Consider the following 144,179-nt stretch of genomic DNA (forward strand, 5'->3'; position numbering starts at 1 on the left):
CCATCATACTCTACCTGACGGTTCATGATGCTGTGTCAACTGTGAGGTTTAGTGCAAACCTTTTTTATACGTTTCGAAGTTCATCAAACCTGATCCAACCTGATCAAACCTGATCCTACCGTACGTCGTTTAATATTTTTTCCACTTGATACATCTTGTCGTTAAATATTTTTACTTTTTGAAGCTCCTCAGCGTAAAAGGAACCCTCGATAGGTTCTCCATCCAAATCTTTGAGTTTGTATACAGGAGGTGATCGGGGTATTCGCTCATACACTGTAAACACTTCATCCGTAAAACTCTGTTCGTATTTTTTGTCAAACACTCCACGGACCTTGGATATTCTGACAAGATCCCCTTGTTTAAACGTTGTCACTGAGTCCTTGCAATATCTGTTGGACTTGACATCATACAGATTCTGGAACACTTGAAAGGCATTTTCTGAGGTCATTTCAATAGGGCTCATTTTAATGCTGGAGTGGTAGCTGTGGTTGTAGCTTCTAGCTAGGTTTGGCAGGACATCGATGTACCGCCGGGTGTTGTTAGCTGGAAAATATCTCCACATTCTTGTTTTTAATGTGCGGTTAAATCTCTCGACCACTGAAGCTTTTGCTTCACTCGCTGTGGCAAAATGTTCAATACCGTGTTTCTCCATTAAAACCTTACATTTCTTGTTTAAAAATTCTTTACCGGCATCAGTCTGAAGTTGTTTGGGGATCTGACTTTCTTTAAAAACTGATTGAAATGCTTTTAACACCTCAGCGGCTGTTTTCCTCTTCGAAACTCGTACATACGCCCTCTTTGAAAAGATGTCAATGACTGTTAATAAATAATTGTAACCGTCATTTCCTTGGCCAGAGCTTGCATGTCACAGAGGTCAGCCTGGAACTGCCTCAATGGTCTGGTGACAAAAACTCTGTTTCTCGGGAACTTTATTCTTGCAGGTTTATGAAGAGTATAGGTATCTTCTCCTGATAAAAAATCTTTAACTTTTTCAACCGCAACCTTCTTTCCCGTTTCATCTTGCATAACCCTCCTCAGCCTATCTACACCCCCAAAACTTCCCGGATTTGAAGGGCTATAATATACTTTCTTCATCAGCCGTCTTCCTGCCATCTCTGCCTTATGCTCACTCAGACGATTACTTGTTAAATAATGAGAAAAAACACACAGGAGGGTAGATTTATCCCTTTTTTTTTATTTTTGTATTTAATAGTAAAAGAAATCAGATAAAATGCAGATTAATGCAGATGAATTCAAACACTACTAGCTTTTAAACAACACTTTTGGGAAAGGTTAATATGTTCCTACTTTAATTGTATTTAATAGTAAAAAGAAAAAAAGAAGAAAAATCATATAATGCAGATTAATTAAAGTACTGGAATACTAAAAAATACAACAAGTCATCAAACATGTGAGATCAGTCCATAGCACTCTGAAACAGAGTTAAGTTGTTTGAGGTGTTTCTCTTCGACCATGCGATCATAAACGCACGCTATTGCACTGTGGATGCCTTGTACCGATTTCAGTTCATATAAAACCGTCTCGGCAATCGTCTTCACTCTGAAGTCATCCGCTTGTATGCGTCGAAGTATCAGAAGATTCTGAATAGCAGGAACGAGTTTGGGGGTTACGAGTCGTCGTACGATGCGTTGAAAGTTGACTTGGTAATAATCCTCCCCCAATACCTCCAAGCAATGGTGCTGACGCTGGCTCGGGTGGTTCGTTATACACCCATAGCAGGTTTCTCTGAGATAGTTCAAAGAGGTTATGTTGAATAAATGAAGTATCGCTGTTTTCACCATATTGATGAGGGTGGTTGAGAACCAACCGTCAATTTCGTCCCCCTGGTTACTCTCATCCTCTGCTGAAGGCTTAGGGTCCTCCATCGGTTCCAGGGTTTGTGTAGGGGGTTTGGTAGAGGGTGAGTAGCTGGTGGCTACCTCCTCCTCCACGACCACCTTCATGTCTTCAGGCAGCACATTCGCGTCTACAGACTCAGCCATGAATAGCGGCGATGGTGAGCAGAGGTCTGGAGAAAGCGGTAGATATTTCATGTTGTATCCTGTAGGTGATGCAGGACTGAAGTGGTTCTCTGAGAATGAGGATGTTGAGGTGGATGGTGAGAAGAGGTCAGGGGAAGGCGGATGATATGGTCCAATGTTGAAGCTTTCATCGTGCTCAGGAGAGAAGTGGATCTCTGCTCAGTGGTTGTAGAGATCCCTGTATGGTGTTGGTTCACTCATTCTCAAGATTCGATTCTCAGTGTCTGTGAGCTTGCAGTTATCCCCACCCCATATATATATCATAGGAAGGGGGCGGGTCATCAGAAGAGGGTTTGTTCTAAACGTAAAACAGGAAACGTCAGCGTTGTTTTCACTGACATGACATCGATCCAACTGCGTGAGTTGTGGAAAAGGTCGGAAAGACGCTGTCCAATTTCACTCATCTTCTCTGCCCAAGCTTCAAACGGCAGAGCCAGCATTGTCTTGAATATGCTACAGTCCTGATTGAAAGCCTCCAACACAAACAGATCTGAGGGACTCGTCCGGTTGTTCCTGCGTCTGCTTGCCCGAAAAGACCAGCGGCCATTTGCTGTGGTTTTTGACTGCGCTAAAGAGAGGTTCTCTCTCAGCTATTTCAACATCGGATGGTATATGAAACATTCTCGCCCGTTTTGCAGGTCGAGGAGACAGTTCATTTTCTTCTTCTTCCTCCCTCTCCTGTATTGAGACTGTTTCAGGGCTATCATTAAGGTGCGGGATTGCAAGCCTTAACACAGCCCAGTCGCTGTGGGTGAGTGTACACAGAGCCAGTGATCCATTAAATACCTCGTCTTGATCCAATTGATACAGGCAAAGCTCTCCTATTTCATACATGAAAATATAACCCCAGCTACCAACCAGGCCATATGGCTCCAAAGACCATTCTTTCTGCAGAGTGTTGAACGGGGGTTTTTGTACCCTGCAGATGTAGTATGTTGATTTCTTAGGAGCATTCAATTCACGGGATGAATGCTGGTAGACGGTCACTGGGGTTTCGCACAGAACTGACATACCTCTCGGCCGACCCGAGGTCTGATTTTCAACCGTGGTTGTTGAAGTTGATGTTGGATCCTCATCATCGGTAGAGTATGTTATGACGGGAATTCCGATAGGTATCTCAGATGAGGAAGTAGATGATGTGGATGATGCAGTTTCTTGTTCATCATCATCTTGGCACGCGTTGCGTTTCTCCTCCGCTTGACGATAAACTCTCTTAACTCTAGCCATTGCTGAACGGGTGTTCTTTTCCAACGAATGCTGCATGTAAAGTGCAGGGTTTTATCCCTGTATTTAAAGTAAACACTAAAGCACGCCCCATTGTTTTCATTGGGTTATTCAAGGTTTAACAAGGCTTACAAACACACCCCCTCTATTTTTAATTGGTGCTGATGCCATACAGTTTCTGATAATACTATATTTGTCTTGTTCTATTTATAACCAACACACCCCTGTGTTTTAATTGGTTCATTTAAGGCCTTCCCCATAACACCCTTAAACACACCCCCTGTGTTTTCATTGGCCCATTTAAGCCCTTCCCCGTAACACCCTTAAACACACCCCCTGTGTTTTCATTGGCTCATTTAAGGTTTCGCCCCTAATGACGTCAACCAATCAGCATCCACGGTTACGCCCCTCGGACACACCCCCTGTTGACCCCATGACCTCCCGCCCACATGGCGCCATGACCCCCCTTAAGGTCAAAGGTCACCTGTCAAAACGTTTGATTGAAGGGTGTACTTTAGTCTCTTATGTGGATGCAAGACTGAAGCAAATTAAAGGCACTCAGAGACATTTTGGTGGAATGTCCGTTTTAGCTGTTGGAGATTTTTACCAGCTGCCTCCAGAGTGACAGTCAAAACCTCTCTGTGTGTATGATCCAGAACACATTGCTCTATGGCAGGAACATTTTCAGATGATCGCTCTTACTGAGATCATGCGTCAGAAAGATGATGTTGCCTTTGCAGAGATGTTGAACAGGATTTGTGTAAAAGAAAAGTCAGAGGAGCTTTCTGAGGGTGACAGAGATTCATTAGCACAGGCTGGGACAGTCCCAGAAGAGTGTCCAATCGAGGTATTACACATATTTGCAACCAACAAGAACGTGGAAACCCATAACACAGCTACGCTGGAGAAACTTCATTCAGACATTATCAGCATTGATGCAGATGACTTCCAGAAGGATCCTCGAACAGGTAAAATGGTGCAAAGTTCTGTTGCTATGGTAATTAATGAGCGCCCAACAGCGCAGCACCACACTTTGTGTCTCATCATGGCCCGGCTTTATAACACAGTGGCACATGCTCCCGAACTACTGCCCATAACTCAGAAAGTTATCGACGTCATTCTTGGACTGCTTTTATCAAAACGGACAGGGAAATTATAATATCAATCCTTTTTTGTTGAAAATATAATAATAAAGGCACAACACTAGGTGAAAAGACAGGGAAAAATTGAGAAAAACACATAAATGCCTGAACATGCTCTCGAACAACGTCTAATAACTCGGAAACTATAAGGGCTATCGATTTGATTCATGCACTGTATGAATCAGCAGGCCTTGCTGAAACATTGTGGATCTTCTCAAATTTCTACAAAAATCTTTCTGGGAGATGTGACCCTGTGAAAAGGTGGATCATTTTGACAATTTTTACCGAGTGAAGTTGAATTTTTCACTGTCAAACAAACCTACGTCACGAGGAAGTGATAAAAGGTATCCAAACAATGTTTGGACCGTAGGTATCAGCAGGGATTGGTGAACAATCCTGGAGATTTTCGTGTGTCTACATAAATCCGTGTAGGAGATATGACAGTGTAGAAAAGTGGATAATTTAGAGATTTTTCAATTTTAAGCGATTTTGGGAAGGACAGATTTGGTACTCCTAAACAAACCTTTTTTATGACAAAATGATAAAAGGTATCGAAAAAGTTCCTTCACTGTGAGTGTCAGCAACGTCTGAAGATGAATTGGTCCAAAGCTCATGTCTCTAACGTGAACGGTTTACGAGAGTCGGCGATTCGAAAACATGTGAGTTTAAGGATTTTTTGCTCAGATCTTTTCTGAAATTCTTATAGGTTTTCCATTCAGGGTGTGTTGACTTTGCGTTGCTCCCGGGCGTGTTGCCTGAAATCCGTTAGTCCCACATCAATGAGGGTGACATTTTCTGAATCGCGAAAGAGCATCCTACGTTTTGATACATAATTTGTGCCAGTAGAGTGGAAATTGAGCGAGTGAGGAGAGTTTGTTCGTTCTTTCTCAGGTTATTCAAAAACCTAGAGCGTACTGTAATGGAAATTCTTTTATTAAGTGTTCCAAAGTGTATGACCTTTGGTTTACCTCACTTCAGGGAACATCTGTGTTAGAGGAGGAAGCTGTAAAAGCCATTATCAGAAGTTTAATGGTTAAGGACATTTGTTACGGTGATGCCTCGGGGAGAGTAGATGGTTGTTCCTAGGTAACCTTCTCACCTCTGAACCCGAGAAGGGTCTAGGGTCGTAAAACACAGACTCTTTGAAGTTGAGATAACACTGTCATGTTCTGGTATAAATACTATGTGTAAATGTTGATCGGGGCTCTGTTTCACTGACTAACCTCAGTGTCAGGGTCTTCAAATGCTGAATGCCTTTGAATAAAACTTATAAAGACAAAGTCCGGATTTTCTCTTGTTATGAGTCAACTTCTACCCACTTTGATAAGAAAATTCCACAACAATTTTAGCGTCACGAACAGGATCTAACGTGCCAGAGGAGACCGCAGGATGGGACACGGACGCCTGGCCAGCCTGAGAGTTGTTCTCAGTCCACTTCCATTTTACGGAGGGGAGTTCTGGTGCCCGCCTGCGGCTTCTGGCCGATTGGATCCGAACTATTTGTCTTCAAATATATCTGGGTGAGAAGTTGCTCTGTATGATATAATGTATATTATTATTTTTATTAAACATTAACCATCATCTCCTAACTAATTAATTAGGTTCCAGAGTTGCGAGAGGGAGGACATCAGCTGAGGGCCCGGTTACCCTGCAAAAGGAATGGCAGGGAGGTTCTTATTGGTAACAATAAGATAAAGCAAAACACAGGGTTTTGCGGGTGGTTTTTAGCAATTTTCTACACCTCATAAAGGGAAAAGCCAGAGGGCAGACGTGCCGCTGAACGGGTAAAAAAAAATGGTTACGGAACCTTGAGACATCAGGGGTGTCTCCTTCTTCATACTCTGATTTATAAAATAATGAAAGGAAAAAGTGGGGATGATTGTGTGAAATGTGCTTTAATTTGGAAGATAAGTTTGGTTTTTCACAGTGTGGAAGTTTGAGTGTAAATAAGTTAAATAGTTTAAATAGTTTCAAGTAAAACAGTTGATGGAAAAATAAAGAAAAACATAAGGAAAAGATTAAAAAGCACAGAGTGCATCAATTAAGGGGTTAAAGAGTTAAAACTTTCCTACAAGAAGTTTCATTTGTCTTAAATATTGCGATCAGTCGGAAAAGAAGGTAAAAGTTAAAAGGGACATTAGAGAGTCGAAAAGAAAGTTGTTTTAGAAGGGAGTATTAGTGCATGTTATGAAAGGAAGTGACAGGCAGGTGGACAACTGACTGACTGACTGATAATATTTCTTTGTGCAAAATCTGAACCTATACTAGACTTTTTCTTCTGCCTCTCTCACACACAAATACACACATATATGGGATTTGAGTTCAACATTTGCGTTTTTGAGTCTGGATTTTAGGAACCTGCCCTTCCCATGGCTACTCCGCCAGAGACGCTTCTCCAGCACGGCCTGAAAGAGAGAGATCTGCCTTCCTGCTTGTTGAAAATCGTAGTGTGAGTTTCTATAAAAAAAAAACGAAACTCAGAAGAAGTCTGGACCCACTGAGATGGACAACGATCCATGCTGTTTGCAAGAGCCAGAAGAGCGATACACTGGATTTATATTGAAAGCATCTTATGCGGGCAGAAGAGAAACCGGAGCAAAGTTTCTTCTTTCTCCCTCCTGGAGAAGTTAAAGTGTACAAAGAATGATTCAATGTCTCACCAACAGACCTGGGAAGGGCCTGGTTGTTTTTTGGACTGATGGAGAACTGTGTGCCATGACAGTCTGACTCTGGAGCGATTTAGAAACTGATGGGGGTAACGTACAAACACACACACATTTGCATAAATCTTTCCCTATTTTCTGCAAAGAAGAACGCTTATTAACCGCTGCTCATGTGACGCTTGCTTGACGTTGACAGATATAGCGGTTTAAAATATTATTTTAGGGTTAGAAAAGTATCTTTAAAAGGGTGATAACTTAACTCATTTGATACTTTCCAGTTAATTCTTTTAGAAAAACAAGTTATCTTTCGTCGTGGAATATTCAGGGTCAATTATTCTAGTTATTAAAAGTTATTAAAAGCAGAGGAAGTTACAACATCTCCAAAACTCAGCAGTAACCATGTGTTTCTATGTCATTCTCAGGAAAGATCTCATGAAGGAGCATTTTTATAAAACCCAGCGCATGCGTAAAACCTGATGGGTTTCTCCTTCAGATATTATTTTCTGTTGTCAGAGTTTGTATCCCATACATCTAATGGGTAGAGACCTCATTAAAACAGGCTTAGTTTTACTGCAGATGGTCTTCATACAGTTTCTGACACAGTATTTACAGTTTGGTGCAGTTTTTGTCCGCAAGTGTTAACTGACGCTTATGGAAGGTACAAATTCATTGTTTTTCACAGCAGCTGCTGGGAAAAGGTTATATTAGGTTTTTCTTCCCTCTTCTGATTCATGCAGCGTGTTGATTTACACTGTACCTTATATCAGGTCCTGAAAAAAAAAACAATGAAAGGCTTGGTTCTGCAGGTTCCTTTTTCTCCCTTTGGAGAAGGAAAGAGAAACCTGATCAGTTCTGTGTTGCATAGGAATATTAAAACACTTGTTGTTTTCTAAGATATAACAACAGACAAAGAATAGATTCTGCCTTTAGGGGGTGATGTGCCAGGAAGCAAATCAATAGCACAATCATACGGTGTGTGGGGTGGCAGAGCTGTGGCCTTGATCTTATTAAATACTTCCTTTAAATCATGGTATTCTTGCGGTACCTTGGATAAATCCGGATAGGTCTTCTCAACCTCATTTTCCACACTAACCTCCATAGCAGCAGACAAAAGGCAGTCAGCTGAACATGACTCAGACCAACCCAGAACTTCTTTTTTCTTCCAGTCAATGTGAGGGTTGTGTTTCTGCAACCAGGAGGCCCCTGGGACTACAGGAAGTTCAGGTGAATTAATGATCATAAAAGTAACTTTTTCTTGATGATTACCTCCAACTGTTAAGGTAATCTCCTCCGTCCTGAGGTGTGAATTGTTCATGCTGTGACCATCCAAAGCTAGCACGTTTCTTGAGTCAGCTGACGGAATAAGTTTTATGCCGTTCTTATTTGCGAATGTTTCGTCCATGAATTCGGTGTCTGCTCTTGAATCAATAAACACGGCCCCCTGGAGAGACATGGAAGAGGTTTGAAAACGTGCAGGAAACAAGAAGGAGGAGGCAGTTAGTTGACTTCGGCTCAGTAGGGACCTCCCTTCCTCTGCTGAGCCTGTCCTTTTAATAGACACCTGAGTGCTAAATGTCCCTTTTCTCCACAGTAAAAACAGAGCTTTAATCTTCTCCGACGATCTTTCTCCTCAGGGGTAATCTTGGTTCTGCCCAATTGCATGGGCTCACAATTATCATTTTCCTCAGTGAGAGGTGACCAACTCCTTCTCTCATGCCGGTGTGCAGAAACCTGAGTTAATGACGAGTGACCCTTCTCATGTCGCTTCTCCCTCCTTCTCTCTGCCAGCCGAATATCAATGCAAGCAGCCAGATCCTCGAGTTGTTTCAGGGAAGAAGGATAGTCACGGGTCGCTAGCTCATCCTTGATGTCTGCGTTTAATCCTTTCATGGATGCATCCATCTGTGCTGCCTCATTCCAATGGCTCTCTGCGGCCAACAAATGAAAGTCAATTATATAGAACGAGACAGGCTGATCACCCTGTTTGAGGGACAGTAATCCTCTTGCGGCCTCACAACTTGGAATAACAGGGTCAAAAACTCGAATGAGTTCCTTGGAAAAAGTTTCATAGAGGTTACAAGATGCAGACCTGTTATGCCATTCAGCAGTTCCCCACTGTTTTGTCTTTCCTGCCAGCAGAGATATAACAAAAGCCACCTTGGAATGTTCAGTGGGAAAGGATGACGGCTGAAGCTCAAAATTAATTTCACACTGAGTTAGGAAACCTCGACATTGGTCTGGGTCTCCCCTGAACATCTCAGGCGGAGATAGCCGTGGCTCCCTTACTTCTGCTGTTGTCCGTGTTACTTGGGCGTGGTTTCTTTGTGACGGTGGCGGCTCGGAGACAAGATTGCCAGAACGTAATGTGGAAATTATTTCCTCCAAGCTGGAACCCAACCAGAAAAGCGTCTCATCAACGTGGGTGCGCCACTGTTGTGCTGACGATGGGTCCATTTCTGGCCAGATTTTTCTATTACGAATCAGAAAAAGGTGGACCCAAGATTCTGCCAGACACAGTACTGAAAATTTAAAAGGTTTATTCAGCCACAGGAAATCGTCACTCAGGTAAAACTCCACACAGCTTCTGGAAATCACTGGGGCAGAAAGAGGAATTAGTGACTTGTAGTTTCTCCAGATATTGCAGGGATCAGAAAAGTCACTAACCTGCTTTTGTCTTGAGTAGAACTTGAAACCCAGAGGGGAAACCTCAGTGGGTGGGTGGCAGTGATCTCCACAGTACAGGTAAGATGTGACTCCAGGCTGAATAATCCGAGGGCTAGGCTGGCTCAATAATCCGAGGACAGAAATAGGGTCAATGATCGGAACAAGAGACGTCAGGCAAGGGGCAGGCAGGAGCATAAACCAGATGCAGGAAACAGGGTCAACACCAAAATCCAAACAGTCCGACAGGGAGCAGGCAGAGAGGCAAAAATCCAAAAGACAAGGCAAGGTCAAGAACAATGATCAAACAGGAAGGAACGCTGGATATCTACTCACACGATGGCTTTCAAAAATCTGGAACCGTCTGCTTGTCAGAGTCAGTATATATCAGGGAAGACACAGGTGCTTGGCATGCCACAGATTGCACTGCACTGCAGCAGCCACCAGGTGCATCTCATCTGCCGATTGCAGCCAGGGAGACAGGGTAGAGCAGACGTGCCAGAATCATAACACTAAGAGCTAATACTTGATGTAACCCCACATCCACCATGAAATCATTTGACATTTCCACTGCACACCTCACCACTGCCTTATTATCCTTGTACATGTCTTGCACCACCTGACTCATACAAAACCAAAGTTCCTCCTATGACAGCCAATCATAGGTTTTCCAGATATACATAGGCAGAGAGCAGATCCTTCTGAAATTTTGATACTTCTCCATGAAAACTTTCAACACAAACATCACCATTGAGCTTCAACAACTTCTCACATTTTTAAGCTGGGGTTCATCAGCTTTCTCTTTTGTTACCACAGCTCTGCACCACACCCTTAATCCTAATAATTAGTACACTACACTTCTCTATTCATTCTGCATCCTCTCACACTCCAGGATTTGGTAAACAGTTTGGATAAAAGGTCCCCTGCTCTCTCTTCTTGATCTCTATCTCCATACCTCTATCTCATCTAGACCAACTGCGTTTATTAACCTTTTCCTCTATCCACCTTTCTCTATCTCTGTCATTTTCTTCAATCATTATTGAAAAAAAGATATATATTCTACAAAACTAAGATTAGAATAATAGCACAGTTGTTTAAAAGTGTTTAATTTTATGTTTATGTTTTTAAAAAGCAGCATCAACACATTGCTTAAATTCCTCTCTTGTAATGAAATGAAAGCAAAAATTGCCAAGCATTATTTGTCAGTCAGTCAGTCAGTCAGTCAGTCATTTTCTACCGCTTATTCCATAGTGGGTCGCGGGGAAGCTGGTGCCTATCTCCAGCAGTCTATCGGCGAGAGGCGGGGTACACCCTGGACAGGTCGCCAGTCCATCGCAGGGCAAGCATTATTTGTAGTATCTAAAATATAATAGCATTTCACCAAAACTAAATGTTGGACTCTATGGGTCAGGTAATCGGGCTGTTTAAAGCCTTGGCCTTGTTCCTCAGTCTGCAGTTGAAATTTTAAACTAAATGTGACTCTCACACATGGGGAGACAGGTCCAGGACAGGCCTTAAAATGATTTTGGTTTCATCATCCTAATAAACACTAGATGGCAGTCTTTTCTATGAAGACTTCTTGTTTCTGTGGGACATAATACTATGTTTGATCGGTCTCAGAAGTCTGAAACACTTGTGACTTTGTGATGCAAGTGCAGATTTAGCTGACCCCATGTGAAGCTCACAGATCAGCCTGGCTGTTATGGAGCTAAGAGATTTGGCACCTAGGCCTTTGGCAACACACTCAGGTGACAGAAGTTGGAAATTCAGGCCAGCTGACCCAATCTCTGACTGTAAGATATCAAAGATTCCTGTAATAATACTACACACTCTGTGTACTATTGAACAGTTGATTTAGAATTCTAAATCCCAATGTAAATGTGGAAAACAACCTTTGTTATGAAATGAATTAATATCAGCTATAACATAAAGACTAATTTCTGCAAAAGGGATTACAGGAAAGTATTGATAAAGTCAAGTCTGTTGTTGTGTGTGTGTGTGTGTGCGTGTGTGTGTGCCAGGGCCGACAAAGCCCTGCAGATCAGGAGAGAGATTAGTGCTGTCTCAGTGTGTGGACGACTTCATGCCTGCTTGCTGGAATGTTCTGGAATATTTTTCAACTTTTGTAAATTGTAAAGCAGAGAGAAGACTGAAGTTCTATCTGACATTGGAGACTTTATTTGAGGCATCAGAACATATTGAATTGGACAACATTTTCGGGAGTTGATATTATCAGTAGTGTTAGGGCTGGATCCACGCAGTGACACCAAGGTGGGATAACGGATCATGCTCCGCACAGCTTTTTGGCCACATCACAGGTGGTGTAATACTATCTAAATCAGATAGAGAAATAATTCATTTTACAATAAACTGGACCAGAGGCTCAGCCAGAGACCACTGAGAGCAACACTTTCTAACAAGTCAAATGGCAGAGGAATACGAACAGGCAGAATTTATCAAAGGTAAGTTTGGCAGCAATATTAATTTTGTATCAAACAATATTTATACCATGCAAAAGCCTCCAATTTATCACATTTAAGCAATACTAATACTACCTGTATATGTCTGTGGTTTTAATAAGCTGCACACTTATTAACCATTCTGATACAAATATGGTTTTCCATCAGAACATTTCTCCTGTGGCCCTGTAGAAAAACACTGCTACTTGCTCATTCTAAACTCACTGTATAATTATTAGATTTCCTTTGCAGTTTAGACATTGGGAAAATAATTAGGTGCAACAGAATAGAAGTCAGTCAACCCACTTTTTTGGTTGCTACTTTCTACTTTCAGTGATTCCTTTCAGGGGAGCTTCTAGAAGTTCACGAGTTTTATGATGCTGCTGTCATATTTACAAAAGGTGGGGTGGTAGACTGGGAGTGAGTGACAGACATTTAAAATTGGCTATAAAAGACAAAAAAAATTATTAAAATAATTAATAGACAAATACATTTAGCAACTTGTTAGCGCTCAGCCTGAAAACATTTATTATGCATAAAAGACCTAGTCCTCTCTTTAGCCAGAGGAGTTCAGCGTGGGGTCCATCTAATTGGGGCCTGCCATAGCAATGCATAGGAGGCACCTATTACTATTCACCTCTAAACTGGACTCTTTATTATTATTCTTCCGTCCAGATTAATGTGGCCCGAACCGTACCGCGCACCCCCACAATATATATATCAAAACGCCCGGCTCGGTCCCGGGAGTGCTATTACTTTTATTGGCGTTTCGAGTTACCATGGCGACGTAATTAACGAAAAACCACCCCCCAAAATCCCCATAGGAATGAATGGAGTCAGGGGCGGAAGGAATCCTCAAAATTCACTGTTTTTGAGGCTCTGCTGTATCGCCGTACTTTCACCTAGAAACACAGTTTGACTTTCAGTTTGTAGAAAAATCCGCCGGCTCTTCAGAAATGAAAACGGTTTGTTGATAACTGCTACGGTTTCTCTAAAATTAGACTCCAAGTGACACAAAGTTTGCGAGAAAATCACACACAGTGGAGATGGCAGTAACTAGAGTGTAGAAAGAGGGGATTTTTTCAGGAAAAATTATTTTTAACTGGTACTCACGGCCACAAATTCCGCTCTAAAGTCACCATTTTTGGTCAGTTTGTAGGGCCGGGCCTCTGCTTTCACACAATAACTTCAAAATTGTTCTAGGTCTCACAGTTTTTTGTCAAAACCCCCTCGATCGCCAAGAGTCAGTAGATTTCTGTAGGCCTTCTCCCATGTATTTTCAATGACAGTTTGACCAGTAATCCATGAGTGACACCATTTCTTTCCATCCTCCTATTTTATACTGTGAATGACATAAAGCTATCAAAATCTCCATGATTGGGAACGAGGGATGGCTTTCACCAACAGTTCAAAAAATGTTCAAATACCATGTACAGTTTCCCAGATATTAGACTTTGTTCAGGAGCATGTTCAAGCATTTTTGTCTTTTTCTCCATTTTCCGTCTCTTTTCACCCAGTGTTGTGTCTTTATTATTATATTTTCACAAATAATGGATGAATATTAATGTTCCCCTGTCCGTTCTGATACAAACGGTCCAAGAATGACATCAATAGCCCCTACGGTTTCCGAGTTATGGCCAGTAATTCGGGAGCATGCGCCTCCATGTTATAAAGCCAGTCCAGGGGCAGACACAGAGTGAGGTGCTGCGTGAGTGAGACACAGCAGGTGTCAAAGTTACACTGACGCTCTTTGCTGATTGGCTGATTCATTCCTCACTGTTCTATTTATAGTTCTGTGTATCTCCTACGTATATGTCTGGATGTGATTCTGTCTTTCTTTCTGCCTCTCTGTGTCTCACATTCGGACACACCCACCCACACACAGACACACACACATACATGGATTACTATCTATTTCAGGACTTTCATTGACTTCCATTGATTTTCATTCATTTCTATGGCTTAAACCTGACCCGACCCCTGACCCTTTGACCATCTTCATAGGAGGCAACTACATGGCAGCCATTTTGTGTGGGATACTTAAACAGCATGTACTGCTGTTTCAACACTCAGACAACAGTGATTAACCCTAAAGGGCAATTTCTTTCATCACCCTTCCATAGCATACACAATGATTTCAGAAGAGCACTAAAACGTTCAAAATAAAAGCCTCAACCTTCCATAATTATTATTGATTTTTTTAAGCTGATAACAGTATACACAATGATTTTGGAACAGCAAGCAGCTTCTATATAACTAGTGGAAGTAACCCATACCAGAAAGGACAACTATACTGGACTTTCAAAATAAGACAGGAAATGCTCTACAAAATCAAAGCCTTTACATTTTAAACAATAGATGATTGCAGCACTGGGCTTCACATTAATGTTGGAGCTCACCCAGTGTTGGAAATGGGACTATGCTGGTCCTTTGAAATAAGGGTTACTGAAGCTTTCAAAATAAAAGCCTCAAACTTCCATAGTTACTATGGATTTTCTGAGCTGACAAGTGCATAGAAAATGATTTTTAAATAGCAAGCAGGTTCTATTTAACTAATGGAACTAACCCAGACCTGAAAGTACAACCATGCTGGACTTTCAAAATAAGACAAAACATGTTCTACAAAATAAAAGCCTTTACACTTTAAACAATAGATCATTTCAGGACTGGGCTTCACACTAATGTTGGAGCTCACCCAGTGTTGGCCTTTTAAAATAAGGCTTACTGAAAATTTCAAAATAAAAGTCTTCCAGAGTTACTAGTAATATTTTAAGCTGATAATAGCATAGACAATTAAATAAAAAACAAATAGCGAGCTCCGGTCCGAGAAGCACGCACCAAGAGGCAGGCCCCGTCTAAATTTCTTCCGAAATTTTCTAGTTAAAGTATTTAACTGTAGGAATTAAGTTGTACTACAAAAAAGATAGACATCCATTTTTGATACTTCATGGCCAAGGTAAAAAAAAAAAGTTGAATTCTTGAACTTCTATAATGAAAAATGTTCTTCTTTCTCAGTTGGGTTCCAGTTTCCAGTTTTTAACATTTTCAATGTACCATTATTAAGTCTTTTATTGTTTTCAAAAATGTTTTTATGAAACCAGATTAATTATCTTTGAAATAATTTGTTTTCTGTATGCCATCATTCAACAGTTCTTTACTCTTCAGTTAGGTAAAGTATGTGTTTTAAGGTGAAAAGCTTTGGAATCATGTTTGTTATTGAGAGAAACTGAAATTAAGAGTTATGTAATCTGAGCACTAATCCTTTATTAAGCAGTGTAATGTTAAACAGATTTGCATTACCACGACCTGCCTTTGTTGTTTTCCTCTGTACATACACATACATGTATACTGCTCATTTTATATTATTTCCTGTAAAGTTTACATATTTACATTTAATGTCTGTATGCTCCGAGCGCATAAATCTTGACCAAATAAAGTTATTGATTCTTAAAAATTCCTTAGTCAAAATAACAAATGCTAACTTACAGCTGACACCAAAGAAGGGTGGAAATGTGTATGGTTTGTCTGATGGGGATGTCCTGCTTCATGGCCCAGACAAACAAAGACCTACAGGATGGGCTCCTGGGTTTGTCTGGGTCAAGTACATGGAACCAGAACTGTCTATCACACCACTAAACCTATGGAACCTGTCAGTAATTAAGTGTTGTTTGTGTGTGTGTGTGTGTGTGTGTGTGTGTGCGTGCGTGTGCGTGTGTGTGTGTGTACATCACAGATCAGCTATACTTTGCTACTCTTCGTGTCAAACCAAAGAACACTGCAAACACACACTTCAGCACAGATGAAGAGTTCATCTATGAGAGGTAAGTAAGCCTTAACACCTGGTTCCAGCCTCTGTCCCAGTCTCATCACTCACTTCATACACAACCTGCTTTTTCTTCTTACAAACATATTCAGATCAGCTGTTTGCTGTATACAGCCAATAAAGAAATGTCAAATTAAGTTAGTTTTAATATACGGTACAGACCAAAGGTTTGGACACTCCTTCTCATTCAAAGAGTTTTCTTTATTTTCATGACTATTAATACTGTAGCTTCACACTGAAGGCATCAAAACTATGAATTAACACATGTGGAATTATATACTGAACAAAAAAGTGTGAAACAACTGAAAATATGTCTTATATTCTAGGTTCTTCAAAGTAGCCACCTTTTGCTTTGATTACTGCTCTGCACACTCTTGGGATTCTGTTGATGAGCTTCACTTTGATCAGTGTTGGTTTAGGTTTGTTTACTTTTGTAGTCAGGGTTCCCTTATGGTTTCTATTTTGCTAAGTGCTTAGGTTGTTGTGTCCCCTCCAGTTTCTCAGTTTCCTTCAGTTCATGTTTATTCTTGATTCTTATGTTTTATCTTGGTTTATAGTTTATTTTAGGTCTGCTCACTGTCTTGTCATTTAGTTCTTTTCCTCATGCTTTAGTTTTATTAAGTTTACATGCTCCCTCCGCCTCCCTGCCACCTTGTCACACCTGTTCTTAGTTCCTTGATTACCTGCCTTTGTTCTCGCTCTGTATATAAGTTGGTTTTGTTTCATTGTCCTTTGTTGGTTCCTTCGCTCACACTCGCTACCCTCGTTCATGCCAGGTTCCTGCAGTGTTCAGCTTCGTACGTTTTTGGATTCCGGTTCTGTGTTGTACCTGCAGTGATTTTTGTTACGTTTTTGATCCTTCAAATAAAGTAAGGATTTATTTAAGATGCTGCTTCCAAGCTCTTGTCTGCACTTTTGTCCAACCCAAAACCCCAACATGACAACACCAGCTTTACTTCATGGTTCTTTCATTTCAATCTGTTTGCAAATTGTGCTGAGAGAATAGTTTAATGCCTTTTATTTTATAATGAGATACTGGCCGAGGGTTCAAAGCTCAGATTCTTTATTTGGCCTTTTCATCAGAAGTGCAACTACATTTCTTATGTATTTATATATTTTTACATCTTTATGCAGCTAATGCAAAAAAGAAGATTTTAAAGACAGTTAATATCTCATCAGGGAGATTCCCTTTGGCATAAAATTAGCAGATGTCAATGCCACTGACCAACTGGTTAAACTGCCCTTTTTGAATATAGTGACTTAATCAGTGTGTGATACTGATTCCACATTCAAATTCATAGATAAACCAGTAGACCAAAGTGCTTTTCACTAAGCTTTGTTTTTTTCATGTGGATAAACTACTTCATTTGTAACTTATCAATAATAGATCAATCCTTTTACAGTTAGATTGTAAAACATGCAGTCATTTTAAGAAGAGGAATCCAGACTAGTTAATGCGTTTGTTACATAACACACTCATTCATGATCATGTACATGTTTAGCCAATGCTTATGATCCCGCTGTAAGATGTAGGCCAAGATGAGATCAGCAAGCTGCGCGCTGCCCCGGTGATGTAAAGGGATTTAGAACAAACCCTCTCCATAATGCCATTCAGACCAGACACTTAATCATGTATGCAGACACCAATAGGCTTCATGTCCTTGACAATTCATTTAAATGCCATCATTGTCAGACATCAAAGTGGAAATGACATAGCAGACAAAGTAACCTTGCTCTAGAAAATCCAAATATGTCACACACAGTCCTGTATTGCTGTATTGTACACATCTACTTTGGGGGGCTTGTGCTGGTGGACCTAGGTTACTGGCCTGGTTGCAGTGCTGTTCCTGGGCAGGTCTGGGATGGTCTTGGGGGCTCTGGGTTCCTAGGGTGTGTCACCCCCCAGGGTCCTGGCTGGCTCTGGGGGGCTTGGGTTCTGGCGGGTATGTTGCCGGGGCTTTGGACCGGTGCATGCTCTGGCACCTGGGGGCCTTCGGTGCATCTGTGGGCTTATGGGCGTCCTAAACAGGCAGGTAGGTACCATCTTGTGCAGGTACTCTCTCCTTAAAAGAGTGCATTCTGCTGGTGGGGCAGAGGGTCAGTGGGAGGGGTGGGGCAAAGTCAAACTGGGGGCCTAATGTCTTATGTGTTCTGGGTGTTGCTCAAATGCTGCCTTTTGTGGGGTTCAGTGTGGGTTTTCTCGCAGGGCTACTTCTGGCTAGGGTATGGGTGTAGGGCATGTTCTTGCATCTGGATGCTGTGTGTCTTCTTTTTGCAGGTGTGCACTTTCGTGGGGGGGGGGGGGGGGTAAATTTTGGAAGGCTGATGGGGTGCATTTGCACAGTGTGGACTATGTGCATGACTTTTGCTTTGGGTGCTCTTTGCTGTGTTCTGTCCTCCTGTATGGTGTGCTGGGGTATTGGGGTGGTGGTCCTGTGCATCGGGGCTCTGGCCGCCATATGTGGGTGCTGCGGGGCGGGTGTTGCTAGGCTCAGCGGTTGCATCAGGCTTCTCGGCCTTATACTGGGGTGGGGTTTGCTTGTCTGACAAGCGGGGGACAGGGTGGGGGACGCCGGCCCCGGGTGCCTGCTGCTGGCCGGGGACCTCTTGCCTGGTGGTGGGTGGGGGGCAGGATGCAGAAGTGAGTCTTGGAGCGGGACTGTGTGTGGATCCATGGCTCCTCACACTCGCTATTGCTTATTTTTATGGAGAAACCTTGTATATACAAGCGCGCTCACACTCACACCCACAGGTGTTTAGATTCAGGTGTTAACAGATACACAACTGTTCTATATTTGAGCCACATTTACCACTAAATAGACTCCTGACACTATAGTGAATCTTTGTATTTAACGCTATTACAACAGTAGAGAAGACACCAGTAGAGAAGAATTTAGTCCATCAGGACTATCAGACTTGTCTAATGGGAAATCAAAAACTGATTCTGCTTCAATAGCAAAAAACATCTTATAATGGAGGCAAAACATATAGCACCCGAAAACAAAGTCCTTTTTTATGGCAGACAGTTTGATCCCCAAATCATGTATTTCAGAGGTCCAACATGTTTTCTGCGGAGTTCATAAGTTGTGCTGAAGGGGTGGGCATTTTCAGGAGTTTACTTTCACATATCCAAGCTAAGTTGTTTACCTGACTTATTCAATTGCATGATGCCTAACTCTTCAACCCACTATTTTTAGTACATAGGATTTAGAAAATAAACAAAAATATTCTTTATTTTCCCTCAGTTGGGAAATTTCGGTATAGCAGCAACGGGAAAGGCAAATGGAAGCAGGCAGACACAAACGCAACAAATAATGAAACAACCCCACAGATATAAAAGAGATGTCTCTAAAAAAGAGTTTGCTTTTTCTTCCTGTGGGGCCGATAATTTTCTCTCAGGAATCCAATTTAATCCCACAGTCTAAAGCAAATACATGTAGGGCACTGAATTACCCTGGGAAGAGTATGTACAACTGTCTGTCCTGTGTGCCTCTGTGTTGCCTTGTGCTAAACTGGTACCTTGTTCAGGGTCAGTAAATGACTAATGGAGACCCTAGCCCCCCATGACCACGAAATAAGTATTATCCAATTTTCCTTTGAAGTCAGAACTTGGATCTGGGAGTGCCATGATACCCAGTCTCACCATAGCAGGTCGGAAATATAGTGGGGTTTGCTTGTCCTCAGTGACCTGGCCAGTCAGTATTACTGGTACCACATCCTATTAATGCATCCCAACAATGTAATAGTTTGCTTACTATTTCAAGCTGTCCAGTCATGGATGATGTGTGTGGCTGGACAGATATAAACTGACTGAAATGCAAAACAAATCATTTAATATTGCATTGTTAAAGTAAGAGTCAGCCATGTTGGATTGTAAGGGAAGATAACTCCTTTTTCACATACTATTACATTATATATAACATAATATATTGTTACAAGTTTTATTTTCTAATTATTAAAAACAAGCAAATGGGATTACATAATGTTTCACGATATGTTCTAGTTTCTATGCAGACTTTGGACCCCTTAATCTTGCCATGCTCTACAAATACTGCTGCAAACTCAACAAGAAGCTCAAGGTAATGCTGAAGGTTTTACTCATTTGTAGTTCTGCCCCCTGATGTTGTTTATCTGTCACTGATTGTTGTTTCTTTGGTGTTTTTTCTGAATAGTCCTTCACAATGTCTAAAAAGAAACTGGTCCACTACACCAGCTATGACCAGAAGAAGAGAGCCAATGCTGCTTTTCTCATCACTGCCTACTCTGTAAATATTGTTTCATTCACCCTCTCATTCATCACTCCATTAGTATGCCTCTTTGTCTGGTTTCTCATTGTCAGTAATCGAGTTTGACCTTTGCTCTCTAGGTTATCTATTTGAAAAGGAGTCCAGATGAAGCCTACAGGACTCTAATTTCAGGAAATAATACAGCCTACCTGCCATTCAGGTACACACACAAACATGTACCAGTTACTGCCCCTTGGCAGCATTCTCTCCTCTGCTGAACAGACAGAAAATTCAGTTTCTAGGAATTTTAACCCATTAACTAGCTACTTTACAGCAATGGCTCAGCTAAACATAGAGTGTAACGACAGATCCAGCTCATGAGACTAGATAATAATAATGGTTACCAAGAATGAGATAAGATCATTAGAATTTTAGAAAAAGTGCAAATATTTGTTTTTCACAAATATAGGTGTCATAAGTCACAAACGGGGCTCCGTTGTTGCCACTGTTGCATTGGAGCAAGAAGGTCCTATATTTAATCACAGCATGAGGCCTCATTGAATAGAGTTTGCATTTCCTTTCAGTCCTACTTGGTTCTCTTCTGATTCTCTGGCTTGCTCACGTAATCTGAACATGTGACTAATTGATCACTCTATATTTTTCTTAGGTATGAGTGTTTGCGTGCATGTCTGTTAGTCCGGTGTGTCTCTTTTATGCTTGACTATTTTTAAAGGTAGTCCTATTTCATTAGCATTGAAAATTCAAATTCTTTGTGTTTTTTTATATAAAGGTTTAATAAAAGTCAAACTGTACTCTAAAGAAGCTCTGTTCAGTCTCTGTTATCTAGTTAAAGACCTGTATTCACAAAGAATTCTAATACTAAAAAGAATAATCTTACAATTTCTTGAATTCTACGATTTTTTTACAATTTTCCCTCGGTAAGATAAAAGTTATTCACAAAGCAACTTAGTCCTTAAGAGAGCTCTTAACGTGAGGAAATGTTAAGAGTAGTGAGGAGGATTGTTAGTCAACCTAAGAGTATCTTAAGCAGGCAAGATGGAGGAAAGACAGAGCAAAACGAGAAATATTATCCAATAATGAACATCAGTGAATTAATAAAACACTACTGGCTCGACCACGCAGGGATCCACTCCCTAAACAATTGAGAAAATGAGCACATGAACTTCTATAGCAATCATACAATTATTAGTATAGAAATAGGTTTAACCCTATTTTCCCCCTAGGGGGAAATTAAATAGTTTCAGCAGCAGGACAGATTAAAGGTGCACCTCTAATAAGATAATATCAGGAAGGATAAACATAATAAGCAAATCAACATAATGATCACTATGTAAATAAGTTACATTCAAACATGTTGAAGCTGTGACAGTTAATTTCAATTGTGATAAGTTTTATAATCATAATTCACACATTTCTGAATCTAGTCTAAATTCTATCCAATAATTTTTCTCCAATGAGTAGTAGGAGTACATTTGTTTTTTTGTTGTTATTTCTTTAAACAATTAATCACAGCTCTTAGAAGACAGTGTCACATACTGTGGGGAGAACAAGTATTTGATACACTGCTGATTTTGCAGGTTTTCCCACTTGCAAAGCATGTAGAAGTCTTTAATTTTTATCATAGATACTATCCAACTGTGAGTGACGGAATCTAAAACAAAAATCTAGAAAATTGCATTCTGTGATTTTTAAATAATTAATTTGCATTTTATTGCATGACTATTGTACTAGAATGGGCTACCGAAAAATAGCCAAGCAGCTTGATGAGAAGGCAACAACTGTTAACGCAATTATTAGAAAATGGAAGAAGTTCAAGATGATGGTCAATCTCCCTTGGTCTGGGGCTCCATGAAAGATCTTACCTTGTGGAGCATCAATGTTCATGAGGAAGCTGAGGGATCAGCCCAGAACTACACAGCAGGACCTAGTCAATGACCTGAAGAGAGCTGGGACCACAGTCTCAAAGAAGACCAATAGTAGCACATTACAACCCCATGGATTAAATGGTAAATGGATTGAATTTATATAGCAATTTTCCAGTCATACAGACAGCTCAAAGCACTTTACACTAGGGCCACATTCACCCAATTGCACTCGCTCACACATTCATATGATATGCAGATCAGTAGGCAACTTGAGATTAAGTGCCTTTCCCAGGGGCACATCAACCTATGGCAGGAGGAAGCTGGAATTGAACACACAACCTTCTGATTGCAAGACAACTACTCTTCCTACAGAGCCACAGTCGCCTCATTAAAATTTTGCAACGCACGTAAGGTCCTCCGCTCAAGCCAGCGCATTTCCAGGCCCGTCTGAAGTTTGCCAATGACCATCTGGATGATCCAGAGAAGGAATGCGAGAAGGTCATGTGGTCTGATGAGGCAAAAATAGAGCTTTTTGGTCTAAACTCCACTCGCCGTGTTTATAGGAAGAAGGATGAGTACAACCCCAAGAACACCATCCCCACCATGAGGCATGGAGGTGGAAACATCATTCTTTGGGGATGCTTTTCTGCAAAGGGGACAGGACGACTGCACCGTATTGAGGGGAGAATGTATCGGGAGATCTTAGCAAACAACTTCCTGCCCTCAGTAAGGGCATTGAAGATGGGTCATTGCTGGGTCTTCCAGCATGACATTGACCTGAAGCACACACCCAGGACAACTAAGGAGTGGCTCTGTAAGAAGTATCTCAAGGTTCTGGAGTGGCCTAGCCAGTCTCCAGACCTGAACCCAATCCAGAGTCTTTGGAGGGAGCTGAAAGTCCGTATTGCACAGCAACAGCCCTCTAGACCTGAAGGATCTGGAGAAGATCTGTAGGGAGGAGTGGTCCAAAATCCCTGCTGCAGTGTGTGCAAACCTCGTCAAGAACTATAGGAAACGTCTGATATATGTCATTGCTAACAAAGGTTTCTGTACCAAATATTATGTTTAGCTTTTCTGATGTATCAAATACTTATGTCATGCAATAAAATGCAAATCAATTACTTAAAAATCACATAATGTGATTTTCTAGATTTTTGTTTTGAGGTTGGACAATGAAAATGAAACACCTGGTTTAAACCACAAATATTTATTAGTATGATGTAGGGCCTCCTTTTGCGGCCAATACAGCGTCAATTTGTCTTGGGAATGACATATACAAGTCCTGCACAGTGGTCAGAGGGATTTTAAGCCATTCTTCTTGCAGAATAGTGGCCAGGTCACTACGTGATACTGGTGGAGGAAAATGTTTCCTGACTCGCTCCTCCAAAACACCCTAAAGTGGCTCACTAATATTTCATAATAATTCGCAATGTCCACAGCCCAAGATTTGCGCTCCTTGCACCATTGAAACCAACATTTGGCATTGGCATGAGTGACCAAAGGTTTGGCTATAGCAGCCCGGCCATGTATATTGACCCTGTGGAGCTCCCAACGGACAGTTCTGGTGGAAACAGGAGAGTTGAGGTGCACATTTAATTCTGCCGTGATTTGGGCAGCCGTGGTTTTATGTTTTTTGGATACAATCCGGGTTAGCACCCGAACATCTCTTTCAGACAGCTTCCTCTTGCGTCCACAGGTAATCCTGTTGGATGTGGTTCGTCCTTCTTGGTGGTATGCTGACATTACCCTGGATACCGTGGCTCTTGATACATCACAAAGACTTGCTGTCTTGGCCAGCAAGACATGCACCAACAATTTGGCCTCTTTTGGACTCTGGTATGTCACCCATAATGTTGTGTGCATTTCAATATTTTGAGCAAAACTGTGCACTTACCCTGCTAATTGAACCTTCACACTCTGCTCTTACTGGTGCAATGTGCAATCAATGAAGACTGGCTACCAGGCTGGTCCAATTTAGCCATGAAACCTCCCACACTAAAATTACAGGTGTTTCAGTTTCATTGTCCAACCCCTGTACTTTGCAAGTGGGAAAACCTGCAAAATCAGCAGTGCATCAAATACTTGTTCTCCCCAATGTAGCAATAGGGTCAACCACACCTCCTCACTAAGATAGAAATATCTGTTCTCTCCTCGCCCAGAGCCGCTCTCAGCAGCAAACTTAATCACTCTTAAGCTGAGACTGTTTGCCAAGAATGTTAAGGCTAAGATAGGAGCTCTCTGAGAGGACTCTGAGAATCTTTGGGAATACAGGCCCAGATTGTTTCCTTTTACCTATTTTAGATTCTAAATTAGAGATGACTGTATGTAGGTCAGACTCTTTAAAAACTGAAATAGCCCTTCAGTTTAAATTACAATTCAGCATCACTGTTCTACTCACCTGATCCAGTAACACATTAATATACAATTTGATTTGCAGGTTAGACTATCATAAAAAAATTCCTCATTGTGAGAGCGGCAACAGACAGCCGCTATATTTGACAAACGTGCCACTCAGGGGCATTTTTAGGGTCTCAAAAAATTGGGGGCTTTAGCCAAAACCCAAAATATTTAAACTTCCATGAGACAGTTTCTAAGTAATTTAAAGTAAAAATAACATACATATTGTACCAGTTCTCTGTCTCGGCTGGTTTTAGACTGAATGTAAATTGTGAATCAAACAAAAGAATAATTTTACTTGGTTTTTATTTTTGTTAGAAGCTGAATGAAGGATAAGGAGAAACATTGTTTAGGCCTTATGATAAACCATTTTGCTGAAGCAGATAATGACACATTTTGAGGTATTTAGAAAAAAACTTAATCTGAATTTTTACTGACGAAAGTTTTTCTTAAACTCAGAGATGTTTACTATGGGCCAGATAAATGTGCTTCTTTTGTCATCTACATAAATTACCTTTTTAAACTTTACATTCTCATCAAAGTGTTCCACTCCTGAGGCTCCATTGTCTTTATTCTTATATTTCAAAAAAGGAAAATGGTACAAAGCTGACTTTCTTAAATCCTAGTCCAATTTTAAAAACCTTAAAATACATTTATTTTACTTATTCCAAGAGCTTTTGAAATATTTTATTAAAGTTGTTCCTTCTTTCAAGAAATTTGGCCTGCCAAAAATAATAAATGAAACATTTACAGCACAGTCTGTAGTTCTGCACTGAGCTTGTGAGATATTAGTGCAGTTCCTACTATTAAACACTTTGAGAGGAAAGGGTGTTAAGTTGTGGTGTTTAAAATGTAGCATAGAGCCTCATCCTGGACCTTATCGGTACTAATATTACAGTTATTAATCTCATGTCTTGCTGGGTGAATAAGTGATTAGCTGTAACTTACAATTAGTTCATTCTGGGTCAGCATTCAGGTTTTATCTATCTTCATCCTGGGTTACACCACTCTGCTTCCACCTGTTCCTGAACACACACACGCACCAGGTTCCCAATCTCCGGTTGGCTACGCGGTTGCTCTGAAATGAGCCCTGTTCGAGGCGTTTAACCTTTCGGGGAATGACGGCCCTGGAGTGAACTGCTGTTTTGGACTTCTCCAGAATGGAGTCCTCTTTAACAGTGCACGTAGTTGCGCATTTGCGGTGCCGCGAGTGCGCAACTAATAATTTTTTGTCTTCTCCTTTTAACTCATTGTCAGGTTAGGTGGGGCGGGAGGTGATTACATGGAACACAACTGAAAAAATCTGAATGTTTTTAAATAAAAATGTGAAGTACAATACCATTTTGTGGCTGCAAAAGTAATTTACTCTATCCTCAAGCAGTAGCAAACTGCATTTTACACCCTTCATTCCAATATGCATGCACTATAATTGTGTGTGTCAAACAGGGATGCAGCAGTGGGAGAGTGTACCTTCAACCGCACTGTCTTGGACTGCTTACAGGGATTACGTAAGGTTTGTACTGTGCACAACCTTCTCCCTCCCTGGAGTGAAAGTTAGCCTCTCTCTTATTTTAGTAAACATTCTCATTCCATTTCTCTCTTGCAGGCATTACAGCATGGCTTCCTGGATTTTGAAACTTTCAGTACTGAAGAATATGAACATTATGAGGTAACAGTGGTTAGCTCTAGCAACCCTTAAGTTAGCTTTGGGCATATTGTATAAATATGATTTGAAGGAGAACCATATAGGAAAATAAATACATGTAGCACCCAAAAGTCCAAAGTTATTTTTATGGTAATGGGCTCCTGTGACACATCTACATCTCACTTTGTACAGATGCACTCACAGCCACCTGTTGCCAATGTTAAGCAAGCGCTGCTCTGGTGGCAACATATTTCTTTCTTCTTTATCAGAATAAAAATTGACTTTCATTCAAAAGTAAAGTTTTGAAACTGATAAAAATCTTTGCAGGGAAACACCATGCATCTGATGACTCTGGACAATAATATGAAAATAGTGTGAACTGTCACCACAAAAACTAAAAGAGGGAAGTCTCTAAAACACAACATTTGTGTCAGTTTCATAACCTTTGGCCATGACTCAGGGTTTTCATATCTCCTGTGTTAATAACAGAAGCACATAACTGAGTAACCACCACTGCAAACTTTTTGCTACTTTACTGTATCTAATTTCAGCGAGTTGAAAATGGAGACATGAATTGGATCCTCCCAGGAAAGATTCTGGCATTCAGCAGCCCTCATGCTCGAAACAAGGTAGAGAATGGTGAGTCAAATCTGAATCCCAACAACTTCACATTACTAGTGGAAATTTAAAAGGACAGAACAGGACTGTTGCAGACAGCAGACATTTTCTCTGGTTTAGATCATCAGAAGGATGTTAAATTAAACGAACCATTAGGTCTTCAAAAATCAAAACGTTTTTTGCCCAACCTTCATCTTTTATTATGTTATAGATATATTTCACTGTATTGTTTGGTTGTATTATATGTGACAGACCAACACAAAGTAGCTACTAAATTGTGAAGTAGATCCATTGTCCTTCATTTAGCTGTATCCGTTTCCCCATCAACTCTGACCACCCTCCCAGGCCCTGCAGAGAAAAGCATTCCCACTGCATGATGCTGCCAAGCTGATATGCAATGTTAGTGTGATGGAAATTCTTGCAGTAAGCATTCCACAGTGTATGACCTTTGGTTTACCTCACTCCAGTGAACATCTGTGTTAGAGGAGGAAGCTGTAAAAGCCATTATCAGAAGTTTAATGGTTAAGGGCATTTGTTAGGGTGATGCCTCTTGGAGAGTAGATGGTTGTTCCTAGGTAACCTAGTCACCTCTGAACCCGGGAAGGGTCTGGGGTCGTAAAACACAGACTCTTTGAAGTTGAGATAACACTGTCATGTTCTGGTATAAATACTGTGTGTAAATGTTGATCGGGGCTCTGTTTCACTGACTAACCTCAGTGTCAGGGTCTTCAAACGCTGAATGCCTTTGAATAAAACTTATAAGACAAAGTCCGGATTTTCTCTTGTTATGAGTCAACTTCTACCCACTTTGATAAGAAAATTCCACAACAATTTTAGCGTCACGAACAGGATCTAACGTGCCAGAGGAGACCGCAGGATGGGACACGGACGCCTGGCCAGCCTGAGAGTTGTTCTCAGTCCACCTCCATATTACGGTAGTGGAGTCCTCATGCCCGCCTGCGGCGTCTGGCTGATTAGATCCGAACAATTTGTCTTCAAATATATCTGGGTGAGAAGTTGCTCTGTATGATATAATGTATATTATTATTTTTATTACACATTAACCATCATCTCCTAACTAATTAATTAGGTTCCAGAGTTGCGAGAGGGAGGACATCAGCTGAGGGCCCGGTTACCCTGCAAAAGGAATTGCAGGGAGGTTCTTATTGGTAACAATAAGATAAAGCAAAACACAGGGTTTTGCGGGTGGTTTTTGGCAATTTTCTACACCTCATAAAGGAGAAAAGCCAGTGGGCAGACGTGCCGCTGAACAGGTAAAAAAAAAAAAAATGGTTCCGGAACCTTGAGGCATCAGGGGTGTCTCCTTCTTCAGACTCTGATTTATAAAATAATGAAAGGAAAAAAGTGGGGATGATTGTGTTAAATGTGCTTTAATTTGGAAGATAAGTTTGGTTTTTCACAGCGTGGAAGTTTGAGTGTAAATAAGTTAAATAGTTTAAAAGGTTTCAAGTAAAACAGTTGATGGAAAAATAAAAAAAAAACAAGAAAAGATTAAAAAGCACAGAGTGCATCAATTAAGGGGTTAAAGAGTTAAAACTTTCCTGAAGGAAGTTTCGTTTGTCTTAAATATTGCGATCAGTCGGTAAAGAAGGTAAAATTGAAAAAGGACATTAGAGATGCGAAAAGAAAGTTGTTTTAGAAAGGAGTATAGTTCATGTTGTGAAAGGAAGTGACAGGCAGGGGGACAACTGACTGACTGACTGATAATATGTATTTGTACAAAAATTTGAACCTATACTAAACTTTTCTTCTGCCTCTCTCACACACAAATACACACATATATGGGATTTAAGTTCAACATCTGCGTTTTTGAGTCTGGATTTTAGAAACCTGCCCTTCTCCATGGCTACTCCACCAGAGACGCTTCTCCAGCACGGCCTGAAAGAGAGAGATCTGCCTTCCTGCATGTTGAAAATCGCAGTGTGACTTTCTACAAGGGAAAAAAAACGAAACTCAGAAGAAAATCCGGATTCTCTGAGATGGACAAAGATCCATGCTGTTTGCAAGAGCCAGAAGAGCGATACACTGGATTTATATTGAAAGCATCTTATGCGGGCAGAAGAGAAACCGGAGCAAAGTTTCTTCTTTCTCCCTCCTGGAGAAGTTAAAGTGGACAAAGAATGATTGAATGTCTCACCAACAGACCAGGGAAGGGCCTGGTTGTTTTTTGGACTGATAGAGGACTGTGTGCCTGATAGTCTGACTCTGGAGCGATTAAGAAACTGATGGGGGTAACGTACAAACACACACACATTTGCATAAATCTTTTCCTATTTTCTGCAATGAAGAACGCTTATTAACCGCTGCTCATGTGACGCTTGCTTGACGTGGACAGATATAGCGGGTTAAAATATTATTTTAGGGTTAGAAAAGAATCTTTAAAAGGGTGATAACTTAACACATTTGATACTTTCTGGTTAATTCTTTCAGAGAAGCAAGTTCTCTTTCGTCGTGGAATATTCAGGGTCAATTATTCTAGTTATTAAAAGTTATTAAAAAGCAGAGGAAGTTACAACATCTCCAAAACTCAGCAGTAACCATGTGTTTCTATGTTATTCTCAGGACAGATCTCATGAAGGAGTATTTTTAAAACCCAGCGAATGCGTAAAACCTGATGGGTTTCTCCTTCAGGTATAATTTTCTGTTGTCAGAGTTTGTATCCCATAAATCTAATGGGTAGAGACCTCATTAAAACAGGCTTAGTTCTACTGCAGATGGTCTTCATACAGTTTCTGACACAGTACTTACAGTTTGGTGCAGTTTTTGTCCGCAAGTGTTAACTGACGCTTATGGAAAGTACAAATTCATTGTTTTTCACAGCAGCTGCTGGGAAGAGGTTATATTAGGTTTTTCTTCCCTCTTCTGATTCATGCAGCGTGTTGATGCAGCGTGTTGATTTACACTGTACCTTATATCAGGTCCTGACAAAAAACTATGAAAGATTTGGTTCTGCAGGTTCTTTTTTCTCCCTTTGGAGAAGGAAAGGACACCTGATCAGTTCTGTGTTGCATAGAAATATTAAAACACTTGTTGTTTTCTAAGATATCACCAGCTAAAAACTTTTAAAACTTTTGAGAGTAATTGGTTTTGTTAAACATATTTCCCTTGGTAAAACAAACCTTTAAAATGAGTATGAAAAAATTGGGTTATTTAGAAAGAATCTGATTGGACAGTGGTACCACACAAAAATTAAACTGCTTCCTAAAAGACTCTGCATGAAAAGGCCTTCAGAACCGTGGAGTTATTTTCCACCACAGTACCAAGTTTTTAAGCATGCTTTTTCTTTATTTTAAAACAGATCTGGTTTTTGTTTTGTTTTTGGCTTTTTAGCATAATGTTTATCTGAAGCTTCTTATGAACTGGGATAGGAGCAAATATGATCTGAGGTAAATTAGGAGCTGTGAACTAATAATTTTAAATCTGATTATTGTCCAAGCAGAAATAATATATTTAGCCAATCCTTCAATCTCTGCAGAAAGTTAACACCATTGTTCAATGCAGTAGTATTCAACTTGTGGTTCCTGGACTCCTGAAGCCTGTAAGCCATAGATTTTGGGTCCATGAAATTATAATACTTAATTAAAGGTAGGCTGATTACTTATTAAAATAGATCTAAGCCAATGATGAGTTCCAGTCATTTTGGTGACTTTGAAATGCAATAATACTCAAAATTTCTACTCTGGGGAACACAGATTGGGGTTGAAGAGTTTAGTTTTGGAACCAAGGTTAGGACTTGTATAACGGAATAAAGACAAGTAAAATCCTTTATTTTAGGAAAAGAAAAGAAATAAAGGCTCTCTTAACAGTAAGAGGATGGTCGGCTCAAACTCAAGTCTCCTTGTTTGATTTCTTAGGGTTTAAAGATTAAAGGAATACATAGGAGTACAAAGGTACACAAGGTGATTTCAGATTACTAAGAGATAAAATATTGGAACATTTATCACCATTGGATTATTAAAGAGGGGTTCTAGTGATAAGTTCTCCCCAACTCTCAAAATTTAAATAGCCAAATTAAAGAAAATGATGTTTGTTCTTTTTTGAAACATTATGTGGGGAAAAGTCCAGTTTGGAGACAAGCTTCTTATCTTAATTTATGATTAAGTCAAACACTGCAGTTTTGTTTAGTTTGGGTATAACATGAAAATGTCAACGCTGACTTTTCTAATTTCCCCTCGGGGATCAATAAAGTATCTTTGAATTTGAATTGAATTAAATTAAAAATACTTCTTTGCATTTAACTTGAAATTCTGCAATACAGCTGCGATCAAATTAAGCCAAACAAAAAGAGAACTATAACAATAACTCTCAGGATTGTAGTTATTATTACAGAGTTACAGTACAAAGAATTAGCAAAAGGTTTCAGCATCAGTAAATTTGGATTCATATAAGAGAAAACTGTTGCTGTGCTTCTAAATACTTTGAGATCTCTTTGGACTATGTGCACTCATTTTAAAAAAAAACAATCCTGAAGATTGTCATAACAACATTGATCAATTATAGCATTAAAAGATATGGTTGAGAAAACATATTCTGAAAAGAGATTGTTAAAAATTTCTTTGAATTCTTGAAGCTTCAAATTTGGCCATTTGTCTGTCTTTGATGTTTTGTCTTTGTTTTGTTGGAATGAATGTTTGTTTATATGTTGCATGAAACAATAATCCATGTTTAGAATAATGTTTCTAAATCCCAGATTGATTAAACTTTGACTTTTCAGGAGAGTTAAGAAGCAGCTTGTTTCTGAGGTAGGTGCATGTTAACAGTTTTGCAGTTTAAGTTACACTAATGTGGGATGGGATGAAGAAACTGTGGGTCCGCCCATAGGCTGTCAATCAAAGGTTAGTTCTGCCTGACTCCGCCCACCTACTAGATTGGTTCATGCCTTTGCTGTCATGGTAACGCTCAGCACCTCCCTTCCTGAGTTTTAACACTGTTTAAGAGACAATAGAGTCAAAATGCTTGTAGTGATTGTTGCCTTAAAAACATGTTTTTTTTGTATAATGATTAAGGATGTAGCATGACTTTTAGATTTATGTGTTTTATTATTAAAAGGTTAATGAAATAGTTTAAACTAGTTTGAAGAATTAGTTTTGCATGCAGAATCATTGGTGATTTATTAGATTGAAAGTTTCCCTGGTACCATTAAGCTAGCTGACAATTCAAGATATGCCAAAAGTAAGGAATATATTTTTGATAAAGAATCAGAGTCATGCCTTTATACTTGGTGGGAATTATTTATTAGATTCAATTTGTAGGGTTTCTTCATCCAAATTACATTGGATGTCCATTAATCTAATACTCATCTTTGTACAAGACAAATTAGGATGATATGTGACTAATTTCTAAGTGAAACATTGATGAACTGAATAACTACAGTTTGTGTTTAGTTGTTAATGGAACTGAATTGCAGTTAAAAACATCTGGATTTTCTTTATGTTGCTTTCGTTAAATTCATAGTGACACATAGTTATATCAGAATTCATTTCTTTGGTTCTAGGTTATGTGATCTTGGTTACTAAAACATTTTTGTACAAACTTTTTGCTGGATTGTCGCATGGGTTGGACCCTGCGCCAGAAGAGGGGAATGTCAGAATAAAGTAACATGGGGTTCCAAAAGTTTTAGCACTCATGGGAAAAAGGGTAGCTCATACCTCCAGTGAGGACTTAGTGACAATGCGAGAGAGACGTTGTACTTTGATTATATAAATGGTGCATAGCTCCCTAAGACCACATTCTGAAAACCTGTCTGAAATTATGCTGTTGATTCTTTTGTGAAATTTTATATCTCCACAGATTAGACCATTTTTGAAATTCTTTGTGGGTATTCTGAAACTATGAAATGTTGACCTGTACTCAGACCTTCCACAAACATCATGTCACATTTTTGATATTCAGAATATTTAGCTGATGGTCATTGCTAGTATATCAGGTGAAGTCAGAAGATCAATTATTTGGATTTTGTTGGATGTTTTGATGAAGTTCATGTAGTTAAGCACTTATGTTTGAGAAGGGGACTTTGAATTGAAAATTAGCCAAGTGTTGTGAAGGCCCTGTTCTCACTTATATGAGATTGAGACAAAGGACACAGGCAAATCTCAGTCCTTTTGAAGTGCTGTGTGGCAGGTCTCCTAATTTGGACATGGGGATATTGCCAAGATAATTTTCTTCCACATCTTTGTGTGGAGATAGGATGTTGTTTTACTGTCAAAACCTGTCCACTGTGTTTTCTCAAGTTTCACAGACAGTGAAGGCTGCATTACCAGAAACAGCCACTTCCACCCTCCAGTCCTTTATTCCTGGCGACTGGATTCTGGTCAGAGAATTTAGGAGAAAACACTGGAAGTCCAGGTGCTGGAATGGCCCATATCAGATCCTACTAGACAGCCAGAAAAGCTGCAGGAAAGCTGCAGGAAAGCTCCAGCTCCTCCAGTTTCATCTGGCTTCCAGGACGCAAGTCATCTTCCAACTGGATCATCCACGGCCTGAAAGGTGTGAGGACAGCGGACCACCACAAGATAAAGAACTGTAAGCTGATCACTGGCGAGTGATTGAACAGGTGGTTGAAGAACACTGTTCTTACAAGGGCACAATAATCCCTTGGGCAGTGCAACGTTATTTCAGAATCTACTTAAGGCCATCGCATTGCCTGAAAGTTAGAAGTCATAAGGTCATTTGCCTCACTGCACACACACCACAGTGAGAGACACATAGGAAACATACAGGGAAGACCTCTACACATTTGCACATAACCTTTCTCTGGATGAACTGGTGACGCCTGCAACAGAGAGACAGTCAAATATGCGCCACGATGCTTATTCTCCTTAATTTCTTAAGCAGGTTAGAGTTCCTGTTTCTAAATATATTTCTAGAGGAGCTTCCTACGACCGCCCACCTGTACCAGACTGGTAACAGGGCAGCTTGAAGCCACTCAGGAGAGTCGGCAGGAGTTTTTGTTTTTTAAGTTGTGTTTATAATTTGTTTTCTTTAAAAAAAGAAACTGTTTGCTTTCAGTACCAGAAGAAAGGACATTCCACTTCAAGGTCACGATGCAGTTAAATGGAAGATGGTCTGTTCTGATGCTAATGATTGGTATTTCAAGTATTTTTATAACTCTTGTGTTCATTTGGGAAAAGGTGCAGCAAAGACAATGTAAGGCTAATTTGAGGAATTGTGTTAATAATGCTCATCAGCTGATTTGAAGAGAGATCCATCACTTTTCTGACTACTATGATCATACTGATAATGTCTGGTGGCAACTGATGCATCAAACCGTGAGGAAGATAAGAAAGGACAGTTGCTATGTTTGTTGTTTGATTCCACATGCTATTAATGATCGACCATTTTTGGTACCAGTTCCTATTGATACTGCTTATACTCTAGCTACTTTCTTTCCAGATAACCGGTTGGTGGAGGTCATTTTTCCTTGGGTGAGGAATTATGCTGTACAGACAAGCAGAAATGTTAGTAAATTTTCTAGTGAGACTAATTTAACGTGTGCGTCTACAGGAACTCTTTATAGATTTCGGGGTAATAGAAATCCAATTAAAGATCCAGATATTTGTATTGCTCAGGAGGAAAGCACACCTTATTTCCTTGGAAAGACGGTGGGTTGTAAAACTATTATACCAGTTTCATGTGCCTTGATCCACAGTAATACATCTGGACCTTGTCCTGTCAGGACTGATCCGTATACTATTTCAGAATCTTTGGCTCCAGATCCTTTTGTGTTAACTCTTAATCTTACAGCCTTACCGAATGGAAGTCAATTGTATGGCATGGCAGGTAAATTAACCAGGGTTCTTGTTACTTTTCCTAGTAGAGATGGGTTCTCGTGTCCTAAGAACATGGTTTGGATGTGTGGAAATAGATCATATCTGTATCTGCCTGCTACTTGGTCTGGAGTATGTTATCTAGCTCACTTACTACATACGGTCACAACTTATACTTCAATCAGCCTAAGCTATTAGAACGATGAGTTTGCAAACTAGAATGGCTTTGGATTATCTGTTAGCTGAGAGGGGTGATGGTTTTGAAGAATTTTCCTTTAGTTGTGATTATCTTGTAATCAGAAGAAAGGAATGTGATGGAAATTCTTGCAGTAAGCATTCCACAGTGTATGACCTTTGGTTTACCTCACTCCAGTGAACATCTGTGTTAGAGGAGGAAGCTGTAAAAGCCATTATCAGAAGTTTAATGGTTAAGGGCATTTGTTAGGGTGATGCCTCTTGGAGAGTAGATGGTTGTTCCTAGGTAACCTAGTCACCTCTGAACCCGGGAAGGGTCTGGGGTCGTAAAACACAGACTCTTTGAAGTTGAGATAACACTGTCATGTTCTGGTATAAATACTGTGTGTAAATGTTGATCGGGGCTCTGTTTCACTGACTAACCTCAGTGTCAGGGTCTTCAAACGCTGAATGCCTTTGAATAAAACTTATAAGACAAAGTCCGGATTTTCTCTTGTTATGAGTCAACTTCTACCCACTTTGATAAGAAAATTCCACAACATTAGTTTCCTGCCACACATAGTATTTTGGATAAATGGTAAATGGACTGAACTTATATAGCACTTTTCCAGTCATACAGACCGCTCAAAGCACTTTACACTAGCACCACATTCACCCAATTGCACTCACTAACACTCACACATTCATACACCGATACACAGATCGGTAGGCAACTTGAGGTTAAGTGCCTTGCCCAGGGGCACATCGACATAGGGCAGGAGGAAGCTGGAATCAAACCCACAACCTTCTGATTGCAAGACAACTACTCTTCCTACTGAGCCACAGTTCACCTTCTTCACCATGCTGCCTGAAGCCTTCACAGAACATTTGGATTTAAACTGAGATGAAACTACACACAGAGACTCATACTAGTTACAGGGGTTGGACAATGAAACTGAAACACCTGTCATTTTAGTGTGGGAGGTTTCATGGCTAAATTGGACCAGCCTGGTAGCCAGTCTTCATTGATTGCACATTGCACCAGTAAGAGCAGAGTGTGAAGGTTCAATTAGCAGGGTAAGAGCACAGTTTTGCTAAAAATATTGAAATGCACACAACATTATGGGTGACATACCAGAGTTCAAAAGAGGACCAATTGTTGGTGCACATCTTGCTGGTGCATCTGTGATCAAGACAGCAAGTCTTTATCATGTATCAAGAGCCACGGTATCCAGGGTAATGTCAGCATACCACCAAGAAGGACGAACCACATCCAACAGGATTAACTGTGGACGCAAGAGGAAGCTGTCTGAAAGGGATGTTCAGGTACTAACCCAGATTGTATCCAAAAAACATAAAACCACGGCTACCCAAATCATGGCAGAATTAAATGTGCACCTCAACTCTCCTGTTTCGACCCAGAACTGTCTGTCGGGAGCTCCACAGGGTCAATATACACGGCTGGGCTGCTATAGCCAAACCTTTGGTCACTCATGGCAATGCCAAACGTAGGTTTCAATGGTGCAAGGAGCGCAAATCTTGGGCTGTGGACAATGTGAAACATGTATTGTTCTCTGATGAGTCCACCTTTACTGTTTTCCCCACATCCGAGAGAGTTACGGTGTGGAGAAGCCCCAAAGAAGCGTACCACCCAGACTGTTGCATGCCCAGAGTGAAGCATGGGGGTGGATCAGTGATGGTTTGGGCTACCATATCATGGCATTCCCTTGGCCCGATACTTGTGCTAGATGGTCGCGTCACTGCCAAGGACTACCAAACTATTCTTGAAGACCATGTGCATCCAATGGTTCAAACAATGTATCCTGAAGGCGGTGCTGTGTATCAGGACGACAATGCACCAATACACACAGCAAGACTGGTGAAAGATTGGTTTGATGAACATGAAAGTGAAGTTGAACATCTCCCATGGCCTGCACAGTCACCAGATTTAAATATTATTGAGCCACTTTGGGGTGTTTTGGAGGAGCGAGTCAGGAAACGTTTTCCTCCACCAGTATCACGTAGTGACCTGGCCACTATCCTGCAAGAAGAATGGCTTAAAATCCCTCTGACCACTGTGCAAGACTTGTATATGTCATTCCCAAGATGAATTGACGCTGTATTGGCTGTAAAAGGAGGCCCTACACCATACTAATAGATTATTGTGGTCTAAAACCAGGTGTTTCAGTTTCATTGTCCAACCCCTGTAGGTGATAATGGATTTTATTTATGATGGTGAAAAAGTTTTTCTTAAAAGCACTGTAACGTGCTTCATCTTGGGTTGTCCTGAATTTTCAGGTTATCCTCTCCATGCACCTGAGACGTATTTTGAATACTTCCGCCAAAACAATGTGACTGCTGTGGTTCGCTTGAACAAGAAGTTGTATGAGAGCAGACGGTTTGAGCATGCAGGATTCGAACACCATGATATCTTCTTCATGGATGGCTCGACACCCTCTGACCTGATCATTAGACGCTTCCTGCATGTGTGTGAAAGCACAGAAGGAGCTGTAGCCGTGCACTGTAAAGGTGCAGCTGATTTTGGTCTATTATATTACAGGTCCTTCTCAAAATATTAGCATATTGTGATAAAGTTCATTATTTTCCATAATGTCATGATGAAAATTTAACATTCATATATTTTAGATTCATTGCACACTAACTGAAATATTTCAGGTCTTTTATTGTCTTAATACAGATGATTTTGGCATACAGCTCATGAAAACCCAAAATTCCTATCTCACAAAATTAGCATATCATTAAAAGGGTCTCTAAACGAGCTATGAACCTAATCATCTGAATCAACGAGTTAACTCTAAACACCTGCAAAAGATTCCTGAGGCCTTTAAAACTCCCAGCCTGGTTCATCACTCAAAACCCCAATCATGGGTAAGACTGCCGACCTGACTGCTGTCCAGAAGGCCACTATTGACACCCTCAAGCAAGAGGGTAAGACACAGAAAGAAATTTCTGAACGAATAGGCTGTTCCCAGAGTGCTGTATCAAGGCACCTCAGTGGGAAGTCTGTGGGAAGGAAAAAGTGTGGCAGAAAACGCTGCACAACGAGAAGAGGTGACCGGACCCTGAGGAAGATTGTGGAGAAGGGCCGATTCCAGACCTTGGGGGACCTGCGGAAGCAGTGGACTGAGTCTGGAGTAGAAACATCCAGAGCCACCGTGCACAGGCGTGTGTAGGAAATGGGCTACAGGTGCCGCATTCCCCAGGTCAAGCCACTTTTGAACCAGAAACAGTGGCAGAAGCGCCTGACCCGGGCTACAGAGAAGCAGCACTGGACTGTTGCTCAGTGGTCCAAAGTACTTTTTTCGGATGAAAGCAAATTCTGCGTGTCATTCGGAAATCAAGGTGCCAGAGTCTGGAGGAAGACTGGGGAGAAGGAAATGCCAAAATGCCAGAAGTCCAGTGTCAAGTACCCACAGTCAGTGATGGTCTGGGGTGCCCTGTCAGCTGCTGGTGTTGGTCCACTGTGTTTTATCAAAGGCAGGGTCAATGCAGCTAGCTATCAGGAGATTTTGGAGCACTTCATGCTTCCATCTGCTGAAAGGCTTTATGGAGATGAAGATTTCATTTTTCAGCACGACCTGGCACCTGCTCACAGTGCCAAAACCACTGGTAAATGGTTTACTGACCATGGTATCACTGTGCTCAATTGGCCTGCCAACTCTCCTGACCTGAACCCCATAGAGAATCTGTGGGATATTGTGAAGAGAACGTTGAGAGACTCAAGACCCAACACTCTGGATGAGCTAAAGGCCGCTATCAAAGCATCCTGGGCCTCCATAAGACCTCAGCAGTGCCACAGGCTGATTGCCTCCATGCCATGCCGCATTGAAGCAGTCATTTCTGCAAAAGGATTCCCGACCAAGTATTGAGTGCATAACTGTACATGATTATTTGAAGGTTGACGTTTTTTGTATTAAAAACACTTTTCTTTTATTGGTCAGATGAAATATGCTAATTTTGTGAGATAGGAATTTTGGGTTTTCATGAGCTGTATGCCAAAATCATCCGTATTAAGACAATAAAAGACCTGAAATATTTCAGTTAGTGTGCGATGAATCTAAAATATATGACTGTTAAATTTTCATCATGACATTATGGAAAATAATGAACTTTATCACAATATGCTGATATTTTGAGAAGGACCTGTATTCTTGCACTCTAAAAGTCATGCATATCCTGAATGTATTATTTTCCAATCTTAGCTGGCTTGGGGCGTACAGGCACCCTGATCGCCTGCTATCTGATGAAGCACTTTCGGTTCACCGCAGCTGAGGCTATTGCTTGGATCAGAATCTGCCGACCTGGGTCAATAATCGGTCCCCAGCAGAACTTCTTAGAAGAGTAAGTTTAAGGCTTTGTTATCATTTTGGTGACGCCTGTTCCCGGGATGATTTCTCATAGTTTAGGTCAATATTAACCCAGCCAGTGGTTCTGCTGAGGTGGGATGGAATTCCAGATTGCTTTGATAGCAGCCTTCAGGTCGTCTGCATTGTTGGGTCTGGTTTCTTTCATCTTCCTTTTGACAATACTACATTGATTCTCTGCAACAACTTCTACCTTCTACAGATGACACACGTGGCCCTGTCTTTCAGTGATTAACCTTGTCTCTCTCCTAGATGTAGCTACTGACTGTGCTTCTACTGTGATTAACTGTATGTGCCCTCTTTCATACTCTAGGCTTGGAAACTGGATCAGAGTTCATCTGCTTAGCTGTCTTTCTCTCCTAGAGGAGTTATAACCCTTAATGTTTCGCTTTTTTTCCCTTAGAAAGTGACCCTGGATCAGTGCTTCTGTGCTCTTTTTCTGGCTCAGCTCTGTTTTCTCAAACCCCCAGTCGGTCGTGGCAGATGGCCGCTCACACTGAGCCTGGTTCTGCTGGGGGGTTTCTTCCTGTTAAAAGGGAGTTTTTCCTCTCCACTGTCGCTACATGCATGCTCAGTATGAAGGAATGCTGCAAAGTCAACGCCAGTGACTGTCCACGGTCTTTACATGCTCATCCAGGAGGAGTGAATGTTGCGAGTCACTGACTCCAGGCAATCTGCTGAGTTTCCTTAGATATAAAACTTTTTAACCAATTTGAACAATAAACTGAATCTAGCTGCACTGTTTGATAGTTAGGATTAACTGGAATGTATGTACCTGACTTGAAATCTGTATGATTCGATTGATTTGACTTTGTAAATTGCCTTGAGACAACATGCGATGTGAATTGGTGCTATATAAATAAAACTGAATTTAATTGAACTGAAAAATAAAAAGGCTTTAGCTGGAATAATGAATGAACCTTCAGCAACCTATCAGTAAACTAAGTGAAGCTCTAACACCTATAAGGCCTTCTCAGTCTTTTTCCTGAACCTGTGTGAGAAAGTCTCCTTGTCTTCTTTGATCATCTAGCTAACTGTCTCTCAAAAGATGAGGACCTAGAGGTAAACATGTTTAAAGTAGGTTCTGTTACCTTGAATTGTACTGTCCAGTATCATAAACAACCCCACCTTTATGGCAGAAGAGTTCAGTCTCTTGTTCGTCCAGGGGTCACACACTGGCAGCGTTCTTCATTAACCCACCACTGCCTCTCCAGGCTGGGAAATATTGGCAAAGTGCCTTGAGTTGGCCTTGGGGATCACATCACAAAATGCTAGCCACAGCTTTATCTCACTCTCAGCACAGGTGTTTGTGGCTGAAGACAATGTTTGGCCTTATGCGTCCATCAGCAAAAGGGGTGTTTTTTTAGGTAATGTCTCCCTATATTGGAATGCGAAACATCAGAAGTATTTTCTTTTAGGATGGCAGGGAATAAATAGCAAACAGAAAATCAGCCATTTCCTTAAAACAATAAATGTCTGAACAACGGATCAGTAAGTCCCACAGACAGCATGTTTTTGTTGAAGTGTGGAGCTCTGACAACACACTAACGTGTCTCTAAGCTTGTCAGTGAGAAAAAGCCTCTTTCCGGAAGTCTATATCACGTCAGCAAGAACACTAAATCAGAAGCCAACACATAGCGGACATGTGTTGTAGCAGGATAGATCTAAATAGTTCTAAATCTGTTATCAAATTAGAGACATTATCACACAGACTCCTGGAAAAATCCTCTGAAGTCTTTGTTTGGATATCAATAATAGCACATTGTCATAACAAACAAAAAAAATATGGGATGAGGATTTAAAAACAATCCTTTAGTTAACAATTTGTCAGCTAGCAGAAAAGGTATACTACATGGTCTTAGTCTATAGAGAAAGCAAACTAAGCAGCTGAGACTGTGCATAATCTGTAACTGGAATAATGTTACACCTTTACGGTCCCTCTACGGTACAAGTGAATGTGACGCATAGTTCATAAATAATAACAATACATTTTATTTATAATGCACTTTTCATTCAATTCAATTCAAAAATACTTTATTAATCCCAAAGGGAAATTAAATGTTGTTGTAGCTCATTATGAAGGTTTCTTCAAAGAGCCGTTGTAGATGCTGATGGTTGTGGGCAGGAAGGATCTCCTGTAGCGCTCCGTCTTACAGCAGATCTGAAGAAGCCTCTGACTGAAGACACTCTGTTGTTGTAGGACAATCTCATGAAGAGGATGCTCAGGGTTCTCCATAATGTTCTTCATTTTATGAAGAATCTGTCTTTCCACAATGATCTCCAGAGGTTCCAGAGGAGTCCCTAGAACAGAGCCAGCCTTCTTTATCAGCTTGTTGAGCTTTTTTAAGTCCCTGGCTCTGATGCTGCTTCCCCAGCAGATGATGGCAGAAGAGATCACACTTTCCACAACAGACTTATTGAAGATATGCAGCATCTTGCTGCAAACACCAAAGGACCTAAGCTTCCTCAAGAAGTACAGTGTGCTCTATTCCTTCTTGTAGATGGCTTCACAGTTGCATCTCCACTCTAGTCTGTTGTCCAGGTGAACACCGAGGTATTTATACTCCACCACCTCCACTTCTTCTCCCATGATAGAAATAGATTTTGACTTATTCCTGTTTCTCTTAAAATCTACAATCATCTCCTTTGTTTTAGTCGCGTTCAAAATTAGATGATTGTTTCCACACCATGCCACAAAGCGGTCCACCACCTTCCTGTACTCAGCTTCTTGTCCATCTCTGATCCACCCCACGACTGCAGAATCATCCGAGTATTTCTGCAGATGACAGGAGTCTGTCTTGTACTGGAAGTCTGAGGTGTACACAGTGAAAAGGAATGGTGAGAATACAGTCCCCTGTGGTGCTCCTGTGCTGCTGACTACCTGGTTAGACTCAAAACCCTTCAGTCTCACAAACTGTGGTCTGTTTGTCAGGTAGTCTTTGATCCAGGAGATTGTTGAGGCCTCCACCTGAGTCTTCTGGAGTTTCTGACAAAGCAAATCAGGTTGGATTGTATTAAATGCACTGGAGAAATAAAAGAAAATGATCCTCACACTGCTGCTTGTTTTGTCCAGATGACAGTGGGTTTGTTGAAGCAGGTGTATGATTGCATCTTCAACTCCAACTCCACAGCAATAAGCAAACTGAAGGGGGTCCTGATGGTTTACTGTTTGCTTACTCAGGTGGGCCAACAGGAGTCTCTCTAGGACCTTCATGATGTGGGATGTCAGGGCAACAGGTCTATAATCATTGAGGACTGATGGGTGAGTTTTCTTTGGTACCGGAACAAGACAGGAGGTCTTCCACAACACCAGAACCTTCTTCTGGGCCAGGCTAAGGTTGAAGAGGTGCTGAAGAATCCCACAGAGCTGCTCTGCACAGGCCTTCAGGACTCTAGGGCTGACATGATCTGGACCTGCAGCCTTATTCCGATTCAGTCTCTCCAGTTGCATCTTCACTTGACTTCTTGAGACACACAGGTGGAAGGGGGAAGCAAAGGAAGCATCAGCATCTTCTGATATGGTTGAAGGCAAACATGTAGAAGCAGAAGGGTCTAGGGCTGAAGTGGAAGATAAAAAATGTGAGGTGTTACTGGACAGCTGTGGGTCCTGTGGGTCAAAGGAGGGTGGAATGTCTGTTTGGCTGTGAGCAGGAGAGGAGGATGCGTAGCTTGTTTCTGAACTGAACCTATTGAAGAATGTGTTCAATTCATTGGCTCTGCCCAGACCTTCATCAGTCCGATCATCCCTCTGCCTGAAGCCCGTGATCATCTTCATCCCCTATCCACACATCTCCAATATTGTTTTGCTGGATCTTGCTCTCCAGTTTGTACACCTCCTTGCTGTCTCTTATCTTGACTTTAAGTTGCTTCTGTAAACTCCTCAATAATTCTCTGTCTCCCTCTCTGAAGGTTCTTTTTTTCTTGTTAAGCAGGTCCTTCAGGTCACTGGTGATCCAAGGTTTGCTACTCGGGAAGCATCTCACGGTTCTGGTGGGCATGATGTTATCCACACAGAAGTTTATATAGTCGGTTACACACTCAGTCATGGCATTGATGTCCTCTCCATGTGGGTGGCACAGTGCGTCACAGTCTGTAGCCTCAAAGCAACCTTGCGGAGCTTCTTCAGCTTCCTGTGACCATTTTCTCACAGTCCTCTTTATTACAGGTTGCCTCTGAACAAGGGACTTATATTTCGAGCAGAGAAAAACAAGATTGTGATCTGATTTGCCTAGAGGAGGTCTTGCTGTAGAGATGTATGAGTCCTTGCCATTTGCATAAAACAAATCCAATGTTTTGTTTTCTCTGGTAGAGCAGCTGACAAACTGTTGAAACGTTGGAAATGTAGCAGAGAGTGAAGCATGGTTAAAATCACCAGAAATTGCCACAAAAGCATTGGGGTTTGGTGTCTGTAGCTTAGCAACAACTGAGCTGATGGCATCACATGCAGTGTCGGCAACAGCGGAAGGTGGATCATAAACTGTTGCCAAAATAACACTGGTGAACTCTCTGGGTAAATAATATGGACAAAAACTTACTGCCAACAGTTCAATATCTGGACTGCAGAGATGACACTTCACAGTTACATGTCCTGGATTACACCATCTGTTGTTCACAAGTACTGCCAGTCCACCTCCTTTACATTTGCCGTTCCTCTGTCTGCTCGTATGGTTAAAAAGCCCGGCAGAGAGACGCTGGAGTTGGGGATATGATCCTGCAGCTATGTCTCAGTAAAACACATAATACTGCATGCCCGGTACTCTGGCTGGGTCCTTTGTAGGGCTTGGAGTTCATCCAACTTGTTTCCCAACAATCTCACATTGCCCATCATAATCGAGAGATGGTTTGAACTTCCTCCTTCTCTCTCTTCTCTTAGCTCCTGCTCTGCATCCACGGCATCTCCTTTTCAACTCATCAGGGATTTTGGGGTTGTAGTTGAAGTATTTTTTGAGCTTTTGAGATATTAATCAGCTGCTCCCGGTTGTAAGAAACAACCCCGTTGCTATGGCAATGCATCATAACAAATGTCCAAATATAGAAAGTATTAGGAAAAATCCTCCAAACTGCACAGCATCTGACACCGGAAAGGACAGTTGTCCAAAAAAAAAAATCAACTGTATCCACCACAAGAAGAATAGTTCCCAAAAAAGAATAAATCAGAATCAAAAGTAACAAAGCTACTCCAACCTACTGCCACCTTGAGCGGCGCAAGGAATCTCAGAGTGCTACAATTAAAACAAAAGTAGACACTAGAGTAAAGTTAAAAGCTTTCCTAAACAGGAATGTCTTCAGTCCAACTTTAAAAGAATCTGCACTTCTCTTAGCGCTGGAGGGAAGCTATTCCAGAGCTGGTGTGCAGCAGAGCAAAAGGCTCTGTCCCCATTGGTTCTGAGCCTGGTAGAGGGGACTCAGAGGAGCCGGCCGCTGGACGACCTGTTCGGCTTCATATTGAAGTGGCTTTGTATTAATTTTGATTATGTTAAAAACTAGAATACAATACTATCATTAAAAGATTAGTCTTGACCAAAATGGGAAGTTAAGTTATGTTTAGAATGATTAACATAGCAGTAACTTTATTATGTGTTGTTTAATATGAGTAAATTGGTGTGTGTGCAGGAAACAACACAGCTTGTGGGTACAGGGAGACGTGTATCGCTCCAAACAGAAACTCGCCCAGCAGAGGTTCAATCGGCAGCACCAGCATCGACAGCTGCCCCATCTGCCCAGCTCTGACCCGGTAACACAGGGCAAACAAGAAGCAATGTCACATCTAGTGTCAAGCATGAATGATCTGTCAATCAAAACCACTCTGTGCAAATCCTACAGTTTGGATGAAGTGAGGCGATAAATTTTTTGGCAATTCCACCTGTTTTAAAACAATGTATAAGTATTCTAAAGGTAACACAGTTTTTGCTTTTATGTGTGCAGAGTAACTGTAAAGAAACCAGTCTAACCCAGGGAGACAATCTAAGAGCCCTGAAAGGAAAACGGACACCAGGGTCAGCTTCTTCCTCCTCCAGGTACTGTCTGCTAACACAGCTGCTTGTTTTATGTGTTTATGGTTAGGAAAAAGAGAAATCTGCTTACTTATCAAGCTCAAACATTGAAAACAGGAAAACTGTAATTTAAAGAACATTGAAGTTGTTTTCCTTCTTCCAGTTAAAAAAATGCTATTTGTAGTTTGCTAAACCAAGCCAACAAGTTCCTTACAAGGAGCAAGAACTTTCATGACCCTAATTTTTTACTCTTACTCCTCAAGATAGCAGTGAGGGATAAATCACAGGGAGAAAAGGAAGGTTCCATGATTATCAATGCTCTCATGGGTAAACTAAGTACACATCAGAACTTAGTAGCTTGTTGAACCACCTACAGCAGCCACAACTAGAAGTAGTTATTTTTATCCACTACCGTGTTTGGCACCTGTTATGAGCTGTTTGTGCTGATATGCTTTTTTTGCTAGACATGGTTGTGCATAATGTACAAATCTTTGGTCTCCTTTGTGCTAAGGTTATTGTTCCAGACAGTGTTTCAGACAGAACTTAGCAAATCTAAGCAGTGCTGCCATATTCCTTCAGAGAGAAGTGGCTTTCTCATGGAAACCTCTCCAAATAAGCCATTTTTGTTTAGCTTTTTTAAGTTTTCCTGTCAAACTTTACACCTAAGTGAGGCCAGCCGAGTCTGAGGTGGGGTTCTTGGGGTTTTGGGCAAAATCTCTGAGCATTACACAGGTTGACAGTAAATTTGCTGGAGCATCCACTCTTGAGAAGATGAGCAGCAGTCTTAAATGTTTTCTACTTGTGAATAATCTGTCTTTTGTAGAATGACAGATTTTATATTGTTTAGAAATACCATTATAAGACCTCCCAGATTGACAGGCAATAACAATTGCTTCTCTAAGGTCATTGCTGATGTTTTTCCTGCTTGGCATAGTGATGACGCACAACCAAAATGCTGCAGACCAGCAAACAGCCATTACTCCTGCTTCTAGAGCTGGGCACACCTGTTGATCATCACATGTCAAGTAACCAGCATCAACTGGCTCCTATGCACTAAGAGTCAGGGACTCTCTGTGTTTTACCCATGATTATATTCTGTATGGTTTGTGGTTTCAGAATAACAAAAAAATTCCTTAGTATATGCTTTGTGAAGCCCAATACTGTAAAGACTTCAGCAAAGGAAAAGTGGAGGTTGATATGAATGATTTGACCCGTTGGTGTTTAGAATCTAGGACAACATTAGGAATACAACTAACAATGAAGAGGATGTTAGGGGAAACAAACCAAACTTTGGTACAGCAATAATTTAATAAAATATGACAGACTAGGCGTGGCGCTGTTGGTGTAGGGGTTAGCGTGTGACCAAATATAGAGGCTATAGTCCTCAAAGCGGCTGTCCCGAGTTCAAGTCCCAGACCTGGCGACCTTTGCCAAATGTCTCCCCCTCTCTTTGCCCCTCCTTTCCTGTCTAACTACAATCAAAAATAAACACTTCTAGTGCTGAAAAAATTCAAACAAAAAATAAATAAATGACAGACTAAAACTATATGACTCTGAAGGACCTACAGGTGCTAGATGTTATTTATTGAGATATAAAACCACATTATCTTACAGTAGACCATGAGTAGACTCCAGAGAAGGCAGGAACAGAATGTCATACCAGGGGGTAGAAATAGTTGCATGGCTGGTGGGTAGGTAACATGCCACAGCAGACAGTTCCATTTTATAGCCCAAAAAGTTGTCAAAAAAAGACCCCCGCCCACAAGGATATGAAATGACAGAAGGGTGTTTTTGAGCAGCACTATAAAGAGTTGACCTCAAAATAATGTATACCTGGCAGATTTATATTTGAAATAATTTTCATTCAACCAAATAATTTGATACAAGGTGAGACAGGCATCTCTTTAAAGACAATAAAATGATGTAAAAGGAGTATCAATTTTGAATACCCAATAATTAGTGGACAAATCTGCATTGCATGACATCAATCAGATCCATGTAACTAATGACAAGCTTTTTGCACTGGTATTTTCACCATTTATCTTCTGTGTTGAGTCTTTAAGGCTGGAAGACCTCCTTGCCATCACCCTAATCTTTAGCTCTTTGTTTGCATGCATGCAAACATAAATGCTTGCAACCCTCATGAACATCTGATTACTTTGTGCTTGTCTTTCAGGTTGAACACATCAAAGGCGTCCCACTGTTCCATCGTCCCTCCCCCTAAGTTACCTAAAATCACCCTTTCACTCCCTCCATCTTCTTCTAAGAAGCTTATACGAGGCTCCTCCACCGTCACACAGATCAAGAGGTGGGTGATAACTGTCATGTTGAGAGGAACAGGCACTATTTCTGTTTGTTTTGTCTTTCCATCTCTTACCCTTTGATTTTGTATGCCTCTCCCCTCAGCCCCTTCAGCCTCAGTCTATTTAACACCAGGCCTGCACTGATTTACTGAACTCAACCTGAAGAATAATGTTACAGTTCTGACAGTGAACACATCACAAAACTGGATCCGCAAGAATCTGGGAAGGCCTTAAACATCGTTAGCATAAGGTTTATATGTAATTAAAAGACATCATTGTTTTGTGAGAACGTTCCATTAACAGTTCAGATGATAAGAATTGTTTTCATAAAACGGAGCACTTTCCCTCCATTACCAATGAACAGCTAGTGGTTTTACACTGAACTTTAAAACCTCAATCTACTGTGACACTGACCATGACATCTGGACTGCTGCTATAAAGCCTCTCCATTCCTCCAAGTGCTCACAGAAACTTCAGTGGAGCTCAAAAACAACACAACTGAAACCTCCCAACTTCTCCTGCATCCAATGTAGTGGACCATTTCCACAAGTTGTCTTGTGTGTGCATTGGTGAATGTCACTCTAGTGTAAAAGCGCAAAAATAACAACAAAAAAAACTTTTCTAAATAAGTTTTATTTTTTTATTTTTTTATGTTGGTTGATGTCCTGGGACATTTTAGGCACCCAACAGTTGTGAGTTGGGTTTGTGGACTTTGTTTTAGCATTTGACAATCCAAAGTTTCAAACATGTTAATCTGATACATTCATGTCAAGACAAATGTACAGGTCCTTCTCAAAATATTAGCATATTGTGATAAAGTTCATTATTTTCCATAATGTCATGATGAAAATTTAACATTCATATATTTTAGATTCATTGCACACTAACTGAAATATTTCAGGTCTATTATTGTCTTAATACGGATGATTTTGGCATACAGCTCATGAAAACCCAAAATTCCTATCTCACAAAATTAGCATATCATTAAAAGGGTCTCTAAACGAGCTATGAACCTAATCATCTGAATCAACGAGTTAACTCTAAACACCTGCAAAAGATTCCTGAGGCCTTTAAAACTCCCAGCCTGGTTCATCACTCAAAACCCCAATCATGGGTAAGACTGCCGACCTGACTGCTGTCCAGAAGGCCACTATTGACACCCTCAAGCAAGAGGGTAAGACACAGAAAGAAATTTCTGAACAAATAGGCTGTTCCCAGAGTGCTGTATCAAGGCACCTCAGTGGGAAGTCTGTGGGAAGGAAAAAGTGTGGCAGAAAACGCTGCACAACGAGAAGAGGTGACCGGACCCTGAGGAAGATTGTGGAGAAGGGCCGATTCCAGACCTTGGGGGGCCTGCGGAAGCAGTGGACTGAGTCTGGAGTAGAAACATCCAGAGCCACCGTGCACAGGCGTGTGCAGGAAATGGGCTACAGGTGCCGCATTCCCCAGGTCAAGCCACTTTTGAACCAGAAACAGCGGCAGAAGCGCCTGACCTGGGCTACAGAGAAGCAGCACTGGACTGTTGCTCAGTGGTCCAAAGTACTTTTTTCGGATGAAAGCAAATTCTGCTTTAAAAACACTTTTCTTTTATTGGTCCGATGAAATATGCTAATTTTGTGAGATAGGAATTTTGGGTTTTCATGAGCTGTATGCCAAAATCATCCGTATTAAGACAATAAAAGACCTGAAATATTTCAGTTAGTGTGCAATGAATCTAAAATATATGAATGTTAAATTTTCATCATGACATTATGGAAAATAATGAACTTTATCACAATATGCTAATATTTTGAGAAGGACCTGTAGTTGCATAATGCAAAAACAGCTCAGGAATAATTTGTTAGAAAGTACTTATGAATGTAATGATTTGAGGTTTTTTACAAACTGGGTCCACTGGAAATAGATATTAATTTCTTTTGTTTACCTCATAATTATCACAGTCTGGAGAAAATACTTGACAGTGTCATATCCTCTACTGTACCATCCAATTTAAAGATCTTCTTGGTCACTTTAAAATCCTTAACTGACTAGAGTATAATGTTCAATTCATATGTAATCACCTTCAATGCAACGCCACGCTCAAAAACGAGAATAAAATAACGTTTGAAGAAAAAGAAACAGCCACGACTTTTGATAGCAAAATGCACTTTATTCTTTCAGCCTTATCAGAATCAGAATCAGCTTTACTGCCAAGTTCGTACATACAAACAAGGAATTTGACTCCGGTACGCTTTGCTCTTTTGTTCTGTTTTTGCATTACAGAATATACAAATTTACAATGTACAATATACACATATATAATAAAAAGGTGCATTTGCAACATCTGAATGCTGTTGTTTTGTACTTTATTGAATGTTCATCAGAGAAACAGCCTGGGGGAAGAAACTGTCTCTGTGGCGGCTGGTTTTAGTGAACAGTGCTCTGTAGCGGCGGCCTGAAGGTAAAGCTCTGAACAGTTTATGTACAGGGTGTGTGGGGTCTGCAGAGATTTTAGCAGTTCTTTTCCTGACCCTAGTCCTGTATAAGTCCTGGATGGAGGGAAGGTCAGCCCTGATTATTCTCTCTGCATTCCTGATTATTCGTTGCAGTCTGGACCTGTCCTGTTTTGTGGATGAGCCAAACCACACTGAGATGGATGAAGACAGGACAGACTGAATGATGGCAGTGTAAAAGATAACCAGCAGCTCCTGTGGAAGGTTGAACTTCTTGAGTTGCCTCAGGAAGTACAGTCTCTGTTGGGCCTTCTTTCGAACAGTTATATATATATATATTTAAAAAATAAACATTTTAGTTCAAAGAATACAACTTGAATGAAGTTTAGGTAAAAAAACATTTTCCACACACTATGTAACAGAGATGACACTCCCGATCAAAGGAAAAGCAAGTTTCATTCGATGAAACAAAAAACTGGCACTTTATATCGTAAGAAACATTTTTGGAAATATTATTCTGTCAAAAATAATCTTAGCATCCCAAAAGGTTTGTGAGCTTATCATGAATGAATTTTTGTTTGTTTTTTGCTGTTTTTCTACAGTCTGAAAATATACTTTATTTTCTTGCAATCAAATATCTAATCTTGCTACACAAATGACTTTTTTGCTTCAAAGCTGTAATTATGATGGTGAGTTTGGTCAGAGGTGAACTTTGACCTTTGTAGGTGGTGTTTACAGAATGGATTACTTAAATAGTTTGTTATTTCTCTTTCATTTTCCCAGATGTACAGTTTGATACTGTCATTGTGTTGCAGATCCTTAAATGAAGAATAAACGCTGACATAATGTGAGAACATGTCTGTTGTATTCAGTATAACACTGAAGGTACCTGTGAGACTATGCGGTAGGACAGTTTTTGCTCAGAAGAATTCTCCAGGTCTATTAGCTTTAAAACACGAAAATATTTTTAAAAGTTTTTGTAGTGATCATGCTTGCAAAATGAGCGATCTGAGGGGATTTCACAATTAAATTACAGTATAAGTGTCAGAACAGAAACTAAATATACAGTTGATGTGACCAGTGCTGAACATTGATAAATTATATTTGCAGGTGCACTCAGAGCATCAAATTCCAACTCAATACTTATATGCTAACACTGATGAAACTGTGTTATTCTCCAAAAAGGGTATTTATTTAGTGTTTTATCCTCTCAACTGATAACTGAACATGATTGAATTACATTTAATTCAATACAGTTAACTCAATTAAGCAATTCACAACAAATATCATCTAAATGCAAATCTAGTTAGGTATTGTTCATTCATTATTATTGTTTGTTATTATTAATTAATATATTCATATAGTTCAGTCAAAACTCATTCAGTGTAATTAGTGCTGTCAAAAAGTGTTTTATAACATTCAGTCCAATTCTAATACAAAACAGTCAGACTGAGCTGATCACAAAGTGCAAGTTTTTAAGATGTCTGTGTCAGCAGGTCTTTCTGAATCCTGCCTTCTATCGTTTCCCAGGGCAACAGTGGAGAGAAACAACTTCCTTTCATTAGGAAGAAACATCCAATATAACCAGGCTTAGGATTGCTGCCTCACTTCATATTAAACATTTTTATCAAAAATGTAATTTATATCAGTGTGCTAACCAAAACTGAGTTTCTATGAAGACTGTACAAAATGTTTTTCCTCATGCCAGTTTAAAATAATTTTAACAACTATAGATGCACCAATCAATCAGAGATTGGAATCATAAACAATATGATGTTAATTATTGTAATAAAATAATTAAAATTTATAAAACATTTGAATCTGAACAGCTACGAAGCTGTTGCAGCCTGAGTGTGTGTGGCTGTGACTTCCATCAGAAGAAACCAGAAACTGACTTTGTTAAAATTCAAGCAAGTCAGCAGCTTGTTAAGTTAAATTATTACTTTGTTTTACTTTCTGGCTGAAGAACTGTAGACAAATTTAGACTAGAGATGCATCACGTGGTGCTCCAGTTCCAACAAATCAATGTTTCTTAAAGTTCTTTAGAAGATGCAGAGCAGTGGAGGACCTTCAGAAGATCTCCCTGAAAGAACAGGTTCCAAATCACATTCAGAGTATGTGTTAAACTATGTGGTTGCTTAAAGTGTCGCACTTATGCTCACTTTTATGTTCCTCAAAAGAAGCATTTATCTGAAGTGTTTGTGTTTTACCTGGCCTCCAACAGGGAGGTTGTGCAGCTGGTACACCGTCACCTGGCCACAACTGTCTCCTACCACAACACAGTCTGTAAGTGACGCAAACAGAAGGGACGTGATCTTCAGTCCAGGAGCAGCAGGCTGCACAATCACTGGGTCCAAACTGTAAGATTGAAGTGCATTTTGTTAGGGATTCAGGTTAATTTCCTTCCCTTGTCTTCCCCAGTGTGTTGTTTTCCTTTTCCCTTGTTTGTGTTGTCATGTTTACAGGTTGTGTGAGGTGGAGCCATCAGTGTGCTCTCTATGCTGATGAGAAGCACCTGTTACCTATTAAACATCATCAAGCTCCAGCTTGATGCCTCCAGCAAGTTCTTCAGTTCTTTATCAGTGGTTCAGTGGCCATTAGATTTAAGTAAAATTAAGTCTAGTTTTGTGTCCAGTTTGCAAGATCAACAGATTTTTCAAAGCAAACTAATTCTTCCCCTCCATCTGACTTACAAGCTGGAATTCAGGTCCCAGATCTCAATCTGCCCATCGTTAACAGCACCGAATACTGTGGCCTGCTTTGGAGACCACCTGAGTTCACGCACTGCCCCATGGTTGGAGGTAAAGCTTAACAAAGGACTCAGGCAATCCTGCTTCCAGAGCTGGATGGTGGAGTCAGAAGAGCAACTCAGGAACACATCAGGATGATGAGGACACCATGTGATGCAGTTCACAGGACACTGACGGGGAACAAAATGGAGACAAAAAAGTTAAAAATAATAAGTTCTCCTTATTACTACTCCCCTCTGTTGGGGTCACACCCACCATTTTGGTCAAGTAAACAACTCTATTACGCAGCGGCGGGCGTCGAAGCTGACGTCATCAGCGCTTATAAAAAATTTCATATTTTCCCAGTTTTGGACGGATGAGAAGTGTACCATTTTTGAGATGATCACGAACGCATGACACTCTGGTTCCCCCATTTTTTCTTCAGACCCACGACCCATCCTCAGGCCGGTGAAGAGAAGAAATCGACGTAAAAGTAATTTTGCTTTTTTATATTAGATCAGATAGGTGTGTTTAGAGGTTTAGGCAGGGCGAGGCATAATTAAGGTGAATTAGGATCACCATTAGTTAATCCAAGGTACTAACTTGTTGCAGGCAATATTGATTGAAGTGTTTCATGCCGAACTGTTTTGATTTCGTCCTGCTGATTGCCAATCAGCCAGGAGTTAAATCTGAACTTTGGAAGTTTTTCATTTGAAACAGACTGCAGTCCGGACCTCGTGGCCTGGCCACTCCATTGTTCATTCATCATTTTATTACCCTTGAAGTTTTTCCACCGAACTCCCGCCTTAGAGTTTACAATCCTTTGTTTGAGATTTGGGTCTATCAGCTGTTAGTGGCTAAGGGGCCAGCTGCTAGATGGTTTGATCTCCATCTACCCTCAACACATATTCTTAATTTTGGTTATTAGTGTACCACTTTTTGTAGAATAGTGCATGCTTAGTTAGGTGGAAGATGCTGACCGGAATAGTCGTTTGTAAGAGGGACTATAGGTTTAATACATTTTCACATAGATAAAGAGACAGCGTTTGTTTTATTTTGTGTGACTGATTATCTGTCAAGATAAGGTTAGTGTTCCAACGGTTGATAACAGTGACATTTGGTGTGGTTTTGGTTAATAATTATCGATTATTAATGATAATTAACTAATTGTAATTATTAAATGCTGTGAGCCCAATAATCACACCACCAGAGTGCATCTCTGATCTTTATTCGTAAGAAATAATTTTTGGTTACAATTCATTTCTTCTAAGTTAGGATTTTTAATTATAATTTTTGATAAATATTTCTAATCAGTAATCATAAATCTAACACCTCCAACCTGAAGAGGCTAAGCAACTCTTTTCTGGTCGAGAACCATGGCCTTGGACTTGGAAGAGCTGATCCTTATCTATGCTGCTTCACACTTGGCTGCGACCCACCCCACTGCATGCTGCAGGTCTTGGGCTAGAGGGGGCCAGCAGGACCACGTCAATGCGAAAAGGAGAGACAAAATCCACAAAATCCCAAAGCAGACCCCCTCTGGCCCTTGGCTGTGCTTAGAAATCCTGCCCATGAAAGTTGTGGACAGGACCGGTGACAAAGGGCAGCCATGCTGGAGTCCAACATGCACCGTGAACAGGCCCGACTCAATGCCTTTAATGTAAACCGAACTCCTGCACCACTTGTACAGAGACTGAGTGGCCCCTAAAGAAGGGCCCCGGACTCTGTACACCCGGAGCGTCCCCTACAGGGCACCAAGAGGGACACGGCTGAATGCTTTCTCCAGGTCAACAAAACACGGTGCGGAGAACATGGTCTACTCGGACTCCATGTCTCCAACATCCCCCAGAATCTGGTCAAAGCTCTCCCGGAGGTGGGAGTTGAATACATCCCTGGCCGAGGGCTCCGCCAGATGTTCCGAGCAGACCCTCACTATGCGCTTGGGCCTGCCAAGTCTGTCCGCCTTTCTCCAGCAGATCCAACTCACCACCAGGTGGTGATCAGTGGACAGCTCATCCTCCGAGTGTCCAAAACATGCGGCCGAAGGTCTGATGATAAGACAACAAAGTCGATAATTGACCTCCTGCCTAGGGTGTCCTGGTGCCAAGTGCACTGATGGACACCCTTATGTTTGAACATGGTGTTCATTATGGACAACCCGTGACAAGCACAGAAGTCCAATAACAAAGCACCACATGATCGGGAGGCCATTCCTCCCAATCACGCCTCTCCAAGTGTCACTGTCATTTCCCACGTGGGCGTTGAAGACGCCCAGCAGAATAATGGAGTCCGAGGGAGGGGCACTATCCAGCACCCCCGACAGGGCCGGGTACTATGCACTACCACTTGGCCCGTAGGCCAAAACGACAGTCAGAGACCTGTCTCCAACCCGAAGGCGCAGGGATGCAACCCTCTTATCCACTGGGGTAAACTCCAACACGAGACGGATGAGCTGGGGGGCAACTAGCAAACCCACCCCAACCCGCCGCCTCTCCCCGTGGGCCACTCCAGAGTAGAAGAGAGTCCAGCCCCTCTCTCGAGGAGATGGGTTCCAGAGCCCACGCTGTGCGTGGAGGCGAGCCCGACTATTTCTAGTCGATATCTCTCGACCTCCCACAAAAGCTCAGGCTCCTTCCCCCCCAAGCAAGGTGACATTCCACATCCCTAGAGCCAGCCTAAGCATCCGAGGAGTGGGCCGCTGAGGTCTCCACCTTCGTCCGCTGCCCATTCCTCTTTGCACCGGTCCCTCATGGTTCCCCCTGCAGGTGGTGGGTCCAATGGGGGATGGCCTCGCGTCTCTCATTCGGGCTTGGCCCGGCCGGGTCCCGCAAAGAGCAGCCCGGCCACCAGGCGCTCTCCAGCGAGTCACAACCCCAGGCCTGGCTCCAGGGTGGGACCCCGGCTCTGCTGTACCGGGCGACGTCACGTGCCTCGATCTACTAGTCCTCATGAAGGATTCTTGAACCGCTCTTTGTCTGACCCGTCACCTAGAGCCTGTTTGCCATGGGAGACCCTACCAGGGGCATTTAAGCCCCAGACAACATAGCCTCTAGGATCATTCGAGCACTCAAACCCCTCCACCAGGTTAAGGTGGCGGTTCAAGGATTTATTTCAAGGATTTATTTTAATTCAAAATGTATTTGAATTAAAAGACTTACTGTGTCAAATGTTGATATTTGATTAAAAAAAACAATTAATCACTATTAATTAATTATAAAGCCTCTAATTAATTAGATACATTTCTTAATCACATCCCATAACTAATAGTAACACTATGTTTGTAAATTAAAAACATCCAAAGTAAGGAAGTAGCTGTGCGATCTAGTTTTGGCGTTTTGAAAGAAATAAAGTCTGAGGAAGAGGAGGTGGCTTTTACTGTGTTGAACTTACAAAATGTTTCTTGTAGGTTTCCAGAAACTGGTGACTGTTGGAGCATGAACACTTGTGGATGTTACCTTCAAAGGTACCAGTTAAGTAGATGCTGGAGTCCTGTAGAAACATGATGCCACAAACAGAAGAATGCTATGAGCTACAGCAGGCCCAAAATCATCCAGTGATTTACAGATATTTTGGGAGCAACTTACAGTTGGATGAAAGTCAAAGCAAAGACCAGGAGTGAGTGCAGACAACACGCATTCTGCTGTCTTCTCTTGCTTGTTCTGTTCTGCCATTCTCTGGGTATTATTAATCCTCTTGAGCTTCATCAATTCTATGCAACAGCAAGATACGTGTGAAAAGGACATCCCATAAGATTCAGTTATTCTTCTTTTTTTTTTTTTATCACTGGGGAAAAACTGATTTAATTGCACTTAAATTACACAAAAATAACATTGTTTTACCACTTAAACAACAATAACATAAATGCTTTTTTAGCAGGAGTAAAAGTAAGGACACCCTACCCTTAATATCTAGCTTGTCTCACTTGATTTGACTGAAACAACTTTAATGAGATGCTTCTTGTAGACATCTACCAGTCTCTGACATTGGTCTGAGAAACACTGGCTCCATTCCCAACTTTCAAATCCAAGATGTGTGTGTAGTTTCTTGCATAAGCAGCCAGTTTCAATTCACCCTGTAGTGTCTTGTTAATGTCAGTTCAATCCTGATGGATTCTACTCTAATGAGGTGGCCAGACTGTCCCCAATCCATGACACTCTCAGCTCTATGCATTACAGCTGGTATGATGCTTGATTCCTGTAACACTGTGTTTGGTTTATGTCAAACATATCCTCTGTTCTTGTGTCAAAATAATTTCAACTTTACGTTCATCTCTACATATAATGTTATTCCAAAAACCCTGGTCTTTGTCTATATTCTCTTTGGTATTCAGCCTAGCCTTCATGTTTTCTTCAGAGACCAAAGGTTTCTCCCTTGAACACCTTCAATGACAATTAAATGTATGCAGTCTCTTTCTGACTGTACAGAAATGCAATTTCACATCAGCTACTGTTGGGCCCCTGATGGCATTCTAGGATTTTTGGAGACTTCTTTTTGAGTGATTTTAGCCATTTTAAATAGGCATAAATTTGGGGCTGTCTTGTTTTTTCCTCAGCAGAAAAATAATTTTTTAAACATTTTAACGAAAATTCTTAAGTATTTTAAAATATGAAATATCCTTATGTGTAATAGGGTATCCTAGATTTTTCCATCTAATGCTTTAAATAAGTTACTGTTTTATTTTGTCTCTTCTTGGATCTAACAGCACTATGAAGTGAAACTTCAAAAGGCAGATTTTGCTGTTGAGTACCGCACCTGTACAGTCAAGGCCACCATTAATGACAAACCACTTGCAGATCCTGCCGTCTGCCCCCACAGAGAAAAGAGCTTCAACCTTCTCCTCTCCAGTGAAGCTCAGCTCTTGCTGGTTCCACCTGAGTTGCCACACAGGCCCAAGGTGTCTTTTGGCGCATTCACTGCATATAGAGAAGGAGGACAACAACATAGGGAAGCATTGAGCAATAAACTTCGGGGCGCACATTGTGTGAGCATTAACGTCGGTATCGGTACCTTGTTGCTGTTTCTTTATGTATTTCAAGAGGCTGACCAAGGCTGACCAAGGCTGACGTTGATCCACCCTTAGAAGCTATAACAGCTTCAAGTCTTTACAGGAAAATTTGGCCAATCTTCCAGAAGCACATTGGCAAGGTCATAGACTAATGTTGGACAAGAAGGCCTGGCTCACAGCTCTGCTCTAATTTATCCCAAAGGTGTTCTGTCGGGTTGAGGTCAGGACTCGGTCCAAGCCAGTCAAGCTCATCCACACCAATTTGTCTCATCCAAGTCTTTATGGACCTTGCTTTGTGCACTGGTGTACAGTCAAGTTGGAAGAGGAAGGGGCCATCTCTAAAGTGTTCCCACAAAGTTGTACTCCTGGCAACCACCAAACCAAGAATCATCCATCAGATTACCGGATGGAGAAGAGCGATTTGTTACTCCAAAGAAAGCGTCTCCACTGTTCTAGAGTCCAGTCACGATGTGCTTTACACCACTATATTCGGCGCTTTACATTGTACTTGGTGATTTATGGCTTGGACGCAGTTTCTCGGCCTTGGAGACACATTCCATGAAGCTCTCTATCCACTGTTCTTCAGCTAATCTGAAGGCCACATGAAGTTTGGAGGTCTGGAATGATTGACTCTGCAGAAAGTTGGTGACCCCTGAGTTCTATATACGTCAGCATCCACCGTCCCTGCTCCGTCAGTTTATGTGGCCTAGAGTTGCTGTCATTCCCAATAGCTTACACTTATAATACCTCTGACAGCTGATGGTGACGTATTTAGGAGAGAGGAAATCTCAATACTAGACTTGTTGCACAGGTGGCATCTTATCACAGTAACACAATGGAATTCATCGAGCGTGATACTGGTGGAGGAAAACGTTTCCTGACTCACTCCTCCAAAACACCCGAAAGTGGCTCAATAATATTTAGATCTGGTGACTGTGCAGGCCATGGGAGATGTTCAACTTCCCTTTCATGTTCATCAAACCAATCTTTCAACAGTCTTGCTGTGTGTATTGGTACATTGTCATCCTGATACACGGCACCGCCTTCAGGATGCAATGTTTGAACTACTGGATGCACATGGTCCTCAAGAATGGTTCAGTAGTCCTTGGCAGTGACGCGCCCATCTAGCACAAGTATTGGGCCAAGGGAATGCCATGATATGGTAGGCCAAACCATCACTGATCCACCCCCATGTTTCACTCTGGGTATGCAACAGTCTGGGTGGTATGCTTCTTTGGGGCTTCTCCACACCGTAACTCTCCCAGATGTGGGGAAAACAGTAAAGGTGGACTCATCAGAGAACAATGCATGTTTCATATTGTCCACAGCCCAAGATTTGCGCTCCTTGCACCATTGAAACCGACGTTTGGCATAGGCATGAGTGACCAAAGGTTTGGCTATAGCAGCCCGGCCGTGTATATTGACCCTGTGGAGCTCCCGACGGACAGTTCTGGTGGAAACAGGAGAGTTGAGGTGCACATTTAATTCTGCCGTGATTTGGGCAGCCGTGGTTTTATGTTTTTTGGATACAATCCGGGTTAGCACCCGAACATCCCTTTCAGACAGCTTCCTCTTGCGTCCACAGTTAATCCTGTTGGATGTGGTTGGTCCTTCTTTGTATGCTGACATTACCCTGGATACCGTGGCTCTTGATACATCACAAAGACTTGCTGTCTTGGTCACAGATGCGCCAGCAAGACGTGCACCAACAATTTGTCCTCTTTTGAACTCTGGCATGTCACCCATAATGTTGTGTGCATTTCAATATTTTGAGCAAAACTGTGCTCTTACCCTGCTAATTGAACCTTCACACTCTGCTCTTACTGGTGCAATGTGCAATCAATGAAGACTGGCTACCAGGCTGCTCCAATTTAGCCATGAAACCTCCTACACTAAAATGACAGGTGTTTCAGTTTCATTGTCCAACCCCTGTGCTCTCTTTAGACAAGCTTCTAGCTGGCAGCCTGTTAACTCCTCGATCAGCCGGACCAAGTCATAAGCGAACCCTGTTCACCCTCCAACCTGCTCTCACACAAGTTCCTCCACCCGGCGCTCCATACCACCATCTCACACATCCTGGACTAAGTTGGGCAGGCCTCCCCAGGAACCACCTATAGGATAACCCACCTTCAAGTCATCTCCGGTCCTGGGCCCCCAGATTCCACATCTCTCTTTCCCTCTGGCGGTTCAGTCATCCCTTCCAGTAAGCTTACATTCTACTAAGTACAATTCACTGTTTCACTCTGGACCTACCTGTTCTCCCCCACTTCGCTGTACAACTGGTGGTCTCCGGTCCTGATTCTCGCACCATTCCTTCTCCTGTGAAAATAAACCTAGTAAGTCTGTACGATTCTCCTGAGTGTTCTCTGCATGTGGATCAGATCCATACCAAGAACCATGACAGAACACTCAGGCCAATTAGACCCAGCAGAAGCTCTCAGGAGAACTCTTTCTGAATACTCCCACCAAATACAAACTCACAGTTCCACTCTCCATTCCCTTTCAGAGCAGTAGAAACAAGCTAATCAACAACTTGAGCAGATCACAGCTATGCTACAGCATACCTTGAACACACCCAGTCTCGCAGCAGCTTCCTCACTCCCGTGACGTCATTTCCCCTAACCCAGAGAAATTATCCGGAGAGGTGGGTAACTGTGGGGGTTTCCTCCTTCAGTGTACGCTAGTGTTTAACTGCTCCCCACAGTCATTCCCTCATGATGACGTAAAGATATCTTACATTCTAGGATTACTGACCGTCAATGCTTTAAAATGGGCGGAGGCCCGTTTCACAAACTGCAGTCAGTTCGGTTGCATGTTCAAAGAGTTTGAGCAAGAATTTAGACAAACTTTTTCTTTTTCATACCGCTCGCTGTATGATCTGGGCCAAGATCATACAGCGATCTTGGCTGTATCAGGTCTATTTCTGATACAGGAAATAGACCTGTATCAGAGTTCTCAATTGAGTTTCGTACTCTAGCTGCTTCAGTCTTTAAATGAGCCTCTGAAGGATGAGTTGGCTCTTTTAGACGAGCCGGTTGACCTCAATGAACAGATCGCCTTAGCAACAAGAGTAGATAACAGAATGAGAGAGAGAAAGAAGTCCCGAGTTGAGCATGCTGCTGTGAGACCTGAGTTCCCAGTTAATGCTTCCCAAGCCGTTAGACCTCCACCTCAGACACCCATTCCCCAGCCTGAACCTATGCAGGCGGGGCGTACTCGCCTCACACCTCAAGAGAGGCAGAAACGCAGGCAGGCTAATCAGTGCTTATACTGCAGCTCTTCAGATCTCTTTATAGCCGCTTCAGAGCCCCAGAACCTCCAGATCTTTCACAAGTTCCCTCTGACCTGAAGCAGGTTTTTAGTAAAACCAAAGCCCTCTATTTGCCTCCTCACAGACCATATAATTGCGCCATAGACTTACCTCCAGGGGCCCCTCTACCTTCGAGTAGACTTTATAACATGTCGCAACCGGAACAACGAGCTATGGAAAAGTATATTAACGAGTCTCTAGCGGCAGGTATTATTCGCCACTCCTCTTCTCCTCTAGGAGCTGGGTTTTTCTTTTTTGGGAAAAAGGATGGGACTCTCCGTCCTTGCGTAGATTAAAGGGGCTTAAACCAGATCACTGTTAAGAATAAGTATCCTCTTACTCTTATTACCTCTGCCTTTGAACCAGTTCACGGTACAACCACTTTCTCTAAATTACATCTCAGAAATGCCTACCACCTAGTCACAATTCGCCAGGGGGATGAATGGAAAACGGCCTTCAAGACCCCACTTGGACATTTTGAATATTTAGTTATGCCGTTTGGCCTGTGTAATGCCTCAGCTGTCTTCCAGGCCCTTGTCAATGACGTCCTCAGAGATTTTCGTTTTTGTGTACCTTGACAACATTTTGATTTATTCAAGAAACATCGAGGAACATAATCGTCATGTTCGCCTAGTCCTTCAACAGCTTTTGGAGAACAGACTCTTAGCAAAAGCTGAAAAATGTGAGTTCCATCAATCTTCAGTTACGTTTTTGGGTTGTGTTCTTGAAGGTGGACAGGTTCGCTCGGACCCAGCAAAGATCAGGGCCGTTCTCGAATGGCCAGTACCATAGTCCTGCAAACAACTGCAACGTTTCCTGGGGTTTGCAAACTTTTACAGAAGATTAATTAGGAACTATAGTCAGACGGCTGCTCCCCTTACAGCCTTAACCTTCTTCAAAACCACATTCACCTGGAAGCTAACACAGCCTTTCTTTCCCTGAAGGAGATGTTTTCTCAGGCTCCCATCCTGGTTCATCCTGACCCCTCCAGACAGTTCATTTTGGAGGTAGATGCCTCTGACACAGGAGTGGGGGCCGTTCTGTCCCAGAATTCTCAATCTGATGGAAAATTGTGCCGTTTTTCCCCGCAGACTCAGCAACACTGAACAAAATTATGTTGTGGGGGACAGATAACTTTTAGCCATTAAGCTGGTCCTGGAGGCCGCTTAATGGCTATAGGGTGCTGAACACTGGCTATAGGGTGCTGAACACCCTGTTCTGGTCTGATCAGACCATAAGAACTTAGCATACATGCAGTCAGCCAAGTGGCTGAATTCTCTTCAGTCCCGTTGGTCCTTGTTTTTCTCTCGTTATGATCTGTCCATCTCTTACAGACCGGCCTCAAAGAACATTAAGCCTGACGCCCTGTCCAGACAGTTCTCAGCAGATGACTCAGAGAAGGAACCAGCACCTATCTTGACCCCCAATTGGACAATTGGTGTCCTTATTTGGGAGATTGAGGAGCTCGTCACTTGGGCCCAACGTGAAAAACCCGATCCAGAAACTGGTCCACCCAACCGAACCTTTGTACCTTCGTCCGTCCGCTCTAGCCTCATTCACTGGTTCCACACTACGAAGTTTTCAGTCCAACCTGGGGTCAGCAGAACCATAGCACTGATCACTAGAAGATTTTGATGGCCATCGTTACACAAAGATGTTAAGGATTATGTCCTTGCCTGCACTATCTGCGCTAGGAATAATCCACCAATCACCCGCCTTCTGGTCTACTTCAGCCTTTTAGCATTCCTAGACAGCCCTGGTCCCATAACGCCCTTGACTTTGTGACCGGTCTCCCTACCTCACAAGGTATGACCACCATCTTGACAATTATTGATCGTTTCTCTAAAGTCTGCCAGCTTGTTCCCCTAAGGAAGCTACCCTCTGCCCTCCAAACAACTAAGCTTCTCACATGTCTTCCGCCTGCATGGCATACCACATGAGGTACCACAGTTTTGTTTAGCTCTCGGAGTTAAGGTCTCATTAACGTCTGGCTACCATCCATAATCTAACAGACAGGCCGAGAGAATGAACCAACAACTTGAATCCACTCTCAGATGCCTCACGTCCACTAACCCCTCTGACTGGTGCTCATTTCTTCCCTGGATTGAGTATGCACATAATTCACATAAATCCTCTGCTACCAGCTTCTCACCCTTCGAGGTTTCCATCGGCTATCAACTGCCCCTGTTTCCTGCTGACGAAGAGGAAGTTGCTGTCACCTCAGTCCGTCACCACATCCACCGCTGCAAGAACATCTGGGAATCAACCATTCAAGCTTTTTGAACATTACTAAAAAAAAAAACAAATTCGCTGACAAGACGCGCAGGCCTGCTCCCGAATATCACCCTGGTCAAAAGGTCTGGCTTTCCTCTTGAGACATTCCCCTTAAGTTCATGTCTAGGAAACTATCTCCCCGTTTCAAATTCAATTCAATTCAAAAATACATTATTAATCCCAAAGGGAAATTAAATGTTGTTGTAGCTCATTATGTAGGTTTCTTCAAAGAGCTGTTATAGATGCTAATGGCTGTGGGCAGGAAGGATCTCCTGTAGTGGTCTGTCTTACAGCACATCTGAAGAAGCCTCTGACTGAAGACATTGTTGTTGTAGGACAGTCTGATGATGAGGATCCTCAGGGTTCTCCAAAATGTTCTTCATTTTATGAAGAATCCTTCTTTGCACAATGATCTCCAGAGGTTCCAGAGGAGTCCCCTGAACAGAGCCAGCCTTCTTTATCAGCTTGTTGAGCTTTTTTAAGTCCCTGGCTCTGATGCTGCTACCCCAGCAGATGATGGCAGAAGAGATCACACTCTCCATTCTCCTTGCTGCAAACACCGAAGGACCTAAGCTTCCTCAAGAAGTACAGTCTGTTCTGGCTTCATAGTTGCATCTCCACTCCAGCTTGTTGTCCAGGTGAACACCGAGGTATTTATACTCCTCCACCACCTCCACCTCTTTTCCCATGATGGAAATAGCTTTTGACTTATTCCTGTTTCTCTTAAAATCTACAATCATCTCCTTTGTTCATCCGGCCTTATGAGATTGAGTCTGTGGTCAGCCCCTCTGCTATCCGCCTTCGTCTGCCTTCAAGTCTCCGTATCCATCCCACATTTCACGTCTCCCAAACCAGCGCTTCTTTCTGGTTCGTTTCCTGACTTCTGGAATAATTGAGTTTCCTGACTCTTGGACAAGAAGTCTTCTGGATCAATGTTCAAGTCTCCAGTTACTCTCTTTGGACAAGCTTCTAGTTGGCAGCCTCTTGATTCCTCGATCATCCGGACCAAGTCATAAGCGAACCCTGTTCACCCTCCAACTTGCTCTCACACAAGTTCCTCCACCCGGCGCTCCTCCTCCGCTCTCTCACCATTCCTTCTCCTATGAAAATAAACCTTTTAAAGTCTGTAAGATTCTCCTGAGTGTTCTCTGCATGTGGGTCAGATTCATACCTAGAACCATGACAGGTAAAACATTTGCACGATTCACAAACACTCATTCCTCACCGGCTGCTGATGAACGGTGACTTGTTATCTCCATTCTGCACGCTGTAAATAGAAATGCTGCCGTCACACATCCCCACAGCCAGTTGACCAGGGTTGTTGGCTGAGAAATCCAAAGTAGTAACTGTGCTATCACAGTGAATGATTCGCTCAGGCCACTGCAGGAAGACAAAAAATTACAGCTGAAGCTTCTACATCAAGTTTTACATGCCTGCAACGACTTTACTCAACATACCCATGGCCTATCTAGGACAAGCAGAGAATGTAATAACAGCAACACATCCAAGAATGTCTGAGAAAGGGAGTATCACAATCATTCAATGAGTGATGCCACAGAACAAATATAGTTGGAATCATGAGTCCTTAGGGTACTGAATATTCTATACATTAATATAGGGCACTACTTTTTGTTGTCAGTGAAGTAGACAACCAGTTTACATGTTGGGTAAAAAATGTGTCAGTGGCCTACTTAAAAACATGGTTGAGGTCTAATCCAGTTCTAACCCCACCTTGCTTTGGATAGACCAGAGATTAGCAACTTCCGACCTGGCATGCCAACGCCCTGCCTGTTGTAGATGTTCCATTGTTTAAACATATCGGACTTCTGCAGAAATTGATAACAGACTAAGAAGAAAAATTATTTATCTGGATGAGGAACAGGGACACAACTAAAACCTGCAGGACACAGCTCCTTGGGAACCAAGTTGATCACTTCTGGTCTGGCCAAAGCACCAGCCTGATATTGTCCACAAAAACAATTGTTCCTCTAAGGAAGTTTCAAAGTATCAGTGACAGAGACTAACCTGATTTGAAGCTCTATGAGCAGACATGTACATAGTGTAGAGCTGAATAGGGTAACCCCCCAGTGCTATTTTTGACAAATATCGTCCTCACTTTGGTCTTGATCCACTTTGTGATAATGACCAGTTAATGAGGAAATAGCCATTCTAATCTCTGTGTCTCCCAAACTGACAGTTTACAGCAGGACAGACACATAATAGTGTGTCAAAACAACAGGTCCACTCCAGCAGCAGTGTCTTGTTATTGCTCTATTCTACATGTCATCCAGAATTGTTACTGAGGCCACCTAATACTTCTCTCAACAGTCTGCTTCCTGAGAAAACATGAACAAAAATCACGTCATACCATGGGGTTTTTAATGGACCAGCAGCACACCAGACCTGGTTTCTGGTTTATGGAGTCAGTCTCACCGTAACCTACAGCCAGAAGGTCCTAGCACAAAAAGCACAATCAGTGTTATAATGCTGTAGGGAAGATGTAGCTGAGTTCAAAAATGATCAGTGCCAACAACGGTGTCAGTAAGACAAAGATGTCCTATTATAATAAACAGATACTTTGGGATTTATGATAAGGTTTAGGTTCATGGTTAGAAGCAATTCATGTTTTTCCTGCAGTAGATAACTCTCCTACTGTCTTCATTTAGTATTAATCCAGATTATCTGGATCCAGATTAGCTGATTAAACCAATGGTTTAATGGCTAAAAGTCTATTCTTAAAAACATCAGTGGTTGATGCAAATGCTATTTTATGAACCATTAAACATTTGAAATATGAAGCTGATGATTATTTATAAAGGAAATGAACATAGGGGCCACCGTTAATAGCTCTGATGATTGCAGCAAGAAGGTCCTTGGGTTAAATCCCAGCCAGTGGTCTTTCTGCATGGAGTTTGCATGTTCGCCCCGCCCCATGCATGTGTAAATTATCTCCGGGTTCCTCCCATAGTCCAATAGGATGACTAATTGCTCTCTATAAATTGCCCTTAGGTATGAGAGTGTGCTGGAGATAGGCACCAGCTCCAATGGATGGATGGAAATGAAGATATCCAATCCCGCTTTACTTATAAAGCATACATATTAAAAGAAGAAACTATATTCAGTTAAATCACTTTAATATTTTTGCATTTTACTACTGATTTACTTTTGTATTCATGTTCATCATTACACATGTAAACTATCATCTTAGCTGTCATTAACTGCCCAATGTAAACAGGACGAGAGTTCAAAGGCTCATAAAATAGCATTGCTGCTATGAAATGTTTGAAATTAGAGATATTTAAGATAGTAGAAGCCAGCTTTTGGTCTTTTCAGACAAGCCACTGGCCTGTGGGACCAGAAAAATCCAGATTCATGCTTAATGAAGCTATGTTGAGAGGGGAATTGGTATTTCAAATTAGTTCATAAGTCCTGTTATAGAATTTGGGAAGGTTATTCTGACCTCAGAGCTTTTGTCTTTTACTTTACTGTATATTCACTTTCTGGGTGGTCTATGTCTTACCGGATTCTTTTTGTTCCAGGCCATGCTACGGACACTCCACCCTCTGCTGAGCTCACAACTGAAAACCCAAAGACATCCCAGGGCTGGAGAGCCGGAGATCTGTGTATGACCTTTTTGTTCCACTTCCTTATGTTTCACCGGTGTGTCAGGGTCTGATAAAAATAATTTCTCAGATGTTACATTTTGTCTATGCACCCATGTATAAAAAGGCTGACATTACCTTCCAGCAAAGGCAGCTGTCTGTATGCAGCCAGCTGGCATTGGAAGCTGTTCCGCAGTATGCTCCTCTCCATTACAAGTAAGGAGTAGTGGAATTTCTCTGACATTCTGATGAGCTCCAAGTCTAACTGTGTATTTAAGCTGGTCCCAAACCCTTCCACATCTTTCAGTGAGAAAGAAATGGCTGAAAAGGAATATGTTTGACAAAAAGAACGTGTATTAAATTAACTAAATTGAAGCAGGACATCCTTTTAATGTGACTTTTCCTTACTGTTACCTGTACTAGCTGAGCTGATCAGGGACACACTCCGCTCTGCATTCCTGCTAGAGCCCACAACAGTCTCAGCATAGTTGCTCTGTTTTGTTTCCAGGCCATCCATTATCACTTCCTGCTCTGGATGTTCATACATGTCGAAGGTGGACGCTGTCGTGACTATGGACAAGGTTGCAATAAAACATCATCTATTAAAAACTTAATATATTACAAACTAAAGATGAAATAATAAGTAGAAAGATGAATTAGCTCAGTTGGTAGAGTAGTTTCTGGTATACATATAACCTAAATTAAAATTAGTTTTAAAAACCGCATGTTGAACTAAATACCTATGGTCTGACAAACTGAATTAAACTCAAGTGTCGGTTTTCTAGGGGGAAAATATTGAATAAACGGACGCCAATATGTAAGGATATGATTATTGATTAATTAATATTTATCAAGAATTATAATTTAAAATCATAACTTAAAAAAAAATCTTCTTAACCAAAAATCATTACTTACACATAGAAATCAGAGATGTCCTCTGGTGTTGTGATTATGGGCTCAAAGCTTTTAATAATTACAATTAACTATTTATCATTAATAATTGATAAATTATTAACCAAAACCACAAAATGTCACTGTTTATTCAACCGCTCCACCGAAAGTGGGGTAACTTTGACCTTGTTTTGACAGATAAATCACTCTTGCATGAAATAAACACAAACGCTTCTCTTAATTATATATATGTAGATTTATTGAAGCCAAATAATCCTGATCCATTATTCTGGTCCAAAACCTTCACCTAACTAACAAGCAGTATTCCACACAAAGGGGATAAAATCGACTACCTAACAATAATAATGAAGGAAAAATATATGCACATTTAGTGTCTATGAAGATCAAACCAGCAGTTTTATGGACAAAATGTGCAATTTGGGTTAAATGGAAAGAGAAGTCCTCCTGGGGTGTTGATTTCTCGATTGCAGCAATCAGCTGATAAAACGGTGGGGTCACGCCCATTTAGCCTCTAGCAGCTGATCGCCCCAAATCTCGAACAAAGAGTCATAAAACTCTGAGGCGGGAACTCAGTGGAAAAACTCCAGTAATAAAAACTGGAACTAAAGAATGGTCAGACCACGGGGTACAGACCGCAGTTGCTTTGAATGAAAAACTTTTAAAAGTCCAACTTCTAATTCCTGGCTGATTTGGGATCAGCTGGACAAAACATGAAGACACACGATTCAGCAGCGCTTGCGCAGTAAATCAAAACACCACTCAGCATAAAACACTTTCAGTATTGCATGCAACAAGTTGATACCTTAGATTATCTACTGGTGATTCTAAATCACCTTCACTATGCCTCATCCTGCCCAGACCTCTGAATGCACCTATCCAGTTTAATATAAAAAGAACAAAATTACTTTGATGTTGATTCCTTCTCTTCTCTGGTTGAGGATGGGTCAGGTATGAAGAAAAATGAGGAGGGGGGGATCACGTGTCCGTGATCACCACAAGAAAAGAAAAAGAAAAAAACGGTAAACTTCTCATCCGTTCAAGAGGGGAAAAATATGAAGAATCGTTAGTCGACAAGGAGGAGCCTCGTCTCATAGGAAATAATACCTCTGTGGGTTTTCACCTGAGCTGGGTGTCGGCGGGGTCTTTGATCGGTTATGAATTTTCTGACCTTCTTGTATCAGACAGATTTCCAGCTTTCAAGCTCTTCCGGGAATGGCCTTGTGGAGAAAAAGGTCGCCTGTGAGCTTTTGTCTCTCCAGATATGCGCCTCCGAAGCGTTGTCCTGTGAGACACGCGGGGAATGGCAACGAAACTTGATTTCCTGGGTGACGTCAGAGCAGCAACGTCTGTTGAGCTGCGTATGTCAAAATGTGCGACCAAAATGGATGACTCCAACACCACACAGTATGTGCAAAAATAAATGTAATTTATCCTGGGTTTATTTCTCATTCACTATACATCCTGACTGTTTGTCCTGAGTAGTTTCCTGACTAGTGCTTACAGCCTTTTGTCTGGTAAAGTTTTCTGTGGTTTTAGTGATATATGAACCTGTATGTTTTCATTACCTTTTGCTTTGTTGCTGACACACCTGAATTTCCACACATTAAAGAATTGTCTATTCTACTTTGTTCTGCATTAAATACATTTAATCAATGCTAATGTGATTGTCATAGAAGCTAATTGTAGTTTCTTAGTGTGAAGGTCAAATGTGATGCAGCAGCCACATAATCAGCAATGTGGAAGCCAAGTGGCCTGGGTCTGTGCATGACTATCTATTTATAATTTGTTTTTTTAATTTCTGATTTACCAATCACTAAATACGATAGACATTTATTTTTTAGTTATTTATTGCCTGTGTAATTCAGTGTGCAAAGGTTAAACAGAACAATAGCTTATAACTGGACCTTACCCGACTTAACTGTGTTTTTATATTTCATATTGATTTGCTGCCACGTCCTTTTAGTGCAAGCTGGGTTGCAACTAGACACACATTTATTGTACACACACACACACACACACACACTTAATGTTTTTTGGGGGGGGGTTGGATGTTGAATAAGCGTAGTGCAGAGGATACATCTTTAATTCTCCAACAAATCACACTCACGCATTGACTTGGTCTCTGCCACACTAATTCGGACTATTTGGCAGCAGCAACAGTATTGTTTTTCTTCCTAAATATGTGCCGATGTTCTCCATATGTCGTCATTAATATTTCAAATTTCATCGTGAGAAATGCCCACTTCGAGGCTTCTTATTTTCTCCGGTTGCCCTGGTGAATCGCGATGTCTGCCTTCTACTGATGAGAGCTCCTTATTTACTCGTGCTTAAGTCTGGGCGACTTCGACTCAGAATTGAGTAACCCAAGAGTTACCCCGTGTTCTGAAACTGAAAACCCTGGGTAGTGGAGTAGGTCTACTCAGGGTATGTGCTTTCTACTCGGAGCTTGTTACCTCACTTCCTGAACTGGGGCCCTGGTTTACTTATGTGCATTTTTGTATGCAGCTAGATTCTTCCCTATGTTTCTCTTTGTCTGCTCATGCTCCTTTACTCTTTTCCCTCAGCTCTCTCTCCCTTAATTTGTCTGAGCTGTTCCTCATCTCCTCCTGATTACACTCACCTGTTTACCAAAACTACTTTTCACTCTTCCCCCAGTATATATTGCTGTCTGGTTGTCTGTCTCTGCTGGCTTCATCAGTTGCCATGCTGGTTCTCCTCCATTTGAATTCAGTGTTCCAGGTGTTCTGCACCTCTACTTGTGCTCCAAGCAGGGTTTCCGCTACATGTAATTGATTATGGCGCACCGCCATGGTAAAATAAAAGCTGCCACACCTTCAGAATAAAGTTTTTTTTTTTTAAATGCATGCATTACGTTAATTTTATTTACGGACTTACACTAACCATAATCAGAGAGTTTGAAATTTAAATATCATGAAACCTTAAATTTACTTTATTTTGAAAAACCAACACCGTTGGCTCCTTCCTGCCTGCAAAGCTGCTACAGTTGTTTGTAGAGGGAGGCGAAAGAATTCTTCATCCTCCGTTCCTGTTCTGTTCTGTTCCGACCGACAGAGCAACTCCGTTGTTATGTTAATTAATGAGAACAGTTCTACATTCTCCGTGACTACTCCGAATGTCACCATCGACGGATCCACTCTCCGTCGTTCTACGTCAAATTACGGAACAACTCCAATTTTCTGTTCCATTCCGGTCCATCTTGCCACGATTTAAAAAAACCCTAGAGGAAACCCTGCCATGTCCCGTGAGTTATTGTACGTTTGCAGTTTTCTTCGTTAAATCCTTACATTCACTGCTCCCGAGTTCCTGTCTGCAATATTGGTCCTGCTACAACCCTCATTACAAAATTGAGCAAGGACAAAACCAAACCACAGCTGAGCAAAGAGAATGAAAAGGTAAGACACACATTTGTCAAAAACATCTCAACGATCCTGAAGACATTAAGAAAAATATTCTGTGTACTGAAGGTGTAACACTGGAAATTTTTGGAAGGTGTGTGTCCATCTGTGTCTATGGCGAAACCAACAGCAATTCAGGAAAAAATCTCACCTATATGAAAACGTGGATGGTATGGGGCTGCTTTGCGACCTCAGGACCTGAGGGACTTGTCCTAACTGATGGACCATGACAAAACAAACAATTTAGGGTTTGAGTGGCCTAGTCGAAGTTAACTTTTTTCTTTTTCAGTTTAGATTTAAATCTGATTGCACTCACACTGGGTAATTGGCTCCCATTTTATCTTCAGCGTCAGCTAAGAGCACTGATTCCTAAAAATTCTTAGGAGCAATAAGAATAGTGAGCAGCAGCATCATTTGCCACTGTCTGGCATGTCCGAAGGGTTACTTAGTGGGTTATGACCTGCATGCCATTTGTGAGGGCTGCCTTGGACCTGATCACTCGGGCCTGGTCCTAGCTTACCTAGAGTAATGACGTACCTGCCGAGAGTGGCGGCCGAGCCCCTGCAGCTGAATGCGCCAGTCTACTTCTTCTTACCCATCACAAGGGTGGGGTCCCTCATGAATCAGGGCTTCCCTCCGGCTCCTGCACTGGAGCCCAGCCCGTACGCGGTGTTTGGGGTCAAGTTGGCCCAGCATGTCGGACAATGGCCAGTGTCCCTTTCCCCCAGCGATCAAATTAAAGCTAGGCTCACTATTTGCTCCAATTAGTGTGTCACCCAGGCTGCAGCAGCAATAAACAACTTTGCTTTCCCCGCCTACACCATCTCAGAGAAGGCTCGAGAACTGGATTTCCCGCCAGAAGACGCAGAGGACTCCTGTAACTTTGACAACACCTTCCTGAACATCTGTGCGGCAGCCAGCTGTGTGCTCCTCCCGCGTATGCGCTTGGCAGATCCTGCATCAGCATCAATTGTGGCTCCGTCTCTCCTCTTCCATCTTGGAGGTTTAAAAACAAAAGAGCTGCTGCTACTACTATACTATGTCACATCAGTCCAGATGGACTGTTTGGTCCCCATTTTCAGTCTGTGCTGGTACAGCTGCAGACATCTCATGACGAGCTGGAGCGCATCAGGAGGCATCGGGTTCCTTTCCAGCCTGGCACCCACTCCTCTCATATCACCGCTGTCATGCCTCCTCAAACCCCTCTGCCCCTGTGTCTCCTACCCAAAAAAAGGGTGCAGGAGGAACAGCTTTCAGTAATTCTTATAGCCCCCGAGTGCATAAGTTCTCCATGGTTCCCAAATCTGTAACAGCTGATATCAGGCCTACAAGTGGGAGGGCAATCAGGAATAGCCCAACATCTCTGGTTCTGGCCACTGAATGGGAGTGTTTGGAGAAGTTCAGCCTCCCGCAGGACGTTGTGCGCACAATCCAGGCTACACGGGCTGCTTCTACTTCAGCTTCATTTAATCTCTGTTGTTTAAAACGGCTCCGCTATTAGCCCTGACATCTGCAAAAGAGTGAGGGATTATCTGTTCTCTGTATCTCCTTCCTGTCTCAGAATACTGGGCAACGGCAGCTCAGCTGAACTCCAAGCCCTACAAAGGACCCAGCCAGAGTATCAGGAATGCAGTATTGTGTGTTTCACTGAGACATGGCTGCAGGATCATATCCCTGGCTCCAGCCTCTCTCTGCCAGGCTTTCTGACCATACGAGCAGACAGAGATTTAAAGAGGAGCGGCAAACGCAAAGGAGGTGGACTGGCAATACTTGTAAACAACAGATGGTGTCATCCAAGACATGTTACTGTGAAGTGTCGTCTGCAGTCCAGTTATTAAACTGTTAGCAGTAGGTTTTCGTCCATATTATTTACCCAGAGAGTTCACCAGTGTTATTTTGGCAACAGTATACGTTCCACCTTTAGCTGTTGCCAACACTGCGTCTGATGCCATCAACTCAGTTGTTGCTAAGCTACAGACACAAGACCCGGAAGCATTTGTGGAAATATCTGGTGATTTTAACCATGCTTCACTCTCTGCTACACTTCCAGTGTTTCAACACTTTGTCAGCTGCTGTACCAGAGAAAACAAAACACTGGATGTTTTATGCAAATGTCAAGGACTCATACATCTCCAAAGCAAGACCTCCTCTAAGCAAATCAGATAATCTTGTTTTTCTCTGCTCGAAATATAAGCCTCTTGTTCAGTAGCAACGTGTAACAAAGAGAACTGTGAGAACATGGTCACAGGAAGCTGAAGAAGCCCTGCGAGGTTGCTTTGAGGCTACAGACTGGGACACACTGTGCCAGCCACATGGAGAGGACATCAAAGCCATGACTGAGTGTGTCACCGGCTATATAGACTTCTGTATGGATACCACCATCCCGACCAGAACGGTGAGATTCTTCCCCGATAACAAACCCTGGTGTTGGAATAATTGAATATAGATGTATCTTATATATTCTCCTATTCTTTAACTTGACGATTTGATTTTTATAACCTTTCATGATGTTTGTGTGAGTAAAGGATGTGATGAGTTTGTCTGCAGGCAAACATCAAAAGTGGAGCTGAGCTTGCTGAGAAGGAAGCAGTCCAGTTGAGGGTGTCATAAAGAGGGTGGCTGATTGCGCTGAACAGAAGACACATTGATCCTAAAGATGATGGAGACTGTGGAAGTGTGTTGTTAAAAGATAATGGTGTTTATGACCTGTTTACGTTGCAGCTGTTTTTCCCATCTTTTAGAGAGCAACGTTTTTTGTAACTAGGGGCCACCGAAAGATAATAAAAAGAGAGGTGCGGACAGATGTTTTTCAAAGCGGTGGGAGATTTGTAACAGAAGCACATCTCTGTCAGTTCTCCTCGCAGCGAGTGAAATAACTAATTCTTTGTCTTTCTCTTCTTTTTGTGATGTTATAAGTATTTTAGTTTGTTTAAACCTGACATTAATTTTGTCCTTCGGAGCCGGATTCCAAATACGCCTGAGGATTCCAGCGGGTTGGTAGACTCCAGTAAGACCGTGCGTACGGCAGTCTTTATCAGACTCACAGACCCTTTCCGGGACTGGATCTCGGCCCGCCCGCTGGGGTCTGACGGTTGACGGAACTCTGAGAGAGAGGAGAGGACAAAGTGGTGAGTTGAGTTTGGATTTTAAAAGTGTGACGAAAGACTGGGGGTCATTGCATGAAATAAAACCCTGTGAATCCTGGGCCCTAACAGGTAAAAGTAGGACGGTGGAGTCCTGCAAAAGTATTAAGAAGTAATACAAAAAATTCCGTGTTTCAAGGACGGCGGAGTCCTGTTTAAGTATTAAGAAATAATACTGAAAATTCTGTTTTTTAGGGGACGGCGGAGTCCTCTTAAGTATTAAGAAGTAATACTGAAATTCTGTGTTTCCAGGACGGCGGAGTCCGCATTTAAGTATTTAAACAAAAATACTAAGAAAATTCCGCGTTTAAAATGTGTGCATGTGAGAGATGAATGGAGGATTTAAATCACTAGGTTTTGCCTCATACCTAAGCAGTGGGTTTGAAAGTGACTAACTTTTGTGGATGCAAAGGCAAGAATTCTCCACTCCAAAGAGTTGAAGTGAGAATTACCACAAACGGAGATTTTTCTGTCACCCTACTGAGCAGAATAATCCAGCATTTAGAATACCCTAGGTATTTATATGCTGGACCAAATTTAAATAAATAAAAAAATGGGAAAAGGCGTGAGTAAAATAAACTAAAAATTAATAATAATGCAAAGATTGGAAATTTATAGAAGCACAGGATCAAATTTAAAATATTAAAATTAAAATATTTAGATAAATCTCTGTCCGTTCTCCTCGCAGCGAGTGAAATAACTAATTATTTGTCTTTCTCTTCTTTTTGTGATGTTAAAAGTATTTTAGGTTGTTTAAACCTGACACCTGGATCATCAGTGACTTAAGGGACTTGCTTTACAAGAAAAAGAGCCTTCAGAGAAGGAGACAGGGAATTATTGAGGAGTATACAGAAGCAACTTAAAGTTAAAATAGGACACAGCAAGGAGGTGTACAAGAAGAAGTTGGAGAGCAAGCTCCAGCAAAACAATATTAGAGATGTGTGGTCAGGGATGAAGAAGATCACGGGCTTCAAGCAGAAGGAAGATCAGACAGATGGATGTCTGGACAGAGCCAATGAACTGAACACATTCTTCAATAGGTTCAGTTCAGAAACAAGCTCAGCATCCTTCTCTCCTGCTCATGGCCAAACAGACATTCCACCCTCTATTGACCCACAGCTGTCCTGTCACACCTCAAATGTCTTTTCTTACATGTCAGCCATAGACCATCTGCTTCTACATGTTTGTCTTCAACCAAATCAGAAGATAATAATGCTCCCTTTGCCTCCCCTCCACTTCCACCTGTGTGTCTCTAAAAGTCAGGCGAAGAGACAACTGGAAAGACTGAACCGGAATAAGGCTGTAGGTCCAGATCATGTCAGCCCTAGAGTCCTGACGGCCTGTGCAGAGCAGCTCTGTGGGATTCTGCAGCACCTCTTCAACCTTAGCCTGGCCCAGAAGAAGGTTCTGGTGTTGTGGAAGACCTCCTGTCTTGTTCCGGTACCAAAGAAAACTCACCCATCAGTCCTCAATGACTATAGACCTGTTGCCCTGACATCCCACACCATGAAGGTCCTGGAGAGACTCCAGTTGGGCGTCCTGAATAAGCAAACAATGAATCCCTTCAGTTTGCTTATCGCGGGGGAGTTGGAATTGAAGATGCCATTATACAGTTGCTTCAACAGACCCACTGTCATCTAGACAAAGCCAGCAGCACCGTGAGGATCATGTTCTTTGATTTCTCCAGTGCATTTAACACTATTCAACCTGATTTGCTTTGTCAGAAACTTCAGAAGAATTTTCTTTAATTTAAAGGGCAAAACATAGTCGCACGTACTTGAATCCGCGGACGTCTGAGCGGACGTCTGAGCAAAGCTCAATTTTTATGGCTGCGTACGCGGTGCCACACAATAAAGTGCTCAACGGGAAAAAGTCTCCAAGTTGAACTGTTATATGTGACACACTGCTCCAAGCAGCCGGTCGCAATTACACGCAGCATCATGGCCACTCTCTTCCTCGCACTGAGAGAAGTATTATTTCTCTTCGTCTGTAGTGTGGTTTAGTGGCCTTTAACACCACCTTGTTTTCCTTTTGTTTTTCCAAAGCTACACAGCAAATTAGTTCTGCCTCCCCGTCTGATGACGCCATGGCAAAAAGTGTGGGAAATGTAGGAATTTGTCACCAGAAATATAGGCATTTGCTATGCTCAACTAAGAAGCCGTGGGTTGGTACGGAGTCCGCGCTAGTCACAGTATGCCTGACTATGTTCTGCCCTTTAGTCTTTCTGCAAATCCTGGCATGTTCTGATGTGAGTTCTCAAAGCAGTCTGTGATGAAGTGATTCGCACAAACTAATACTGTCTTCAGCAATGTGACGGGAACATTGCCCTCAAAAATAAAATGAAGACACAAATCTTTTATCCAACAGCGGGAGAATGTGTATGGACATATGTGGGTCTTTGCAGCCAACAACAGAACATCTGCCCTTGAGGGTAAAGCGCGTGTAAGGTAAAACCAGCGCCATAGAAAGAGAGAGTTACGACAATCCCATTGACTTCTATAGAAAGAATGGAATGCGGAAGTCACATGGGTGATGGAGCTGCTAATAGTTCCAAACACCAGCAGCTCCAGCATCAGATGTAGTTCATTCTCGTTGTTTCGGAAGGATTTTTTACGGTAAGTTGACGAAAATACAAAATTATTTTGCTATTGTGAAGCTTTAGATGACTGTTCTGTATCGCAGTTTAGCAATAATATTTTATATCGCCAGGTTTAGTTAATTAAGCATGTGAACTCGCTTGTTGTATTTTAACGGCAGCTAGCTCATTGCAAGCATGGCAGGTTTAAACGGTGAAGATGAGTAATTTTTTGTTATTCTTTTCCAGGTAAACCACACGAGAACGGCTTAAATGAACTGCTGAACCATGTTGCATACAAAGCACCACAAAGGTAACAATATCTAATTTTTCTGTCCTTAAAAATAATAAGAGTTGAATCAAGATGTTTGAACAAAATGATTTTAAGACCTTCACAAAGCTGGTATTTACAGCAGGACTGTTACTTAACATTTGTTTTATGTTGTTAGTTTTGCATTTGCTAGTCATGGGTGAAGTTGAAGTAGATATTAGAATCTATCTAAAGACAGAACAAGAAATTAATTAAGAATTATTACTGGAACATATCAGCATCAATACACAGTAGAACAGTTACAAAAACATATTTTCCTCATTCATTTAAAAATTATTTGACTTTTAAATTAAATAATTTAAAAATAAAATTCTGCTCATTTTCCATCTGTAATATGTTGATATTTTTGTGAAATACATAGGCAATAAATCTTTCCACATAGTATAGGATGTAGATCTGAAGGTAAGTTTGATCAGAGCTCTTAACTGCTGGCACAGAATACAGTTATAGCATTCCCATGCTAGCATGCGGAGGACATCAGAAAGAGCACTTATATTAGGTATTGTTACTTCTGTTTGGATTTTCAAATTATGATTTAGTAACCAGTAATCTGTTCATTATTAACGAATAACTGAAAGTCGCAGGAAAGAGTGAAAAAAGTCGATTTTTGCATTAAGTCTGAGATGTTTGGAACTATTGAGAGCTACACGAACCACGTGAGTTCAAAGAGTGTCGTAACTCTCTCTTTCTATGGCGCTGGGTAAAACCAGCTGGTGAGACGTGATCCTCTACTGAAAATCAAGTAGGTGGAGCTCTGCTTCTGTTGCTAGTCAGGGGTGGGACTCAGGTACCCTGGCTAGATGCCAGTGTAATTGTTACGTCACAATTACGCAGCTTTTGAAGCCGCTCGTTTTCAAGAAAAAATAAACCATGATTTATAGTCTAAAAACGGCTGAATGTTTTTTATTGCATTAGGACTATTTGTAGAAGCATTAGAGACCCAAATGAAGGTTTTTTATGGGGGGTTTTTGCGACACTAGTGGCCTTTATTTTTCCAGTAATTTTCTCAAAGTAGGCAGAAAGGAAATGGGGACAGAGCGAGTGGGAAGACATGTGGCAACTTTCGCCAGGGCTGGGACACAAACCCAGGATGGCCGCATCGAGGACTGAAGCATCTGTTTATGGGTTGTACGCTTAACCATTATTCCCTCTTCTTACTCTTTATGCTGCTGATTGATAATGTACCTCATATCGGTTCCTGACAAAACTATAAAAGGTTTAGTTTTGCATTTTTCCTCTGGGAAAAGAAAGAAAATCTAAATTACTTTAGTGTTATTGGAATGTAAACACGCTTGTTGTTTTCTCTAAACACCCCAACAGCTGAGTAATGGATTCTGTTAAACACATTTTCCCTGGCCGCAACTTTTAAAATGGGAATGGAAACATGTGGGTTATTGTGTTTCTGAAGGTAGGAGAAATAATCTAATTGGACAAGAGGTACCAGAAAACAATAATCTCATGTTCTCTAAAAGACTATGCATAGAAAAGTGCTTCTTGCTGAAACTGTGGAATTATTTCCCACCACAGAACCAAATTTTGAAGTATGCTTTTCCTTTAATCTATAACAAATCTGTGTTGTTTTTATTATATGTTGTCTGAAGCTCCTTATAAACTCTGGGTTAAAAGCAAAATGATGTGGGGCTAATTAAGAGCTCTGAACTAGTGATTAGCACCCCTCAATCTGTTATTTTGCATGCCAGAAAATACATCTGAATGTATTTAATCCATTTTTAATCTCTGCAGAAAGCTGGCATCAGCGTTTAAAGCAGTGGTCCTCATCCCGTGGTTTCTGGATGCCTGAGGCCTGTGAGCCATAGATTGTGGGTCAGTGAAGAAAATTTAAATAAATCAATAAAGGCATGCCTTTAACTGAACAGGGCTACATAAAAAAATACTACATCTATTAAAGAAAAGATCTGAACCAATGATGGGTTACGCTTTGAAATATTTTAATACTCAGAATTAGGTTTCTAGACTGGGGAACACAGATTGAAGATTGTTTTGGAACCAGGGCTAGGATTCAGGAATTAAAGTCCTAGGAAAGACCTTTAGAGGGTATAAAGGCAGGTAAAGTCCTTTATTTTAGGGAATAAATAAAAAGGCCACTCTTTTAACACTAAAGAGGAAGAGCAACTCAAACTCCACAGAAATGATTGATTTCTTGACAACTTGGATGAGTTTGAATTTGTCCAAATAAAAGTTAACTTTTTAGGTCTTGAAGGTTAAAATAATAATTAAATTGTGCACTACCTAGGGGTAAAAGAGATTTCAAATTAGTATAAAACAAAATTTAAAATTACCAGTATTTAAAATAGTGGACATTTATCAGCGTTTGAATTACAAAAGAGTGGTCCTAATTTTCTGCCTCAGCTCTCAAAACTTTAAAAACCCTGATTAAAAGAAAATGAGCTCTGTTCTCGTTTTGAAGCACTATGCTGGAGCAAAATCTAGTTCGGGATTAAACTCCCTTTTTAAATTTTTTTTTTAGTTTTAAAACCGCAGTCTTTGTGTTTGTTGTAATATTTGGATATACCATAAAAATGCCAAGGCGGGCTTAAAATAATTGTTTATATTTAGTAATTTAGTAAATTCATACCACTGAAATGAACAGTTGTTGAGATATATGGTCATAAATTTCACTAAAAAGGCATGTCCAGACTACTCCTTTGTAAATTTGTTGCCCTCTTTTATGACATCAAAGGGGAACCCAGCACATAAACTGACTGCTGCTACAATGACAGCAACACAGACAGCAGCGGATAATCTGATGTTTCTTTAGATATATTTCAGTCACCATCACAGAGAGACACAGCAGTCAGGAGAAGAAAGTCAGATTTCATCAGATGGCAGAGCACAAGTGCTGCGGCGTGCAGACGGCCATCTAATTCCAATAAAGACTATTTTTGCTGAATGTCGGAGCATGGCCAGCGTCATATACATGAATCATACCGTACCACCGGGGAACAGAACGAGCACAACATCCGGATTTTCAAAATAATTCACTAAAGACAGACTTGGGCCCTGTTCCAATTTGGCTATGTGCACACTATGGCGACCCCAAACTTCCAGTCAAAAGTTGTGAGGCTGAGAACTTCCGGGTAAACGTCCCTGCCATTCAGGTTGGATTGTTTTGATAGCAAGCATTGGAAAGAAATTAGTACTTCGATGTTCGTGTTCCTCACGCTATAATTCTAAAGTCAGCTTTCACAGCTTCCCTGCGGATAATGTAGCACGTCAGCAATGGCTCAAAATCCGGAGAGATAACTTTAGTCCCAGTAGAGACACACGGGTATGTAGCAGACATTTCTTACCTGAGGATCTCATAGATATGGTTGAAAAGAGTTGCTATTCCCATTTCATTTGAGTGGAACAACTACTCGTTGCCTGAGAAAAGAACTGGTGTGTGGGCCCGTAGGCCTCAGGAGGAATCTGCTGCTGCAGATCTGCCTGTGGACTTTTCAGAATCGGAGATGGTGTTTGTAGCTCCTGATCACGATTAACGACAACTGGAGTAATGGCCAACGAGTTATAGATGGAAAATGCGGCTCTGCTCAAGAGAATTGAACAGCTACAGAGCCAAGTGTAAGGGCCGCAACTGCGGATCCGTTTTGGTTTGGATCGCTTTGCATGTTCAGACGACGAAATCCGGTTCTATACCAGGTTAGTTTGTATTTTAGTGGGCTAATCATGCTGTGTTAACATACACTCACCGGCCACTTTATTAGGTACACCTTGTTAGTACTGGGTTGGAACCCTTTTGCCTTCAGAACCCCCTTAATCCTTCATGGCATAGATTCAAAAAGGTCCTGGAAACATTCCTCAGAGGGTTTGGTCCATATTGACATGATAGCATCACACAGATGCTGCAGATTTGTCGGCTGCACATCAATGTTGCGAATCTTCCGTTCCACCACATCCCAAAGGTGCTCTATTGGATTGAAATCTGGTGACTGTGGAGGCCAGGATGGATCCATGCTTTCATGTTATTGACACCAAACTCTGACCCTACCATCCGAATGTCACAGCAGAAATTGAGACCCATCAGACCAGGCAACGTTTTTCCAATCTTCTATTGTCCAATTTTGGTGAGCTTGTGCGAATTGTAGCCTCAATTTCCTGTTCTTGGCTGACAGGAATGACACCCGGTGTGGTCTTCTGCTGCTGTAGCCCATCCGCCTCAAGGTTCGACGTGTTGTGCGTTCAGAGATGCTCTTTTACATGCCTTGGTTGTAACGAGTGATTATTTGAGTTACTGTTGCCTTTCTATCAGCTCGAACCAGTCTGGCCATTCTCCTCTGACCTCAGGCATCAACAAGGCATTTGCGCCCACAGTACTGCCGCTCACTTGATATTTTCTCTTTTTCGGACCATTCTCTTTAAATCCTAGAGATGGTAGTGCGTGAGAATCCCAGTAGAATCAGCAGTTTCTGAAATACTCAGACCAGCCCGTCTGGCACCAACAACCATTCCACATTCAAAGTCACTTAAATCCCCTTTCTTCCACATTCTAATGCTCTGTTTGAACTGCAGCAGATTGTCTTGACCATGTCTACATGCCTAAATGCATTGAGTTGCTGCCATGTGATTGGCTGATTAGAAATTTGCGTTAACGAACAGTTGGACAGCTGTACCTAATAAAGTGGTCGGTGAGTGTATTGTATTGTAGTAATCTGTACATGCATTGGCTCAATGTAAAATATATATATATATATATATATATATATATATATATATATATATATATATATACGCTTATATATGTATATATATACAGGTCCTTCTCAAAAAATTAGCATATTGTGATAAAGTTCATTATTTTCTATAATGTAATGATGAAAATTTAACATTCATATATTTTAGATTCATTGCACACTAACTGAAATATTTCAGGTCTTTTATTGTCTTAATACGGATGATTGTGGCAAACAGCTCATGAAAACCCAAAATTCCTATCTCACAAAATTAGCATATTTTATCCGACCAATAAAATAAAAGTGTTTTTAATACAAACAACGTCAACCTTCAAATAATCATGTACAGTTATGCACTCAATACTTGGTCGGGAATCCTTTGGCAGAAATGACTGCTTCAATGCGGCGTGGCATGGAGGCAATCAGCCTGTGGCACTGCTGAGGTCTTATGGAGGCCCAGGATGCTTCGATAGCGGCCTTTAGCTCATCCAGAGTGTTGGGTCTTGAGTCTCTCAACGTTCTCTTCACAATATCCCACAGATTCTCTATGGGGTTCAGGTCAGGAGAGTTGGCAGGCCAATTGAGCACAGTGATACCATGGTCAGTAAACCATTTACCAGTGGTTTTGGCACTGTGAGCAGGTGCCAGGTTGTGCTGAAAAACAAAATCTTCATCTCCATAAAGCTTTTCAGCAGATGGAAGCATGAAGTGCTCCAAAATCTCCTGATAGCTAGCTGCATTGACCCTGCCCTTGATAAAACACAGTGGACCAACACCAGCAGCTGACAGGGCACCCCAGACCATCACTGACTGTGGGTACTTGACACTGGACTTCTGGCATTTTGGCATTTCCTTCTCCCCAGTCTTCCTCCAGACTCTGGCACATTGATTTCTGAATGACATGCAGAATTTGCTTTCATCCGAAAAAAGTACTTTGGACCACTGAGCAACAGTCCAGTGCTTCTTCTCTGTAGCCCAGGTCTGGGGAATGCGGCACCTGTAGCCCATTTCCTGCACACGCCTGTGCACGGTGGCTCTGGATGTTTCTACTCCAGACTCAGTCCACTGCTTCCACAGGTCCCCCAAGGTCTGGAATCGGCCCTTCTCCACAATCTTCCTCAGGGTCCGGTCACCTCTTCTCGTTGTGCAGCGTTTTCTGCCACACTTTTTCCTTCCCACAGACTTCCCACTGAGGTGCCTTGATACAGCACTCTGGGAACAGCCTATTTGTTCAGAAATTTCTTTCTGTGTCTTACCCTCTTGCTTGAGAGTGTCAATAGTGGCCTTCTGGACAGCAGTCAGGTCGGCAGTCTTACCCATGATTGGGGTTTTGAGTGATGAACCAGGCTGGGAGTTTTAAAGGCCTCAGGAATCTTTTGCAGGTGTTTAGAGTTAACTTGTTGATTCAGATGATTAGGTTCATAGCTCGTTTAGAGACCCTTTTAATAATATGCTAATTTTGTGAGATAGGAATTTTGGGTTTTCATGAGCTGTATGCCAAAATCATCCGTATTAAGACAATAAAAGACCTGAAATATTTCAGTTAGTGTGCAATGAATCTAAAATATATGAATGTTAAATTTTCATCATGACATTATAGAAAATAATGAACTTTATCACAATATGCTAATTTTTTGAGAAGGACCTGTATATATATATATATATACCGTATTTTCCGCACTATAAGGCGCACTTAAAAACCTTTAATTTTTTCTAAAAATGACTGCGCCTTGTAATCCGGAGCGCCTTATATATGGATCAATTGGTTAATTGGTTGATCCATACTGGTTGTACACGGCGCTCTGTCAAAATGTTTCAGTCCAACTGGTAAACTACAAAGCCGCACCGCTTGCAGCATTACGGCTACCGTAGTCAGGGGCGTCGCCGAAGTAATAGCGGTAAACACCTGTACTGTGCTTACTCCTAGTCCAACACCACTTGTGTGTGTATAACGTTTGAATGTACTGTTGCAGGAATTGCCTGAACTATATGTGATTAGAAGCTCAGTGTGTGGGGTGAATGTTTTGTGTGTGTGTATGGAAGACGTTGACATTACTCCTCCGGACAGAGGTGGCGCTGTGTGCTGCCGTAGCTGAGAATCAAGAGGGAAGGAGTGACGTCGGTATTATTGTGTGTGTGGGGTGGGTAGAGACGGCGACCGGAGCAGCGGTGTATGAGTCTGTAAGCCCTGTGTTTTTACGTGCTGCGAAGTCATTAAAAAGAACCCCGAATCTCGTCAACAACTCAGTGTTTTGATGCTGTTTCTTCATGCTCAACTCAGCAACGTATGAGTGAGGGAGTTAACCCCGAGGAAACTAGTAACTTCGGCCCTGGAGAAAGCGTCTCCCCTGTGTCATCAGACTACGGTCAGGGGACAGAAACAGGAAAGGTTAACAGTACTAACGTTTGATTTAGTGCATCAAACTGTTTCTTTTACGTGTTTACTGAATCAGGGAAAAGTTCTTTTTCACGTTTTAACTAACGTTTGATTTCAACTTCAACTTCATAGACTCCAATGCATTCCTAACGTGCGGTTGGCTCTATTCAATAGAATTCTATGTAGAGGAGACCTTACCATGAGAGTGAATGGAGTTATCAGAACGCTGGTTTGTAGTGTATTAATAAAGTTTGACTGACTTATCTGACTGTTTTGTTGACATTCTCTTTAGCCCAGCTCCATCTAGTGGATGCATAACGCAACCCCAGTCAAACGTTTGACTGCAGTAGCTTCTATTCTATGCGCCTTATAATCCGGTGCGCCCTATATATGAAAAAAGTTCTAAAATAGGCCATTCATTGAAGGTGCGCCTTATAATCCGGTGCGCCTTATAGTGCGGAAAATACAGTATATATAAACGCTGCCACCAACAGCAATAAACCGTTTCACCATATTAACCCTGTTTTTAACGCAACTTGGCTTCTACCTGAAACGTTTATCAATGACACTCACACATTGAATGACCGGATACTTCCGGCAATTCCAGGCGACTTTGGACTTTAAAATTTAACATCAAAATAAGTGTATGTGTCCGAACTTCACCCTTCTGCAGTCCTGGCTAAGCGCTAGTACAAAGCGTGGCAGATGTCACAGGAGGCGCCAGAAAAACTGCGTGCAGGGTTGCTCTGACCCCCCAGGACCAAAAATCTAGGGCAGTGCTCGAAAATGTTATGTGGATGGCTCACCGCAGCTCCACTGCGTTCAGTGTGAGCCCGGCGTAAAATGTTTTCTATCAGTTTCTGCATTTGTTAAAAAAGCATGTCACGGGCACTTTAACTTCCATGGAAACGCTCACCTGAGTTCAACACTGTTAGAAAGCAAAGTGAGAATAACAACGTGGGCTTGTCATGATTACAGCACTAAAAGAATGTTTATATAATAACTGGGTAAGGATAAGGCATGACATTTAAATTTCTGTGTTTTACGATTAAAAGGTAAATGAAATTGTTTAAACAGAATTAGTTTTGCTCGCAGAATCTTTGGGGATTCATTGGATTGAACTATCTTGGTGCCATTAAACTGGCCAGCTGAAAGTTCAAGATATGCAATAAATAAGACAAACGTTTTGAGTGTCAGGGTTGTGTTTTTAAAATGACTCAAATGCAGAGCAGAGCATTAATCAGTTTGGATGGATTTAATCAAGAATGGGGAAACAAAACTTACAAGGAGAACTCAAACAGCTCCGGGAACAATACCCAACAAAGATCTGGAGTTAGCAAGCATGGAGCAGGCAGCAAACAGGTAGTACCAGGAGGAACCATTGAGGAACAAAGAGAACTGGCAAGTATATATACTAAGGTAGGGATAGAGAAATGAAGGGCAAACCAGAAGAGTTAATCAGAGGGAATAAAAACTGCTGGGGCAGAAAGAATATGTGGACCAGCTGAGACAGAATGAAAGCATAGAACAGAACAGAAAAGAAAAGGAAAAATAAATATGCAAACAAGAAACCCTAAGGAAAAAATGTCAAACTGAGATCAAACAGGAAACTAAACAAAGGTTTTACAAGAGAAAGTGAACAAAAGGAATACACCTAACAATGAGCACAAGTAAAGAATTAATATGGCAAACCCAAACTGGAAAAATTAAACAGAATATGGCAAAACCTTTAGAACAAGACCCAGCAAGAATGCTGAAGAACAAGAACACAACTAAAAACCAAAACCTAACCTGGATTATGACATTGAGTCAATATTCTATACTTAGAGGGAATTAATAATTAGGTTCAATTTGTAGGGTTTATGCAATAAAACTTCATGACAAATTTCCATCAATTTAAGTTTACTCATTTTTATACAAGACAAATCAAGATAATGTGACTCATTCAAAAGTGAAACATTAACGAACCACATAACATTTACGTTTTGTTGTTAAAATAAACTGAGGTAATTATTATTATTATAGAGTGAGATACAACCAGCATTTTTGAATATTGGTGAACACCGAGACCAATTTGATTAATGCTTATTCATTTGAAATACATGATGATAAATTAATTAATTCTTAATGAATATTTCTAATACTTTAAATGGCTAAAACACAGAACTAACAAAAGCTATAAATATAACATAAATCCTATATGTTTAACTAGGTTGAAACTGCAAGTATGACTTCAAATGACATGTAAGGGAAAATGCCATATTGCCCACATAAACTGTCTAATAGGGAAAATAGACTTTTATATTAATCCACAAACTGTGACAAATGTACTAAAACATTTTCGATCATTTTGCTAAATTGATGCATGGGTTGAACCATATGTAAAAAGAGGGGATGTCAGCCTTAAAAAATAAAACTAAACACTGGGTTACAAACGTTTTAGCACTTATGGGAACAGTACTGCTACTATAGGAAAAAGGATTGCTCATATCTCCAGTGAGGACTTTGTGACATTGTGAGAGAAGATCACACTTTGTGGTCTGTCTATAAATCTGGTGCCCAGCTCCGAAGGCCACATCCTGAAATACTGTCATAATGTATGGTGTAAATTCCTTTGACAAATTAGTCAAGAGATTCATTCTCCTTTGCTTTTGATGGATATTTTGATTAAGTTCCATGTATTTATTGAAATAGTTTCTGTTTGTTGGAAAAGGGAAAAATACAAACAAAATTATTTTAACCTTAAGTAACAGAACCAACTGTTGGGAATAAACGAGTCACAAAAATTCAGACAACAGCAGATCCAGAGATATGACACCGCCAAGTGATACAGTGGTTATAATGCAGACTCAGGATGGACCAGTCTTACTACATATCAAAGTAACCACCCCTATTTGAGCATTTTTGGGCTTTAATATGACACAAACTGAGTTAACCACCTGGGGTAATAATGAACCACTGCATCATACTTTTCTAACATTTCATGTCAGAAAAGTAGGTTTCATATTGTTTTAGTGCAGTGAAAACACAGAATAGTTGTTGAAGGCCACGGAGAAATCATAATTGCTCTGTGAATTTTCAGTAAAACTTTATTTTAGGGGAAAACAAATAATGTCAAAATAACTCTTCTCAAATTATAGAAAATGTAAATATTAAAAGTATGTTCTTCCTTGAATAATACTACTAATGACGCTGCAGCCTTAAATGTGAAACAAAAATGTTTGAAGCTCTATATGAACTTGCTCCACCATATTTAAAACAGTACAGCTAAAACTGTAGATGTTTTTTTGCAACCATATATCACGCTTTCTCTCCGGGTGCAAGCTGTCTGCTATTAGCAGGATGCAGTTGTACTACACCAACCGCAGTGAGGTTATTGGACCAGCGAAGGTCCAAACACGAACAGGGACTGTTCCAAGGTGCTGCTGGCGACTCGAACAATGGCCACTAACTGTAGACGGGTTCCTAATCCACCAAATGACTCCACTCATGAGGGACATCAGCCCAAGCCAACGGGCTACAGCAATAGGCCTGCTCCAACACAGGATAGAAAGAAAAGAGATCACGCCATGAAGGACAGAAACCCACCACCAAATCAAAAGATCTGTAGAGCTAATCACTTAAGAGTGATTGAAGAGGATGGGTGAAGAATACTGTTTCTTACAAGGGCATAATAATCCCTTGGGCAGAGCAACGGTTGTTTTAGAATAAAAATCCTGATCCAGGACCGAAGAGGATGCCTCATATCAGTCAGTCAGTCAAACTGTCTGACTGACTGACGGATGCCTCATATCGATTTCTTATGTTATGATCTCATTGTGTTATTGTTGGGTTTTTTTCTGGTCATTCTTCTACCATGTGGTGGTTACTGGACAGAAGACTTGTGTGAGGGTTCTCTCTGCCTGATTGTTGATCCTGTATTTTATACACTAATGTTTTTCAGTTCTGTCTGACAGGGTTTTTGCTCACACACGATGACAACTATGTAGTTTTCTTTTATGATTCAATCACATTATCCTTTCAATAATTGTCACTCACTTATTTACTTGGGTTTTAATCAGTGTCGATCACACATGAAACAAGTTTCATTTATGATCAAGAGAGTGAAACGTTCATGAAAACTTTGCTGCCTTTTGATAAGAGGCCTCGTCATAACCTGAAACTCTGCATGACCTAATAGTAATCACCCCCTCTCCCTGTCACTTATCTATGAGCTAATGTACCATTAGGGCCCAGAGCAATGGATCTACAGAACACTCTGTTTGTCCCAGGGCGCATTCCAGGGACGAAGAGTCTAGATAAGCATGCCACTGTATCTGGGCTCTAGTTTCCAAGAATTACTGTGTCTTGAACCAGTTATAAAGGGATGATCTTTGATTGTCTAGTTGCAGCAGTTTTAACAGGGTGCTGGTATACATGTCTGGCTGCTCTTCCATGCACATGGTAATCAATAAAGCTGACTTGATTGATGATCTCCAGTCTATTCCCTTGGTAATTTTTTTCCACAACAAAGTGATAACTCTAAATGGCTTCTGTCCCCCTCCTCAGAATACAAAGTAAAAAGCCACGTCTCATCTTCCCTGTACAATACACGCGCTCTCATGTTATGTGGAGCACAGGGCTACATCCAGCAACTGTTCGTGCATTACAGAGAGGACTCTGCAGGACAGCTGCTGTCTGTTCAGTCACTTTTACACTGGTTATATGAGGTAGTTTCACGTGCTTATACATCTTCTGGATTGGATCCTCCAGAGAAGCCCAGAGCTCACCCAACCAAGGGGATTACATCCTCCACGGCTCTTCATAGAGGAATGACAGTAGAGGACATTTGCATGGCAGCGCCTGGTCACCTCCATGCTCATCTATTAGGTTTTATCTGCAGGAAGTTTCCACTTTCAGATGTCTCATCGGAGTTCTGAGAGAATGATTATTATTTCGCTGCGCTTTTTATATCAGCAAACTCTTTTGCCTGCAGGCACAAAATGAGATCATAATTATCTCCTAGACCCAGTTCATGACCTCTGTTATTATTGTCACTATGGCTGCATTTCATGAAGCCTCCCTGTGATAAGAAATGATTCCCACTGCTGTTGTGGTCATGGCACACAGGGGTTGTTGCGCATGATTCATGCATGATTCAGCAATCAATTGTTTTTCCTCCTCCACCTGAGGAGTTGTTGACCTGCTCTGCTCTTTTTTAGGCTGTCACATATCGTTGTCACTATTCACAGCAGCTGGTTTGTCATCTCAGCCTCCGCCCAAACAGAGATTATTCTCCTCTCTGTCGTTCAGTGTTGCAGGGCACTTCTGAACACATAATTACGGACGTAGCCAGTGAGGCATAGATCACATCCTGCTTTGCCTTTAACAAACTAGCGATAGCCTTAAAGTCTGAAGCCTAAACAAAATAGAACATTGGTTATGTATTGTAACCCCAGATTCTATGAGTATAGCCGCAGCCCTTTAAGTTCTGGGGCTCCCTGGTTCCTAAATGGCTGAAGACCTAATGCTCTTTGGAGCCAATTAGAGGCAATTTATACAGACCAGTGTAAGACCCACCCAGCAGGTAGGCGTGGACTAACGTTTTCAGTGTTCGCGTGCATGAAGGGATAAACCCCCCTAGCAATGGCCTTAAAGAGCTGCGCCTATACCTATAGAATCTGGGGTTACAATACAAAAGCAATGTTGTCGCTGTCAAGGATGGCACAACCAATTATTAGGTAAAGGAGGCAGTTGCTTTTTACCATATGGCCAGGTTGGTTTGGATAGCTTTTTCAATGAAAAATGGTCAATGTTCAACATCTCTAAGGTAAAACCAAGTAGATGGGTGCACAGTTCTTTTTGTCTTTCTGAACAAAAATGTGTTCAGGTTATCAAAAGTTGTTTAATGATCTAAAACGTATGAATAGAGAGCAAAAATAGAAGACATTTGTGAGGAAGACATCTTTTTTCAGCACTACACCATACTTTTCACAGTGAATGTATTCTGTTGAAACAAACCTGCGTCCACCGTGAGAATGAGGTTGTTCTGAATCTGTTTGTTTTTAGTCGCCCCATTCATTGTCTGCATGGCTCGATCCAAATACTTGTCATTGGTTACTCTGTTCCTGTAAACCTTAGCATAGCGCTTATTGCTCTCTCTGTAATACAAGACAAGATGAAGTTGACAACAGCTTATTCCAACCTGAGATATAAAAGTTAAATATTGGCAAAGGGTTATAAAGATCAAGAAGAACTTCACTCACATTATGACTTTTGCATCATCAGCCTCCACTGACACAGAAGCAGGGGGTATGTCCAGCAGAGAAATGGTGTCTGTCTCTGTAATTAAAATGTTTTCAATGACTTTCAGTAGAGCTTGTGTCACTTGTTCTTTCACAAAGTCTTTTTTCCACTTTTCATCTGAAAAGATTCAACAAAAAAAAATGAATATGAATATGTTTGGAGCTTCTCTTATACTCAATCAATTTAGTTGTGTCTTTTTCAGCAAAGAACAGAAACAACACACAGAGATACAATTGCAGAATGAATTTCATGTAGGAATGCACCAAGGAATCTGCTGTTAACAGCTGATTTCAGCTTGATGAGGCGGTTAGAGTCTCAAAAACTTAATCTATTTCCAATCAGTGAAAGCACCAAATGTAAGTTCTACCAAGTGGTACGTACAACACTACTCTTCGATGCAGAAAATTTATCTTAGAGAGGAAGAATCAAAGTTCCCAATCAGTTAGGTGTTCATCTGAAGCCAGAAGAAATATAGAGATGAAAGAAGATCTTTATAGGTGACATATCATGCAAAATCCATTTTTTAGCCCTTAAACACATTTTGTTGTGTTATCGGAGTCTGTAAGAGTGGTGCATAAATATCTTTATAGTCTGTTTGGGTCATATTTTTCAATGTGTTCAGTTCTCTCTATTCTCTACTATGTGTTTTGAAATATTACATCACAGTATTTGCTGCAGAACAGTTTAATAAGGTCATGGACTTCCAGCTACCAATTTCGAGTATCCGACATTTTATTTCGCAGTGCGATTTTTTAGTCCAAGCTCAAATATGCCGAAGCTGCAAGTAGATAAGTCCAAATGTTCGGTTGTTGAGTATTAACCAACACAATTCATTACACTGTACCCCAGGATCAAAGCCTCTTCGAAGTGCCTAGTTAAATTAAATTTTTCATGGAAATGTTTCCACATCAGCGGGAATAAGAGTCTCAATATAGCATTTAAAGAGACCGCACCAAAACAAGTTGCTCACAGACGCACCTCAGAACAGGGGTAAAAGAGAAGGCTGTGGAGCTACAATAGCAAGGAAATCAGGCCAAAATTATTTAAATGTGAAAAGGACAGATTTAAAAGCATGATATGTCCCCATTAAGGACGAACATGTTGAGACATACCAGGCTGCAAGAGAGCAAAAATGAGAGAATTTCAAGAGACAAAAGGAAGGCTGAAAGGAATACACCAAAATGTCTCAGATTTATTCTTTGAGCTTTCACCTTCTGTGTCTCATGAAACATGCTGCATTTGGAATGGTTGGCAGCCGTAAGGCTTATGGTAAGGATCTACCCTCTCAATACATACAGAGACAGCAGTCAAAACTTTACAAAAACCGGAGCTCTAAAACGGTCAAAAAATTCCAAGGAGTGCATCTCTACATATACATTTTGCTAATGAACCTGGGAAGCTGAAGGGCAGATCACATCTGGAAAATGTTTCCTCCATTTCCTCATTCACAGACTCTATGGTTGACTGGCTGGATATTCTGCTGCTGCCCAATACCGACCTGAAAAACAATGTCAGAGCATATCTTTAATAAAGAGTCATTGCGAAGTTACTAAGCTGAAAGACACACTGACACTGGTTATCAGGGAGTTTGTTTTACTTTTGCTATGCTTTATTTTGAAGACCACTAACCTCTCTGTCTTCGAGGCAAACCTCCTAAGAGCAAGATTCATTAAGTTCGCACATGACAACAGCCTAGTTATTTCAGGTAGAGGTAATTCCCTTATCATCCACCTCATTTGGGGTAGATGATGAAAGGTGAAGGTGGAAGTAGACTTAAGCTTTAATTAGTTTGATAATACTTTGTTTTGATAATTCCATCTCTATTAGTTAGTACTGAGATGCATTAGTAGTAACATTGATTTGTGATATTTTCCTCATCTACTGAAGTAACAAGGTCATGTAGATAAAGAGTAGTCTGAGATGGGTTCAAGTTTAAAATACCATAGAATGAATTATTTGCAAAGTGGTTGATCTGCACCATGAAAATTAAACTCCATCATTTGCTATGGATGACCAATCCTTCCATCCCTTCATCTATCCATTGTCTTCCGCTTATCCAAGATCAGGTCTAGAAGGGAACCCCAGACTTTCTTCTCCTCAGCAACATCCTCCAGCTCATTCTGAGGAATTCCAAGGCATTCCCAAGCCAGGACATATAGTCCATCCAGTGAGTTCTGGGTCTTGTAATGGAAAATTCTTTTAAAGTGCTCTGATATTCCCTTCACCTCTCTCCTCTGACCTCTGTGTTTTATTAGTGTTCTGTTATTTAGAGCAGATGGACTCTAAATTCCAATGCTGGAGAGTTTTATGGTTAACACTTCCTGAAGTGTATATTTCAAGGGAAGGTAGATGGGTGCCCTCATAAATAACTTTGTTAACTCTGACCCGGGGAGGGTCTAGGGGCCATATTTCTAAAACTCTTTGAAGTTGAGATAACACCCTCATTTTTGGTATAAATACTGTTTGTGATTTCTGTTCGTGGCTTTGTTTCACTGACTAACCTCAGTGTCAGGGTCTTCAAACGCTGAATGCCTTTGAATAAAACTTATAAGACAAAGTCCGGATTTTCTCTTGTTATGAGTCAACTTCTACCCACTTTGATAAGAAAATTCCACAACAGTCTTCAACTCCAAAGGGATGCGCCCAGGGGGCATCCTGATCAGATGCCTTAACCACCTCCACTGACTCCTTTTGATGCAGAGAAGCAATGATGAGCTCCCCACCCTATCTCTAAGGCTGACACTGGCCACCCTCCAGAATATCCAGAATCTCATTCGTTCTGGTCATGATTCAAACCTCATGACCATAGGTGAGGGACAGAATGTAGACGGACCAGTAACTAGAGGTTTGGTTTTTGGCTCAGCTCTTCACCAAAAAAAACCAGAGCAGCGCCCACATTACTGCAGCGGAAGCCTCAATCTGTCCGTCCATCTCCCGTTCCATCCTACCATCACTCATGAACATAACACCAAGATACTTAAACTTCTCTACTTGAGGCCTAGACTGACCCCCAACCTAGAGGGAGCAGTCCACCTTTTTCCTGTTGAGAATCATCGCCTCAACATAGACTATTCCTAAAGTAAAAACATTGAGACTAATATATTGTCTTTAAATGCAGAAAAAGCATTTGATAGTGTTAACTGGAATTCTCGTTTGCAACCTTGAGTGAATTTGGTTTTGAAAACTCTTTCATAAACTGGTTAAAAATATTATACAGTTCAGCAACAGCATGTTTCAGGACATTATTTGCTATTTATATTGAACCACTAGCAGCAGCAATCAGGCAAACTAAATGGTAAATGGACTGAACTTATATAGCGCTTTTTCAGTCATACAGACTGCTCAAAGCGCTTTACACTAGCGCCACATTCACCCAATCGCACTCACTAACGCTCACACATTCATACACCGATACGCAGATCGGTAGGCAACTTGAGGTTAAGTGCCTTGCCCAGGGGCACATCGACATAGGGCAGGAGGAAGCTGGAATCAAACCCACAACCTTCTGATTGCAAGACGACTACTTTCGCCTAAAGATATTAAAGGCATAAAATGCATGAATATTGAACATAAAATCAGTCTTTATGCAGATAATTACTTTCACTGGTTTTCACTGCCTTAAGTATCGCTAAGAAAACTATCCTCATGAATTGGAAAAATAAAAATGTTCTTCGTATTAACCAGTATAGAGACCTTTTGCTTAATAAAGTAGCATGGAGTTATTGCCAAGATCATTTTCTTCCACATCTTTGTGTGAAGATAGGATGTTGTTTTACTGTCAAAACCTGTCCACTGTGTTTTCTCAAGTTTCACAGACGGTGAAGGCTGCATTACCAGAAACAGCCACTTCCACCCTCCAGTCCTTTATTCCTGGCGACTGGATTCTGCTCAGAGAGTCTAGGAGAAAACACTGGAAGCCACAGGTGCCGGAAAGGCCCATATCAGATCCTACTAGACATCCAGGAAAGCTGCAGGAAAGCTACAGCTTCCCCAGCTTCATCTGGCTTCCAGGACACAAGTCATCTTCTAACTGGATCATCCACGGCTTGAAAGGTGTGAGGACAGCAGACCACCACAAGACAAAGAACTGTAAGCTGATCACTGGCGAGTGATTGAAGAGGTGGTTGAAGAACACTGTTCTTACAAGGGCACAATAATCTCTTGGGCAGTGCAACGTTATTTCAGAATCTACTTAAGGCCATCGCATTGCCTGAAAGTTAGAAATCATAAGGTCATTTGCCTCACTGCACACACACCACAGTGAGAGACACATAGGAAACATACAAGGAAGACCTCTACACATTGCACATAACCTTTCTCTGGATGATGGACTGGTGACGTCTGCAACAGAGAGACAGTCAAACATGCGCCATGATGCTTATTCTCCTTAATTTTTTAACATTTGGTGGCTACTAGGCTCCTTTGCCTGGACAGCAAGGGTCAGCCAAATTCTTTTCTCCCACTTTGACAGCAAAACTGACTCTGAGAAGGAAATCTCGGATACTTTTATATAACTTTCATGTTTATTGCTTGATATCTATCATTATGGTACAAATTTGAAATGTGTTCATTTCCGCCGTTGTTATAATTTGTTTTCAGTACCAGAAGAAAGAAGTTGTAATGTAAATTCTCGTATTAAGTGCTCTAAGGTGTTCCAAAGTGTATGACCTTTAGGTTACCTCTTTCTTCAGAATGTAGAATATAAAATATCTATGTATGTAATATAAACTATCTATGTGTGTAATATAAACTATCTATGTGTGTAACTGCAATGTGTGAAGCATAGAAAAGGCCTAGGGAGTGAGGAGCATAGAGAGTGCAAGGTCATAAATTAGAAGAGGACAAGGAAGGCCAGAGACAGGGGAGGATGAGTTGCATGTTACAATCAGAAGTATTCCTTATTTGGATTGTTATGTTATGTTATACATGTGTGCCATAAAATATGTATATGTTGAACACACCCTTGAGACTGAATAAAACTAGCTGGAAGCAAGAGTTGATCAGAGTTGGGCTCACAGATACTTGGCTGGAGTCTCCATCTATCACTCTGCAGAGGCGAACATAAAGTAGATTGTACTTGTGTTTATTTCACTCTTTGAAACCTGTACCCACATCAACGGACCCGGGGAAGCAGAGATGGCTTCAACAATTGGTGGCTCGTCCGGGATTTGGAACAACAGGCGAAAGAAATTCGGACCACTGACGAGGACCAACAGGCATCAGACACGGCTAGCCAAAAACTACAGAACAGGTAAGCAGAACCTATTTACTCAAAACTCTGCTTTTGGATTTTCGATAGGCTAAATTAATATTGTGTCTGATGTCTAAGTAAGTCTGAGTCAGCCAAAACTTAAGAAAAAGGGTGTTATAAATGTTGACTAGGATTTAAACTGGTGAATAAGATGTTGTTTTAAGAGAATTACAAGACTTAGTGGTGGTATTGTGTGGAAAAATATAGTAGTTTCTCGAACGTGGCGGTTCAGAGTACGTCCTCGACGGAGGTATACTGTTAAGCTGGGTCAGAGGCCCAGGAGAGTGAGAAATCCCAAATTCTACAGAAAAGTTATTGTGTGGAAAATATAGTAGTTTCTCGAACGTGGCGGTTCAGAGTACTCCTCGACGGAGGTCTACTGTTAGCTGGGTCAGAGGCCCGGGAGAGTGAGGAATCCCAAATTCTACAGAAAAGTAAATACACTGAGATCAGGCACAAACACTTGGGTGTGAATGCCGTGTTTTACGTGAGTTCTGCCTCAGTAAAACCGGATTACAGACGTAATAAAAGCACAAACACATAGAATAAGTCCTGTGAAGTGATAAACTGTGAGTTGGAGGAAATAATCCAACGAGATCAGGTTTGTGATAAAATAAATGAACTGTGAGCTGAATACAGGAATTCAGCAAGACCAGGCTTTTTGGTAAAACAAAACTCATGAGCTGTGCGCAGGGGAGGTGGTCTGTGTTGCAGACTTGTTGGGAGTGAGTGGGGGTTTGTGTATGACTGGAGAACAGCTGTGGAGAGCCGCTCTCTCATTGCGGGTGACAGAGTGCAGTTTTCTATCTGGAAACCTTATGGTGGCAACAGAAGGATAGACTGCTGATTGCTGTTTTTGATGAGTAACCAAATATTGCTCTGTGAAGATTTAGATTATAAACACATAAACTTAGAAGGAACAATATAAGCGGTGGAAATAACACCGTAAGATATAAGAAAGTTCTGTGAGTTTGAAATTTTTTTTTAAGAGCTGTGAACAGCAGTTATTATAACTGTAAGACTGGTCATGAGCTGTTAAGTTGGGTACCAATAAACCAACAACAGACTTTGTTAGGGTTAAAAAGAATGAGCTGTGTGTTGGTATAAATAAACCGACAACAGACTTTGTTAGGGTTAAAAATTCATGAGCTGTGTGTTGGACAAATAACCAACAAACAGACTTGTTAGGAGTAAAAGAATGAGCTGTTAAGTTGGAGAAATAACCAACAACAGACTTGTTAGGGTTAGAAAAGTGCATAAGCTGGACACACAACACTCCGGCAAACATTAGACAAGATTTATAGTTTAAGTCCATGAGCTGTGAGACACACACACACACAGGCCACTAAAAACAGGCTTCTGGGGGTTGAATGTGTTCTGGTGTCTTGAAAGTTGGTCAGAATTGAATGAGTGAGTAACTGAGATAACGCATTACAACTATATCTTTTTAAAAAAAGGATAGTTGTTGTTATAAGATGGAAAGTGAATTTAATAGAGAAATGGATATCAGTGCAAAAGAGCAGAATGTTGTATGGAAGACGATAGAAACTCAACTGTTAATAATGAAAACTGCTATTAAGAAAACATTTGAATACAAAGAGGAACAGAAGTTGGTTAAACAGATGGATTGTAAAATAAATGAAGAATTGTCAAAAGATGGGAAAAGCAAGACAGATAAAGAGAGTCTAGGCAAGTGGTTTAGTTTGAAGGAAAAAAATGCAAGGAAAGAGAGAGATTTGGCTGAAAAAATTTGTAAAGACAGCAGTTGGTTGAGCAGAGGAAAATGGAAGGACCTGGCAAATAAAGCAGAAAATGACGAAAAGTTTTGGTTACAAATGAGATTTTTGTGGCAGAGTAGTGATCATGCTATGACTGAGAACAGAGACTGGAAGAGCAAACAGATTAAAAATAGCAGTACAGTTGAAATGCCACCATCATATGACCTTCTAGCAAATCAGCCCATTTTATCACACCACAAGGCCCCCACCTCTCCTCTTACTGGTTTATATCCTACACTGAAAGTAACTGGGGGAGAAGTCCGAGTGTGTGATTTACGGCCAGGAACTGCTCAGGCTCCTCCTGAAACCCCCTGCTCGGCCCCTACTTCTCTTCTCTCCTCACATTCCACTGATGGGTCTGTATTGTCAATTGGAGGATCATTCATATCACAGGCCCCACAAACTGATCCATTTTGTGACCGGGTATTACGGGACAAACTGCGGCCAGTTTCTGGCCCAATAAAGTGTTCCACCCCGTATATTTCCCATTCACCTAGTGATATGGAATTGGTCACACCTCTGAAACCAGATGTAACTGAGGGCTCAGTTAATATGTCAGTGTCAGGGAGATGGATAAAAGACGAACCACCGACTGCAGTAACTTATCATATGCAGGCACCACTTCTTACAGTACAGAATCAGACACCAATTGAAAATGAGGAAGCTATGTTATCTTCCTCAACCCCAATGCCACTAGTACCTGAGGCTATGCCTGCCCCTGCTGGACATGGCTATAACATGAGACCCCGAACTCAGTCCAAATCTTCTTATATGGGTCCACTGTTCCAACAACAATTTGGAGCAAATAGATACAAACCTTTTGCACTGGGAGATCTTACCACTTTGTGTGACAAATTGCCTCCCATCTCAGAAGGAGCGTCTATATGGTTACAGACTCTAGACTCCCTGACAGCAGGTAACACGTTAGCTCTAGGTGACTATCGGGCCATTGCTGGACGATGCATGAAGCCACACAGCTGTAGGGACATAGAGCTTGCTGCAGGTACAACAACAGTACCAGATGAGGTCCTACTTACTGAATATTCCACTCAAATAGGCACAGCTCTTAGACAAATGTATCCAGTATCCAGAGGACGTACCATTCCAAAATTTGAGTGGAACGCAAACACAAATCCTAGAGACTATTTAGATCAGTGCAAATCCGTGTGGCAAACACAGACAGGAACTAATCCAGACAGAGCTGGTCTCCAAAGGGACTGGTTCCGGGATGCTGTCCTACGAGGGTTACCGCTGCAGGTTAAAACTAACATTGAGGATAATCCAGATCTGCCTGGATCAGAAATTGCAGTATATGATCGCCACCTGATACATCATTTATCTAAACTCAAAGAGGCAAAACAAGATGAGGAGAGTGAATTAAAAACACTACAAACTCAGCTCCTGAAAATGCAATTAGCAGAAGCTAAACTGAAGGTCGGGGAAAAAAAGAAGGAGGGTAGAACATCTAAAATTATGTATGAAGGTGCAGTGTCTCAGTCCCCTCAGGCTCCTCCATTTCCTGGAAATCAAGAAACTGCAGGACAGTGGCATCAGGCCTCGGTCCCATATCAGGGACATGCTGGTCGTTTTGGGAGACGAGGAGGGCTAAGAGCAAGGGGATTTCAGAGAGGACCACAGAGGAGGCTGGGTAATGCTGATGTGTGTTATTACTGCAATGAGCCTGGACACTGGTCCCGAGATTGCTCCCATAAGAATGGTCCACCCGGAGGGTATGGGTGTTATGGTCCCGCCATGGCTCCTCCGGCCCGTCCATACAGAGGCAGAGGTGGCCCAGCACGCGGTGCATATGGACCACAACTCCAATTACCGGCCTGGGACGAGCCTAGTCGCTGGCCTGAGCACCACTGACGGTCCCTACCGAACCCAGAAGACAGCGGGACTGCGGACCCCCTGCTGTCTGTGACTGTGTTCGGAAATAGCCTTCCTTTTCTGGTGGACACCGGGGCCACATGTTCAACCATCAAACAGGCTCCTCCAAACACACTCTCCACCAGGACTACAACTGTCATGGGGTTCTCGGGGGCAAAGCAGGTCCTGCCATATACCAAGCCTTTAAAGACTGAAATTGGTGGACAAATACTGAATCACAGTTATCTAGTCTCCACTGACACACCAGTAAATAAACTGGGTAGAGACATGTTAATAAAACTGGGAGCAACCATTTTATGTGGGACTGATGGACTGCAGGTTCACCTGCCCAATGGCATCCAGTTATTTTGTGACAATAACACTTCTTTTTCACATGGATAGTATCTCCTCCAGCCACTGCAGGACTCAATAGCTGATATATACTGGGTTTTGCTGCAACCTGAAACCACCGCACACAGAGGCATTCTCTCGGCTTTCCATCGGTGGAAATTCTGGGTCTCCACTCTGGCGCCCTATGTATCTCCTCCTGACCCCCCGCATGTCACCTTGTTTTATGATAGAAATAATTGTGAATGTTACCAGGAAAGCTTTGCTGATGAGTTAGAGGGTACGCACTGGGACATTGCTACCACAGACATTTATGTAGCAACAGAAGGAGTGGTGGCTGAGGTTCATTTGACTAGAGAGCATGAAGTGTGGTTTAGGATGTGGTCTGATGGCGTGCCTCATGTTTCTTTGGCTCTGCACCCAGGTCATGAAGCACGTGAACTTGGAGGTGTGTTAAAACGCTCCCTGAATCTACAGGATTGGCAGCCTTTGGCAACCCCTAACCTTTTTTATTCACCCTCAGGTAACACTTATCGCATATTCAACCACTCCACGGATGTGGGCACACTGGAGCATGTTCAGTTAGACAGACACCATGGGAGGGAAAAAACAGACCATCCACTGGCAGTTGCTGTTGTGGAAAAAATGCCTTCCACTCTCTGGGCAGAGGGGCCCACGGATGTAGGTCTGATTAAATGTTCCCCCATTACTTTTCAGTTGACCACCGACCAACCAATATGGAAGCTCCAATACCCTCACAAGCCAGCAGCAGAACTAGGCATTAAAGATACAGTGGAAGGCCTCTGGAACTCAGGTGTTTTAGAGTCTGCACATTCCTCTTCATGGAACACACCTATTCTGCCGGTGGAGAAAAAAGGGACAGGTAAATGGCGCATGGCACCCCTACCGTTCCCGTGCCCAATCCGTATGTTGCTGTGACAAATCTGAACCCTGACCATTGCTGGTTTACCTGCATTGATCTGGCCAACGCATTTTTCTGCCTTCCTTTAGCTGAGGAATGCAGGGACATTTTCGCATTTACCTATAAATCTCATAGGTATAGATACACTCGTTTGCCGCAGGGATTCGTGCTTTCTCCAGGGATTTTCAATCAGGTTCTAAAAGACTCTCTCCAAGATTGCCTATTACCACCAAACACCACTCTGATTCAGTACGTGGATGACATCCTTCTTGCAACGCCCACGGTGGCTGAATGCCTTGAGCCAACAGCAATTGTTCTGTCACATTTGGCTAAAAAAGGCTACAAGGTTAGCAAACCCAAACTCCAGATCTGCGGACGCCAGGTTGACTTTTTGGGCAAAGTTGTTTCCCAGCCTGGCACGGGGATGTCCCCAGCTCACTAATCTGCAGTTTTGTCTCACCCAAAACCGCTCCTGGTAAAGGACATGTTGTCTTTCCTAGGACTCACAGGGTATAGCAGATCTTTTGTGCCCGGCTACACCGACCTCACTGCACCCCTTAGAGAGCTTGTCAAAAAACAGGGCATGAGAAATCTCACTGCCCCGCTTGAATGGACCAGAGAAGCTGAAGAAGCGTTCATTAACTTAAAAACCAGCCTCTCGCAAGCTACACATTTGGCACATCCAGATTACACATTGCCCTTCCACTTGGATGTTTCTGTCACAGCACACACAGCCAATGGTGTGCTGTTCCAGAAAAAAGGGGGGGTTAGGACAGTCCTCATGTATATAAGTGTAATGCTGGACAACATGGAACAAAGACATCATGAGTGCACCCGACACGCAGCAGGGATGGCTAAAATAATCCAAAAAACAGCTCATGTAGTGATGGGACACCCTCTTAACATATTAACATCACATGGCGTAGTGGCCTTTGTGAACTCTCAGGCTTTCACACTCTCACCACTGAGACAACAGAGGCTGAGTAAGGTGCTGGAGGCCCCAAACATCACATACATACATGAGGGAATAAACATGGCAGACAGAATGACATCAGGAGAACCACATGTCTGCGCAGAAAAAGTGGAGTTTAATGAAAAAATCAGACCAGATCTACAAAGTACATCCCTAACAGATGCCCGAAACCTGTACACAGACGGGTGCTGCTTCAGACATGACACAGAAGGACTTAGGGCAGCATACGCGGTTGTGGAAGACACAGGGACAGATTTTGTCACAGTACAGGCAGAAGAACTGACAGACGCACAATCAGCGCAGAGAGCAAAGGTTTTGGCTGTAATAGCTGCTTTACAATTAGGAGAAGGACAGAAAGTAAACATTTACACAGACTCCACATATGTCACAAGTGCAGTGTACGTTGAACTAAAGCAATGGTTGAGAACAGGGTTCAGGACAGCAGGACAGAAACCCATTAAGCATGAACAGGAAATGAAAAGGTTGGCTGAAGCTTTGTTGCTCCCTCAAGAAGTAGCCGTCATTAAATGCAGAGGACATGACAGCAGTAACACCAGAGTAGCACAAGGTAATCAGGCCGCTGACCGTGCATCTAAACAGTGTGCAGGATATCAGCCAAGGCACATAATGCTGTGTTCAGAAGCAGGGTGGACACCAGAACCCACCCTGGAAGAAGTAACGAAAGTACAAAAGGGGGCCTCTCCTGAGGAAAAATCAGTTTGGAAGGCACGAGGGGGCTCACAAGACCAGAATGGTCTCTGGAGAAGCCCAGATGGACGTCCTATCTTGCCACCAGGTCTTACCAAAGTAGCTCTAGAAGAAGCGCATGGAGTAGGACATGTGGGAACAATGCAAATGTTGAAAAATCTTGAACACTGGTGGCATCCTTTTTTGAAACCAATGGCAGTGCATTGGATTAATTCATGTTAGATGTGCAGGCAGTTCAATACCAGACCAACCTTGAAGCCAGCACCTGAAAAGTTCCCAGTAGACCCAATAGCAGGAAAAGAGGTTATCATTGATTATACAGACATGACTGAGAGAGTGAATGGGTTCAGATATCTGTTGGTGTGTGTGGATGCATTTACTGGATGGCCGGAGGCGTGGCCTACAAAAAAGGAAGACAGCAAATCTGTGGTAAAGTGTTTGATAAATCATTATATCCCTAGACACGGTTTTCCAGCTAAAATAAGGTCTGACAACGGAACACATTTCAAAAACAAGGAACTCAAGGAAGTGGAAAGATTTCTGGGACTAAAACACTCCTTTGGCACTGTGTATCATCCACAGTCACAGGGGAAGGTTGAAAGAATGAATCGAACCCTTAAGACCAAATTGGCTAAGATCTGTGCACAGTCCAAAATGAATTGGGTTACGGCCTTGCCATTAGCTCTGATGTCTGTATGGAGTTCTATAAATCAGAAACATGGTTTGACCCCACATGAGCTGCAAACAGGGAGGCCATTCCCAGGTCCACAAACAAGGTTACTGTTTCTCACTGAGTGTGAACAATCTATGTCTCATCGTGATTATTACAGATCTCTCCACAGTCTTGTTACAGCTTTCTCCCAACAGATCTCAGCAGAACCAGAGACCAGGGTTGGAACTAACACATCAGAAGCCGAGTGGGTCCTCCTGAAAGTCATCAAAAGAAAGTGGTCAGAGCCAAGGTGGACCGGTCTATTCCAGGTCACAGAGAGGACAACCCATGCAGTCAGGCTGAAGGGCAAAGGCGCTACTTGGTATCACTGGAGTCAGTGTGCAGGAGCAGAACCACCTCAACGATCCCTTTTTCAGGTCCAGGAGGATCTGAGCAAAAACACAGGAGAAGGCAATCTCACTTCTCTCACCCAAGAAGGGGCAGAATAATCCCCGGGTGAGAGAAATTAGCTCTAGGTCAGTCTACACCTGAGAGCTGAAGATCAGATTTCTCACACCACTGAAGTGGCAGAATAATCCCCAGGTGTGAGAACGCAAGGCTCCAGGTCAGTCTACACCTGGGAGCTGAAGAGGAGAAAGAACAGCAGAAGGAGAGGTGGGACGGATTGAGTTTCTCTCACTGGAAGTGGTGGAGCTTCTCTCCCACCCCAGAAGACACCGTTTGGTGAACATTTTATATTTTATACTACATTTTGATTTTTTGTATCTTTTTCAGGTTATGATTTAACTTTCTATGTTTATGTTTTAAGTTTTATAAGTTTAAAAAAAATTATGAGTACCCAAAGAAAGGGAATTAGACTCTCTAGGAGTTTTATCATAGGTGGAGTGTTAATCTCAGTATTCATTGTTACGTTTATCTTATGGTATTTTTGTGAACTTCCATTCCAGATATGTTCTGAAAACCACTCCGGGAAGGTGTCCAAAAGGTCTAGGGTAACTCCATCCGAGGACGTATGCCTTAAGCGTTATGGGGGATTAGAATTAAATTACACGTTAGGAGCAACTACCACTTTTTGGTTTGACCTGTGTGATGTTATAAAGTGTGGGAAGAATCCGATTGCCTGGTTGGGGTATAATGTGTATTTGTGTGCCAATCTCGACAATGCGCTGCAGGCAGGACCATGAGTTTATATGGGGGAAACAAGCTTTGCGGAAATTGGGGTCACGCAGTGGGGTATACGGGTATGTGGACACCCACCCTGACATATATAAATTTACAGAATAAAGAAAAAGCCAAACAAATCAGCCTGGTACGGGCGTTAACGCATAGCACACTGGGGGGTGTCAATACACTATTTTTGTCTATAAAATCGTTACAAGAAGGTTTGCATTGCACCTCTCACAAGTGGGACGAGGTGATGTATTTCACTTTAGGGGTAGAGGTAACAGGGACCGACCCCCAGGTACTAATCAAAGTCAATTTAAATAAACCAACTCCCCAGGTGCAGGCCACCAGCACTCCTACAGTTCCAGAACCATAAGACCAACTAGAAGGGGTGATGAAAGTAGATTACTCCACCCTGCAGTCTCTAGAAATAATCCAGATGGCCACAGGTTATGCAGATGATAATCTTTGGCTGCAATGGATGACACAAACCGCAAAGGAGCAAAGTAGGTCTGACTGCATTGCATGTGCATCTGCAAGGCCACACTTAACCACTGACCCAGCCCCTTTATATCCGGAAGATGCTTGGGGGTACAGTTGCATGTTACAACTAACTAAAGAAGCCACCCCAGCCAACTGTACCACGCTAGCTAGCATCTTTCCTCCCATTCCAAACAATACTGGCTGAATGGGACATATTTTTGTTTCGAGTTCACCTCAAACATCCCAAAGGTGAATGTAGGACAAATTCCCTCGGACTGGTGTAATACCACCACGTCTGGGAAAGTGATAGGACTCTGGGCAAGATCAGGATTATATTATTACTGCGGAGGATATAGACTTCTCACTAATATACCAGATAACACCATAGGAGTATGTGCAATGGTTAGATTGCAGGCCCCGTTGATTTTAATTGGTCCTAATATTACCTCTGTGACATATCAACAAGATAAGGCGCTGGCACTCACTCGCAGGAGAAGACATATTATGAGAAGAAGCACTTCAACCACTTTTGACCTGAGTCAGGGTTCCCCCACCTATATAGATACAATTGGAGTTCCGCGAGGAGTCCCGAATGAGTATAAACTTACAGATCCCTATTATAGCTGCCTTGTTCCCAGTAACTCCCAATAAAAACGTAGACCGCATTAATTATATTCATTATAATGTTTTGCGGCTGGCAAATCTAACTCGAGATGCTGTAGAAGGTTTATCTGAACAATTGGCCCCAACTTCTCTCATGGCAGTTCAAAATAGGATGGCATTGGATATGTTATTAGCTGAAAAGGGTGGCGTGTGTGCCATGTTTGGAGATATGTGTTGTACCTTTATTCCCAATAACACTGCACCGGACGGTTCAGTGTCAAGGGCCTTAGAGGGACTTAAAACCCTCTCCGCCACCATGCATGATCATTCTGGAATTGATAATCCCCTGGAGGAGTGGATGTCAGGGATATTTGGACACTGGAAGGGTTTGATAATGTCTTTACTGATTTCTATTGCAGTATTTGTAGCTATAATGGTAACCTGTGGATGTTGTTGTGTCCCATGCATTCGTTCTCTGATGGTGCGCCTCATCACCTCTGCAATTGAGCAGAAGGATCCATAGACAACGATGCCACTGTTGCAAATTGACTATAACCAAGATGAGGACTCAGAGTGTGAATTCATGGACGCATAATATAATGCATGCATGTTGTTTAATGATTTTCTCTTTTACAGGTGGTACAGTAATATTTTTGCATTATTTCTACTTATCTTTAGAAGGACATTTTAGTTTGTGAACTCTTTTATAAGAGTTCAAAAGGGGGAATTGTAGAATATAAAATATCTATGTATGTAATATGACTTATCTATGTGTGTAACTGCAATGTGTGAAGCATAGAAAGGGCCTAGGGAGTGAGGAGCATAGAGAGTGCAAGGTCATAAATTAGAAGAGGACAAGGAAGGCCAGAGACAGGGGAGGATGAGTTGCATGTTACAATCAGAAGTATTCCTTATTTGGATTGTTATGTTATGTTATACATGTGTGCCATGATATATGTATATGTTGAACACACCCTTGAGATTGAATAAAACTAGCTGGAAGCAGGAGTTGATCAGAGTTGGGCTCGCAGATACTTGGCTGGAGTCTCCATCTCTCACTCTGCAGAGGCGAACATAAAGTAGATTGTACTTGTGTTTATTTCACTCTTTGAAACCTGTACCCAAATCAACGGACCCGGGGAAGCAGAGACGGCTTCAACAAGAACATCTGTGTTAGAGGAGGAAGCTGTCAAAACCAGGAGCAGATGGGTCTGCTCATAGATAACGTTGTTACCCCTGACCCGAGGACGGATCAGGGCCGTAAAGCCCAAACTCTTTAAAGTTGAGATAACACCCACATACTCTTTAAATACTGTGTGTAAATGTTGACACCACACTGAACCCAAAGACAGAAGAAGAGGCGGAATGATTGAGTTTCTCTCACTGGGAGTGGTGGAGCTTCCCTCCCACCCCAGAAGACACCGTTTGGCGGACATTTTATATTTTATGCTACATTTTGATGTTTCTGTATCTTTTCAGGTTATGATTTAACTTTGTGTGGATGAGGACTCAGCGTGTCAATTCATGGACGCATAATATGATGTATGCATGTTTTTTAATGATTTTCTCTTCTCAGTAATATTTTTACTTATTTCTACTTATTTTTAGAAGGACATTTTAGATTGTGAACTCTATTATGAGAGTTCAAAAGAGGGATTGTAGAATATAAACTATTTATGTGTGTAATATAAACCATCTATGTATGTAACTGGCATGTGTACATAGAGCAGAGGGGTTCAAGCTTAGGGAGTGAAGCATACAGGTCCTTCTCAAAATATTAGCATATTGTGATAAAGTTCATTATTTTCCATAATGTCATGATGAAAATTTAACATTCATATATTTTAGATTCATTGCACACTAACTGAAATATTTCAGGTCTTTTATTGTCTTAATACGGATGATTGTGGCATACAGCTCATGAAAACCCAAAATTCCTATCTCACAAAATTTGCATATTTCATCCGACCAATAAAAGAAAAGTGTTTTTAATACAAAAAACGTCAACCTTCAAATAATCATGTACAGTTATGCACTCAATACTTGGTCGAGAATCCTTTTGCATAAATGACTGCTTCAATGCGGCGTGGCATGGAGGCAATCAGCCTGTGGCACTGCTGAGGTCTTATGGAGGCCCAGGATGCTTCGATAGCGGCCTTTAGCTCATCCAGAGTGTTGGGTCTTGAGTCTCTCAACGTTCTCTTCACAATATCCCACAGATTCTCTATGGGGTTCAGGTCAGGAGAGTTGGCAGGCCAATTGAGCACAGTGATACCATGGTCAGTAAACCATTTACTAGTGGTTTTGGCACTGTGAGCAGGTGCCAGGTCATGCTGAAAAATGAAATCTTCATCTCCATAAAGCTTTTCAGCAGATGGAAGCATGAAGTGCTCCAAAATCTCCTGATAGCTAGCTGCATTGACCCTGCCCTTGATAAAACACAGTGGACCAACACCAGCAGCTTACACGGCACCCCAGACCATCACTGACTGTGGGTACTTGACACTGGACTTCTGGCATTTTGGCATTTCCTTCTCCCCAGTCTTCCTCCAGACTCTGGCACCTTGATTTCCGAATGACATGCAGAATTTGCTTTCATCCAAAAAAAGTACTTTGGACCACTGAGCAACAGTCCAGTGCTGCTTCTCTGTAGCCCAGGTCAGGCGCTTCTGCCGCTGTTTCTGATTCAAAAGTGGCTTGACCTGGGGAATGCGGCACCTGTAGCCCATTTCCTGCACACGCCTGTGCACGGTGGCTCTGGATGTTTCTACTCCAGACTCAGTCCACTGCTTCCGCAGGTCCCCCAAGGTCTGGAATCGGCCCTTCTCCACAATCTTCCTCAGGGTCCGGTCACCTCTTCTCGTTGTGCAGCGTTTTCTGCCACACTTTTTCCTTCCCACAGACTTCCCACTGACGTGCCTTGATACAGCACTCTGGGAACAGCCTATTCGTTCAGAAATTTCTTTCTGTGTCTTACCCTCTTGCTTGAGGGTGTCAATAGTGGCCTTCTGGACAGCAGTCAGGTCGGCAGTCTTACCCATGATTGGGGTTTTGAGTGATGAACCAGGCTGGGAGTTTTAAAGGCCTCAGGAATCTTTTGCAGGTGTTTAGAGTTAACTTGTTGATTCAGATGATTAGGTTCATAGCTCGTTTAGAGACCCTTTTAATGATATGCTAATTTTGTGAGATAGGAATTTTGGGTTTTCATGAGCTGTATGCCAAAATCATCCGTATTAAGACAATAAAAGACCTGAAATATTCCAGTTAGTGTGCAATGAATCTAAAATATATGAATGTTAAATTTTCATCATGACATTATGGAAAATAATGAACTTTATCACAATATGCTAATATTTTGAGAAGGACCTGTAGAGTCCAAAGTCATAAATTAGTGAAGGACAAGGAATCACCGATGGGGGAGAAGAAGACAGGGGAGAACAGGGCACAGAGAGGGCAAGGTCATAAATTGGGGAAGGAGACAAGGCGGGAGCCAGACAGGACATGAGGTTATATTGTTGCTGGGGAGATATTCACAGATAGAATGATTGTGTATGTGTACAGCATAGCAGCGAGGGGTATATAAAGGTATTGTGGCCCCTCCAAAACGGACAACACACAGACGTTTCCAGGTACCAGTGTAAGTGTGATGTCCCCTCTCTGAATTCAGATTGGTTTTAATAAACTTGTGGAAACGTACAACTGATCTCTGACTGAGGATTGTCCTTTGGGTGCCAAATAAAAAGAGTCGGGGAGAGGTGAGGAGTAATGTAAGAGTTAACTGACGGCCAGTAAAGTTTTCCTACCTCAACACTACGTCTACGTCGGATTACACTCTACACTCGGATTACACTACTACGTGTTGGACCATCATCTGCTACTACACTTCCCAGCATGCATTGCAGTTAACAGGAAGTGGATGTTGCAGCTCTGATGTCACACTGAACTATAAAGGAACACGTGAGATGCTCTACCATTGCTTTTTCTCTTGCTGGAACCGAGACACAGTTACCACGCAACGGAGGCGCACATCATTCTGGAAAAGAAACTCACACGTGGACCTGACACACAAACCCGCAGAGGTTTTCCAAGAAGACGAAATTTTCCTCTTTGTTTTTGGTCTAGTCGACTGCTGACGGTCCGTCATATTTTTCCCCTTTTGGTAAAGGAGGAGAAGCCGACCGTCCTTGAGTTTGTTACGGACGCAGAACAACTCTCCCCCCCACCCCCTCCCCTGCTAGAGAAGATGAAAACAAGTAATTCCGTTCTTGTTTTATTTATTTTAGTACGTTCTTTTGAACACCTGAGTGCAGACTCAGGTGAACTTACAAGTTGGACTGTTAGAGGTTCTCAGAAGCCCTGTAGCTGCAGCTAGAACCTCATGGTGGAACACTCACTGTTTCATTGTCTTCACTCTTAAGTGTTTTTCCACTGGCTGCCAACTAAAGGTTTTCCGACCCTTAGTGTTCACTGAGCTCCCACTTTATGGGTTATATGACCGTAGGCTGGTGGAGGCCGCTCCATAAGGGGCTGCCTACGTGAACGTATTGCTGTCTCCTGGTTACATGTCCCACATTCCAAGTAAACCCAAAGCTTTGTTCCATTACTATTTTTGCCCATAAACTGCTGATTTGATTTTCATAGACACTAAATGTTTTATCTTTGTTTGGTTAGTTGTTTTACCCCTTTTTGTATAGAATTTTGCATGCTTGATTAGGTGAAGAATTACTGAATCAGAATAGCAAAGTCTATCAGGGCTTTTGATTTAATGAATGTTCACATAGATAAAGAGAAGGCATTTGTGTTTATTTTAAGCAAGAGTGAATTATCTGTCAAAATAACGTCACCTTTGGTGAAGCAGTTGATTAAACAGTGACATTTAGCGTGGTTTTGGTTAATAATTCTCAATTATTAATGGTAATTTACTAATTGTAATTATTAAGGGCTTTGAGCCCATAATCACAACACCAGAGGACATCTCTAATTAATATTTGTAAGTAATGATTTTTGGTAAAGAAATAATTTTTCTGAATTATGATTTTTCATATTAATTAATCAATAATCATAATCATTACATACAGATTACTACATCTAAAGACAGCCTCTGCATCCACATCAGATCAATCTCTGATTGATCTCGGGGGTGGGGGACCTTTGACATCGTTTTGTGGGGCGTTGTTGCTGATAAGGGGGGGGGGTATGGGTTTGGGGCATCTGGGGGGTCTGGCGCCGGAGGCTGTGGCCCCTGGCAGAGTGGGGCATTGGTGGCTCTCAGGGGTGACATCTGCTGGCTGCATGCGATGCTGGGGTGCCTGTGCTGGCAGACATAGGTTACTGGCTGTGCTCCTCTTGGGTAGGTCTGGGGTAGGCTCTGGGGCTCAGGGTTCCTGGGGCGTGTTGCCCCCAGGCTGGGGTCCTGGCTTGGACTGAGAGTGGCTTGGGTCCTGGCGGGTATGTTGCTGGGGTTTTGGGCCAGTGCATGTGAAGCTCATCTGTGGGGTTGTGCCCCTGTGGGGAGGGGATTTATGGCATTTGGGTTCGGGGGCATGTGTTCGATATCTGTGGTTGGGACCCCAGCCATGAGTTACAAAATTAAAAGCCAGTAAGAACTTTTCTGGAACTATCAAAATAAATCGCATTAACCTACTTCCAGCACCGCCAGGAACAGGAACCAGAATCAGAATCAGAATCAGCTTTATTGCCAAGTTCGTGCATACAAACAAGGAATTTGACTCCTGTACACTTTGCTCTTTTGTTCTGTTTTTGCATTACAGAATATACAAATTTACAATGTACAATGCAATATTCTGCATTACAGAATATACAATTTTACAATTTACAATGTACAATATACACATATCTAATAGAAAAGGTGCATTTGCAACATCTGTATGCTGTTGTTCTGTACTCTATTGAATGTTCATCAGAGAAACAGCCTGGGGGAAGAAACTGTCTTTGTGGCGGCTGGTTTTAGTAAACAGTGCTCTGTAGCGACGGCCTGAAGGTAAAACTCTAAACAGTTTATGTGCAGGGTGTGTGGGGTCTGCAGAGATTTTGGCAGCTCTTTTCTTGACCCTAGACTTGTATAAGTCCTGGATGGAGGGAAGGTCAGCTCTGATTATTCTCTCTGCAGTCCTGATTATTCGTTGCAGTCTGGACCTGTCCTGTTTTGTGGATGAGCCAAACCACACTGAGATGGATGAAGACAGGACAGACTGAATGATGGCAGTGTAGAAGATGACCAACAGCTCCTGTGGAAGGTTGAAGTTCTTGAGTTGCCTCAGGAAGTACAGTCTCAGCTGGGCCTTCTTTCGAACAGTGTCTATGTGCGAAGACCATCTCAGGTCCTCAGAGATGGTGGTTCCTAAGAACCTGAAGTGGTCCACGGCCAATACAGTGTTGTTGAGGATGGTGAGTGGGGTGTATGGGGGTGGTGTTCTCCGAAAGTCCACCACCATTTCCACAGTCTTGAGTGGGTTCAGTTCAAGGTAGTTCTGACCGCACCAGTGTACCAGCCGATCCACCTGCTGTCTGTATGCAGACTCATCACCGTCCTGGATCAGTCCAATGACAGTGGTGTCGTCTGCAAACTTAAGGAGTTTCACGGACGAGTCCGATGAGGTGCAGTCATTTGTGTACAGAGAGAAGAGGAGTGGGGATAGAACACACCCATGGGGGGCACCAGTACTTATTGATCTGGATCGGGAGAAGATGCACCCCAGTCTCACCTGCTGCTGTCGGTCTGTCAGGAAGCTATTGATCCACTGACAGGTGGAGGCTGGGACGTTGAGCTGGGTGAGCTTCTGGTGGATGTCTGGTATGATGGTGTTGAAGGCCGAGCTGAAGTCTACAAACAGGATCCTGGCGTATGTCCCTGGGTGGTCGAGGTGTTGCAGGATGAAGTGTAGACCTAAGTTAACAGCATCATCTGCCGACCTGTTTGCTCGGTAAGCAAATTGCAGGGGGTCCAGCAGGGGGCCTGTGATGTCTTTCAGGTGCTTCAGCACCAGCCGCTCAAAGGATTTCATGACCACAGACGTCAGGGCTACAGGCCTGTAGTCATTAATCCTACGATGGTGGGTTTCTTGGGAACCGGGATGATGGTGGATCGTTTGAGGCAGGAGGGGACCTCACATTTCTCCAGTGACTTGTTGAAGATCCTTGTGAAGATCGGAGCAAGTTGATGTGCGCAGGCTTTCAGACATGATGGGGAGACGTTATCAGGTCCTCCAGCTTTCTTTTGGGGGGGGGGGTAACAGCGGACTTCCTGTGACATCACTGTTTGAATAAAAACCCAGCATTCCAACAAACAGACCTCTTCCACGCAGGTCAACAGCGGAACTGGAAGGACAGACACACACCGCGCACTAATGTCTCTTTGCTGGCAAACAGACATAACTCTTTAAACTGGATCCAAGAGTGGCATACGATCACGTGATCATGTGCACTAAGTTAAGTAGTAAGTAAGTTAAGGAATGAATTGCTGTTTGTGTATCCGGTATTCATTCATGAACGGGGGTAATTAAGGTGCAAGCTTGACTTTTCTTTCTGAGGTCTACAGAAGCAAAATGTATTTCAGAGAGTTCCCAGCAGAGACCCTATCTTTACGCCAAGTGGAGCGGTTTTCCCGGTCTGGAGGAAAGACAAAGGTACCGCCACACGGCAGGCCACTCTGCATGCAGCTCACCCCGGGCCGGCAGAACTAGCCTTCCACCCCAAAGCTACGGAGGTTAGCTTCAAGTTAACCCTTTGTTCACTGTGGATGCTTTCCTCAACTTCATTGCCCCGGACAACTTCTCCTCAGCACGGTTCACGTAAGAGATAGTGTTTGGGCAGAGAAGATTAGTTTAAGCTAAGTAATGTTCATTTAATGACGTTTGTTTTTGTTTGTGTTGAGAAACTCAGCTACAGTAAGTGCTAGCAGACTAGCACTCAGCTAAGGATGTGTTCTGTGTTGTGTTTTTAAAGTTAAGACAAACTTTATTTAAAGGGTGGTTTTTAAACAGAAGATCAACCACAACGCGCCGTCCATGCTTATGCATCCAACCCTTTTATTAGTGGTATTTTAAAAGTATGTGTTTGATTCTGGTAATCTGCTATAGGTTTCTTTTGTAAGCTCCAACCGCTAACAGCTAAGAACACGTGCTTGCCCACTTTTTAGGTTGCCCACTCATTGAATCATTTACCCAGAAAGGATGTTAGTTTCCAATCTAGGAAGTAATATTTCCTTAAATATTATTTTACTAAACGTGATAACTAATTAAATACCATTTAGACCCATATATCCAGAAAGGTTTGGTTCTTATTCAAAATAGTATTTCCTTCAATATTTTAATATTTACTTAATATTTCTTTAAAATTATTTTAATAAATAAAGTCAGCTAATTAAACACCATTAAGACCCATTTATCCAAAGGGTTTGGTTCTTATTCAAAATAATATTTCCTTAAATATTATTTTAATAAATAAAGGCAGCTAATTAAACACTGCTGAGAATTGGTCATCCAGAAGGTTGATTTTATTCAGCAAATCATTCTTTAAAATGTTTTATCAAAATAATGTTTTATCTGATCTTGTATTGTGAATGGTTGTTTAAAGGTATACCAATTATTGCCCAAGACTAACTTAATTTCATTTCCAGATTCTTCAAGAAAATCCTTGGTTCTCAAACATGGTAATATTGCATCACTCTTTTGGTCATGGTTTTCAACCATCTTTGATTAACTTGTTTATATTGTACATAGCCCATTAGTCTTCCTTATTCTTTAATTGTGCTTGGTAGTTTAGTGGGTAGTTGGGTAGTTTTAGCATAGTAAAGAGTTTGTTGATTGAAATATGTTTGACTTTGAGTTGACTTATTTTTGAATTCATTCTATGTGTTGTTCAATAATGCCAGAGCTTGGCTCATCCCTTTCAATTTTGTCCTAATACCACCGCCTTATTAGGCTGGTATTCGCAGGACAACCCTTAACAGACCGAAATATTATTTGATAAAATATTAAAGTATTCATTTTAAATATTAAACAGTATATTCATAATCACAACACTGTTCCTGGTTCCATGTTGTGGTTCATGGCGGGTGGGGGGCTCATGGGGTTGAGATCGGAAATCATTGGGGGTTGTGGGACTGTTTCGTCCTAGCACGACTCTGGTTGGCGAGCTCAATTGGACCAGGGAGACCCCTCTTTTGTTTGTGGCCCCCTCTCCAGATAGGGACAGGGGTCGTTGTAAATGGGTGAAAAGGAAGGATTTCTGCTCATCCACTAAAAACAAAATACTTTTTGCCCAGGGATTGTGAAACAATTAAAAACTTCAACGGAAGGAACAATCCAAAGCTGTGAGACCAGGGCAGCACACAGTTCATGCCACAGCTACAATTGATAAGTCGAGCAGTGATTTAGCAGCCAGACATGTAATATGACTTTGGGTGTTGTTTGTGAGCATAATGTATGCGTATGTTTTATTTAGGTTTTTCTGTGTACTTTGTTAGTATAAAATGTCTGCTGATCTCCACAGATCACTTTGCTAAATTAAATCAATAGCCACTTTCCAAACCATTCTCATCCCTGTTTCCCATGATAACTTGCAGCATAAGTAGCTAATTTTTTTCTGGTGTCTGAACCAAATAATAAGTGTTTGACAACCACTGCAATCTAATTATATATCAGTATTTTAGCTTTCCTTCCAATTACGACTTGAGGTGACGTCTTAAGGCCAAATGATATGTTGGTGCCACGGACTGAAAGGCTAGGTCCCCCTTGATCTTAGGTCTGCTGATGAAACAACTAGAACACTCTGAGCCGCTGAACGAAGACCACGAGCAGCAGCATGTTTTGTGAGGAGATTAGATAAGTAATCTGGGGCCTGGCTGTTTAGTGCTCTGTATGTTGGTGTGAGAATGATGAGCACATGACCTTGTACATCAGAATAACTACGCTGGAAAGAACCAGAGCTGAAACAACAATGTCTACCCAAATGCTGTCAAAATTTTACTGTCTTGAAGTACAGATTTTGATACAAGTGGTCATTCACCAGTTTGACAAAATACAAGCAGATTATTCTCACTGCAGCGTGCTTTTAACTCACTGGGTGGTGTGTGGGTCCGTTAAGTCTCCAAGTAATTGATTTCCTGACCCCCACCACTGATTGGATAGATCATTGTGTACATCATCATTTTCTGATCTGTCCTTGCAGCTGGAGGTTTTGCTATCACTATCCTCATCCTGGAGGGCCACTGTGTTAAGCACTGATGTCTGAGTTTGATGCTCCATATGTAGCATCATCCCTTCTTGACAACTTTAATCTGCGTTCTTGGTTGCCTCGTGCTCGCTTTTTTTCCTTCACACTGTCTTACATAATTCTCAGTTTGAGACATGGAACTGAATAGAACTATCATGAGCTACAAGCCTGAATATAACTAAAAATAAATAGTTCAACCAGTCCAGCTGCAGAAAAAGTGAGTATGTTTATATTTTGCCACACCAAAATAAAAATAAATCCCTGCTGTTTAAACCCCGAGTTTATTTTGCGTTGGTGAGTGTGGTGTAATTATTTTTTCATGCTTTGATACTGTCTCTGTTGTATCTTTAACTCTTACACAATGGGGGAGTGGGTCACAATACTTACCCAGTTCTCTGCATTTATTAAGCTGTAAAATTATAGTTATTTCCTCTAATTTTGATTTCATGACTTAAGGCTTCCTTCGAAGGGTGGAGCGTAGAAGCATTTCTGTTGGTCTGCGTGGACGTCAGCAACAGCTTTTCTATTAGTCAGTTTAGATTAAGGGTTAATTATACATTACATAATGTGACAAAGGCTATGTGAACATTTTAAATATATTTGTAATTCAGAATTAGGTATAGAGAGTTACTATGGGGGAATTATTTGCCTCAATGTTGGCCCAAACCACTGTGAATGCACAATGAATGGAAAAAAAATGTTGTGCTGCTATATACAGGGGTTGGACAATGAAACTGAAACACCTGGTTTTAGACCACAATAATTTATTAGTATGGTGTAGGGCCTCCTTTTGCGGCCAATACAGCGTCAATTCGTCTTGGGAATGACATATACAAGTCCTGCACAGTGGTCAGAGGGATTTTAAGCCATTCGTCTTGCAGGATAGTGGCCAGGTCACTACGTGATACTGGTGGAGGAAAACGTTTCCTGACTCGCTCCTCCAAAACACCCCAAAGTGGCTCAATAATATTTAGATCTGGTGACTGTGCAGGCCATGGGAGATCTTCAACTTCACTTTCATGTTCATCAAACTAATCTTTCACCAGTCTTGCTGTGTGTATTGGTGCATTGTCATCCTGATACACGGCACCGCCTTCAGGATACAATGTTTGAACCATTGGATGCACATGGTCCTCAAGAATGGTTCGGTAGTCTTTGGCAGTGACACGCCCATCTAGCACAAGCATTGGGCCAAGGGAATGCCATGATATGGTAGCCCAAACCATCACTGATCCACCCCCATGCTTCACTCTGGGCATGCAACAGTCTGGGTGGTACGCTTCTTTGGGGCTTCTCCACACCGTAACTCTCCCGGATGAGGGGAAAACAGTAAAGGTGGACTCATCAGAGAACAATACATGTTTCACATTGTCCACACCCCAAGATTTGCGCTCCTTGCACCATTGAAACCGGCGTTTGGCATTGGCATGAGTGACCAAAGGTTTGGCTATAGCAGCCCGGCCGTGTATATTGACCCTGTAGAGCTCCCAACGGACAGTTCTGGTGGAAACAGGAGAGTTGAGGTGCACATTTAATTCTGCCGTGATTTGGGCAGCCGTGGCTTTATGTTTTTTGGATACAATCCGGGTTAGCACCCGAACATCCCTTTCAGACAGCTTCCTCTTGCATCCACAGTTAATCCTGTTGGATGTGGTTCCTCCTTCTTGGTGGTATGCTGACACCACCCTGGATACCGTGGCTCTTGATACATCACAAAGACTTGCTGTCTTGGTCACAGATGCGCCAGTAAGACGTGCACCAACAATTTGTCCTCTTTTGAACTGGTATGTCACCCATAATGTTGTGTGCATTTCAATATTTTGAGCAAAACTGTGCTCTTACCCTGCTAATTGAATCTTCACACTCTGCTCTTACTGGTGCAATGTGCAATCAATGAAGACTGGCTACCAGGCTGGTCCAATTTAGCCATGAAACCTCCCACACTAAAATGACAGGTGTTTCAGTTTCATTGTCCAACAACCCCTGTAGGTTGCACATTTCCTGACCAGGTCAACCCACCTCCAGCTGGTGTACAGCAATGTGCTGTGTTACCTTGAAAAAGGCATAGTGAAGCTCCCAGTGAACATTGTCTGGTCTGATGCTGATCCTCCAGAGAGTTCATCTACCAAGAACCTGCTGACTTGCTCTGCTCCAAGATCTGCCTGACACAGGGGCTGAGGGGTCACATCATTGTTTTCCTCATCAAACACCTGAACACAAGAGAACAGTCAGCCATATCTATTGTATTAAACCCCTCTGTTTATTTCAAAGTAGTAAATATCAAATATAGCTGCACATTGGATTATTGGCAGTTCTTTATTTGATAAACCTCTGAAAAAAGAAACTGTTTGCTACAAAAATGTCTTTAGATCTAATATATCCAATATAAGATATACCTCCTAAGATAAATATAAATAAATAAGTAAACGTTAAAAAAAAGTAAAGTAAAAATAAATATGTACATTTACATATTTATTTTCACTTTTCTTTTTTACTTTTACTTATTTGTTTATATTTATCTTAAGAGGGATATGTGTCTGACGACAGCACAAGTTACCCGAACAGCTTGTCTCGAGGTAGGGCCCGCCGCCCTGTCCACAGTTTTGACGCCGCCAAAAGTAAAACTCCGTCTGCTGGACGAGCCGAGCAGACTGCTGCTGCGTTTGCAGCTGCAACATCCCAAAACAGCAAGTAAGCACAGCTGCCGTGGCTTTTCTTTAACAACACATGGACAAACTCCATGTTAACAAACTGAGCTGCATACTTACGGCCTCAGCACCACTGTACATCTCCTCTTTTTCCCCTCTTTTGCCACAGAAATAGACATGATGGAACGGCTCCTGTTGTGGCGTGTTGTCCGGGGCAACCCGAAGAGAAACCACTGCCCCCTGTCGAAAGAGAGTTACACGTTTCATGAACTAGAAAAGAAAAAAATGGTGACGTGTTCAACATTGGTGTACAATAGAGTGGGGAGAAGTATGAACTTCTAGTGACCCACTCCTTTACCAGACATACTTTGACACTGATCTGTTCCCAGTTACATGAAGAAAACTTCTTTGTAATATGCTATAAGTTATTTCTTTTCAATATTATATACATATTTACAAATAATTTAGTATACATTATATTTACATATAGGCAAAAATGCTGCTACCAATAAAAGCAACAACAGCAATAATGATATCCATTCATAATCCGTGATTTAAACTGTTTAATGTTTGGATATTGTTTGAGCTCCACATTCAGACTGTTCCAAAGCTTTACCCCAGACACAGAAATGCAGAAAGTGTTCCTTGTTGTTCTGATGACAGGTGTTTGATATTGATTTAAACCTCTTAACTCATAAGCTTCCTCCCTTTTCTTAAAGTTTTTTAATGTTTCTGGTAGCTGTTTTTTTGGGTGGGGCTTTGAGCAGAATTAGTGCTGTTTGTAGTACAACTACAATTCAATTCAAAAATACTTAATTAATCCCAAAGGGAAAATAAATGTTGCAGCTCATATTATGAAGGTTTATTCAAAGAGCTGTTGTAGATGCTGATGGCTGTGGGCAGGAAGGATCTCCTGTAGCGGTCTGTCTTACAGCAGATCTGAAGAAGCCTCTGACTGAAGACACTCTGTTGTTGTCTGACAGTCTCATGAAGAGGATGCTCAGGGTTCTCCATAATGTTCTTCATTTTATGAAAATTCCATCTTTGCACAATGATCTCCACAGGTTTCAGAAGAGTCCCCAGAACAAAATTGTGACTTTTAATAATTTTGATCGTATAAATAGTGGGTTAGTCTTTTCTAGGTACCCAGCCTTGGTAATTATTCTCATTGCTCTTTTTTGAAGTATGATTAATGACTTTATTGCAGTTTTGTAATTGTTTACCCAAATCTCTGCTCAGTAACTGAAATAGGGTAAGACAAATGAACACATCAGAATGTGAAACACTTTATAATCTAATACATGTTTGTTTTTGTCCAATACTTTGATAGTTTAGTTTGAACATATTTGATGTGAGGTTTAGTTTGTCATCAATTAGACTAAGAAATTTGTTTTCATGTACCCTTTCAATATTCACCTCATTTATCTGTACTTTGAGCTCCATGTTTGGTTTACAGTTTCCAAATATTTTTGTTCTGGTCAGATTTAAATAATTTATTCCTATCAGACCATGATTTTGATGCATTTCTGCAATGACAATTCTTAACAGTTGTTCCAAGTTATTCCCAACACAGAATGTGTCAGCAAGTTATACAAACGCCTTTATTTTTTTCTTGCCAAATAAAGGAATTAAATTAAAAGTAATACACACAATTTTGGTTTGTACAACTGGGCATTCTAGCTTTGTAAAATATACCTAAAACACAATTATTAATATTACTTTAAGTAATGTCACATGTTTTTTTTTTTTTTTGAGATTGTGTCAAGGAGAATAATTTAATCACTAAATGTTGAGTCAGTGTAGGTACAGAACTAACTACTCTGCAAATAAGACTGTTCAGTGGGGATATTCAAGTGTATCAGCGTTAAAGAAACAGGCAAATGCAAAGCACAAAGACACAGTAATAGGCAATAATAATGAAACTGACACGTACAGCATATTATGTCATTTTTGGTATAGATTTGACCCACATACAGAGAACACTAGAAGGAAAAGTTTTAGGGTTTTTATTATTAAAGTATTCTGGGACGGGAACAAACGAATGATATAAAGCAACTGATTACTTAGATCTGAGAAATGGCTTACTAAATTGTTGTAGCTAGAACCGCCAGGGGTAGCGAGATTCAGAGTCTTAACTTGCGAAGGAGGATTGTCCAGTTGTCTTCTCTGTTGTGAGCTTGGTGCCAACAAAAAGGAGTTCAGCCGATTTTCAAGAAGGAGGAAGAAGCAGGGTGTGCTGATGCCTGGGTCCTGGAGTCGAAGGAAACGGGGGGCCGCCAGCTTGCTCCGTGTCCGTAAGGTTCAGACGGAAATGAGAGAAATCCAAAAGAAGGTAGTTCCTTAACTCAGTAGTTAATAATCCAGATGCTCAGAGATACTCTGGAACGGAGTCGAAACTCAGCAAGGTAAACAAAGTCTCAGGTAGAAACCTGCGTGGGAACAAAATGCAAGATTACTTGAGTTAAAAAAAACAAAGCACAAAATTAGTGGTGGCTGAGCTTGTTACCACTAAGGCAAACACTCTGGAATCGAAGTGCTGGCAGCCTCCCACTTAAGTACTCCTCCAAGCAATCAGCAGATGGAAAACACCTGTCATTCAGTGCACCTGAGAACTCCAGCACCAACTGAAATACTGAGTGGTTAGATAAACAAGGACACAATACACACGCAACCCACACAGACTCTGACATTGTTAGCCTCATAGCATAATTGCCTCAGGCACAGTCTTCAGATTCAAATTAATGTATAAGTCTTAAAAGCAGAAACCAAGTTAACCATGTTAAAATAATTGTACAAATTGTCCTTTTTGTATATTTGTGGACAAAAACAGACAAGTATATTTACAGGTATATGGAAATCTATGCAAAGACTAGCAAGAATGTAAACAGCTTTTAGGGTTTGTTAGAAGCAGTGGGACAATTATGAACATAGAGCCGAGGTACAATGGAAGTGTTTAGATCAAATCATATTAATGTCTTTGTATGGCCAAGTCAAAGTCAAGACCTAAATCCAATTGAGAATCTGTGACAAGACTAGACAATCATTCATCCAGTCTGACTGAGCTTGACCTCAATAGCCAGAACATCAACTGGCATGTTGTGGAAGTATCTGAAGTAAAAAATGTAGCTCAGTGTTATTTCATTTGGAATGATTTTGAATGGGTTATTAGTTAGGAAATTGGTGCCACATAAGGATAATTTTGTGAGAGAGCCAGTTTTTAGGTAGTACTTCCATCACCCTAATCTTGTCAAGTTCTTCAGATATCCCATGCTGGTGAAACAAATGAATGAGTGCTCAGGCAGTGCTTCTGTCCACACCTGAGGTGTGTAGGCTGCTGGAGGTTTTTGTTTGTGATGTCATTCAAGCTGGTCAAACCCTTTTGGCGGTGTGAACATTTTGTCTGGTGACTAAGGGACAGACCCGTGCCACACAGTCCTTTGGAGTGACATCATTGTTGCTGATTGATGGACTCTGGAGATACTCCATTGCTTTAGCTAATGTTTGTTGAATCTTAATACGGATCAAGTAAGTTATTTCTGGTCAAGAGAGGAAGAGAAAAAGATTAACTTTACTGCGAGGCTATTCAAAAATCTTGGTGGAACATCAGAACCTTATTGTATTGGCAAAATATTTAGGAGGGCACAGTGTAAGAAAAAGTTAATTTATTTCTTCAAATATACCATTGATACTGACAATACTAAGGGTCATGATGGAGTTTTTTTGTGGGTGTACTGTTATTTACTCTAATTTCTTCATTTTACAGCTACTGATAAGTTGACTGATATTGGAGCCTGGTCACTGTTTTAGAGCAGAGAACTAACACCTTATCTATACATACATACATACACGCACACACAGTCACCAGCCACTTTATAGGGTACACTTTGCTAGTACCGGGTTGGACCCCCTTTTGCCTTCAGAACTGCCTTAATCCTCCGTGGCATAAATTCATCAAGGTACTGGAAACATTCCTCAGAGGGTTTGGTCCATATTGACATGATCGCATCACACAGATGCTGCAGATTTGTCGGCTGCACATCCATGGTGTCAAGGTCTGTAAGTTTGCTTTGTATTTGTGTTTGCCTGCTAATTACTCTGCTTGGTCACTAGATGGTGTTGGAGTTCACAGGTGCAGAGGGGACAGGTGTTTCACATTAACTAATTACCTGTATTTAGGCTGGAAGCTGCCAGCACTTTGACGCTTGAGTATTAGCCACCGGTGGGAACAAACTCTCGCCAAGCTCTTGCTCTAGTTTTTGCTTTCCTGCTTCTTCTAGTACTCTGAGTAATTCAAGCGTGTCATCCTCCTCAGGTTGTTTCCAGACCTGGCTGAGTTCAAGCTGGTTTCCAGACTCTTCTTAAAGAGTGTTCTCTGGATAAAAGATTCAAGTCTCCAGTTATCTCCTCCGGATCAAGTTCAAGCTGGCAGCTTCCTGGCTCTTTGACCGTCCGGATCAAGTCATAAGCGAACCCTGTCCACCCTCCAACCAGCTCTCACGCAAGTACCTCCAACCTGTGCTCCACACCATCATTCCACACTCATCACACAGTGCTGGATCAGAGCTCCCAAGGATCTACCTTCGAGTGACTACCCCCTGGACAGATCTACTTCCTCAGAACAGCTCCTGTGTTGCGCTCACACCCCGCATCTCTCATCCCTCTGGCGGTTAAACTTCTTCCCCCTATAAGCATATTAACCAGCTGGCTTTACAATAACTGTTTATTTCCTCTGGTCTTACCCTCTCTCCCATCTTCTGTGCAGTTGGTGATTTACCGGTCCAGGATCTCAAACCCATATCACTCCTGTGAAAATAAAACTTTTAAACTTTCTATTTATCTCCTGAGTGTTATTCTGCATGTGTGTGTCAGATCAATAACAAAAACTGACATGATGCGAATCTCCCGTTACATCACATCCCAAAGGTGCTCTATTGGATTGAGATCTGGTGACTCTGGAGGCCATTTGAGTACAGTGAAGTCATTGCCCTGTTCAAGAAACCAGTCTAAGATGATTTGTGCTTTATGACATGGCATGTTATCCTGCTGGAAGTAACCATCAGAAGATGGGTACATTGTGGTCATAAAGGGATGGACATGGTCAGCAACAATACTCAGGTAGACTGTGGCGTTGACACGATGCTCAGTTGGTACTAAGGGGCCCAAAGTGTGCCATGAAAATATCCCCCACACCATTACACCACCACCACCAGCCTGAACCATTGATACAAGACAGGATGGATCCATGCTTTCATGTTGTTGACGCCAAATTCTGGCCCTGCCATCCGAATGTCGCAGCAAAAATCGAGCCTGTGTGAATTGTAGCCTCAGTTTCCTGTTCTTAGCTGACAGGAATGACACCCGGTGTGGTCTTCTGCTGTTGTAGCCCATCCACCTCAAGGTTCGATTATTGAGTTACTGTTGCCTTTCTATCAGCTCGAACCAGTCTGGCCATTCTCCTCTGATCTCAAGCATTAACAAGGCATTTGCGCCCACAGAACTGCCGCTCACTGGGTATTTTCTCTTTTTTGGACCATTCTCTGTAAACCCTAGAGATGGTAGTACGTGAAAATCCCTGTAGATCAGCAGTTTCTGAAATACTCAGACCAGCCCGTCTGGTACCAACAACCATGCCACGTTCAAAGTCACTTAAATCACCTTTCTTCCCCATTCTGATGTTCAGTTTGAACTGCAGCAGATTGTCTTGACCATGTCTACATGCCTAAATGCATTGAGTTGCTGCCATGTGATTGGCTGATTAGAAATTTGCGTTAACAAGCAGTTGGACAGGTGTCCCTAATAAAGTGGCCGGTGAGTGTACATACATACATACATATATACTTCTCTGTCTTTACAAACTTCCAGTCGGTCATGGCATGTGGCAGCTCACACTGAGCCTGGTTATGTTTAGGTTTGTTTAAGTTTTTTTCCTTTAAAGGGGAGTTTCCCTTTCCCTGTCCATGCTCAGTATGAGGGATTGCTTCAAAGTCAGCGACACAACGCAAGCAGCTGCCTACTGTCTCTACATGCTCGTCCAGGAACTGTCAATGCATCAAGTCACTGATGCGATGCAATTTTCTGGGTGTCCAGAGATAGAAAACGTTTAACCTATCTCCCACAGTCTACGGGCGAGAGACAGGGTACACCCTGGACAGGTCGCCAGTCCATCGCAGGGCATTTAAGTTCTTAACATAGAAAGTACTCCTGGATCGGTGATTCTGTGTTTCTTTTATTTATGTATTCTCTGTCTTCTCAAACCCCTAGTCAGTCATGGCAGATTCTGCTGTCGGTTTCTTCCAGTCAAGTCAAGTCAAGTTTATTTATATAGCGCTTTTCAGCAACAAGGCACTCAAGGCGCTGTACATAAGGAAAAACATTACAATGATACAGAAAATCAAACAACAGAGGTAATTTAAAAAAATAAATAAAAATAAAATAAAGAGAATAGAATGATGGATAGGAAAATGAAAGGAAAATTGGACTGAAAACTTTACTAATAAAGTTTAGATGGCACAGTCAAAGGCCACTCTAAACAAATAAGTTTTTTATCTTTATTTAAAGCAACTTAGGGTTTTGGCGCTTTTACAGTTTTCTGGGAGTTTATTCCAGATTAGTGGAACATAAGAACTAAAAGCTGCTTCTCCATGTTTGGTTCTGGTTCTGGGTATGCAGAGTAGATTTGAACCAGAAGACCTGAGAGGTCTGGCTGGTTGATACACTGACAACAAGTCTGTAATGTATTTTGGGGCTAAGCCATTTAGTGATTTATAGACTAACAGAAGTATTTTAAAGTCTATTCTCTGAGCTACAGGAAGCCAGTGTAGGGACTTTAGAACCGGGGTGATGTGCTCCACTTTCTTAGTTCTAGTGAGGACGCGGGCAGCAGCGTTCTGGATCAACTGCAGCTGTCTGATCAACTTTTTAAGCAGACCTGTGAAGACACCGTTGCAGTAATCAATTCTACTAAAGATGAACGCATGAATTAGTTTTTCAAGGTCCTGCTGAGACATTAGTCCTTTAATCCTGGAGATGTTCTTTAGGTGATAGAAGGCTGACCTTGTTACTGTCTTTATGTGCCTCTGAAGGTTCAGGTCTGAGTCCATCACTACACCCAGGTTTCCAGCCTGACTGGTGGTTTCTAGCTGTATTAACTGAAGCTGTGTGCTAACTTTTAAATGCTCTTCCTTTGGTCCAAAGATTATTACTTCAGTTTTGTTTTGATTCAGCTGAAATATTTGGCCCATCCATGCATTGATTTCTTCTAAGCATTTACCCAGCGCTTCATAGTCACTTCATAGTGATAGTGGATTTATAGTCACCTGGTGTCATCATAACATATAACTGTGTGTCGTCTGCATAGTTATGATAACTTACGTTGTTGTTTATTAAAATCTGAGTGAGGGGGAGCATGTAGATATTGAATAGAAAGGGCCCTAATATGGACCCTTGGGGAATGCCACATGTGATTTTTGTGGTCTCTGATTTAAAGTTACCTACAGTTAAAGGGGAGATTTACTTTTCACTGTCGCTACATGTATGCTCAGTATGAGGGATTGCTGCAAAGTCAGCAGCACAATGCAAGCGACTGTCTGCTATCGCTACATGCTAGTCAAGCAGGAGTGAATGCTGCAAGTCATTGACTTTATGCAATCTTGTAGGTTTCCTTGGATAGAAACGTTTTTAACTAATTTGAATAGTACGCTGAACAGTACTGCATTGTTTGATAACTAGGATCTATGTAATTGACATGGAATCTGTATAATTAGACTGACTTGAGTTTTGAATTTTACTGTGAGGTGCTATAAAAAATAACCTAGATTAAAAACTGAAATTGATTATTTTCGATTCAGCTGTCAGCTTCCTGATACCCCTACTGCCCTCTGCTGGGCACCAATGTAGAGTTGCAGGCAGTAATTTAAACAGGTAGAGAACACCTATGTAAACTCTTCTTTTTCCAAGACCTCTTGAACCAGTCTCTGCCAACGGCAAGAACTCCAGGATCTTGGTTTGTTTTTCTGCTGATCCTTACATACTTCCCTCATTCATTTACTGCTAACCTGCTTTGACTGCTAGCTAATATAATGTATTTTGTATATTTATTATTAGTATTATTATAAAAAAAATTTTGGGGGGGATTTCAACCTGTGTTGTCTTCCATCTGTTACAGGCAGGTGACATAGAGACATACCCCAAAAGACTTGCAGCTGTAAAAAAAGTAAAAGGTAGTTCTAGAACGCAGGGGTCTGGACACTTATATATGCCATATGTTTCAGATTTTTAGTTTCAAAAAACTGATATAAGTTAATTTTCTTCCACCAGATGGTCATGGATTACTTTATGGTGGTCTATCACATAGAATCCCCATCGATTACATTAAAGTTTATGGTTGTAAGGTGTAAAAAGGTTTAAGCTGTGTCACATATAATTCATCTATTATCTTGTCAGATACTTGTCAGATACTTTTACTGACATCTAGTCAAGACACAAAATCAGCCATTTCTTTGACACTGAGATATACCCATAAATATTAGGTTAATAACTCAATGTTAATTTGTAAAAAGACTGTGAGGTGAAAGAACACAGTGTCTGCATTGCAGGCAGTTCCTCACACATGCAGCTGCTTTCTCTGTAGATATGAGCAGAGCAGAGATAGGAGATGGATCTTATCTGCTTAATGACAGTGGACTCTGCTATTCAGATTAGCTTTATATAAATAGGAGGCATGTGCCTAAGTTCTTCTAAACACTGCATGACAGTATCTTGTATCACCAAAGCTGTGAGCGAACAAAGTGTGAGACGTAGACAGGAACCGCAACAAACAAAAGACCAGCAGTCAAAGCAGGTTGGTGTCAGATATGCTAACAATATACCATGCATAGCTTAAGCAACATGATGATAAGACAGATGTGCACTTGTAATCAATTCTTCACAGCTGGACCAGACTTAAATGTTTTATTTTAAGCACTAAATGAATGCAGACTGTTCAGCTCAATCTTGGTTTCTTCTTAAGAACCAAGTCTTGTTTTTCTGAACAAGTTAGAGATTATTTAATAACATCTACATTCCTATCCTTATGGGATTATAGAGGCTTGTTGTTTTGAAATGCATCAGAACAGTATTTAAAGACTATGTAAATTATTGTGCACTATGTTTTACAATTTACTGTGGTCACAGTGTCCACCACTATCTTTTATACACTGCTGCTGGCCGTCCCTCATTGTCCATCCACAGACATTCTCACTGGCTGCTCCTCTTCTATAAATGTATATTGGGGCTACTTCCTTTTAGGAAGGATTATATTTTGGTTGTGATCTGGGATAATTTATGGGGATTCTTTATTATTGGCAGACCATGTTTAACTTGGAATTCCTACATGGTTGGTACTCCTGTCAGCAGCAGACAAACAGTACAGTGGCCAGAAATCTGTCAGAGTATAGTTCATCAGTATGTCAGTGACCTTGTTGCCTTGGCAGAGTTCTGCGCTGTAAGTGCTTTTCTAGTTGTACTTGCTTTTAAGTCTGCTTTATTAAGTTATTTTATTTTTAGCTCTTTTATGGCTTATTATTACTTATTGTATGTATGGATGTACTTGTTAGATTTTAACTACAGATCGGCTGTCTTGCCAGGTCCATCTTGGTAAAAGACATTTTATTCTTAAGGAAGTTTTTTACCTGGTTAAATAAACGTTAAATAAGTAAAACTATTTAACATTTTGCTTCTGTTTCCCTCCAGGATGAAGGCTGATCATGAAGATGTAGCCCTAAATCAAAAGCAAGAACGATACCTTTATCTGGGCTGTCTAACCAAGAAACACCTGATAATGTTATCAATGGCTGTTGGACTTGTTATCCTGATCCTCATCATTGTCCCTGCTGTGATTGTCACCAGAACAGGTACATGCTCAGTTATTGTGGATCACTCTCAGAACCACTTTTTGAAATTAAAATCTAGCTTCGTCTTGAGATGGAACTAAACAAAACACAGAATATACGAATTCAGTACCTGGATGGTTATTACTAAGTCTGATGGGTTTCATTGATAAGAGGTTGCAGATGCATGCATGTAGGAATGAGCAAAATGTTTTATAAGGTGAACAGAACTGTAAATGTTAAAGCAGAAAGTAAGATCAAGGTAAGCATAGACCACTTGTAGATTAAAGAGTTTCAAGAGTTCCAACTTCTGCTATTGGATCAGCTGTTATGTAATCAAGTTAATGGATTACTGTCCAAATTGATCCACTATAGTAAAATAATAAAACTGGGTAAAACCAGTTAAAGATCAGATGTCTTCAGGTTTCTTTTTCTGCACTCATGAATATACACAATCTTAACAGTTTCTGTTGTCAGAGATGTACAGTGAGGTCACATGTTCCTTTTTGAAGAAATAAGAAGCTGTATATTTTCAGGGTTTTAATACTGAAACAGCACACCAACCACCATAACATTATGACTAGTGGAATCCGAAGTGATAAACATTACATTTCTTTTTACTAAATTGTTTACAAAACTGGAGGCAGAACATAGGTTCCTTACTTTGACAAGGGTAAATTAGAAGCTAAAGAGGTCCAAGCAAAGAAAATCAGGGACTAAAATATTAGTGCAGGACTCAGTGATACATGTGAAAAGTTAAGGTTAGTCTATGTTATCAGCTGGTACTGCCAAACGTTGCGATGCATGTTAAAACACAGATTCTTTGAGTATGCACTGACTAGTCAGGGTGCAAATACAGACCAGTTTAGACTGCGAACGATTCCTAAAATAGGTATGAGGGTATCAGGAACAAAGGGTCATGCATGGGCAGGTCACACCACTTCATAATTGTATACCACTAGATGTTGGTCTTTCACATGAAATTAAAATGAAATATATTTATCTTTGTAATGTGACAATATGTGGGAAAGTTATAGGGGTGTAAATACTTTTACAAGCCACAGTAAATCCCTTTTAATTTCACTTGGTGTAGTGTATTTACAGCCCTCAAACATTTTGTTGCACTACAGCCATAAACTTCATTGTGTTTTAATTTGTATTTTGTACAATAAACGAACACAATGTATATATATATATATTTATTATCTGAAAAGTGTGGCAGTAGTGTGGATTCAGCCTCCATTAGTCTGGTACCACTAAATGGAATTCTCTACATTCAACTGCCTTCAGAAGTCACCTAATTAGATAATGTTGTTCATATGTGTGCAATTTGATCTCGGCAAAAATCCAGCTGTTCTCTGAAGGCCTCAGGGGTTTTTTAGAGAACACTGGTGAACAAACAGCATCATGAAGACCGAGGAACACAGCTTACAGGTGAGGGAGAAAGTAATGGAGAATGAAGCAGGGTTAGGTTAGAAAACAATATCCCAAACTTTGAACATCTCACAGAGTTCAGTCCATCATCTGAACATGGAAAGAGTATGGAACAGCTGCAAACCTGCCAAGGCATGGAGGTTCACCTAAAAATAACAAGCTGGGCAAAGAGAGCATAAATTAGAGAAGTTGACAAAGGCCTATGGTAACACTGCAGGTGCTAGAGAGATCAACAGCTCAGGAGAGAGGGTCTGTTGACAGGACAAATTTAGCCATGCACTTTATTTGACCTTTAAAGAATAGTGGCAATTACTGAAAGGAAGCCATAAAAACTCATTTTTGCAGTTTTCCAAAAGCCACAAGGGACAGCAAACATATGGAATAAGTTATTCTGGACAGATGAGACCAAAACTGAGCCTGTTGACCTGCATGCAAAACACTGTTTGATGGAAAATAACACTGCTCATCACCCTGAACATACCATCAGTAAAACAAGGTGGTGGGAGCATAATGCTGTAGGTCTGCTTAACTTCAGCAGACAGGGGAGCTGATCAGAGTTGAAAGGAAGATGGATTGAGTTAAATAAAAGGCAAATCCACAAGGAAACCGTATAGAGGCAAAAGGGGACTCAAGCCTGGGGTGGAGGTTCATCTTTCAACAGGACAATGACCCTAAACATATAAAAGTATGACCCAGGAGGGCAGACCTCTCTTCTAGAAACAATCTTCCCTTATGTCTGTGGCCTCATTCAGCAGGATAATGCTTCTTGGCATGCTGGAAAATTATTTAAGGAACATAACATACTTGGCCTTTATTTGTCAGATCTCAAATTAGAAGATGTCATACTGATTGTTTCTTGACAAATACTGCAGCTGTCGCTTTATTTTCCAAAGGAGGGCCTACTCAATTACTAGGTGCATTGCTGTAATGTCATGGATGAATGTTGTTTGTCATTTGGATAAATGTCTAAAGACAACTGTTGATGTTTTGTTTCTATTGATCCAACAGAATAGAAACAGAAATCGATAATTTTACATCACTGAAATAAAATCTGTCATTTTGGTTATTCATTTGATAGATTTCATAGCCCTGCATTTGAGATTGTCTTTGTTTTACCCAGCTCCTGTTTGGGTGTTTTCTACTGGTGGAGATATGCTGGATTTTTTGGTTCAGTCAGGTGAAATCAGCGAACATGATGGTCTCTTGGCAACCTGGTTTCACCGAGCCAACAGCAAGGAGCAAATGAACCAGGCTCTTGCATGTAAAAACACACACACTAGTTGCAGTCATATTAGTATCTGTTTTTGTAAGGTTTACATTTTGCAAGACAGTAACAACATATTTATCACAGAGTATGATTCTTATAAAACACAATTTTTCTCCCTCCTTTAAGCTGATGTTATGATCCTGGAGGCTGATGTTACTCTGGAGGGTTATGGAACACCCAATCAGAGACCAGTCCCTATCATGGCTCACCCTCCTGATGTCTATAGTGACAACACCCTCGACCAGTGGTTGGATGCTGTGTTGGACTCTAGAAAAGGTGCAGAATGCGTCACAACAAACCATGTTTGTGTGGCTGAAATGATGGCTGATTTTATTGGTTTGTTCCAACCTTTAGGGATAAAGCTGGACTTTAAGGCTCTGGAGTCTGTTGTTTTCTCTCTGGACCTGCTGAAGCAAAAGAACAGTAGCAGAGGAATAAACAGGCCTGTGTGGCTCAACGCAGACATACTCCAAGGTCCCAACGTACCAAGCTTTGTGCCTACAATCAATGGAACCAGGTCAGAATTCTCAGGGTTCAACAGAAATAAAATAGAGCATGGCTGTTAGTAAATTGCTGTTTTTAATCACTTTCCCAGATTTCTACAGTTGATTCAAGAGACGTTTCCAGATGTGACTTTGTCTCCTGGATGGATGGTGTGTATGTCCATGGGCTGCACAAGGATCTAAGCAAAGATAGATTTGGTGTTTTTATTTCATGTATTTTAGCCATGGTATTGGGAGGATTATGGATGAATTGCCCATAACTCCAATGGGTGGAAGGAGTGTTTTGTGAATGTGAAACAGCTGAGAGGATGCTGCCAAATCCAATGAAGATGAATTCTACATTTCTGCAGTGTCTTGGTGTTTGCTTTATTGGGCTATTTTTTGATAAATGAAAGGCATTGCTTGTAAGCAGGTAATCACTATACATAACTGTATTCAGTTTGTGTGTGGATCAGCTTTTATTAATCCTGACAGAGAAACTCACTCTTATCACAGATGGCTATGCTTTAATAGACATTTAGCTGCAATAAGGCAAAGTAGTTTTTTCTGAATGACTCTAATAGTCTCCCATATTGGTGTGGAGAAAACTCTTTAGTTCATTTAATTTGATATTTCACCAAAATATTAGTCATTTTGTGGTCTGAATCAGACCATAGAAACACCTTAATTTCTTAATTTTAAGCTCTCCTTTTGTAAATATGCTGACATATATGGAATATTGTGCTATTGGAATTATTTCACCGTTTCTATGATTTCTGCAGTATACAGAGGAGTTCATGGTGAAATCAATAAATTGATGAGGCCCAGGTCCTGTGGCTGCAAAACAAACCCTAGTAAACTCCCTCTCTCCACCATGCTTGACAGTTATGGTGGCTCTGGTATGCTGTTTGGTTTTTGACAAATGTTTCACCATGTAGAGACAGGCGTCTCCACTTTAATGTCATCTGCCCAAAGGAAAATTTTCCAGAGGTCTTGTGATGGGCAGCAGCATTTGCTTCATTGCTGTTGTCTTTCCCTCCTGCCATTGTGTTAACATTCACCTGCATGCTTTAGAGCAGCACATTGACAGTACAGTACTGCTACAGATGGCTTCACAGATGGCTTCAAGTTCTGAAATATTTTCTTTTTCCCAGGACTACATAAGAAGCATAGCTTTATCCTTCTCATCCACATTCTTACCCAACTCAGGAATGTACTAAAGAAAATATTATTTGCAATTGTTTATAACAAAGTAAATAGAATATCGTATTTCTGAAAGACTGTCTTTATGTAAAATTACACTAATTGGAATTGGAAGCTAATATAAAATTGTTTTCAGAGGTTTTTTATAATTACTAGAGAATAAACTTCCATGTACCACATCATCCTACTGTCCAGCTTTAGATTCCTTGTCCATGTAATAGTTTTTTTTTATAAGGTTGGATTGTATCCTCATTTAAGGTTAACATCACTATGTTTCTGACAGGTTCTTTATGTTCCTCCAATTTTTATTGGAACGTACTCCAGAGACATGATGGAAAACATGTATCATATGATCAAAGACGTTCCTCAGAAGGTGAGAGAAAATAAATAACTTCTGTGAGAGAAACTGAGGGTATCTCTATAGGTCCCTGTTGTTGTATAGGTCAGCACTGTGAAAACATTTCTGTAACAGCCAGAAATGTACATATAAACAATAACCAAAATCAAATTTGTAAATTAAAGAGACTGAACATCCAGCTTTAATAATAAAATATCTAAATAAGAGTGTAAAGAATTACCATGAACATTAAAACCATTTTAAGTGTAACGTATTTAGTTATAGCCCACAGCAGACGGCGCCATTGTTGGGTGTTGCCACATAGTGCAGGGTCAAAAAACTTAAATAAAAATCCTGCTTAACAACAAATGCTGTTTGGCTTCAGCAGAAGTTTCATGCATGTCAGCAGAATACTGGATTAGATACAAACAACAGAATTCATTACATATTTTGTACTTGGAGAGAAAATGTTTATGTGACAACTTCATTTTATTTGAATTTATTTACTCATTTTTGTTAAAGTATAATTAGGGACAATTGTTAAAAAATATTAGTTTAACGTAATAGTTTAGTTTAATTCAGTTTATTAGTATATCATCCACTGGATGCTTTAAAACAGTTTATTAAATGTTACCCTACAAAAGAAATCAGTAGATGCGGTTATATTTGGTTAGAAATAGTTAAAGTTACAAACAGATGAAGGAAAGCATATTTTAAAGAGTTTTCTCGTTTTTGTTTTTGATAAGTGGTTATTGGCACACTTTTTTAATTGTTGGACTTGTGGCTGCAGTAGTTAGTCTGCATGGTTGCCTGACAGCAAGAAGGTTCCCAGTTTCAACTTTTGTTTTCATACTTTCCCTGTGCATGTGTTTATCTGGTGCATGTTGGCTTCATTGGCTGCTTTAAACTGTTCATATTAAAAAAAAAAAAAAAAAAAGCAGAAATGAAATATTATTTTAAAAAGAAAGTGTAAAATAAAGTAGAGCATTTTTCTTACATTTAAAAGGACAGGTCAACATAACAGTAGTGGCAACCTACAGTTGTGCTAAATCTGGTCTGCTACAAGGAATGCAAGTGTGAAATATTGTAAATTTCTCCCCTGAGAATGATACTCCCTGTTTTTTTTTATTATTATTTAAACACTCAAGAATAATATAAATTTTTTTTTACATATTTACACAATGTGACCACATTCAGCCACATGTTTTGGTTAATTACTGGAGCTAAGTTAACTGGTTGTTGGATTGGGAAAAAGAAGAACTCATTTTGTGGTATTTACTACACAATAGTATTACACTAATTGACCAGTCAAATAATATTACTCTGTACAGAACCCTCATCTGAATATTGTATCTCTGTAGGTGACATTCCCTGTCCATTCTCTGCTGATCCGCAGTGGTTGGCAGCACATCAGCTGGCTGCTCAACCAGTCACCAAGGTAACAAATGACATCCAGCTTTACAAGGATCAAAAACATATACAGACACCTGTGGACAAATCTGAAGCTTGAATTAGCAAATAATTCACAAAACCTTAAAACTGACCTTGCTAGTAACACGTCCAAGCTGTAAATGTCTTTCTAGGTTCACCTTGACTCTCTGGCACGGTTCAGATCATCCAAACATCAGTGACCTGCTGTTTGTCCGGGACAACACCCGACCTGCAGAGGTCTACTACGATATCTATGAACCCACGCTGTCAGAGTTTAAAGAGGCTGCAAGTAAAGAATAAGCTGCAAACATTGAACGTGTTAAGGGTCAGACAGTATTTGTGATGTAGATGGAATAACAATGGGAAATTTAAAAAACTATCGGTTTTCATGTGAGAAAACAGTATTTTCTTTTAAAACATAAATATGTCCTCAGTAAAATGGCCAATTATGGCTGGATTACAATATGCTTATGTCACTTGTTGCATTGATAAATCATTTTGTACATGCAGAAGTTGTAGTTGTTGGGATTATATATCAGCTAAATATGAAAAAAAGACAAGGAAAACAGATGTTTTCATTTATGTGCTTTATAATGTATTGAATGTCTCTATAGAAAACCACAGTGGTGTCCGGAGGTTTTATCCTGGAGGAAATCTGATGGACTTTCTTTATCCAGTTCACGACTCAAACAGCAAATTCCTCTCTCATGTCACACAACAGAGCAGCCTGAGAGTGCATTGGTTTCCAGTCACTGATGAGGCCTCCCTGTTCGCTCGGCTCGCAGGTGAGGGCGCAATTGAAAAAGCTGGGCCAAAAATATTTTTGGAATGTTCCGACTTTCCAGGCAGCACTGGATCACAAACTTCCTCTAGTATCTCTGACTTCAGAAACCAAAGCCTATTAACATCCCCAAGACGTTGTTTTTTTATCAGTCCCTGAAAAAATGAGAGATGCTACAGCGGAATAAGATCCACGAAGAGTTTTTTTAATGCTTAAAAAAGATTTGTTTATTTACCACTCTATCTCTACCCAGTGTAGTTGAATGAAAGACTGAAAACCTTTTTACAACCTTCTATTAGTTTTTCAAATTTTCTGAGATTTCTTACCTAGATCTTGAGCCTTAGTTTTTCTCAGTGTACGAGAACAATCTGTCTATAACTGTTGCAATCCTTGAACTGTTGTACACTTTGCTCTTAAGCAATTTCTATTTAAACTCAATTGTAAAGCCATGAGGTAGCCAAGGATCAGAGGCATTTCTAGCTCCATTCTGGTTCAGAAGTGTTAGTTTGGCGCAAAATGTTGGCATACGGTATGAGATTGGGAAGGGAGCATTGGATCAGTCTATGACATGCTGCTGACCCTAGCACGGACTTCCTCGGGAGCAGTTGGCCTGAAAGTAAAACTAGCTACTGTATACTAACTATTAATATACACTCTAAATGATCCTATTACTGAAAATAAAGCTTTTAAAAAGTTATCATTTTCCAAGTGGCAAAAAGCCCTGCATACCCAAACCTGGCCTGAAATTTGTTCACAATCTTCATATATGCACACCACACCAAAGTACAGTCAGAAATACTGACTGAGATCCCTTTGTTAAAGGAGCTAAGTAATGACACACTGAACCTCCTGAATCGTATTTATCGACTGAATCTATCTTTATCTAGATGAGAATGGTGGGATGATGGTTCTTCATGTAGTCTCCGACAGAAAACAACCTGGCGTTCCTGTGCTGGGAGATTCTGGAAACAACTCCGACCCCTTCACACTGCAGGTAAATCATTTCAGTTTGTCTCAAGGTATTTAAAAAAAAAAAGTCAATTCAGTCGAATCATACACATTCCAAGTCAATTACAATCATTCCAACTTATCCTAGTTATCAAACAATGCAGTCAAGGTCTATATATATTATACACACACACACATATATGACTTAAGTTAACTGTTTTGATCATTAATTTCTTTATTGAACTCTGTTAATGGAAAAAACCAAATACACCTTAATAAACTCACTTAACAAGGAGAACGGTGAGAATCAAAGTGGCATTTTTATTAAATTCTTGCAGGAATTGAGAACGGACAGAGGATACAACCAAACTAGTGTCTCAGTCTGCCCGTCCTGCCCTAGACAGGGAGTTACAATCCTTTTATAGTTCTCACACAGCTGAAAATGTAATTTACAACACAGTAGACAAGAAGATAAAACAGTCCTTGAACATCAGATATCTAAAGGGGTCAGCACGATGTGAAGCCTTGGAGAGAAAAGAGGTATCTTCTCTTGGGAAAACAAAACTTCCATATTAGGGGAAGGTCCTGGATTCATGCACCTCTAAGTGTGGAATGCTGACCTGACAAGAGTAGATCTGGTCTGAACTGGACATTTCATTGACAATGAGCTGATTTAGGAACACATAAAAAGAACAGATGATATCCCGATGATATCCAGAGGTAACCCAATACTGAAAGTGTTGATATATTTATTAGTGATATTTATCAGGATGGCCTATTTAATTCTTTCCACAATAAATTCCACGTGCTAATGGAACAGTGTACTCTTTTATACTTTTTAAATAGGAGAAAGCTACTATTGAACTGCAGTATTTCTTACAGCTCTCACATGAGTTAAGATGTATTTTAGGCATAAAAACGTGTTACATGTACACATCAATACTTTAAGTGTCAGCTATGATTTATCAAGCTACCTATTTTATACCTTTCCACACTTAACATAAAGTTTGGGGGGCAATTGAATGTTTATAATGCACACAATGTCAGCAGGACCTTATGCACTTATATTTTATTTTTGAAGTATGTCCTTGAGCTCCTTGGGCAGAGAGCCAATGCTCCCTGGGGTGTTTACCTTCGGTCTCACAATCATCAGCTTCTGGAAGCTTCCCTCAAACTGCTGCAGGCAGCCTACAGAACAGAGGAACTCTACAGACCCATCTGGATCAGCATGGAAGGTTTACACAGCAGCACCAGCACAAATGTGTGTATAATTATTTAGGGAATTATCATATAAAATAGTTTGGCTTTTTGAAATATTTGATCAAGTAAGTGTCAAAAAAATCCAAGTGCATGGGATTGTTTCAAGCTGTACCTCAGGTCTTGCTTACTGTATGTGCTGTGTGTGTTTCAGGATTTTGTGTCCATAGTGGAAGACTTGTTTCCGTATGTCACTGTGGTCTTTGCTGAGCAGAACTGGCCGCCTCGGATCCCAGCAGCACTTACAGGCCTGTCCCAGAGGACTGCTGTACACCTGACTTCAGCATCGCTGCTTAAAAGACCACAAGAAATTCCCTCTCTGAAGCAGATGGACAAATATGACTTTCTAGTGGAGGTGGACGAAAAGGACTCTGCAGAAGCTTTTGCCATTTTGAAAAAGCTCATGGCCCAACAATCAGAAAATGCAAAAACAAATCTATACATGATGACTGGCCAGTAGAAGAAGAAACTAATGACACAATCATGTAAGGCTGGATGTTGTCTCATCTAGCATGTTGGTATTCATGTTGGTGATGTTAAGCTGAAATTGTTGGAGATTATCTTGCAAAGTGTCCTTCAGTTGTTTGCTTTATTTCTTTTCACTAATCCATGCACAAACATACAGATTAAATTATTAAGTAAACAGAATGAAGCCTTGTTGGTCCTCAAAGTATTTTCTTCTTTTTGTATTATGAAGAAAAACAATACTTACAATAAAAATGAGTCGCAATGCCTAGCAAAAAGAACCCTAAAACATTTTCACATCTGGTTAAGTTACAATAGCAAACATCAGTGTGTTTTTCATTGAGATTTGGTGTGACCGACCAACACAAAGTAGCATAACTGCTCTGGAAGGTAATTACAGTCCCCCCCAGTCGCTATATTGGTAAATGGTGTCAAATTTAATCACTGTATCAAGCTGCTCTGTAAAGGCCTTAGATTTTGGTTAAAGGATATTAGTGAACAAACAGTTTTGTGAAAACCAAGAAACACATCAGATCAGGGGGAAAGTTGTTGAGATGTTTAAAGAAGGGCTGGGCTATAAAATACTCTCCCAAGCTTTAAACATCTCAGAGCTCTGTTCAATCCACCATCTGAAGATGGAAAGATTATGAAACAACTGCAACTCTACCAAGACATGGCCGTCCACCTAAACAGATGCAACCTAGAGGTCCATGGGAACTCTGGAGGAGTTGCAGAGGTCCAGAGCTCAGGTGGGAAAATCTGTTAATTGGGACAAATGGTAATCTGGCTCTCCATAAATCTGGCCTTCAGCAAGAAAAAAGCCATAAAAAGTTTCATTAGTAGATTGCCAAAAGCTATTTAGGGTATGTAAAAAAAGGATGAAGGTGCTCTGCTCAGATGAAAAGAAAATGTAACTTTTTGGCCTTGTTGGGACCACCGCCATCTTACCGAAATTACAGACTGTAACTACACCTCCCAGCATTAACTGCAGCTCTGACATTATGGCAGAGGTGATGTCTGTCCCATGTAAGTTGAGGGTCATTTGCCTTTCCCGTTACCTAGCAACAAAGGAGCAACGAGAAGAACTTCCCCATAGGATCAGTACACTTGCAGAACAAGTAAACTATTTCTTCACCAACGCTTCAACGAGCCAACCGCCTTGTTTCTTTTTTTCCCAGTTGACTGGCTACGGTTAATCACATTTTTCCCCTTTTCGCTAAAGGACAAGAAGCTGACCGCTTCTGAGCTGATCACACACAGGTGAACGCTCACAACTATCGCACCGTTTGGAAGGAGAGAGAAGATGTCTCTATCAATAGTACTCAGTGAACATTCTTTATAGATTGATCGTTTTTTTTACTCTAATTTGTTAAACTATTTAGTAGTTTAGTGAGTGTTCTAGTTAGGTGAAAGTTTGTTGGGCCTGAATAGTTTGGTTGTAAGCAGGAATTGTTCTGTTCAATATATTTTTTTAGAGGATAAAGTAAAGGCGTTTGTGTTTATTTTGTATAATAATTTTCTGTCAACTAAAGTTAGTGTTTGTATCACACATTTTGGTTAATGGTTTGGTAATACAGTTACATTTAGTGTCATTTTGGTATATTATTAATTATTAGTGACAGTTAGTTTTAAATATAAATTTCTATTAGCCCAATAATCACAATCCTATAGTATACCTCTAATATCTATTTGTTGTGAATTATTTTGGATGGGAATTAAAAATTATAAATGGATTTTTCATCATAATGTTTATATAATCATAATCAAATGATTATCATTGCACAACAGCCTACATGCAAAATATGTAGAGAAAAACATAAACTGTACATAATCCTGAACAAACCAATGCCATGGATGGTGGTGGTACCATCATGGTGTGTGAATGCTTGCAGAGACATGGAAGCTGATTAGAACTGATGGGAAGAAAGGCAAATACAAGGCAGAAGTTCACCTTCCAAAAGGACAATAACTGTAAAAATACAGTGAGTGTAATAGTCTAGAGCGAAGCATATTCATGTGCTAGAATGGCCCAGTAAAGTTGACTGGGTGTGAGGGTTTGCCACAGCCCCCCTGGAATAACACTGACCACCTCAGTTATTACCTAGTTTTCTTTCATTAAATCATTTAGCTTTCATTAAATAAGCAAACACAGTAGACTATTGTAAAAATTAGTCACTGCAGTGCTGTCAATTTTCAGAGGTTAAAGAGAAAGTTTCAGAAAGAAAAATTCAAAAAGGAGAGACAAAGGCAGCCAAATAGCATAGTGTCAGTGAAGATGAAAAAGCAGATACAGAAAAAGAAATGGTGACAAAGCAAGCATATGAGCAAGCAGCAGCAGCAGCAAGCAGGTGGAAGCGGTTTCACAGCCAGAGCTCAGGAATGAGACTCCAGCTTCCCATCCTGTTTCTTGGCCTTCAGGTAAACATCAGATACTGTACCCATAATTTCCTGATAAAATGTTTGGGTTCCTCAATGCGGTCTAAACAGTGATAGTATCTCATAATGGCCTTAAATTTTTGTTAATAGGTAATTAAGTGCATTATGTTAAAACTAAATATATGTAGGCCAGAATTACAGTAAGGCTGTCTATGTATTTATTCTAAATGTTATCATGGTTAAACCAAATGTTTTTATGTTTCTCTTCTGTTTAACTGTAGATATTGTAAGGCAGTTTAAGTTGTTCATTAGGCCTGTAAGAATGGTCTTTAGTTCTGTTTTAATTTTTTCAAGCTCAGTGTTAAGTAAATGCAACACACCCATCTAGTTAACGTTTTCATCACGCAAGATGTGTTGTTAGTTGACCACTAGTTATACGGCACTCACAGGTCACCGAATGGGAGTTGCTGAAACACTGTCTGTGCCAGAACTAGGGGCTAAAGCAACACGGTGTATCAACCAGATTAACATCACCTGTTAATCTGGTTGATACACCCTGTGAGCGGAGCGGAGCCAAGTAAAGTTTGTCGAGGAAGATCCCTTGTCGTGCGTCTCATTAAACCCACATATCCCCATTCCACCGGAAGTAGAAGCATGACAACATTTCCCAGTCCAGAGGAGATGGTCCAAAACAGCCACAACCTAAGTGTTTTCCCTGAACTCTTCAGGGATTTTGACAGCAGAGCTTCATGAAAGAGTGGTACCTTGCATATAAATGGCTGGAGTACTCTCACATGAAAGACCCTGCTTATTGCTCCACCTGTTGGCACTTTAGTCTCCCCACTTGCTCTGATTCTGTATTTATGTCCCACGAGGGTTTCAAAAATTGGAAGAAAGCAACTTCTAAAGACGGTGGCCTCCAAAGCCATGCTAGATCTGAGTCTCACACAAATCCCATGATAGAATGGGCAGAATATGAAGAGTCTGCAACAAAACAAATCTTCCATCATGGCCTCTTTGAATGCTGAATATAGAAAGCTAGTGAGATTAAACAGATGATATAAAAACTGTTGGAGAAACTCTGCTCCTCAGAGCTACACAAAACATTGCACAGAGAGCAGGCAGAGAAACAGGGTGAAAATAAAGGAAACTTTTTGTCTATTACGGAACTCCTGGCCAAGCACAATCCCAAAGTAAAAAAGAAAATGACAAGTTGTAAAACTACAACCTACCTTGGACACAAAATTAAATCATAGATCATCCTGCTGAAATGGTTAGAAATTCATCTATTGTTGAAGTTATGAAAAGTGAAGCTTTCAGCATTATAGTTGATGAGATTAAAGACATTAGCTAGAAGGAACAAATGTACCTTGCCATTTAGTGCTACTACAGTGGGCATGTACATGAACGTTTTCTTCCTTTCGAGGCAGGAGAGCACCTGGATGCTGCTACGCTGACACAGAAAGTCATTGAAATTTTACAGAGAAATGGTCTGAACTATAAAATTCACTTAGTGGAGCAAGCATATGATGTGCCCTCAGTTATGAGGTGAAAGAACAGAGGTGTACAAGCACGCATTGAAGCAGTGGTCCATTAGCCTTTTATGTCCACTGTAATGTCCACTGTTTAAACTTGGTACTGGTGGACAGTGTCAAGAACCTCCCTGGTTCCCTATTAACTGCTTCAGAAGATGTTTTTTTTATCAGGATCATATGTACACCATAGATGGTCAGACATTCAGAGAGATGTTTGAGGGGGTTCCTAGAGAGTTACATAGAAACATGGTGGCCATGCAGGTATAATGCATCCAAGAGAGTGATGGACAGACTGCCTCCTATCATTCGCCTACTGGTGAAAAATATGTAAAGAAAGAAATGGAGACGAAGCTGTGGAGGCAGGAGGCCTTTTAGCTCAAAGAGAACTAAAGTTTGTTGCTCTTCTTGTCACATTCACCAGTGTGTTAAGTGAAATAAAACGTTTGTCAGATACTTTACAGTCTCCACAACGTCCTTTAGGAACAGCTGTTAACCTCATTGAATCCCTTGGTGATACATTAAAAAGCTACAGAGACTCTCTTGATGGCTCTCGCCTAGCAGTGCAGCATTTGTGTTCCTCCCCCAGAATGTGCTGGGTCTTCAGTCACACCAGGCTTCAAACTTGAAGGATATTACTTGTTTACACCCATAGTTCATAAAGAGATCAGTAAAGACAAAGTGTCATTTAGAACAGGACCCTTTATCCCAGTTGTGGATGTGGAAAAACATTAGGTTTGTGACCACACTGAAATCCTGCTGTCAGTAAGCATTACTATTATTCATTATAATATATAATAATATATGTTCTAATGTTTTCTGTTCATGGATTATTGTATCACTAAACTATTAATAGTTGTTTTTCCAGTAACCCAAACCTTATTTTTTTGCATTTTACATTCCACACCAAATTTTACTATTGCTTAATATTTTAATCAAACGTTTAACCAACTGTTATTGCACTTTTGTTCATGTAGAAGTAGTTTTAAAAGTCTGCAATATATACTTTGTAAAATTATATATATATATATATTTTTTTTTTTTTTGTCCTCAGTGTGATGAAAAAATTGTTATTGTTTAGTAAATAGTTTACATAAAGATGATTATGTAAATGTATACATTTTAAATCATTTTGTAATGTTTTCCATTTCATAAAAACACGAGAAATCCAGTCATTTTTAGGCATAAAACTATTCAAAATTGTAGGCTGTGAAACTTTAAATGCTAGTTTGTTCAGTCTGAAATATAAATTTATAAAAACAAAACAACAGACAGATAGTCTATAATAGGTTTTTTGTAGTTTGTATTATACAGTAATAATAAAACATCACAGCATTTTTCAAAGTCGGTCATTGGTTTTGATTTTGGTGGGCCACCCCCAGATTTTTAATGGCCCCACTGGCCATTCTTTAAGCTTCTCCTGATAAGCCTTCATGAGCCGCAGCTGTGCTGCATGCACCTGCCAGTCACATCCTGGAAAGAAAGAGAGAAAACAAGAAAACAGCATGCAAACAGCTCGGTGGCCATGGCAAGGTTTCTTTTTAGAAGAGTTTCCAAACTCACACAGAGTCATAGCTCTGCTGAGCTGTCCATTCCCTTAGGTCTCATCAGTGGTGACATCAATGGGTTCTTTATGAACAGAATTGATTCTGTTGAAAATAAAATCATTGGCATCTTCCTGAAACTGATAACTAGGACTTCATGTCTTTTGTGTCTCATTGAGGACAACATTTTTTGCGACACAACTATTGTCCTCACCTTTGTCCATTATTGTTGGGGGGTGAAACATTAGTTTTTTGTACACTGATTGGTTTGCTAGTGCTAAGGCTCTTTGCACAAAATATTTCTGGTTCAATTCAATTCAAAAATGCTATTTTAATCCCACAGGGAAATTAAATGTTGCTGTAGCTTACACTGAAGACACTCTGTTGTTGTACAACAGTCTCATGAAGAGGATGCTCAGAGTTCTCCAAAATGTTCTTCAAAATCCTTCTTTACAGAGGTTCCAGAGGAGTCCCCAGAACAGAGACAGACTTCTTTATTAGCTTGTTGAGCTTGTTCAAGTCCCTGGCTATGATCTGGTTTTGAAAATGTTTGGCTGTTCTGCTGGCTGAAACTCACCCATTATTGCGTCTCTTTGCCTCTTTGCATATAAACTTGCAAAAATAGTTAAAGGGTGGGACACAGCCCTGATTTTCCTCTTTATGTAGGGAGCCATGCGTTATCCACCTTTCTGGAGTCCATATGGGAGTTTGTCTACGATTGGCCCAATGACACGAGAAGTGTCTAGATATTGTAGGCCAGGGAGATATTTGTCTTCCTTGGCTCCTTGAATCTCTTGCAGTAGATCCCGTAGTTCACGCAGCTTAACATGATCTTTGACTGTTATACTTGGAAAACTGTCCAACCATTGAAAGAGTGACCTTTCGATTATTTCAGGTGGTGCATAATATTCATCCAGTCTCTCCCATGCTTTGCGCAGAGCTAGTGTGGGGTTGTTGACAAAAACTGAACCAACCCAGTCTCACAGAAAATTGTGTAATACCTAAACATGCGTTTCACCTGATCTCTTGACTGGTTTCCTGACCATTTTGTCACGAGAGCTAGTTCTTGACTGGGACTAAGGTGGACTTC

General features: G+C 41.2%; 3 protein-coding genes across 7 annotated transcripts; 2 read left to right on the forward strand and 1 right to left on the reverse strand.

Annotated features, from left to right (window-relative positions):
* The first annotated feature begins 11,832 nt into the window (after positions 1-11,832).
* Positions 11,833-48,235, forward strand: LOC124870410 (dual specificity protein phosphatase CDC14AB-like). Its single transcript, XM_047369074.1, has 14 exons — positions 11,833-12,194; positions 15,925-16,012; positions 20,018-20,093; positions 20,187-20,279; positions 20,381-20,460; positions 25,970-26,036; positions 26,130-26,192; positions 26,720-26,807; positions 37,046-37,276; positions 38,971-39,109; positions 44,746-44,965; positions 45,058-45,149; positions 47,302-47,433; positions 47,532-48,235. Exons 1-14 carry the CDS (start codon positions 12,158-12,160, stop codon positions 47,578-47,580), a joined length of 1,455 nt encoding a protein of 484 aa, XP_047225030.1. The 5' UTR covers positions 11,833-12,157; the 3' UTR covers positions 47,581-48,235.
* A 3,018-nt stretch (positions 48,236-51,253) lies between these two features.
* dnai4 (dynein axonemal intermediate chain 4) lies at positions 51,254-118,486 on the reverse strand. Of its 5 annotated transcripts, none has more exons than XM_047367296.1 (17): positions 118,287-118,427; positions 118,076-118,187; positions 117,571-117,728; positions 91,902-92,008; positions 90,471-90,546; positions 90,226-90,365; positions 67,195-67,350; positions 66,919-67,101; positions 66,699-66,850; positions 65,547-65,633; positions 64,404-64,558; positions 57,342-57,502; positions 56,174-56,298; positions 55,980-56,078; positions 52,554-52,780; positions 52,071-52,218; positions 51,254-51,943 (listed from the first exon to the last, which is right to left on the reverse strand). In XM_047367296.1, the coding sequence occupies exons 1-17, from the start codon at positions 118,343-118,345 to the stop codon at positions 51,893-51,895; spliced, it is 2,196 nt and encodes a 731-aa protein (XP_047223252.1). In that variant the 5' UTR covers positions 118,346-118,427; the 3' UTR covers positions 51,254-51,892. The 5 variants fall into 5 exon arrangements, with proteins under 5 accessions (XP_047223252.1, XP_047223250.1, XP_047223251.1 ...); XM_047367294.1 differs by having other exon boundaries at positions 90,471-90,627; XM_047367295.1 differs by lacking the exon at positions 118,076-118,187 and having other exon boundaries at positions 90,471-90,627; positions 118,287-118,486.
* Positions 118,487-126,917: 8,431 nt separating this feature from the next.
* fam151a (family with sequence similarity 151 member A) lies at positions 126,918-137,820 on the forward strand. The gene is made up of 13 exons (XM_047369113.1): positions 126,918-127,005; positions 127,896-128,056; positions 130,587-130,727; positions 130,860-131,009; positions 131,088-131,250; positions 131,329-131,386; positions 132,702-132,791; positions 134,117-134,193; positions 134,339-134,475; positions 134,801-134,971; positions 135,855-135,961; positions 136,997-137,176; positions 137,327-137,820. The coding sequence occupies exons 2-13, from the start codon at positions 127,897-127,899 to the stop codon at positions 137,630-137,632; spliced, it is 1,740 nt and encodes a 579-aa protein (XP_047225069.1). The 5' UTR covers positions 126,918-127,005; position 127,896; the 3' UTR covers positions 137,633-137,820.
* Positions 137,821-144,179: the final 6,359 nt, after the last annotated feature.

The sequence above is a fragment of the Girardinichthys multiradiatus genome, chromosome 6 (assembly GCF_021462225.1).
Source record: "Girardinichthys multiradiatus isolate DD_20200921_A chromosome 6, DD_fGirMul_XY1, whole genome shotgun sequence".
NCBI classification, from domain to species: Eukaryota; Metazoa; Chordata; class Actinopteri; order Cyprinodontiformes; family Goodeidae; genus Girardinichthys; species Girardinichthys multiradiatus.

Coding starts and splice junctions, on each gene's coding strand:
- LOC124870410 (XM_047369074.1), top strand. CDS start 12,158: ATGGCAGAGGAATACGAACAGGCAGAATTTATCAAAG. Junction 20,461..25,969: donor ACAGCCTACCTGCCATTCAG/GTACACACACAA, acceptor TGTGTCAAACAG/GGATGCAGCAGTGGGAGAGT. Junction 44,966..45,057: donor AATCCTACAGTTTGGATGAA/GTGAGGCGATAA, acceptor TTATGTGTGCAG/AGTAACTGTAAAGAAACCAG.
- dnai4 (XM_047367294.1), bottom strand. CDS start 118,345: ATGTCTATTTCTGTGGCAAAAGAGGGGAAAAAGAGGAGATGTACAGTG. Junction 118,188..118,286: donor TGTACAGTGGTGCTGAGGCC/GTAAGTATGCAG, acceptor GGGATGTTGCAG/CTGCAAACGCAGCAGCAGTC. Junction 67,351..90,225: donor CATTCTCACGGTGGACGCAG/GTTTGTTTCAAC, acceptor CCTTGTCCATAG/TCACGACAGCGTCCACCTTC.
- fam151a (XM_047369113.1), top strand. CDS start 127,897: ATGAAGGCTGATCATGAAGATGTAGCCCTAAATCAAAAGCAAGAACGA. Junction 134,194..134,338: donor CTGCTCAACCAGTCACCAAG/GTAACAAATGAC, acceptor ATGTCTTTCTAG/GTTCACCTTGACTCTCTGGC. Junction 134,476..134,800: donor AGAGTTTAAAGAGGCTGCAA/GTAAAGAATAAG, acceptor ATGTCTCTATAG/AAAACCACAGTGGTGTCCGG.